Source organism: Astatotilapia calliptera, chromosome 22 (assembly GCF_900246225.1).
Source record: "Astatotilapia calliptera chromosome 22, fAstCal1.2, whole genome shotgun sequence".
In the NCBI taxonomy this organism is placed as follows: domain Eukaryota; kingdom Metazoa; phylum Chordata; class Actinopteri; order Cichliformes; family Cichlidae; genus Astatotilapia; species Astatotilapia calliptera.
The window spans coordinates 31,196,757-31,309,465 of record NC_039322.1 but is presented as its reverse complement, the minus strand read 5'-3'; the positions used below and the strand labels follow the sequence as shown (position 1 = coordinate 31,309,465).

Here is a 112,709-nt window from a genome sequence, read left to right as displayed (position 1 = left end):
ATTTTAGCTAGATGTAGAGATTTAGATTTGCTGTCCTTCTTTGGTTTTGCCTCATTGTAGCATTTAGTGTTATCTTAGCAGGAGAGCCTCTCCTAGGAAGGGTCGTGTTTTATGAAACTTTCTTTGTGTGGATTGATGGACATCAGGTTCCAAAAGCAACAGGAAAGTGTTTTGCAGTCTCATCCATGTCTGCGCATCTCTGTAACACTTCTTGTATCGTCCTGTGAAAGTTGTTGTGATTGAGGCATGATGGCTGCAAGTCATGCTTCTCGAGGAGAGCATACTTTGTTAGTAGTTAGTGGTTATTTATAAGAAAGGGACAGGGGGTGTCAACAACCTATTCTCGACCAAATAATTGAAACGCGTGCCTCTGTACAATGTTTCCAGCCTTTACTGTGAATTGTTGCTCATTGTGTCCAAAAATGATATGAAAAGTGATAAAGTTAAAAACAAATTTTAAAAGTAATCAATAAAGAAGTGGTAATTCCAGGATTATAGCGTTTCATGCAGCACCTGAGAGTCTCAGATATTGTTTGTAATGTAAAGGATGTTCTGTTAGCAGTGAAGGCACAGTGTAATCAAATAGTTTATCAGTTCAGGGTTTTGGTTTGTGTTGGAAGTATGTACAAAGATTTTTTTTATTTAAAAAATAGAAAACAATAATCAGTTAGACAGATATCATCTATTTTGTACCAGAACAGTTCTGTTTTACATCTCTTTTTGCATTTTCTGAAATAATAAAAATTTGTTTCAGTGATGTGGTTCTGATATAATGCTGCAGGCATGCTAGACAGGTTTGTTTCTTTGTTTTTTTAAAAACATTTATTTATTGGTTTTAACCGGTTTTACATGGTGCACCGTGAACATTAAAAAATAATAATAATAAAAAAAATACCACAACATCAACAGAAATAACATAGGAATAGAAACAAAAACAAAGCAAACCATAACAGAAGGGAAGGACAGATATACAAATCAAGTCAGAGTTTCAGGCTGTTAAGTCCACAGTGTGCACGCTGCAGTTCTACAGAAAGTTGTAGAATTTTGACCATACAGCCCAAAACTTGTCCAGTTTATTTCTTAATGTATAAGTTATTTTCTCTATAGATCGTATAGATGTCAGTCCACATATCTTTTGATTTTTCCAGCACATAGCAATACAGCGCTTGGTTTCCAAAACTCCAGTCGTTAACAGAGCTCTATTGTTTGCAGCAGGTACAAAATTATTCGGGTATATATTTAAAATACATACTTTAGGATGAAGTGGAATCAACAGACTCAACAGATTTATTACCTTTTCCCAAAAGATTTTCACATGTGGACATTCCCATATACAGTGAAATAAAGTGACCCTGTCCACTCCACACTTAATACAGCTCTTGTTAACCATTTATATTGAAGTAGCCGAGATTGTCTGACTCTGGGCCAAGGAGCATGATTTATAGCACTCATCATCAGATATATCCATTTGCAAATCATTCCTCCAAGCCTCTAAAATAGACTGTGTTGATTCTTTGGAATTTTCCATAAATAATTTATACAATGCAGAAACTTGGCCTCGCCCATTTACATGCTTTATAACTGTGCTCTCTAGAAAGGAGTAGGTGGGGATTTGTAAGCTGTTACCTTGTGTGGTTAAGATAAAATTTCTTAATTGAAGAAATTTAAAAAAATGTTTGACAGGAATAGAAAAAGTACTTCTAAGTTGTTCAAAAGACATAAGAGTATTATTCCTAAATATATCAGACACTTTCTCATACCTTCATCGATTCAAAATTTAAAACCTGCATCCGCCCTACCAGGAGGAAAGCTGTCATTTCCAAATATCGGAGTAAACCGAGACAGTTGGATCATTTCTCCCAAGTAGTTATGTATTTCAAACCAGATCATTATAGGGTTTTTAAAAAGCGGTTCTTAGTTTGCTTATTTAGTGTCTTCCTGTCGGCTGAGTAAAGATATAAGGTAGGAGGAATTTTGATTTCTGTAGACTCCGTAGAAACCAACACTGGAATTTGCGCATTAACAAAATAAAATATTGCCGCTCTGATTTGAGCAGCCCAGAAGTACCACTTTAAATTTGGAAGTTGTAAACCCCTCTTTCATAAGGAAGGTATAATAATGAGATTCTGAGTCTTGGTCTTCTGTTATTCCAAATAAAGTTTCGGAATAGTTTTTGCAAATCTAAGAAGAAAGAGTTTGGTGGAGAGAGAGGTATTGATTGAAAAAGGTAAAGATATTTTGGCAAAATTGACATTTTTAGTATATTAATACGACCAATTAAAGATATAGGTAGTTTCATCCATCTGTTTAGAAGTGTAATAACTGAAGTCGTTAAGGAATTATAATTGGATGCAAGAATATTTTCAATTGAGTGAGTTAATTTCACACCCAGATAAGTAAACCCATGTTCAGATAACAGAAAAGGAGTATTGATTGGAGGAGTTTGTCGTTCATTTTTATTCAAAAATAATATTTCGGATTTATCTGAATTTATTTTATAACCCGAAAATGTACTAAATGTATTAATGAGACTTAATATGGATGGTATTGATTTGTTTAAATTAGTGCAGAACAGGATCATATCATCTGCATATGGGGCGATACGGTGGTCAACATTACTTTAATTCCTGATATGTTTTTATGATTCTGAATTGTCATTGCAAGAGGCTCAGTTGCCAAGGTGAACAAGAGAGGTGACAAGGGGCACCCTTGTCTAGTTCCACGATATAATCTGAATGGTGCGGAAAAAAGACCATTAGTTAAAATCTCTGCTTGAGGGTTGAAGTACACCAACTGACTCCATTTAAAAAATCTGTTTCCAATACCAAACTTTTTCAAAACTTCAAATAAGAACGGCCATTTGATCCTGTCGAAGGCTTTTTCCTCATCCATTGAGATTAACGCATTGTCTCTTTTTTCTCATAAATGATATTCATGACCCTCCATATATTGTGAAACCCCTGCCTCCCCTGGATAAAGCCGTTCTGGTCTGAATGAATCATTTTAGGCAAGAGTGTCTCTAATCTCATAGCTAATAGTTTGCAAAGTATCTTGCAATCATAATTCAACAGTGAGATTGGTCTATAAGAACTACAATGTGTTGCTGGCTTATTAGGTTTCAGTAACAAAGTAATTGTTGCAACATTAAGTGAAGGGGGGAGAGACCCCGATTCAAATGATTCCTGATACATATCCAATAAAGGCTGGATTCATTTATCTTTAAATATTTTAAATATTTCTATTGGTATTGCGTCAGGTCCAGGAGTTTTGCCCCCTTTCATGTTCCTTATAGTATTAGTAATTTCTTCTACTGTTATATTAAGCTCTAGTTCATCCATATCGTTTTCTGGTAGTCTAGGAAAATGCAGATGATCCAAAAAAACTATTTGTTTTGATGAAAATTACTTTAAATGCTCAGTTGTGTATAGCTGTTTATAAAAAGTAGAAAAAGAGTCATTAATATGTTTAGGATCAGCTGTGATCTGTCCTTCATCTGTTCTTTCAGCCTGAGCCTGTTTAATACACCAAGCCAGTATTTTACTTGCTTTTTCACCCTGTTCATAATATGACTGTTTCAGTCTTAGTAAACTTTTAGTAGCTTTATTTAATGACAAAATATTAAATTTAGCTCTGAGTTTATTTAACTCTAGAATTAGAGCATTAGATTTGGATATAAATATCTCTTCCTCAATATCTTTCATCTTTTTCTCCAAATGGACCAGTTCCATCCTGGATGCTTTATGTTTAAAGCTTGTAAAACTGATCATTTGCCCTCTCAGGAAAGCTTTAAAGGCCTCCCATTTTATAGTCAGGTTTACTGCAAACAGGAACTCCCTAACAACAGAGGCATTAGTCAGTGATGAATATCTATTTTAAACAGCAGCCTTTACTTTGCTTTATTGTGTAGGGGATACCTTCCCCTCCAGGCTAGTGGAGGTTCTTACAGCTGTAGCAAACATTTTTATTGGTGTTTTATTGTCTCATCTATCCATTCATTTTCCCCCTATAAGAACTGTAGCCAAAGAAAGACAGTTAAAAGAATCACCTGCACTAGACAACAACAGGATGTTTCATTTGTGTTTTCCCCACAGGGATAAGGATTGATGCCCCTTTGTCTGTTATATCCTGTAGGTAGACTTTTAAACCAGATCACGTCTGGAATGTTGTTCAGCAGCTCGGCGGAAAACAACTTTTTTCAGGTGATCTTTTAACAGAATTAGAATATTTAGTAGCAGAAACTAACTGTTGTGGAGAAAATAAATACATTTACTCAAATACTGTGGCGTTTATACTTTTCTTGTTTTTAATTTGTTTTTTAAATTGTTTCAAATTTGAAATGGAAGCATCTGGATGACCTGTGATTGATAGAACCATAAATTCTGCTCCCTGCTAAATTCGAACCATTAGCCCGTCCACTGCTGCTTAATCGCACTTAGGTTATGTAGTAGGACAATGATCCAAAAAACAGCAGCTACCTCAGAATAGCTCAAAGAAGAAGAAGAAAAAGGTTGTTCATGACTATGACTGATTTAAAATAATTCTGTCTTTCAAAATTTACCCTGAGCGTAATAGCGATTGCCAGTTTCTGCAAACTGATTGGTTGATTGCAGTTCTTTCAAGGTTTAAGGTTATCAGGTTAAGGGGGCAATTACTTTTTTCACAGGCAGCCTGGTGGTTAGCACTGTTGCCTCACAACAAGAAGGTGCTGAGCTTGACTCCAACATCTGGCCGGTGCCTTTCGGTGTGGACTTTTCATGTCCTCCCCAGTTTGCGTGGGTTCTCTCAAGCTTTGCCAAAGTCCAAAGAAATGCAATTAGCGTGGTTAACTGATGCTTCGAAATTGCCCATAGTTGTGAATGTGAGTGTCTGTCCTTTTGGTTTCACTGTAAGACCTGACTCCCTCTCATTTACGTTTATACAGATGTATAAATAAAAGTCAGTATGTTCTACTGACTTTTATTCCTTTTCCCTCCAAAGCATATCTCCTCCTCTCCAGGGTCTCTTCCATCTGCCTCCAACCCGCACTACAGATCACAATATCATCTGCAAATATGATAGTCCACTCCTGCCTGACTTCATCTGTCAGCTTGTCCATCATCATCTCAAGCAAGAAGGAGCTCAAAGCTAATCTCGTGCAATATTCAAGACGTTGCAGTACCAGAGTCCCTCTCTTTGCATCCTATCATATGCTTTCGCTGGATCCACAAACACAAAGTGCAAGTCCTTCTCCATCTTCCCCAGCATACAGCCTTACTGCTGTTCACAGACTCTCACCTTAACGTAAATTCATCTCAGCATCCTGCAATTGTTACCCCAGCTCTACACATCACCTTGTTTTTGAACACCGCAAACGTCATACTTATCCATTCCTCAGGCGTCTTCTCACTGTTTAACACACAAAAATGTGCATAAACATGCTTATTGATTCCCAATATTGTCGCAGTTACTTATTGTATATATTAGACATGCAAACTTCCTGTCGCTACGTCTGACAATCAGCCAGCTAAACAAAAAACTACCAGTACATAAGCTAACATTAGGCCAGCAAATGCTAGGATAGTGTCCTACAAAGTACACTTTCCCACTGATAAAAGGTTTGATTACATTTTCACATCACATGAGTTCACTGAACAAGTGTTCACATTCAACAATGTTCGATTAAGTCAGTTCATTTTGGTGTTGGCTCTTGCTGTGGTATTGTATAACTTCCTGTTCCTGTTACAACACACATTGGTGTTTTGTGTAGCTTATCTACATGTAGTATTGTAAGGTCTTGTCAGATGTTTAGCTACTCCTCAGCCTCCTTTAGTAATACCGATGATTGTAAGAAGTGTAGCCTAACTGCAGCTCTGGAGGCCAGGCTCAATGAATTGGAGACCTGTCTCCATAGCCTGGAAAATCCTTCAGTTGGCCAGGTGGTGTAGGCAAAGGTTGCTTAGTCAATATTGGGTCACCCCCAGCAGATTGTCCCGAACAGCTAGGAAACCAGTGGGGCTGGGTGATGGTGAGAAGGACGCGTAGTCCTAAAAGGAAGCCCCAGTACACCACCAAACCAACTACATTTCAAATCGTTTTGATTTCAGGTCGTAGTGATAGATGAGCTATATCAAGTGATAGCAACACCAGGAAGAAGTACTTGCTAAAATTTGGTATATATATCCAAAAACGCTTGAGCAGTGTAGCAGAGCTCGTCATCCGATGTTGTTCAGGGAGTAAGGAAACTGTGGGCAAAGTAGAACAGATGAGTGACACTCTGTACCTGTAAACAAGGCACTTTGCTATGTGACCCAGGTCACTCGAGGCGCTACAAACAAATGTTCCTGTTAGTTCAAACAGTGCAGCGAAACATGCCCTGAAGCTACAATTACATGGCTATTGATCCATCTCTTAACCACAGGATTTTAACACTTTATTTGAACAGATTCCACATCCTGCCAAACCCCTTTACCTAGGTGTCAGGAAGCTGTGTCCAAACAATCTAGAACAAGCAGCAATTAATCAAAAGAAAACATTGTCTCATGATCAGTTTGGTCTTAGCGACACTATTGCTTACTAAGCCCCCACTAACATAAGAGTTAATCTTCTTCTTTCCTATATTATTACATTTCAGAGGCATTTTTATATATTCTATACATCAAAGAGAGGGTGAGAACCACATCAAAGCTGCAGAAATTCATCTTCTGCAAACAAGCAAAGTAAAAAGACCAAAATAGAATCATACAAAGGTCTGTTTCATTGAGCGTCCTGAAGCCTGAAGCTGTGAAAGGTACCTGCTGCTGAAAGTCTGCGTGTTCTGCACTCAATAGCCTCGAATAGTCAAAGAGAGGTTAATCTCTCTACTGCAGACACACCTGTTTTCCATTCAGCCAGAATGTTATCTAAGCATTCCTTCATAGCCACAACACTCAGAAAACCCTGGCCAGACAAAGATGTCTGTGTTTGACATGCCTTCTCTCTCTGGTAGACCCAATAATAATAATACAGATAGATAGATAGATAGATAGATAGATAGATAGATAGATAGATAGATAGATAGATAGATAGATAGATAGATAGATAGATAGATAGATAGATAGATAGATAGATAGATAGATAGATAGATATGATTCAAGAATGGACATGATTGCATTCCTATCTCACTTTCACACAGACTGTTTATCTGTTGGCAGCTTTTCACTAAAAATAACAAAATGATTGTGATGTTTCTATATGTTCTGCAAAAAAATTATTCATGTATGTGGGGTTAACGTGTCCTGGAAGTGACTATTTCACAACTTCCATAAGGGCAGTTGTGAGCTCTATCTTACATGTTGCATCACAGATCTTATTAATGACTTGCACAGTGATGCAGTAGTTATCACTGTCGCTTCAGAGCAAGAACTATGTAGGCAACACTGAATTAGATTAGGAGTAGATGGACAGATAAACGATAAGATGGCCTATTATGAATACACATTAAGAATACAGAGTTTCCTATACACAAAGCTGTCTTATTGTAACACACGCACAACCCCTGCAGTCAGAAGAACATAAAAGCTGTGCTGTTGTTCTTTTTCAGGTATTAGGTGACTCCACAGAATGCTCAAGGAGGATTTGATAGCCTTGTTTCTATCTTGATGATCTCACCCCCTCTAAAAACTACTTTAGAATTAACATGCTGCTAAACTACAGCTCAAGACACTGTTACCTGAACGATCTGTTCATCTGAGATAACCACCAGAAAAGCTTCAGAACTTAAAACAGTTTAAGACGCTAGAACTGAGAACATTTGACTTTCCTCCAATGTATACCTGAACTGTCTTGCTTTAATTATTGAGAACTGACTGATATCTTGGGCTGTTTAAACAAAGACATGCTTTGAGTCTGATGAGGTGAATGCAACAATGCATAAAAACAACAGAGAAAAAGTTTTATTTCATCACAGATTAAAGACAAGCGCCAAAGGATCTAAATATGTAACCGAGGATGCGGTTTGTCATTTCATTCAAACTGGCAGTACACAAAATGTGCACATAGGAGATGAATCTTAAAACTTTTCTTGATTTTATCACTAATTTAAAACACTTACAGTATGAAGGCAGGTTATACTTTAAAGACTAAACAACATTATAAAAAGAAGAAAGAAAAGAAAGCGCCAGCAGTCCAATATATGACTTGACCCAAGGAGAATTTTACATTGGATACGAGACTTCCATTGAAAAGCATCAGAAAGTTTACTTTTAAAGTGTGACCGGTTACAGTGTGTACCAAGTCAGAAACACAGTAGATGGGAACAAATCACCAAATCATTCTCCCTCTGACACCATCGCATGCAAATCTGTCCCTGCAGCTTTGCCAACATGCATTTTTTTAATAGGATAGAAAATGTCATCTCCAGCATTTTAATTACTGTGATTAATAATATGTATTTTCAGTAACTTTAAATTGTTGCATTTAACTAATATAAAATACCCGTACCTGTTCAATAAATAAAAATGTTCAAAATGAGCATTTAATTAATTAATACTCAAAATTGTGGAACAAGAAAAATGAAGTAAAACAAAACAATCTAAATTTGTATACCTGCAAAAGCTGGGACAGAAAAGTGAGACCAAAGCTTTTTCAGGCAAAAACATGTTTGTTTGTAATGATTGTGTTTGTCATGTTTAATTTACACGTTTTCACTGGGTTTCATGCAGCCAGAGCTGTGTAGGTGAGCTCACCATCATGACACATGTGTGTATCCATTATCACCACACAAAGCCTCTCCACCTTCATCCTGATGAAATTTTGCCTTGAAGAATCAAGGTGTCTGCTTACAAGCCTTTCCCAGGGATCTGTGACAGTGCCTTTACTCCAGCTTTTTTTGTACCTCTTTAATACCACTGAAAAGAAAAATCCACTCCATAACTGTCCTGTTCATGCCATTACTGAAGTAGGTTTTTTTTTCCATCCATTTTGCACTAAAAATGATCTCCAATTACTCCAAAACGTCGTGTTGGTAATATCACATCGTCGGCTAAACAGAAGACCCTGGAGGGCTTAAAGGAAGCCCATTTGCTAAATTTTGCATCTCAGAAACTAGAAATTTGAGATTGATCTTTTATACTTTTCTTCAGCCCAGAGTAAGTGTGAAATCCAAGAGAGGGTAGTGGGGTCCTTGACAGCAGCCATGCTTGCTGCTTGTGTCTATGAGAACTGTGACAGGGGTTAGTGTATTCCCATGGGAGCAGAGGCATGGAAAATGAAGACAATGCAGCAGGGAATACAGAGCTCTAAAGAAACTGAGTAAACTGAACAGGCATGAGAAAGTGGGGTCTCTTCTTAGTCCAAGTAACACTTTGACACAGTGTTTTTTTAAATAGTCTAGAGCATCATTTACATTTAGCTAATGGACTGCAAGTACAGCACCACAGACGTTTGGTAAAACTGTCCTCAGTCATTTTCTATCAAGAACCAAAAACCCATTGAAATCAAGTACAACAGGATTTAACAACAAAATGAACTAAGTGAGACATAAATGAAGCACCTCTCTCATCCTGGGAAAAGGACTTTGGATATTTGTCAACCAGTGAGGACCAGTCTTGATGCTACTGAACAGTCCGCTATTACTTTAGAACAGAGGTGGGCAATTCCGGTGTCCCTGCAGGTTTTAGATGCGTCCTTGAACCAACACAGCTGATTTAAATGGCTAAATTAGCTCCTGCAGTTCTCCAGAGGGCTGGTAACGAACTAATCATGTGATTCAGGTGTGTTGACCCAAGGTGAGATCTAAAACCTGCAGGGGCCTGGAATTGCCCACCCCTTCTTTAGGACATGAAGAAATATGCAGGAAATCCAAATATAAAATCTACAAATAAGTAGTTGTGTACCATAAGTTGGAATGGTGCCATATTTCCGCTGTAGCCAGCAGGCACAAAATAGACACAGAGTTGCTGCTAAAGGGAGATAATCAGCAACGGTAAGAAGAAGACTTTAACGTGAGTTTCAAACTCCTACATTTTTCGCCCCCGTGTCACAAGAGCACTACAGAGTTCTTTATTTCTTTGCTTTGGACTTTGAATACATCATTCTAACACATGAATATGCTTTAATCTAAACAATTCCAGTGTAGTTGTGACTGTATGTTTAGGGTCAGTGTCCTGCTGGAAGGTCAACCTCTAGTGTCTCTTTAGTGTCTTTTCTCACTGCCCCTCTTCCCCTCTGTTTTTCTTGAACTTCTCCTGTCTTACTTTCTTATCCCCCAGTCATGTATGTTGTGTTTGTAATAACTTCAAACTTAATAAAATAAAATAAATAAATAATGATAATAATATTTTTTTTAAAGAAGGTGAACCTCTACTCCAGCCTCAAGTCACAGTATCTAACACGTTTATTGTAGTTAGCTCCACATGACTTTCTGTGTTGCTTGCTGCGCACACTGCAGTTATAGAAATGTTAAATATAAATGTAGAGCCGTTACACGTCAGATTAGTTCACACAATGTTGATTTAGCCTATCAGCACCAGATAAATCTGTCTGTAGTTCACATAAGGAGATTTTAAATCCTGAGAGTGCTTTTTCACTTTGAGACACTAACATTTGATTAGAACCAGCATCGACATGGTTAGGCAAGATTGTAACATCATAACATTACATTTCAGTACAGAATTTTGATTGTTGCACAAATGGCTTCTAAAATGATATTTAGGAGAGCTCAAGAAAAAAGGAAATCGGACATAGAAAAAATAAGACGGGACAAAGGTATGTAATACTTACTGACTCTTATTCATTTGACAGTTGAATTTCTGACACCAGAGCTTAGTTTGTAAATGTAATATTTACCTTTAATCTAACCTACTGGCTAAACATAATAGATTTAGATGATGACTCTGAAGGCATTTCTCAGAGCATGCTTCATTTTGTCAGCTACCCAAAGAGTGATTGTAAACAGAATTAACAACCAAATAACCTATTTAACTGTATCCTTTTAAATCATGTGTGTGTGTGTGTGTGTGTGTGTGTGTGTGTGTGTGTGTGTGTGTGTGTGTGTGTGTGTGTGTGTGTGTGTGTGTGTGTGTGTGTGTAAGAATCATGCCTTTGTCGTGGGTTCAACTTCCGACCGCGTCATGAACACTGAGGCAGATGAGGCCTGCAGTTCTGGATGTTGTTCTGGGGTCTTTGATGAGTCGTCGCTGCACTCTTGGGGTAATTTTGGTCAGCCGGTTACTCCTGGGAATGTTCACCACTGTTCCTTGTTTTCACTATTTGTGGATAATGGCCTTCTAACCTTTTCCAGACTGAGCGATCTCAATTACTTTGTTTCTCATTTGTTCCTGATGTTCCTTGGATCACGATGTGATGTCTGGCTTTAGAGGATATTTTGGTCTATTCCACTTTGTCAGGCAAGACACAAGTTTTCCAGCAATGAGTAGTTTGGATTTGGAGCACATGTGCAATGGCAGAAAACCAATCTCAGTGTGCTAACTAAACGGAAGCTCATACAGAAGCCAGAGGGAAACATTTGCGGCACAATAAATTAGGGTTCTTTAACCCTAGAACTAACTTGCTTCAGCACTGGACAGCTATGCCTAGTGTGAGTAGGTAGAGTGGGCTCCCACTCTTGACATTTTTGGCAAAATGTCTCTTTTTATGTAAGAGACACTATCAAAGGGGATTTTCAGGGTTTTTTGGAAAGATGTCTTATCCTACATCAGGATAACAACATAAACTCTTCTATATTTGTAATTAATTGAATTCTTTTATGGGCCAAATGTCATATTCACAAATGTTCTGAACAGAAAACCGCACTTCCTTACTTTCATGATGGAATTCCATAACTATCACTTATGACATTATCAGACTTTCCTCTAATCATAAAGCAGTTAGAACATTATTGTTATTCTCTCAATAAAATATTCAAAACAGTGCTTAAAACAAAAGGAAGAAGAAGAAGAAAATAAATTGTGGTTGCTTTTTTAATTTTCTTTCTTGCCTCCCTGACACATCTAGATTTCCTTCTTCTGTTCTCAAGTTCTGAAACGATTTTCTACAGTATATGTTTTATGTCATCTTTGTTCTGCTAAGGTAGCTACCGCTCTTGTACTTTGTTCTTTTGTTAAAGTTTTAAAAAAAGAAGAAGGATGCAGCCCCTGGACACAGCTAATAACACCACTCTGTGTTGTAACAGAAACAGCAAGTGATACCAGAAAAAGCCAACATCAAGTGAGAGCGCCACCCAAAGGAGTATGAGTGTTTAGGAATGTTATCATGACCTCTGTACATATGACATATTTCAGGACATTTAGTAGCAAGTGAGCATAGCTGTCTTTGGTTTTTGGCAATGCACTCCGTCCTGCGTGTATACTGCTTTCCCTCTACACATTGTAACTGCAATCCTTTAAGAGTGGATTTAACAGAGACATTTTCACTTGTCACCACCATTCTGTAAGAATTTATTTAATATCATGCTTCTTAAGGATGATTTTATCTTAAAAACATAAAACAAAGAGGGAAACAAAAGGATTTCTGGGCTTAAAGGCCAACATTTGAAAGGTGGGGGAAAAGAAAAACTAAGAAAAATAGACAGTAGAACAATGTTGCTGGTTCTGCTGCACTATTTGGATGGTTGGGTCAGAATTTGGCATTAAACAATATGAAAGTAGAGGATACATCCTCCCTTTAATCAATGGTTCACGCTTGTGTTGGTGGTGTAATGGTGTGGGTGGCCCTTAGTACAAACTAGGCATTGTTTAAATGCCACAGTATATTTGAGTATTATTGTTGACTGTGTCTGTACCCACTGTGTACCCACGGGGTGGCTCAGGAGGTAGTGCAGGCATAGTCATCTGCTAATCTGTGGTTTAATCGCTGACTGCCTCGGATACTGAACCCCAAATAGACTTTGGTCAACAGGCTTTACAAAGGGGTTACATATAAAATGTTAAAATTACATCTTTTTCAACTATCTTTACAACTCTGCCTTATTGTACTTACATTACAACCAAATCCATCCTTTTTGTCCACTTAAAACATGTTTACAGAACTATTGTTAGATTTCTTGCAATATTTGCTGTCTTCTTGGCCAGATTACTCTAAAAAACACATTTTTAATGTCATCAAGCTTTTTTAACTGCATAAATAGAGGACATATAAAAGTCACTCCCCAAAACCGACGGCTTCTACGCTGTTACAGGGATGTTGTTTGTGGCTCACGATGACTTTTTCATTCACGAGGGACACATTTGACATATGTTTCACATATTATAGACCAACAAGTTATGTATAGCAGTTTAAATCCGAGCAGACGATCACTTTTTGGCACGACACCGGCGCTATCACGATGTACTTGCCCGGTGAGGTTTTCAGCGAGTCATTTGAGTTTGACTGGTCCTGCAGCGCCATCTGATGGTCATATAAGTTTATGATCGCTGAGTGGCTGCTCGGGCCACCTGCGCAGAAGAAGTGCGGAACCTCATGTGTCTGCGAGTGTTACATTCTGAGGTGATGAGATCTGACTTTAGTCTTATAATATCTAATAGGACAGTTTGTCAGCTGCTGCTCGCCGGTCAGCAGATGATCTTGTTACTGGCATTACTCGTATGTATTTTCACTTTCTCCCGTTGTTGTCCTGCCGGAACGCTGTGTGTGTTTGGCGTGCGTGCATTTGACGGCTCAGTGTGACCCAGCAACGCTTGTGCTGTTTTCAAGCGAAGCGTCGTTGGTGAATTATGAAGCTAAACGGCTCCTGACAACAATCTTTCTGGAATATTTTGAGAGGAAATTGCAGGACTTCTCTTTAGCCAATCGGTGGATCGGATATCCTGCCCCCCGTCCCTTACTGAGTCACATGTGGACTAGGAGTCAAGTTTTAAAAAACATAAGACTACACGCAAACTGGAATTTTAATCCTTCATAATAAAAGCATGGCATTTCAGCCTGGAATTAACAGACCACGTGCATCCTTATTATACGATTAACACACAACTGATTGTAACTAGAGACGTTGTTACATGATGTTTATACCCCAGATGAAGATACTTCAGGCGTCCATCAAAGGTTTACAGTGTTTTGTAGGTGAGGCTGGACACTGAGAAAAGAGATAAGGATTTGGCTCCCCATTGGTTAGGGAGAGAGCTCGAGTTGTAAAGGGTGCAGCAGGTTAAGACAGATTGAACTGTACCAACTGTGAAGTGAAGACTGTGTTGAGAAGATGGAAGGAGTACTTTAAGGACCTGATGAATGTGCACTGAAGAAAATCAGAATCAGAGAATCAAAGAGACTTTATTAATACCAGAGCATGCATACAACAAACGTGTTGAAACAGAGGCATAGATAGATAAATATTAAGATAAATATAGGTATAGATACATATAGAGATACAGGTATAAATATAATACAAAAGGACACAAATATGTGTGCAAATATATGTCATGGTGTAACACTGAAGGCAGGAGGCAAAGAGGAGAACCACAGAGATGATTGGTGGATGTAGTGAAGGAGAAGATGCAGAGGGTTGGTGTGACGGAGGAGGATGCTGGGGACATTTTCAGATGAAGGTAGATGATCCGCTGTGGTGAAGAAGAAGTTAGATTGTAGGCTGCATCCCAATTTCCCTCAAAATACCGATGTCTATCTATCTCACGGTCGGTGTTTATGTGACTTTATTTTGAAGGGTCGATATGTGACTTCCTCTGCACTCAGGTGTTGGTTGTAAGCCTCTTTTTTCCTCGCAGGTTGGACCGATCATCTATTGCTGCGGACTAGCGGAATAAGTAGCTCAGTGGGTCTTTGTCCGGGTTTTATTTCTTGTGTCGAGATATTTATGTAAACATCAGTTTCAAGGATTTATTGTGTTTATTTGCTGGTGAACATGGGCTGCGCTGGATTTACCTGCTCCAAGCACTCCCTGTGTGCGCTCAACATCCTCTATGTTGTGAGTATCCACATCACAGCTTACCATATGGATAATTAAAGTGCCGTGTTCATCAATACAGATAGCATTTTATCACCCTCAGAGTGTGTAAATGGAGTGTAGGACACGTCCACTTTTACAAAATCCACTGATGAGGTCAGACGCTGCTCTAATCAATTATTCACTGTGGTGGGTAGGATCAGGTGGCCGCTCCATCCATCGGATGAACCGAATAAGAGACGAGGAGTTTAGAAAAGCGCCCGATTTTCTTTTTAAAATGGGAGGATCTACAGTTTCCACCTTTAACTGTGCGCTTGTTTTTTGGGGCGGGGGGTTGTCACTTTAGAGGTCGCCCTTACTGTGGAAGCCTTTCCTGCAGGCTTTGATAGCTCTTATCATGTCTGCTTTGGATTAAGGTGTGTATCTGACGCTTAGCTACACACTGGACCTGGAGCCTTGCAGTCCTTTAAAGAAGGCGCTCCATAGCACCCTTGGTTCTGTAAGGGTGCAGGAGGTACTAATGATTTCACAGTGAGGTAATCTGCCGTATCTGACACTGCAACTTTCGTATTATATCATCGTATCAGTCTGACATGTTGGCCTTTGCTTCTTGTTTAATCTCTCTTTATGTAAGTGTAGTACAAAATTGTTGCTTATCATGTAAAAGTCGAGAGGATAAGATATGCACATGCAGTTCAGCTCACATTTAAAAAAGAAGACGAAAATGCTCTTATTATCACTCTTTTTTTAAAGTAATAAAGAAGCAACATGTATCCATTCCCACAACTAGTGCTTAAAGCCATCCAGCAGCGCAAAATTTGTGAATGTTTTTTGTGACAAAGAAGTATCTGTTCCAATCACTCTATCAGAGAAAAATCAGTTTTATAATTTTATAATAATATGCTGATTCTAGCCCCCTAACTTCTTGTACGATGACAAGTCAAGTCATCCCAGCAAAATGTCCCTAAAACATAACAATGCTACTGGATTTGCTCACACAATCACATCAAGGATTGATATTTTTCCTCATCCACATAAATCGTTCTATGCTACTGACTGAATATTTTTACTTTTTAAAATTAGTTACCATGTGCATGTGATGAAGGAAGACGCACATTTAAACTATTCTGAACTTGATTTATGCTACACTGCTGACACCGTGTGTCACCACTTCAGACAAAGATTCCTTGGCTGCTGGTTCATGAGCCTCTCAGATTGTTTGTGGTCAAAGTCAATGCAGACAGCACATGCTGGACAATACAATAAAGTTCTCTTATAACCTAAAGCAGAATTTCAATAATTAACCCACGTGTGATAGTGTGGATACTTATATGGCTGAACTCCTTACAGAACAGCCCTGGCCAGCTGATAGAATAAAAAATGATGTTTAACTTTTTGCACAAAGTGTCATTTCCACACTCAGCCAGTATGTCTGTCCTGCAGATGGTCAGTCTCCTGATGATTGGCATCGCAGCATGGGGAAAGTGGTTTGGTCTGGTCTCCAGTTTCCAGGTGGTGGGAGGCATCATTGGTGTGGGTGTCTTTCTCTTCTTTGTGGCTCTGGCTGGCCTCATTGGGGCAATGAAGCATCACCAAGTCCTGCTCTTCTTTGTATCCTTCACAAACTGATCCTATGACTGTTCTTTCTGTACTTTCATTCACAACTTATATAAAATGTCATTCAGTAATACAAATTCAATCCTTTTTCTACATATATAGTTCCAGTAGTGCCAGTTCACGGCAACAGTCATCTCAAGATGCTTGAAGATAATGTAAGGTAAAGACTAGAGCAGGGCGATATGGCCAAAAATATTTATCACGATATATATTTGAAAATTTGCAATAACGATATAACCAACGATATAATTGATGCGAGACAAAATACAACTCCACAACATTACTAGTGCAAAAAGACAACCTTCCATTTATTTTCACTTAAACAAGAAGCTGGTTTTTATGTACATTAAAGCTTTATAAAAATGTAACAGTGCAAATGCAAATTCCTTGCTGAAAGTTTAACCAAAAGGCATTTCCAGTAGAAATGGGCTGACATATCCTGAGCATAACCATGTATAATATCCACTGAAGTTAAAAAGAGGTGCTTTGCAACATTAAACTGCAGTGTGCAGTACGCATTTTTCGGACCATAAGGTGCACGGGATTATAAGGCACATTAAGCGAAGCAAAGCAGTCAGATAAATCAAACTTTATTAAACTCATTCTTCTTGCTTCCTCCACTTCTGTACCATTGATTCATTAATGTTGAATTCTCTGGCAGCTGCTCTATTCCCATGTTGCTGCAGTCTATTAAAGACTAACCTCGTATTGTGGATGGATTATCTCAGTTGTTCTCCTGACTGAAGTTTGGTCCGTTTACAGCATCCTGCCATGCGATTGCATTTGTCTCTAACCATGAAGAACCTTCACGTTAACTTTTATAAGTGGAAAAGTGTTAGTGTTCGTCCTCCAGCTTCACTGTTTATGTTATGCTAACATAGCTGTGTCGCTAGCGATCACGTAGCACATCATTATATACCAGCTAGCCCAACTTCAGTAACCCTACAAACGTCACTGCTGTTTAGTTTCCTGTCTTCATTTATGTTGGAAGTGATAGCAGAGCTGTACATTTGAATTTTTCAGAAATCTCTCAGTCAGAACATGCTATATCATGCTTAGGTAACTAGCGAAACTAGCGAGCTAACTTCCGCTAGCTTCCTGCTAACGTCTAACTCCGTTAAATGTAATAACTTTAGTTTTCATGGATGCCTGGATGTTAAACTTTATAGTTACACCTGGTAAAGCAGCAATGCTGATCGTTTTAAAGATGAAAGAATTTAGACAGTTTTTAACTCTAAGTGATGCTGCAGTGTTGTTTGACCTGAAGCATACGGAGTTTAGGACCCAGATTACTCCCAGATTTAAAAGCATCTTAGTCCGACAAATACGACAATAACGACGGCCGCTTGCATGTTCTGCAAAAAAATGTGCTTTGTCGTGTATCTGACGGACAAACACCAAACCAGTTCCACATCACTGAAGTTGCACCATTTTTACAAACCAATTCTGGTTCATCTGTTTCACTCAACAATCGGCCATGTGCGTATGAAAACAAAGGCACTGCGCATGCGCGTTTTACTCCCATTCTATCGCGATATTTCATTTTCCTATCGTTGCCTAACATTATACCGGTATTACCGTGAACGGTATAATATGGCCCAGCCCTTTTAAAGACCTACAATAAAGGGAGGACCCCAACAATCAAACAATCCCGTTTAACCAAGCTCTTGGTGACAGGAGACCTCCAGCAGAACCTGGTCGGGGGCATGTTGGTGGGGTGCATAAAGAAACAACGACAAAATAGAAACTGTGTATAATAATATTGTTGGTTTGTCTTCTGTGGTCGTTGTTTTGTGGTATCATTGAATTTGTGCTAATTTAAAAAATCTAAAAATAATTCTGTAATATTTAGATTCAGATGTTTAATTAGTTGCTAAGTGACCAGAACTTCCCAGAATAAAAGAAAAGAACATTTACAGTTAAAATGTTTAGAGCTGTCTTTGTTGGTGCCGAGCATCTTTGTCCTGTTTCTGACCAGCACACTGTTGTTTATCTCCTACAATATGCTGTCTTAACATTACTGTTTTGGAAAATTCATTACATATTAATGTATTTATGTGGAAGAAGATACCGAGCTGGACTGTATTTCACAGACAACCTTGCACACAGACTCTATTTTCTTACTATTAGCAGATATGTTTCTATAAATGAGCTCTTCCAACTGCTTATGTAGTGCTTCAGTAACACTGACTATCAGCAGTATTATGCATGTCCAATGTCTGCAATGTGTCCACTGTTGTTGTTCTTTGACAGTGAAGCTCAGTACATGATCATCCTGTTCATGGTATTTATTGTACAGTTTTCTGTTTCCAGCGCTTGTCTGGCTGTCAACAGAGAGCAACAGGTACGAGCTTTGGTTTCTCCACAGAGTGCCGAGCAGCACAAATGATAACTATGCAGCTTGTTCTCTGTTGCACATTAATTTGTTATTACTTGACTTTATATCCAGTACAGTTAGACAACTCACATTTTAAAAAGTTTCATCAGAGCTGTTGAGCAAACATCCATACAGGTGGATGCAGGGAAGGTGGAGGCCTTGAACAAGCAGGCAGCAGTGTCAGACAGTACCGTCTCGTTCTTCCACCTGATGGTTTGAGACAAAACTCTGCTTGCAGCTTTGTGAAAACCCCACATATGATATATCGTTTTGTGCAGCTTGTTTGGGAATAGAGTGCTGTGACGTTTGGTAGCAATTTGTTGCACAGTTTTTGCAAAATTCCTAAAAAATCTACAGAATTTTCGCCTATTCGTTTGAATGGGAACGCGTCCAAAAAAGAAAGAAAGTGTGTGTAATAGGAGGAAGAAATCAAATTATATTATATAAAAGAAATTTAAATAAGTGTAAATTGTGGTTAGTAAACACTAATAATATTACTTCAATGGGAATCATATTTTATAGATATTATCAGTAAATAACACATAAAAAGTGAAAGTAGATTTTACCTAAAACCTGCCTCTCCAAAAGTAGCTAACGCACAGCTTAAATGAAGGTCGTATCTTTTTTCTCTGGAAGTTTTGTTTCAGCATGACATTTTTTGGCCACTACATTTTAATATAAGTGGAGATACTATAAGGATTATTACTGATAAATAAAAAAAATAAAAGCTTAAATATAAAAGTGAACCAGTGTGGCTTCTGTGATTAAAACTCTAAGCTTGTCAGGCTGCACAGACTATGTGCTCATTAAGTCATTTAAGCAGAACCTCTTAATGTGAAAATACTGACAGATGATGACAGATGTAATGCTTCATGTTCCTTCTAACACTGTCCTCAAGGATCACCTGCTGGAGGTGGGCTGGAACAACTCTGAGAGCACCCAGAGAGATGTGGAGAAGAGCCTCAACTGCTGTGGCTTCAAACATGTCGACCCTAACAGCATGTGTGATGCTGTGAGTTTGGATCCAGTCTTTTCCAAGTGTTTCCTGTTCCCCGTTACATGTCACATATCTCAGTATGTGCGAAGAGGCTGATGATGGTTCTGTTTTTTTAATGTACAATAAAATTGAACACATCGCAAATTTTCAAGTAAATATATTTCTAAAGTTTAGGTTGAAAGAAATTCTCACCATGTGTTGATAACAACCCACCCACTTCACACATGCAATGAAATCAAACCATAGACACATAAATTGTGTGATTACATTATGTGTGATAAAAACTTTGTTGAAAAAATGAAGATAGGGAGGTGCAAATAGGGTTCAGGCCCAGCTGATGGTCGATTTAAAGGGGTCTCAAAAAACATGATGGGTAAAACCAGTGAGCTCTCACAAGACCCTTGGAACTTTATTGTTGCAAAAATGTTGCTGGCACTGGCTCAGAGGAATATTACTGAAGATCCCAGTGAGCACCATTGGGACCATAATCCAGAAGTGGAAAGAACATCGTTTTATGATAAACTGACAACGACCACAACCTTGCTCCTTGCAAGGTTTCAGACAGAGGAGTGAAAAGAATTATCAAAGTTGTCCAAGAGCCAAGGAACAGTTGTGGATAATGCGATTGTTTTGCCCCATTAGCTCCAGGTGTTGTACCGTCCACGGGAGCGCGTAGCTGCTTAAAGCTGTAGCGCCCAGATTACTTACAGCTACTTCCGTGCAAGCGGTAACCTGAACACAGCTTCAATCATCTGTTTGTTGAAAAATGGTAACGCAAGCGCACCACATTTTCTTGTTAGTAACGGTAACGGCGTTGTAATGATAGGAATAGTAATTAGTTAGATTACTCATTACTGAAAAAAGTAACGCCGTTAGCAACGCCGTTACTTGTAACGCCGTTATTCCCATCACTGGTTGAGAGTGAGCTCCCTTGGTCTTGTTTGAAAAGTAACAGCAGTAAAGTTAATTTGAAATAATGACTCTACTGTCAGAAGCATTGGTGCGATTTTTAAACATGTGCTGTGTCTCTTGCAGGCTTGTTTCCCCAACAGCTTCTGTTCGCCTTGTGCAGACCAGATTAAGGAACATGCTGGAGATATTCTCCGATTTGTAGGAGGAATTGGCCTCTTTTTCAGCTTCACTGAGGTGAGCCATTACAGCCCAGACATGCCCTGTGTTTCAGTAACATACCGACGATTTGTCACGTCCCAAGATGAAAGGTACCATTCCGCGTCCTTATGAGACGCTTCGGAATCTCAATTGAATCCAATAGAATGCCGGTCGTGGCAATAACACACGCTCAGAGCAGAAGCTCCAGCCGTCCATTCCAACCCTAACCTTAACCATTACCTTAACCCTAACCTTAACCATTACCTTAACCCTAACCTTAACCATTACCTTAACCATTACCTTAACCCTAACCTTAACCATTACCTTAACCATTACCTTAACCATAACGTTGGCCCTATCAGATGGTGTTTTCCAAAGTGATTCATGATCAGAACATAAAACACATTTATATGTATAGATTCATTCCAAACGGCTCTCATACCTCCCAACGCGTAACATACCGCCGATTTGTCACATGGCGTCGGTATGTTGGTATGAGAGCGTGCTGATATTTCAGACTGGTAACAGTGCCTACAGCAGGCTGCCTACATGTGCCCCATGGTACCACCACCAACTTGTATGGAATACAAACCAGAAACTCAAATTATATTAAAAGTTAGTCTGTTGTAGAAAATGTCATTTGGGCTTCCACTTCTGGACTTTCTCTAGTATATCAATAAGATCCTCTTTTAGTTACATTTTACTAAGTGTTTCAGTCTGTCATCTTCTTTCAGCTTCATATTTCATTTTCTGTGATTGAATCTTTTCCACAATAGTCATATTTTTCTGTATGGTGATTCCTATCTTTAAGGTTGGGCGACTGAACGCATATATCGACTATCGACGTAGGTTGAGCCTTTTGCCGATCGTTATTACAAGAGCGATTTATTCATTTATTTGCCCACGAGTAAGTTTGCTAATAATGTTGACTGAAGCTAAGAGAAGCAGCCAATGGAAAAATAATTGGGCTGTTTTGACGGCACCGTCTTCCAGCTGTGAGCAAATGCACCGACCTCAGAGTGCTCCCAAATGTAGCGATTCATTTATTCAAACTCATAACAGAAAGCAAGGCAGAAGCCCATGTTCAGAAAAAATAAAAACATTTGATTTAAATGGGAAACACAGAGAAAGTGGCTTCTTTTTCCACTATAACCGTGTTTACAAGCTGTTCCAGTGTTTATCCGTCGCCCACACTCACCCAAACAATAAATGCAAGCTCAAACAAAAACTACGTTAAAAATCAAAATGTCTCTTCCAGCAAACATTAAAAAAATCTCCATCGTAAAGTTAAGTGTTCTTTGTAATTTAGCGCATCTCAAATAAATACATTTGAAAAAAATCCAAAAGTAGCTACTGAAACAAACAAGAAAAGAAGGTAAAATATTCCCTCAAACAAAACTTATAAATTCTAAATGTGCAAATCAGTCCGTGCATGATTGCATTGCTCCACCCATCAGAAATTCTGCACCTGCGCAAAGATATCGTCGGTTATTGGACTGATGATTATCGGTTGGAAGATTTTTACGTATCGCCCAACATCACTGCGTACAACTCGTTAGTGTAAAACTCTCAAACCCAGACCTTAAAGCAGATGACTCGTAAGCTGGAGAGGAAATGGCGTGTCGCTACTTTAGAAGATCATCATTTAGCCTCGAGAAATAGTTTGTTGCTCTATTTTAAAAGAGCTCTCTATAAAGCTTATTTTCTTCAATCAGTGATTAAAGGAAATAAGAACAACCCCAGGTTTCTGTTCACTGTAGCCAGGCTGACAAACAGTCAGCTCTGTTAACTACTAATGAGTCATTAGACAGAAAAGGGAATTCAGAAGGATTTGTTTGTAAAAGAGGAACATGGAGGAGGCTTTTTCGCAGGTGATATCATTACATAGCAAACGTTTAATATGGGCTTCACTGTTTCCCTTGTTTGGACCAACAAAGACAGAGGATTCATTTTCAGCATGGAAGGGAAAACAGCTGTTTGTACATTAGTGACGGGAAAGTATTTAAAACATTTGAACAAATAAGAAAATAATTGAAATGACAAAATAATGACTTGGTTAATGTTTTTTCTAAGATGAAGAACGGTGTTGAAGTAGAGTACAAAAAATGTACAGAATATAAAATAATAATAAAATATAATAATAAAGATTAGGCTAACAATACTGTGTAATCAGCATTCACGCTAATAATTAATGAATAAGGTCACATGGATGGAAGCCTGACAGCATTTCGATTGTCAGACCAACTTTGACTCAGACCTCCTTCAGTGAGTTTGTCCAGAAAACATGGCAACATTTCTACATAAATAATTGTGGATTTAAAATCATTCTCATGACGTAGTGTGTTTGAAACAATTCATTACATAGTATTGACTGACATAAGGAAACTTTTAACTTAGTGCTGTGTGTTTGTGTCAGATCTTGGGAGTGTGGCTCACATATTGCTACAGGAACCAGAAGGACCCACGAGCCAACCCTAGTGCTTTCCTGTGAGACAGCCAAAGCTCCACTGACCAACATCCAATCACCTCATCCCCAAACGACCTCTATGGACGTTCTGACTTGTGCATTTTGACTGATCACTGCAGTAAACCTGATGTGTTTCGTTTTCAAGAGCTAAGTTATGTGTGAGGAGCGGCGAACATGCTGCCTTCAGCATGACATTCCTGCAAAATACAGATACAGTTAGTACACTGTGAAATAAAAAGAAGGAATGCTGATCTGCTATATAATCCAGAAGTATTTACACACCCTGGCTGAGAGTTAACTCTGAACACTTTTTTGTCATTTTGTTTCTTTTATAAAAACAGTCGATTCCACTGGAAGCAATAATATCACCCACTTCTCTGCACACTGACATTACAGATTCTGATGTTTTACCATGTGTAGAAATGTGAACGTGTGACGAGCGGCTTTGTTTGTAACCTGCAGATGTTTTGCATATTTGAAAGTAAGTGTGTGCCTATGAGTTTTTCTCTGTTTGCTGTGGATTTGCCCTTTTGCATGACTCTGTCCATTAAAATGTGGGCTACTGTATAAAAAACTGCAACTATCTGTAAGCAGTTCCTCTGAGCCTTTGTACTGGAAACCACACTATGATACTAATCTAATAAAAAGAATCAGTGTCTTCATCACATGCTTTCTGTGTCTGATACATAAAATGTATGAAATGTAGACATTAGAAAAGATATTTTCATTTAACATATTGATTAAACTTGTCTTTTGATTTACTATTAGCAAAAAATGGAAAAGCTCTGTTATAGCACTGAAGACCTTCTCTAAGCTCTTCTCTTACCCTTTCTTGTTGTGATGACAAGAGAAACCCGGGGGGGGGGGCTTCAATCTCTCTCCGCCCACCTTTTCCGCCCACATCAGATGATGAACTGATGAAGCTGCATTTGACAGTATGTGCAGTCCAAACTAGGACAATCACAGGGAATCATGGCTAACTTTAACTTTCATTTTACAGGGACAATTATTTTACATTTATTCATGTTGTAGGCATTATAAACATGATTTTTAAATTGTCATAAATATAGTCTGTTTCAGCACTTACATTCAAACTAATAGATTCTTTTCATATTTGAATACATACCTCACATCTGCCTGCTAGGAGACATATTTATCTCCTTTATAGTCTGTAACTCTACAACAAACTCACCTGGTCAAACAAACGTACAAACATAGCTTCATAGCAATTGTTTTGCTTCTTTCATTCATTCATTGACTGACATATTAATTCTTTGTCCGAGCACCAACCACAACCTGATCAGAATATTAAATGACTCTAATTCCTCCTTTGCCTGTCTGGGTCTAGTTAAATTAGGAGTGGCATGGTTTGCTCCTTCAACTTAACCAAGCCCACGAGTCATTAAATCCCTAAAAAAAGTGGCACCTCCTCAGGGCCTGGGAGTGTTTTTTGTTATGGGGGGGTAACCCTCTGAGTCAGCTTCCTCCTATAAGAGGTCAGGAAGGAACAAAATCAGACTTAACAAAAAACATGATAAGCCTGATTGACTCTGTTGAGCCGTACGCAGCGCACACACATACACACACTTACTTTCAAATATGCAAAACATCTGCAGGTTCCTAACATAGCCGGTTCTTTGTAATTGAAAAGACTTGAGACTGGGTTACCCAGCAACACAAAAAAGCTTTCAGTGCTGGCAGTGTGGACCCGCCCACCCAGAATTCAACTTTACTGCATACACAGTCTTCTTGAGTCGATTCCTTACCTGAAACTGTCTGACTGACAGACATCGTGCTGACAGATTGCAGATCAGGCGTCATTATATGATTATTTCTTGTTATCAAACAGAGTAGGCAAATCATGCCAGTCTCTGCATGCTGATTGTCACCAGCACATCACTGAATCAGAGTTGTGACAGAAACATTAACTGACCCCAAATCCACTGATTGAAAGCACCAGCACTTTCCAGTTCACAAGTGCTTAACCTAACACTCACAGACTCCAACTGATGCATTTAGCTTCAGTATCCTGCCAGAGGAAAGTTTGATATGCAGGTTGGAGGAGGCGGGGTTTATACTACCAAGCTTGTGGTTAGCAGACGTGCTCTGCCTCCTTGGCCACGGCTGCCTCTGTGCTGGGTGTTATGGTCAGATATTACCACTTTGGTCTGATTCAACAATCTTATCAGTTGTTCATAAGTGAACTTTGCGTGTTCTTTTCAGAGACAAGAGTCTGTCTCCTGACACGTCTCTAGAAGTACATATTTGTATTTTGTGTTTTTCTGATTGCACTGTCATAAACTTGAACACGCTAAACTCTGGTTAGTGTGCAAACTAAATGCTGGGAAAATTGTGGGCAAAAATGTCTGTAACTATTAAACTTTTAATGCCACGCTTTTATTAATCTACTATAATTAAAGGTGAAAGTCTGCACTTCCATCACATTGTAAAAAACCTCCTATAGTGGTGTAAGAGAAAAATGACCGCACAAATAAACACCTTTTGGCCTTTTGAGATAGATACATATAACAAAGTGGTCATTATGGTCAATACAGGCCGAATGCAGTAAAAACTGCTTTTTTCTAGCCCTCCCACACAGCCTTTAAAAGTTAAACATTTAACAGCTGGATGAGTGGAGACCTGATGCAGGCACTGAAGTTAACAGTCATTTCATTATTTTGTTGTTAGTATGATTATTATCATGGATTAAACATAAAGATTTGATTCCACACAGTCTGGCAAATAAGAAGGCAGAGTATCTGTCAGTGAGAACAGCTTCATTTATTTACTCAATATTCCTGTCGTACAGTAATAATAACAAGCATTAGGAAGGAAATCAGGGAGAAAACATTTCAAGTGAAGGTGAAAAGAAGAATTTTTCCAGTGCGTTGTTTCTCATATGTAAACTGTGGAGAAAGCAGCTGTGGATCAGCATCAGTGTGTCTTCCTGGTGCTCACAGCTCAGACTTCAGAAGCTTCTTAGCTTTCTGCATGTTGCCAACCACTGAGGAAGAGACAGGAAATGTTTAATTACACAGTGTAAATGGATGCAAGCAGACAAAAACTGCATCGTGAGGAGTACGCGTCACAGCAAGTATGGGCTGCAGCACTTACAGAGTTTGATGTCACTTGGTTCATAGGCATACATGCGGTTGGCGTAGCGACCAGTGATGTCAGCCCTCACTGTCATTGAGGGGTCTGTGGAGAAATTGGTGCTGGGTAAGTGAAAAAACGCCAGTTGTGTGCATCAAACTATAATTTCACAACATTTCACTATAAAATATCAGATTTTTAACATTTGATTTGTTGTCTCTGAAGTATATTCATTTACACAACAGGTTAGGATGGGCGAGGATTTTCCACAGCACCAATATTTTGGAGACATGGTTGTAACTGATATACAATACAGCTAATTATAGTTAATGTCATTTCCTTGAGAAACATTAAAAGGATTCAGTGCAATAAAACACACTGATAGATGTAATAGTAGTTACCAGTCTATATAAAAGATATGTCCTAATCTCAAGCTCTTACCAACAAAAAGGAGCCTGGGAACATACTGGCCATCAGGGGACAGATGTTTGTCTGTGGTTTCATACTGTAGGAGAAGCAAAAGAACAGTTTTTTTACAGGCACCGTAAACCTACGCGCCAGTGCTGAACCACAAAATGTGCCTTAAAATGTAATAGAGACTGAAAGACTTTAAAATACTTCATTTTGTCAGGTGTTATAACCTACCACCAGATTAAGGACGATGAAGTCCTCATCAAGGACTTTTTGGACCTCGTTATCCTCGGAGAAGACTTTCTTCAGCGCTGTGGGAGAAAATTGACTTTAAGTTTTATAACTCGGGTGTGTAGAGAAGAGCACCAGGATGACCAAGGTGACATCACATATGAACAAACACACACTCAGTCTTCAAACAGAACAGACTTCTCGCTCGAACAAACACAGTGAGTAACTTAATAAGTGAAACACGAGCAGCTACTCACCCTGGCTGTGTGGGCAGTCTTCAAGGTGAAAGATGACCAACAGGGGCTTGTTCCTAAAATACCAACCAGCCCATCATAAGCTTCAGCAAATTTTAGAGTTAAGTCAAAGTTTGGACTTTTATTTTGAAACTATGTCTTACTTTGACCTGGACCAGTAAAGACCCTCCTCATAAGTCTGAGCCCATATCAGCTGATCGCCCCATCCTGCACAGACAAAGACACCATTAGAGATAAGTGCGTCCTTTACCTCAGTAATACTGGGCTTGATGCGTGAATGAAATGACTCAAATACCTCTGGACAGAGTCTGTGGGACCCTCTTCCCACTCTTGGGGATATATTTTGCAGCAAAGGTAGAGGAAATGGCTACCAGGACCAAGAGCACAGACAGCGCTGATTTAACCATCTTTAGAGTTTTCCTGAAACAGCAAACACAAACCAGCTAGAAATGCATACCAGTTTTAGACTTGAAGCATCAGCCTGTTTGCTAAAGTAACTGCATTCACACTTCGATCAGCACATGAGCTGTTAAAACTTGCAGTAACAGAAAGGGAAGCAAAACTGAAGAGACACTTTTATAGAGAAGACTATTTTAACAGAAATCCAGATACTTTTGTATGACATGCAATTATTTGACATAGTAGAGTATTCACACACAAAAAGGTACAAAGCTATGGCGACAAGTTCTTTAGCTTACCTGTTCCCGAATAGTCAGGTAGAAAATGTGGGCAGATCGTGGACTTGCACTGTCTCTAGCTTCACCTGTCCTGTATTTAAGTACCTGTTGGCTGAGAGCCCACCTTCTTCCCTCCCCCACTTCTCTGTGCAGGAATGCCAGAGTGACGCAAAAGTTTGTTTGCCAACCAACTGCATAGTGAAAGTGGATAATTTGCATTTTCCGTGTGTATGAACAAAGACATCCTGTTGCAAGATCATGATTTAAACATTTTATGTTGGGACTCAACACACCCTTGTCAACCAGAAGAGAACTTGATGGAGCAGCACCTTTTTAAATAATATTAAATCATAATTTGGAAAGGAATAAGAGAAACCATTTACAAATTACGATTAAAAAAGATATTCATGTAGCCATATTTGTCAGTAAGCAATATCTGAATTTTCTAGACGATATAAGTATTCAGTTATTGTCAAATCACGGTTTGTGTTATCGTTGTGGGGTCTTTACCTTACAATATAAAGGCGTAATTTGGTGCATTTAAATAAAAACTGAATTGAGTGTTTCCTTTGGCTACTACAGCAATAATTAGTGTGATGCACATTTTGCACAGGTGTGATCAGGATGAGTTGGGCTGTTTGGCTTCGATCCATGGCCAAGTCAGCATTAAACGTAGGAAAGCGATCAGAGACTGAATGATGATTGGTCTGCATGTGATTGGTTCAGAGCACAAAGCAGCAACTTGATATCCTCTTTGCTGCAAAGTACACTGCTGTTATAGTCATGCAGAGCATGAATGATGCTTTGCATGAACAAAATGATGACCTGAGCCTTTAGTTTTTCAAAACTAGGACTTGTTAGCAGACGAGAACTAATTCACGATGCACAGAGGTTTGTATCCTGCCTGGTTTTTATCTCAGCCGTCGCCTGTGCACTGCAGCGGGGGTCTCATGGTCACCTAGCTGCTGTCAATAGCAGCTTTGTTCAGGCTCCAGCCATTCTACCTCTCTGATTGAATCAGCCCTTTCACCACAGATCTGCCTGCAGTTTCTAACAGTCCACACACACTTGCTCTCCTCTGCTCAGTTCCAGGAAGTAGAGTAATACATTCATTTGAGTTGAGCAACATTTTTCTTTATGGGCACTAACATATCATAATATGATATGAGATAATATGAGAACATTTGAATTTGCATTTGTATATTCCAGTAACAGACATATTTGGTTTTTTGTCAAAATACTGAATACTAAAACTTTTCCACTCACAGGAACTTTTTATCCAAGCAGCTTTTGTGTAGCTTAAAACAAATGGTTTCTATCTAAGCTAATGACATTCATAAGTCATTAATAGACACAGTTCACGGGTTTCCAGGTTTGTGAAGATCCTCTTCTACCAGGATGTGCTCTTTATTCAATCAGGACCCCCTGACCCGCTGCACTGACAATTGTAATCATTGCACGATAACATGTACACGTACACACTTAGTTATTTATTTGTTTTGTAATGGGGTAAAACAACAGATGACGCAGGAACTGACCAAACAGATTTTATTAGTAACGTACATCAACTTTTGGTGTGATTAAGAAAAGGAAATTGACGTTTTCCCTGGTGTCTCTTGTTGCTGGTGCACTTTGTGTCAGTCTTTGTTGTATGTGTTCTTCTGTCTGGGTGTGGTGCTCCTTTTCTGCTCCTTCAGCCAACTCACCTGTACACCTGAGACCCATCAGCTAACCGTGACCTGCAGCATCTGTCTCAGCTTAGCTCTCCAGTTCCATTGTCCAGTTCACCCATTGAACTAACACAATGGCTCATTCTGGCCGCTCTGAGGGTCTTCGTGTTATTCGACCTTTTTCCGTAACTCCTTGTTTCCCTGTGCCTCAGGTCCATGACCTGAACCGGCAACGTGAGAAAGACCAGTGACCAGTTGAACCTCATAATCATCATCATGGCCTTTTTGCCATAGTATCTAAAAACTCCAGATCCTCAGTTTGCCATTTAAACCACCATGAACATATCATCATATCTGTTGTATTGAAATGGATGCTAGTTTAGAGCTTTCCAGTTGCATCAACTCACCAAAGACAGATGTAATGCCAGAAGTGAACAGGGCCTATTTCCACAGAATACATTCCACATATTCAGTTCATAAAATTCAATTCATTTTTATTAATATAGTACTGACAGCAGTCACCTCAAGGGGCTTTTATATTGTAGGTTAAATAACCTACAATGTTAGAATTCCACATCTTAGATCCCAACACAAATACTGAAGACATATAAATTCCTTCCACATATTAAACGCCAGATATTTTAAGGCCATTTGATTTCTCTGTCCACGTCTTCTACAGTTTATTTTATTTTTTTTCCTTTTGGTCATTTTTAACATTTTCTTGTTTTTTGTTTATTTTGTTTTTGAAAATGACAACAAGAAAAACAAAGAACTGAATTAAAAGGGGATAAAACACATATCAGTGACTGAAAAGGTCCAAACGACTATCCTTTGAACATACAATAACAATCTAACAAGATTGCACTAAAACAAAGACCAAAGAAAATTATTAATTAAGAATAAATATTAAATAGAGAGAAGAACTGAAATATATGAGAAAATACCTCCATTTTGTATTGATTTGCCTCAAAAATTGACAATCATTTTTTAACTTTTACACACATTGTCGTCACTATTCCAGATGTTTCCCTCATTTAGAAGATTTCCTCTTTTTTAAATATCCTTTTCTTTTCTTATGTCTATTGAATTTCAAACAACCTCTGAATACATTTTGGGGAGAGATTATCTTGCGCTTTGTATATTATCATAGCAATGATCAGCTAAATCATACAATTTTAAGGCATGCAGTTAAATGAATAATCCATTGGTTGGTTCATAATAATCTTGCTGTGGCTGCAAAGTAAGTACAACGTAAACTGTTGGAGTTGTATGTAGTGATGGGAAAGTAATATTGCAAAACAGGGATGAAATTACAAAAGGAATGTCAACTTCAGCTATGCTTTGGCTTCACTGATGTGACCTGTGACACCCAATCCAGAAGCAAACAAGCTTATGTTCTCAGCCTCTGGTGGTAGTTCAGATCATCTACTGATCAGAAGGTTGGCGGTTCGATCCCTGGCTGCTCCAGTCTGCATGCCAAATACGGGCATGATACTAACCCCAAGCTGTTCTCTGGTGCATCCATCAGAGTATGAAGGTTAGACAGAAAGCACAGAAAAGAAAATCTGTAAATGACACATGGTGTAGAAAGTGCTTTGACAAGGCAGATGGCCTGAACTAAGCCACATGGGCTCTGCACAGGGTGGTGAAGAGAACCAGTTGTTGAAAGGGTGAGAAAAGTGAGGATGCTGGAGGCAGAGTAGAATTGGAGCTGGGTGAGGTTGGTGGCAAGTTAAAAACAGGTCAAGGACCTCAGGCACAGGTAAGCAGGGTAAATGGCCTTTACACATCCAGTCATCCACACATTCATCCACACATTCACACACTGGTGATGGCAGCTACATTGTAGCCACAGCCACCCTGGTCACATAACACAAAAAGAGGGCTTGATTAAAGTATACATGGAAGTGAGTTTAGTGAAAGAAGGGAAGTAGAGCCCACAGACCACATTTCCAAATATAGACCCAACATACAGATCTGTAGATACTTCAGAAAGTGCAACATTGCATTAGTGTTTAGAAAATAAACACTAATGCAAATCCAAATTCACCAACTGTCTTTAATTATGATAGCTCCCACATACTCATAAGTTGTACATTCCTGAGAACTGTGACCTCGTTTCCCTCAGTTTTGTCTCAAACATCTTTTCTAGGATTATCAGCTAAAGCTGTCCTCAAAAGCATTGCTCTTATGATTTAGTGTCACTCAGCTTTTGATTCACCTTTACTGCTTTGCAGCTTTGTTTCATGTGACACTCCACTTGCATGAGAGGTCGTCATTCATTTAGTGTTCTTCTTTGCTTTTACCCTGACTGCAATTTCCTGTTGAAATCTTCTGTTCCTCGACACAGCACTAAATAAATGTTTCTGTGTTTCTTGCAACAGGATGTGGAAGCAGCTTAGTGATGAGGTGTCCTTACTTCAGCTCCCTCTAATGCCTTTCACTCCTATGAGTTTCTATCTTTGTGTGGTCTATACACCACGGTCAATATTTGCACTAAAGGGCAGGGTTAAAGGCCACTCCTCGTAACACTTCACTCACCAGATGCACTCAGCCCTGCCCTGATAACACGGATCTGACGTCAGCTGTCTCCACACGCACAGAGGATAGACCTGCCTGAACAGGATGTGTTTTCCTGATTTAAAATGAAACACCTGAACTGACAAATATTCCCAAGGTGTTGTTCATCAGTCTGTGCAGTACAGACGCACATTTCACTCAAACTGCTTGTTGATCACATCAGTCACACTTCAAGGGAAAACACAGCAACACTTGCTCAGTATTTAAACATTTATTTAATACACTGTGTACAAAAGAATTCAACTGAAAATGAATGTGTATGAATTTATTCATACAGTTCATACCTTCACAAAAAAAAAATGACAACAAAACCAAAAAAAATCCTGAAGCACACTGTCAAATTTATATAAAAAAAAATGTAGAGGGTGAAAAGTTAAAAAACAAAAACAAACCAAAAAAAACCTCTTACAGTCCCACAAGAGACACAAATGACTGTTTTCACAGAAAACACATAATATAGGCGACCCACAGAGGGACTCATCGTTCCCATCTTTAACACTGACAACACAAACCCCTCCTGGATTTAGACGAGTACAGAGGTGACAGGCAGCGGCTCTTCTGACAATAGCATAGCATGTTGTGATTGCCCCACCACGCGCTTACATATGACACACTGCTCTCGGAGAAAAACAAAAGCAAAGCAAAGGATCTACTCAGATCAGCAGAGTTCATAGCAGCAGTTTTCTCAGGGGTAGGCAAACTCAGGCGGTTTAAGTGTTATGTTTCTTTACAGGCCCAGTTTTCTATAATCATAGATGAAGTTCAGCTGGTTTTTCTAAAGTTTTGTCTCATGCAGGAAGGGAAAACATTTCCAATTCTTCTGTACAAATCTTACTGATGGTGCAACAAAACTAGAGAGCAACACTATAAGGAGGAAACGAAGTGGTGTGCTGAGTTGGACGTTTTCATTTGGCCAACTCTGTTAATGATTTGGAAAGTGACAAAGCAGACAGGCACCAAGCTGCAGCAATTCAGACGTAGTGGGGACACATGGTAGCCCAATCTCACTGTTAAAAATGAACACGATAAAAACAAAGTCACATCAGTGATCATCTCACAGCCTTCCAGTCATTCATTTACAATCTCTTGTCTTCTCTCTTCTTGTTCTGTCACAGACTCTTCAGTTACCAGCAGCAAGCTTACTGTTCAGGACAGATCATCCTGGTCTTTCCATAATTGTCTAAAGACAGACGTCTGCATTAATTGGATCGCCGTTAACGGCTACTCTAGTGTCTTTCAGTTATTCCCGGGCTGATGGCAACATCAGCTAGTGGCCATGCTGTGGGTGCTGATTATGTTGGTTGTTAGCGGGGTATTTGGGGGGCAGTGGTGGTCCATTAACACCAGGGTGGTAGAAAGCACAGCTGCCCTCATACCTGCAGCTTCCTTTCATCATGAAGTGACGACAAACAGGCCTCTTGGACATGTCTGCCAGGAGAAAACAGCATTATAGATTTAAGGGTGAAGTATGTGAAACAAAGAAGGTGAGAGCAGCAAATTGGTTACTACTATATGACACTTGTATTCAGTACATTTGAGTGAAACATACTCTAAATGCTTCTGCACAGTCTGCAAACTTTGCAAACACATTTAAAATAAGACTTGAAAATAAGGTACCATTCATATTGTTGTGTCCTCCTCCTCTGGGACCTCCTCGCCCTCTGCCTCTAAAACCTGGGTCTCCACCTCCCCGACCACGGCCTCCTCGGTGAAAGTGCCCCCCTCTGTGGGGCCCTCCTCTCATCGAGTCATCTCCCCAGTAGTTGCCGTCTCCTCTCCCCTGACCTGGCGGTGGTCCCATCATGCGTGGGCCTCCACCGCCACTGAAAGGTGGTCCGTGGTTGTGAGGGGGCGGGGGGTGGTTAAACCGAGGACCACCGGGTGAACTGTTGGGCGGGTAGCCACCATTCATGGGCATCTGCATGTGCATGGTGTTCATGCTGTTCATGCCTGGACCATGTCCCAGCAGACCCTGGTTGACTGCAGAGGAAGAAAAAGAAGAAGTAAGAAACAGACGGACACGAGCCTACGGTAACATATTTAATATAACAATTTAATTTAACAGTTAAAGATGAAAATGAATTCAGTTAATTCACCTGGTGGAGGTCCACTCTGGTTCTGGTTCTGATTCTGAGTCTGCTGGAGGGAGCCCAGCAGCTGTTTAATTTTATCTGAGAAGTCTGGTTGCTTTATCAACTCTTCAGTAGACTGGTTACCAGAGGGCCCCTGATGATAGACAGTTGTCATTAGTTACACTGGCCAGTAACAACAAAAAGAAAACTTAAACCAAGTGCAGAGATATTTTACAAAAACTTCCATAATTAGAAAAGATGCTACTTTGTGATGATTGTCCTGTATTTACCATTATGGATGTCAGCAGCTCCTGTATATTGACAGAGGGAGGCACAGTGCTGCTGACAATGTTGGAGGCTGGTGGGCTGCGGGAACTGTTGTTCAGGTTACCAATGAGATTGGCCAAGACAGGCGGCAGCTTGGCGCTCTCGCCAGAGCCTGGTTGTGACGTCGTGTCCATAGGTTCTACGTAGCCGTCATCCTGCATTGACGAGTCCTGGATTGGAAATCAGACTGAGAGCTTAGTAGGCTGGTGGTACACATGTAGAATATGTAAATGACAAGAAATAGAATTGTAGAGAGTGTGTGTGTTTAGTGAGCCAACCTCATCGAGTGGGATGAGACGGGGGGGCATGGGTTCATACGGCTCTGGATCTGGTTCGTGTGGACTGTCAGGCACACTGATGATGAGAAAGGAAAGAACACTGTAAACACCAAATTCTGGTTTTAATAACAGGACAATTTAACTTTTTGGTATGAACATGGTAAGACTCGTTTCTTAGAGTGGCCTAAAGTGGCTTTTCCTCATTTTCTCTCAGACCACAACAATGGCGGATGCCCATACAAAGCAAGACCAAAGCTACTAATATGAAGAAATGTATGTAAATGATGCTTGAAATTGTAATCTCAGGCACACAACTGAGGGCGTAGCAGCACACATACTGTTGAATTGTCTTCTTCTACATTTTGGCATCTGTAATGCACAGCTTGATCCTGGAAAAATGCACTTACTAACCACCACGGATACATATGCCCTACCTCTCTTTGCTGAGAAAGATCTCTTGCAGGATGCCCATTTCACGGTCTCTTTGGGTGAGTTTCTCTGTGCTGTTTGCACCTGAAGTAACAAGACTGCCAGCCAGCGTCAGGGGTCTTGGGGGTGTCCAGGGGACTCTTTCTTCCATGGTATCATGGGAAAGCCGACGAGCCATTTCAAATGTCTGCCGGTCCATCATTAGCTCTCGTTTTGCCGCCTCACCGAAGTCCTTAATTTTGTTGACATTGACTGTGAATTAAGTATAACAGCATTAATAGTTGTTGTTTTTTGATGATTTACAGACCAACTGTAAAAAGTCAACTCAAACACTTTGGTATTTGAACCCTCCAGCTTTACCTCTTTCTGTCTCGTCCAGATCAAAGTAAAAATAGTGTTTGAGCTGCTCCTCTTCAGCCCAGTGAACCGTCTTCTTCTTCTTGCCTTTCTTGGTCAAGCTTTCTTCTTCTCCACGTGGCTCTGCCAGTGCATTTGGTTTCTCGCCTGTAAACAAGACCCAACAAGGAAAACATTTTATGCTCGTTTCCAACAAAACAAGAAAACACCCTGGAGGCAACATGTGCTCATTACAAATCATCATCCTCATCATCATCTTCAAGAACTAACCATTGTCAGAGGGCTCTGGGTCCTCAGAGGGAACAGGGGTCCCAGGCTGCTCAGGTTCCTGGTTTTCATCTGCAAGAGTGCTGGAAGCAGCACTTTCTGGAGATGCTGGTTTTGTAGAAGATGCAGAATATACAGGTTTGCTGTCGAATGGGCTTGCCTAAAGGAGACAAGGCAACAGTGGTGAGTATCTGGTGAGAAAAACCAACGATTCTGTGCAGTTTCTGTGTCTCACACAACAACAGACTAAAGAATTCTATACAAATTAACAGAAATACAGCAAAACAATGTCTATAATTTTCTGTCAAGCAAAAAGATTAATTCTGGGGATATTTACATAAAACACAACAATAATTTTAAAAATGACAAAATTACTAAATTAATTAAGAACAACAAAAACAAGGAAACAAAATCTTAAATAAAATCTGAGGTCAGACTGTCCTGAGATCCATCACTACCTTGTTAGTTGTGGGGGAGACCACCTTGGTACTAGCTGTAGCGTTAGCACTGGGTTTCTTTTTCTTGATCTTGATCCCGGGAACTGGGGCAGAGTTCAGAGCATCTAGGAAGCCAGTGCACTCCATTGCTGCAGGAAGAAAAGAAAACAAGATTACTGATACGTCACCATCATGTCCTTGTATTTAAGAGCAAAAGTTCTTCGGTGGGTATATGTGAACTCACGTTGTGCGGGAATGATTTTGACTTTGATCTCCTTGGCGGAATTGGAGGGTGTATTTAGAGGTTTATACTTTTTCTCCTGAGGTGGAGCATCTCCTGAGCCAGAGCTGTAGATGAAAAAAATGAACACAAGAAGAAAAATGTCAGTACTGCAGTGTTAGTACCACCTGAGGGCACCAGTGAGAAAGCTACAAGACTATGATGCTTTGCTCACAGAACAGGCTGTTGTGGAGGTGCAATACCTGTGTCGTTTGAGGACTGGAGGCTTGATGTTGTACTTGCTACCCAGCTGTGGGGCAGCTGGCGTCTTCTTAGGAGGGGCTGGGTTGGGAGGGTCTCCGATTTCCAGTCCTAAGTAACATAAAACACTGATGCTCACAAAGAACTTAAACAATTCCATTTTATTTATTTACTACAACTTCAGAACAACAGTCCCCTTAAGGTGCTTTATATTGTAAGGAAACCCAGTTTTAGAAAGAACCCCAACAATAACACAGACATTTATGAGCAATCATTTGGCAACAGTGGTAAGAATAAACTCCCTTTTAACAGGAAGTTTCCCTTAGGCGAGCCAGGCTCAAGGAGGGGCAAAGTTGGTGAGGGAAACGACAAAAGCAGAGGGAGGCAAAGAAAGACAAAGAGACAGACAAGACACACTATTGGAGAAAGAGCCAAACAGCTCTCCACCTTTACCTATGGAGCGAATCTTAGTGTGGCTGGGTGCATGAGCTTTGGGTTTGTCCTTCTTCTCCTCATCTCCACCTTTTTCCTTCAAGTCACGCACAGGCACCTTAGTCTCCTCTTTCTTCTTTTTCTTATCTATAAAAGACATATAGAAAGTCTTTAAATCTGATGCCTACAGGATACTTTGATGCCAAAAAGAAAAGTAGATCTGTACCTGCAGGAGAGGTGGTACTGGCTGAGACACTTTGGGAGCGGATTGTAGCCATCCAGCCATCCACAAGCACAGCAGCCAATTTCCTCAATTCTACAAACAAAAGACAACACAATAAATTGAAAATACACTGCTGCCTATATTTAAGAGGTTTCATTTCTAATGTAAAACTAACTCACCCTCAGTCTCCGCACTCTTGCTCAGCTGCTTCACCAACTTGGCAGTATTGTTCTGGGACAGATTAAAAGCAGGTTAGATGTTATTGTTTCTCTATAGATTACAACTATAAACACAACAATAAAAAAATACCTGTTTTAGGTGATCGACTTTAAGGGGCAACTTCTGCAGTGTTAGCAGGATAAGTTGAAGTAGAGGAGAGTTGTTGGTGGTTTTGGAGTAGGTGAGCCAGGCATTAAGCAGCTTGTAGCCACCAACTCTGATAAACCTAAGTGAAAGAGCGAACAACAAATTATAGAGACGGCATGCAAGGATAGACAGAAATTGAATAACCAGCAGGTTTTGCCACAACACTATTTTACTGGGACAAATAATTAAAAACAACAGTTGGGTAAATTACACAAACACACAATTGTTCTATAAACCTCCCACCCCAATTTTAAACCTACACTCCAGAAAGTACTAAAACAACTTCACACAGCTCTATTCATGCTACAAACAGGGATGTGTATGCTGACACAGTACATATGCAAACATCGACAGCGTGGTGGCGCCTCGGGGCAGGGTGCTTGGATGTGTTTGGATGAAAAATATAAGAAGTCAAAAAAAAAAAAAGTGTGACTTGAACTGAAAGTTAACAGCTGTCATGCTTTTATCAAGTCCAGTGAATGAGAGTAACAGAATAGAAACGTGACCACAGGATGTGATTTCCAGCATACCTGTTAAGAACATCGTGGGATTTCGTCTGCAGCAGGATGTTCAGGTACATACATCTACTGACCATCTTAGTTGAAGCTTTCATCAGGCTGCATTGGGAAAAGGTGTTTAGAAATCATTGAGTTAAAGTCCTGAACTAAAGGTGTTGTTCACAGTGAGTGCATATTCACATTTCAATTTCATGTCAGTTCTTTACCTAAACACTTTTGGGACTCCTTCCAGACTGCGGAGCTCTCCATCCTTGCCCAGCAGAGCCTCCACACCTTTCAAAATCTCTCTTGGGTCTACTGGTCGCCCTGCCATACCCTAAAACACAATACTATATTAAATACACTCATCTACATCACACAGCTGTATTACATTTGTGTTATATGGAGATGTTTTGTCTGTCGTAATAAGTATCACATCAAGTGTGGGCTATTTGTCTGCCAGATAGAAAAACAGGGCACCGTCCAACAGAATTCCAACCAGACTGTCTTTTAGACTTTTGACTAAGACTACAAGCACCCACCCCACACACACACGCGCTTCTCAGGGACACACATTGACAACTGTATTAATCAGATCCCTTAAAATGTGTCAGAACAACAAAGTTACAGCAGAGTCAGCCAACAACCACTAACACATTCAGATTCCACTTTGAAACCGGTCCTACAGCAGCTCAGAGGATGACAGCACCAACCTGTTCAAGGACATTCCACCAAGAACACACGTGCCACCATACGCCAACAAGGCCCTATTATATCCACTGTACTGCACCAAAGGAGGCCTCTATGACCAACTATCTAAGAAATCATTTAAATGTGTGTGTATATGCGTGTGTGTGTGTGTGTAGAAACACAATCTGAAACACAAATCACCAAGTACAGACAGTCAGTAGCATTTTCTTGCAGCCATATAGCCATAAAGGTTATATGTGCTGTGCTGTCTTGTACTTGAGGTGTTTGGAGTACCAGCTGCAGTAAAGTAGTGACCAGGCCGGGTCACTGCTACTTGCTCTTCAGTACCACAGGGGGTCTGCTCTCTGGGACTTTCACTTGCAGGACAGCACATTGCCATAATGCTTTCATTTTGTGTGCGAGGAAACCCTGTTTATTCCATTTCAAGCTACAATTAAAGAAGCAGGAGCAACGCAGACAACTATGCACATTTATCAAGTTCATGTACAAAGCTTCACACCTGCCATTAATCGTTTTTATTTATTTCAATATTTCACTACTAAAATAAAAAAGAATATTGAAAATCTATTTACCTTGGATTTCATATGCTTATTTCATCATACATTTCCACTTATGTATCACAGCTATATAAAATAGTTCAAAATATCCAAAGAGAATACTTTTAAGTAATGCTGAATATGACTTATCAGTGTTTGTTTTTAATAACATACATCTATCACAGTCATATTCATTTGTGCAAAAAATATAACTTTGTAAGAAAAAGAGAAAACAAACAAATACTTTATACAAACAAAATCTACTGTCATTAATTAATTATGACATCTAATGAAAAGGTGAATGGTACAAAGATTATATGCAATGAAAAAATAAAATATGATTAAAAAGAACTGTATGAAGAATGAAATGCTTGGAAACTGTGACATTAGTTTGTTAATCTTCACCTGTGGTCATGTGATCATAGTGTCAGTTTCTCTGTACTGGATTATTCTGTTTTAATGAGATAACTGACAGTTATCCCAGCCAGAAGGCACAAGTCTAGCCACTTACTGCCACCTATAGGTTAGTTTTTGCACATTGGCACTGCACTCTCTGTAGTAACAACACATTTTAAATGGAAACACCTGTTAAACATCACATGAAGCTGTCACAAATTAAAGTGACTGTAAAGTTTAAAGGTGTTGGGTGTTTACTTACTTTTCATCTTTGAAAAGTGCAATATGAGCCAAACACAAACAGTGAACACTCAAGCACATTTGAATGCTCCAGTGTTTTAGATTATTATTGTGTTAATCTGAATAACCCTCAAATGATTCATAATATAACTGCTCGAACTGACCTTTATAATAAGCATGCACTTTATTTTCTTTCAATGCATTTCGTAATGAAACATTTTGCCAATTTATGGAAATGTCATGATGTGAGGAATCAGTTAGGTCTTACCCGCGTAACTGTTGTAGTAGAAGTTTTATATAGTCTCAGACCTCCACAACACTGCAAATAACTCAAATCCTGTAAATGTCACAATTGTTACACATATACACACAATCAGTGGTTATACATGACCCTGGTTGCTGGTTCAGGAGGAGAAGCAGTTTTGCATAGACATACTGTGGTGTTACTACACATCACCAATACCTTATGTAAAACAAATGTATGGCTTTCTATGCTTGGAACAAATATATCGTCACTGTATCGTTCATGGTTACTCAACAGACGGCAAATTGAATATATTCAATCAAGAAGCCTCAGAAGAAATCGAGCAACAGTGTAAAACGCCCTCTGTTATATAAGGGCAACTGAAGCAGCCTATAAAAGGCTGCTTCTTAACCTGAAATCTGTCACAGCAGAGGGCAGGCCTGCTCCTGCTCTCAGCTGCTTGACGAAGGGGAGGGAGGAGGAGGCTGCCTGCTAATCAGAGCACTCCCTCTGTTAACCACTTCGGCGACAACCCAGCTCCTTCACAAACAATCGCTGTCACAGCGGAGACAGTACTGATGGAATAACACAGCGAGCACCATATGCGTATCAAAGTCAGACAATGCGATGGCGTATGAGTCTATACTTGATCTGCACAGCCGTTTGCCAAATACTCCAAATGTAGTTCCGAGGAAAACACGGCTAGCCCTCGGAGCTGTCCCGAGGACAAAAAGCAAATCGCAACTAGTCCACCATATTTGTCAATCCTGTTTGCTCCCCGGTCATCTTGCAATCTTTATCCTCAGATTGCCGAGTACCTGGTTTAGGCTTTTCGTGAACTCCCTGTGCTATAATTATCGTCATTTAAACACACACGCATACACACACACACATACAGTGCTTCACAAAATGTCCACAATCCTCAAACTAACGCAATCTTTATGTATAGATTGCGGTGGGTGTTCGTTCCGTGGATCAGCCCCTACAAAACAAAATCTGGCAGGCAAAAAGTCCGGCTTCATGATCTGGAAAGTTCCCTTCTGTGCCTACGGCAATCTTTATGAACAGATTGCTTATGGTTATTTTACGAATTTTCCAGTTATATCTTTATTTGTATAATTACTCAATTCCGTCTCACACACGAAGAAACGGAGCATTTTGCTTCCGTCCACGTTCCTGTGTGAGCTCATACTACAAGGCTATGCTCAAATTATTTGCTAAGAACCAAGCTAACATACGGTGCCTGCTAGCCAGCTACCGCTAGGTAGCCTATTGTCTACGACTAATTTCATTTGAGGAATTTCAATTCAACTTCAAAATCAACTTACTATTGATAATATAGATCCTCAGCGTCTCGGGAATATTATAGTGTGCTTTTAAGGCACTTATAGATCCTATTTAAATAATTTTATGTCTTCAACCTTCATGGTTTTAATTTCAACTGAAAAACTTCTTGTGGGTGGGGCTGTGATAGCTAAATGCTAGCCTTTCCTTCAGGAACAAACTGGAGGCAAAAATAGTAATCAAATGTCCATTACTTGAAGAAAAAACATGAATTTGAGTTGTTCAAAGTCCTCGACGGCTCAGTCTTCGGGAAAGCAAATTCATACCTGAAAAACACACAGAAAGCGCACATTTAATTTCATTTGTTTACAAAATTCCCATCCATCATCAACATCAACGTCCTTGAATGTTTTGTTTTATACACTCAGCAGTAATTTCGCATTAAGAGCTGAACAATGCGTCGAAAATAAGCCCCTCTGTTTTTCTGACTTGACTTACCTTTGACCAAATCCAGGAATAAGCGCGTGTAGGAGGGATTTACCTTTTATACTACGTGACGTTTTTAACGTCACCGGAAACGTTTTTTTTACGTTTTCGTTGAAACAAAATGGAGGATAACGGTCGTTCTTTGCCAATCAAGGACAATATGGCGCATCTCACATTGTTGGAAATCTAATTTTGAATTACTCCTCGTAATCGCCATTAATGCGTAAAATTTTTGTATAATTCGAATCAGACAAAACTACATCAACATATTTTATCGACAAACCCCAGTTTTACTGATTCTTAGATATTTAAATTTAGTAAACAATATTCCTTCAAAATGGCGACTAGTCTTTTTGTTCGTCACGTGCTATAATGTCACATGTTTGTGCTAACGGGAACGCCTCATTTTTAAAATAATCGTCTTTATTCAACTAATTGAAATGAAAATGGCAGGATTGAGTTTTGCATCAACTAAGATTGATTTATTACCGAAATGATTTAGATTTAGATTATATACTTGAGAAGCAACTTAACCTTTCACCTTTTACCTCTAACCCGGGTAGGATCTGAAAATGGCTACCTCCATGAAGTACATCGCGACGTTTTTATGTCGTGTGTCGCCTTTAATTTCGTATTCAGTTCGTCAGTATCAGGTATTATATTTCATTAAAACGATGTGACGTGCTGACTAACACATTACATGTATGGTCGAATATTAAGTGCGGGGAAAACGCTGGATGCTGCCTTGTTGTGTTGTACCGCTTTTGTTAGTGCTGTGGTTTTTCTACCACATAGACATTGGTCCTACGGATATCAGATATCTGTTTGTAAGTGAGGCATAATAATTAAATGAAAACACTAATTGATATGTTTTTCATCACGATAGTGGTTTAGCTGGTCTTTAGTTGGTGTGTGCTCCAGTATAGATCTATATCACGCTGCTCCTGCCTGGGGGTGGAGGGGTTTACAGCTTAGTGACACTTCATTTGATTGAACTGGGGTTGATATACAAGTTATTTAGAATTAGACTCTAAACAGTTTTTCAAAGTTCTCAAATGGCTTTAGGCTACATTTATGAAAAGGACGTTTTGATGTTTTATGGTGTGATGAGGTCATTTCTTGTGCTTTCAGTCCCGTCTACAGAGGCTACCTGCAAGGACATGTCTTTCTTTGTCTCCATTTATACATCCCAGACACTCGTACTGCAAAGCAGCATCGCTTCAGGACGAGGCTGTTGCTCAGGCTACTGAGGCTTTAGCCCGCTACAAGGACAGGCCCTGGGATTACCTGGAGAGTGAAGGTAAGTGTCCGTAGGTACCTCGACAGACGTGTTGCCTTCTGTCCACATTTTGTGATCTCATTGCTTTTCCTTACCCTGACAGAGTATATTGAAAGGTATGGAAGCAGTCCAGTGTGGGCTGACTACAGGAGGAACCACAAAGGAGGCATCCCCCCTCAGAAGACTCGCAAGACTTGCATTGTAATATTTCAGTTGTTTGTTGTTGTTGTTTTTTAACCACAGATCACTTATGTTAAGATTGTCAAAATAACCAGGGCACTTCTGTCTCTAGAGAGGTGACAAGATATGTGGAAACCCCTGCCCAATTTGTCGTGATCCAAACATCATCATTCACCATCAGGTGGGTTACTATGTTGGTCTCACACACACCAACTAAGGACTTGGAGAATATTGAAGTTTTCTGTATTGAGCCGGAGCTTTTGGGCCAGATTTAATTTTTTTAAATAAATAATATTGTTCTTATGATGTGAAGTTTTTATCTTGGCGCGTATCAGCGACAGGCCAGTATCAGCTGTAGTTTTCTTATACATCACGTGGTTGGCAAAAATAAATTGCATGTCTGATTTGTCTGCAGATCAGTACTTTCATTTTTTTGACACTAATGAAAAGAACAAAGCAGAATGAGAACATCTTGTCAGCTACTTCTCTCAGTAATGAATGATCAGAGCGTCTTTATGACAGTTTGGTCATAACCCTGCACAGCAGCAGCCTGCTGGAGGTCATTTTGTAGGGCAGTGGTCCTCCTCATACAAAGGAGTAGATACTGGTCCTGTGGCTGCGCTGTTACTCTGCTATGGTCCTCTCCAGCTCTTCATGTGCAAAAAGTCTATCATTTGTTGGTAAGCTGCAATTTATTTTTCTTGCAGAATGTCAAGTTGTTGCAGCAATTCATTAGTCCCCACACTGGAATGGTGTTGGATTCCACTCGAACTGGCAAGTTGTAATACCACCAATGTTAGGAAGTGTATTAATGCAGCAGGATGTTCCACTCATGTTCTGATGGTTCTGCCGCCTTCAGGTGTGTGTATGAAACAGCAGAAGAAGCTAAATGAGGCAGTTGACACAGCACAAGATCACGGTAGGTGAATCGTGATAGCCTTAGCTGCCACTCATCTCCACCAGAGCACTTTATAACACTTATACTGCACTTTATAGTGCATTTATAGCACCTTTTTAAATAAGCACACCTTCTTGCACTAATCTTTTCTAGTGCAACAACTACCATCTTCTGTGCAACCCATTTAATTTGTCTAACTTCCAGCTTAGCTACATGCTAGGTAACTGGCTCAGTCTTAAAGTATAGTTTCAGGCTACAAGTTAAGAACTATGACCTCAAATGTAGTTTTATTTGCTGTTAGAAATAAAATGAAATGACACGAGTGGTAAGTCGTGTCAAGCGGGCGATTGTGGCTCAAGAGTTGGGAGTTCGCCTTGTAATCGGAAGGTTGCCGGTTCGAGCCCCGGCTCCGACAGTCTCGGTCGTTGTGTCCTTGGGCAAGACACTTCACCCGTTGCCTACTGGTGGTGGTCAGAGGGGCCGGTGGCGCCAGTGTCTGTCAGTGCGCCCCAGGGTGGCTGTGGCTACAATGTAGCTGCCATCACCAGTGTGTGACTGTGTGGATGATTGTGTATAGTGTAAAGCGCTTTACACACAGACCATTTACCATTAAGTTACAGCTACTGATGAGAGAACAAAGACATCATTTTAAAAACACTCTTCTCTTCTAGGCTTGCTTCCTTTTCAGATTCCATATGTGGAATTTTCAGGGGAGGACTACTCCAATTCCCATGATGCTGTGGGCTCCACACCACCACCCTCATCCTTAACTTTAGGTGACAACTGGTATACATGGTATGGGGAAATACTTCCTGATGAGAATGAAGTGGCTAAAGTCAAAAAGACATATAAAGCTTACTTAAAGTGAGCGAGGCGCTGATCATGCTGTTGCAAAAATGAGTTTGTTTTTAGCCCCTGTGATGTTTGTTCTGCAGGTGCACAAAGCTGTACAATAAACCACAATGAAAAATTGAATCACTTCCTGTTTTATTTAAGCAGATTATAATTCAAGACATTTTATCACCTACATATTTATAATCCAGTATCTGTGCAACTTCAACCCCATAAAGATGTTACAGTCCAGAGGAAGATCCATATTATGTGTGCTCACACACACTGGAGGGCTCAGCAGGTGTGTGCCCTGGCATCAGCTCTGATCAGGGATTGGCCTTGCTGACCACAGTCTCTCCCAAGGCTTCCAGCACCTCCCGCTTGTAGTCATCAAAGTCTCCATCAATCTGGTTGATGGTACAGTCCTCCACCACCCAGAGCTGGCACTGTGTCTCTGTGATGAGCCGTGCATCGTGACTCACGATAATCACAGCTGGACGAGAAAGTCAAGATGTTAATGCTCCGATACACACTGGAGTCTAAAGATTTATTGATAAAACCAAAGCTCACTCATTCTTTTGAGTACAAATATTATATTTTAACAGCGCGTCTACATGTACCCCTAGCTGCCTACTCCACGATGCTGCAGAAGTCCCTACTTTTTCATTTACGACTTTGGTGCTGGTGAAGAAACAGTTGCAATTACTTTTCCATGTATATAATTATTCTGAACGTCCACACGGTGACAGTGTGGGCACATAACTGTGAGTGTGATAACTTCACATTGATATGGGTGCGTCTGCTAGGAGGCGGTCCTAATAAAGGCAGGCACAGCCATATCATTTCCAAAGGTTCTGCCCAAGCCAGGAGTAAACAGAGGGATGGAGTCATTTAAAAGTATTTAAAATAAAAATATTTCCCAAATATGGGATAAATAAAGAATTTCTTAATTGTTCCACAGTAGTGCTTTCCATCTAGCACATTACTTCAAGCATTTGAAATAGATGTGTGAATTATGTGAGCACTTAAGCAGTTAGAATAGTCGTCCCTACTGAACTGACCAAGCAGCCAGTCTCACCTCCTTTGTATTCATTGATGGCCTCTGATAAAGCATCGATTGACTCAATGTCCAAATTGTTGGTAGGTTCGTCCTGTGAGACGAGAAGCGATTAATCAACAAGACAGTAGAAAGTGTTCATCACGAGGAAGAGCAAAAGACCGAACAATGCTTACCAAGATCAGTACGTCAGGCTGACGACAGGCCAGTTCAGCAAACACTACTCTGGCTTTCTGACCACCTGATGAAGACAAAATCCAGACACTATTAGAAAATATTTCCTTCACAAGATAGTACAATAAACATTCTCGTTCACCAGTTTATGTTTATACCAGAGAGTTTGGAGATCTGAATGGTGTGGGCGTGGCTCTCGAGGCCAAAACGTCCCAGGCACTTCCTGCCATCCTGGTAGGGAAGATTGAAGTTCCTCATCAAGTACTCTGTGGCCGTTTCCTCCATGTTAAGCTGATCTGCATACTGCTGGTTAAAGAAGCCCACTTTCTGCACACAGAAAAAACCTACATGTTAGCTGGTGAAAACAGTATTCCAGATTTCCACATCGGCTGTAGCTTCAGTGTTTCCTAGTAAAACAGAAGGCAAGTTTTGTGGTCTACAAACTGAGAGCAGCAAAGTTAACCTTGGTTTCATCTGTGCGACAGTTTTTCTCAACTTTCCAGCCTCTTTCATGTTTTCCAGCCTCATTAGTCTGATTGTCTGGTGTCTCATAAATGGCACTGTACCACAAAGCTGATCTGAATTCCAGTGAAAAGCTACTAAAAGCACTATCGTGCAAAAGTCTTCAGCCACACCTCCTTTTTTTGTCTTTTTGAAAAGCTTTTTTTTTTTTATGTTGGCTGCTTTTTCACACTCTGTGCAGAAATGGAGGAAATCTGACAAATGGAGGATAAAACAAGACCCTCATTAGAAAATGTAGCTGTCACAAAGCCATTCGTAAGGATGAGTTCTCAACCACAGAGGAAGACCAAGGTATGACAAATCCCACCAAAACGGAACTGAAAATCAGTGGGAGCTGATCTTATATAGTGATGAATCCAATTTTCGATTCAAATCATCATCGACACAGATGGACGAAGTCAGCAGAGAGGTAAATAGTGAATGTCTAGAGTCATTTGTAAAACGTGGTGGCGGCTCGGTCATAATTTCAGGCTGTGTCAAAACCTACAGAACACATAAGTGGGTTGACCATCGATATGTAAAACCAGAAAGGCTCTAATTGGCCACTGCTTCAGTTTTTAGCACGACAATGATCCCAAATATAATATGTCAGTGCAGTGAAGCAAAGCCAGACAGTGGAACATTATCAGTTAAACCATGTGGGATCACCTTCACAGCGAATAGAACAAAAGACAGCCAACATCCAAAGACACTTGTAGAAGAAAGATCTCAATAAACTGTTTGTACATCGACTTTTAAATATTAGGCTAAAAACCCTACAATATTAGAGAGAAACCCCTCTGTAAGCATCAATAGAGGGAGGGAAAAACTCCAGGACCAGGCTCAGGGAGGGGCAGCCATCTGCTGTGCCTGTGTGCAGGTCAGGAAGACAGCAGAGTAAGACGGCTAACAGCCAGAGTACGGGAGAGATCGTCCAGTTACATCTGAGCTGCTGAAAGTGGGGAACTATGCATCAAAATGGTTGCAACTGTTAAAAGTAAAACCCTTAAAGCATCAGTAGGAAGTTACTCACCAGCCGATGATTCTTCCTCATCTCACCTTTAGTCTGAAAAGTGAAACATCCTGTTAAGTCAGCAGATTGTAAGTTTTTGTAAATTTGAATATTACAGCTTTACGTCTCCAGCCTTACAGGATTTAATTTGCCAGTAAGCAGTAACAGCAGGGTACTCTTTCCAACACCGTTGGGTCCAACTATACAAACTACAGCAGGAAGAGAGGAATAAAATGTGATACATTACAGCATCTCATTCACAACAACACAGTGAGCAGCGCCTCCACATTTAGTTTAGAAGATGCTGGGTACCAGGTGGTGATGTAATCCTTCCTGTATAGAAATGTGTCTCGCAAGCCTACAAGCAATAACATGGAATACAATCTGGATAAAACAGAAAGACGCAAGACAAAATCTCAACGTCTTCGATGTCAAAGTCGTTACCCTGGAAGGAGTTTTTCAAAAGCTTTGTTTTCCATTACCTAAAATGACATTTACGTGTAGATGAGAGGCTAAAAAGTACCCGATTACTTACTGAAAGTGTTCTTATGAAGCCGAATACTTACTCCTCGATTCCATGTCAATACCAAAGTCCACATTTCTGAACAGCAGCTTCTGACCCTCATAGCCAAAGTCTACACCTGCAGGTGGCACAAATGTTTTCATCAACAAGATGAAATGACTGTTACATTATTAAACAAGCCACAGGAAATCTTCTACATTATGGCTTTTCTGTCCTAAAGATGGCATCATTTAAAGTATTTACTGAACACACACAGACTCCACTTGTTAACTGCTTTATGTTGATATTTATACACTGTTAGGACCCACGGACAGAACCAGGATCACAGGAGGTGACCTGTCACAGGAAAGAGTAACACAGTGTTTCCATCCACTCACTACACTGGAGAAGTAAGTAGATGAAGTGTATTGTTTAGGTTTGAATTAAAAAATGAAAGAAGCACATGCTCAGTAGGGGAGGAGGGGGGGAGATGTGAATATGAATGAAGTGTGCCAGCAGGGCTGGGCAATATATCGAGTTTTTAAATATATCGATATATTTTTATACGAGATATAAGTTGTGACAATATCCTTTATATCGACATAGTCTATGTTACGTTATAATTATACTTGTGGAGCCGCAGGTTTGCCTCTCTTTCGTCCACTTTTGTCTCTACACAGCGTTACTCTGCCTCGCCTTCACTGAACACAACTCCCCCTCCTCCCCCATCGCTTCACCTGCAGGCAGCACAAGATGGGCACGGCAGCTATCAAAGAGGAGCTGGTCATAATTATTATTACTCTTATTTGGAGTGTCAGACGAGCAGCAGAATAATGTATTCTGTAGAGAATGTTGGGAAAGTGTCCCGACTAAAGGTTGGAGCACTACCAGTATTTTCACCCTTTACAACAGCGCCATAAAGTGCAAATGAAGAGTGTGTGAAACTGTGTGCTGAATCCCAGCCTCCTGCCCCGAAACAAACCACCTTACAAAACTCGTATACCGTATTTTCGGACTATATGCTTACACTAAAATCCTTTCATTTTCTCAAAAATCCACAGCGCGCCTTATGTATGAGTTCTGGATGTGCTTACTGACTGCAAACCAATTTTCTGTGCTACACGGCGCTCAAAATTTTTTAGTTCGACTAAACTACGAAGCCGCACCGCCTGATGGATTGTTGGAGCATTACGGCTACCGTAGTCCGGAGCCTCGCGGAGTGATACGTACTGTGCTTCAACGTAATATTACCGTATTGTGTGTGTATAAGGGCCATAAATGGCACCTGTTCAGAGACATGGTTACGAAGCAGACTTCAAACTCCAGGCTGTCGGTCACGCAGTAGAAGTTGGGAACAGAGCAGCTGTGAAATCTGTCTTTGTTATTATGCTCAGCGTCTGTTAGTTTACATTTTGACTGCACAAGTGTGAGCTTTTTGTTATGCACAAAAACAACATTGTTTTTTAATAAATGCTGATAAAAAAATGACTCAAATAAATGATGTCCATCTACGCTGCATGTTAACAAAAGTGCCGGTGTGACATCTGGGACACAGCTTGGACTAAGAACTCTCTTTTTGTTCTTACTTAAAGGCTTTAAAAAGAAAATAGAAAAGAAATTTGGTTTGTGGGTGCCCAGAGCACAGCAAGCTCGGTTTCATATTTGAGATATTCACATGTCGCTTGTCCTGAAACATTTCCTGTACAGCTGGGAATCAGAGAGAGTAGACTGAACGCTCGGAGCAGGTGCACATGTTCTTACTATGCAGTCCCAGTATGGGTGGTGAGAGAGGAGGTGGGTTGGGGAAGGTGAACTTTACGGTGTACTCTTTGGGTCTTTTCAGCAGCTCTGTGGCCTCATTGCTCTCCTCCTCCTGACCTCCCTTCTTCTTGCCTTTTAGCTGCTTTCTGGTCAGGGCGTCCTTAGTCTGTTTCTCCTGAAATGGAACAACGTAAGTGATGTCAGCAGGGACACTAGCCTCACAACAGACGGATAAAAGTGTCACCTGGAAATTAAGAAATATTTTGCCGAGTCTAGACCTTGCAGGCATATTACAGCAGCATTAACTGCAACAGAGTGATCAGCTGATCATAGACGGGTTCCCCTGACAGCCTAAACGGTTGGATTTTGTTTAAATTTTAAATCCTTCTTCTCCTGGTTGAGAAGACAGTATTTTTGTAACTAGTTGATTTGGTGCTCAGGTGTACTTGAGTGAAGAGAAAGCCATACTCACAGCCTGTTTGGTAGACTTGCCACCAGCCTTCAGCTCCTTGAGTTTCTTCTCCTGTTTGTCGTACTGCTTCTGCAGTTCTTTCTGCTTCTGCACGTACATCTTCTTGAAGGTCACTTAAAAAATGAGGAAGAACTGAGGTAAAGCGGTCCTAATGTCTTTAACTAAATCACATAGTTTCGCACAAACTTCTCTCTCTGCAAGTAATTAGTGACTAGCGATGACACGTTGTCACTTACAATAGTTCCCTCTGTAATAGTAAAGTTTCTGGTTGTCCAAGTGGACGATATCTGTGCACACATCGTCAAGGAAACTCTGGTCATGGGAAACTATGAGGAGAGTCTTCTTCCAGCCTTGAAGGTAGCTGCAGGTGGGAAAGAACAGTCAAGAACAACAAATGAGTCACATTACTAAGACTGAAGCTACTTTCATAGCTGATGGAAGCTGTAGACTGTAGGAAAGAAAAATGTGACGTTTTCTTCTGTACAGCAATTTCAATAAATTAACCCTTTACAGCCGATCGGAGCGGGCACGCTCCGTTTTGCGTAACTATTTTTAAATCCCGGTAGCTCTGCAACCACGTAAGCTAGCGCAATAATTTTTTTTGCATATGAAACTGGAGGAGTTGTACTTACATCTTATGCCATCAGCTTGTCCTAGGTCACGGTTTCCTTCCACATATAGCTTTGCAAAAACTGCATAAAAATCACTTGCAGCAACAAAAACATGATATTCCAGAAACACGCTTCGCCGATCCATCAGCTGTTTGTAACACTTCCTACGTCCATCAGCGTGAACTATCACATGACCGCATGACCTGCCCGAAACCGGAAGTGACGTCATTTTGCGGAAATGTAGTTTTTTTACGATCGGGGCTTTATGAGCTTGTGTTTTACTTGTTATGTGTTTTAAAAAGTTATGTTTGAGTTTATGACTTTATGTGTCGTTTCTGGGATGCTTAGGACTCATATTGCACTGCTGGAAATAGTTTATTTTGATGCATATGCTGTTATTTTGCAAATTTGCACTATAATATTTATTTTCGTTTTTCCTGCAGTATATAAAAATTGGTGTATTTCAAAAATAAAACTATGAAGACACTCAAAATAAATTTCCTGTGGTGGGAAACTAGTTTGTGTAACTTTTTTGTATTTACAGTTTTGAGGGATAAGCCTCTTAAATTTCTCTAACTAGAAATATATATTAAAAAAACAAAAACGATTTTCAATTTTTTTGTAGTTTATTGCACTTTTTTGCAATTTATGTAATTACTATGCACCTAATGCAGACATATTATTAAAGTTTGGGCTATAATGGTTGTATTGATGTATAGCAACTTGAAATGCTCCCAAAAATGGCTCCACAGCATGTAAAAATATAATATAAGCTCTGGCGGACTTGGTTCTATGGTAGGTCTTAAAGGGTTAACAACAAATCATGGCAATGTTGTGTCATTCATTTTTCACACGAACCAAATTTAAACGAGTTAATAATTAAGATAAGACCTACTTGTCCAAAATTATCATAATAATAATGGTTAAATGTCATTTAATTTGCTGAAATCAGAGACAGAAAAAGTTCTTTCCAGCACCACTGGTTCCAACAATACCAGTTGGAAAGTGTATGGAACTGCACCATAATTAGAGACTTGAGTCTCTTTCACTGTGAGAAGTAGGCTAACATGTTTCATGAGAACCAGTTAGAAATTTAAATGAGCTGTTATTGGTTAGAAAGATGACTCGTACTTGTTAAGCCAGATAACAGCATTCAGATCCAAGTGGTTGGTGGGTTCATCCAACATCAGTAAAGTGGGCTCCATGAACAGGGCTCTGTGGGCACAGACGTTAAGGTTGAGACAGGTTGATGCTATACCAGTTCCACTGAGGATGTTTGCTGCAGCGCACCTGGCCAGGGAAACTCTCATTCTCCACCCTCCAGAAAACCTCTTGGTGGGTCTGTTCTGCATCTCAGGAGTGAATGACAGACCAGCCAATATCCTTCTCGCCTTGGCCTCAGCTGCTGCAGCTCCTATTGCCCTCAACTCTTCATAGACCTGTGGAGAGAAAAGTCAGATAATCAGCATACAGGCCAGCAAAGATCACCAAAGGACTCTTAATGTGGGTCCATTATTAATGGGAAGGCTGTCGACAAGGGAAGCACCGTCTGCCAGAACATTGTGAGGAATTATTTTACTGCTGGATGGTTTTTCAAACGTTACATCTCTACCTAATGCTGAAACACAGCCTCTGGCTCAGCGATGAAAGTACTGAAATACACTTTACGTGGCATGCCCGAGGGTGTCTCTGCTCACACTGCTGTATAACTTACTGTTAATGCATTTAAAGTTGAAGGTTAACTCATAGCCACCATAAATTAGGAAGCCTTTATTAATTTGTTAAATATGGCAGCAGGACTATGTTCATAAGCTGTATACTGTATCAGGTCTGGTAGTGCACATGGACACCAACCTTATCCAGCCTCTCAGCTACACTATCCTCTCCCTTTTCCAGACGAGCCTGGAGCCGTTTCTCCTCTTCCAGAAGCTTCAGGCGGCGAGTGTCCGCCTTCAGCACCGCCTGAACTGCTGGCGTGTCATCAGCGACCACCTCTAACAAACAAAAGCATTCCACAGAGTCAATGGGTGATAACAAAGGGCACACAGCAGAAAAACGACAGAGCACAAGAGGGACTTATCACCTACCCTGTTCACACAGCAGCACATCAATGTTAGGAGGAATACTGAGAGCTCTATTAGCTATATGCTTCAGTAGAGTGGTCTTTCCTTTTCTGAAAGAAAAAATGAACACGAGAAATCAGATTATTTCTGATTCAAAGTGCCTGGTGTGATTTACATACGTCCTGGTGTTTGAGCCCATGCTGAAGAAACCAAGTAGCGCTATAAACGAAAAACCAAACATTGAAGCACACATGTATATTAAAAACATTCCTCTCTCGCCCCTGCAGGCGGTCTGTCCTCCAAGCTCAGGTCCTCTACCAGAGGCCTGGGAGTTTGAGGGTCCTGTTCAGTATCTTAGCTGTTCCCAGGACTGCGCTCTTCTGGACAGAGATCTCCGATGTTGTTCCCGGGATCTGCTTCTCGTGTTCCTTCTTCCTGATGTTGCTGTCATTCGGTATCACTACAGCCGTCTTCTTCCGCTTGTCTACCACCACTATGTCCGGTTGGTTAGCCACCACCATTTTGTCCGTCTGTATCTGGAAGTCCCACAGGATCTTAGCTCGGTCATTCTCCACCACCCTTGGGGGCATCTCCCATTTTGACTTTGGGACTTCCAGGCCGTATTTGGCACAGATGTTCCTGTACACTATGCCGGCCACTTGGTTATGGTGTTCCATGTATGCCTTGCCTGCTAGCATCTTGCACCCTGCTGTCATGTGCTGGATTGTCTCAGGGGCATCTTTACACAGCCTGCAGCTGGGGTCTTGCCTGGTGTGATAGACCCCAGCCTCTATGGATCTTCAGATCAGAGCTTGTTCCTGTGTTACCACGATTAGTGCCTCTGTGCTGTCTTTCAGTCCAGCTTTGTCCAGCCCCTGGTAGGATTTCTGGATGTCAGCCACCCCCTCTGTCTGCTGGTGGTACATACCTTCCATGATGGTTCCTCCTCTTTCTTGGGTTTCTGCTGCCTAAGGTATTCACTGAGCAGGCGGTCGGTTGGGGCCATCTTCCTGATGTATTCGTGGATGTTTTGTTGTCTCATCCTGGATGGTGCTGATGCTCACCAGTCCCCGGCCTCCTTCCTTCTGCTCAGCGTACAGAATCAGGGTGCTGGACTTGGGGTGAAACTTGTCTTGATGTCAGTGGCTTTTATCTCCTCCTTTAGCCAGCTCATTATCCCAGCAGGGTACCTGATCGCGGTGAGTTGGTGTTGATCATTTGTGAAGTGCTCAGCCAACGCCCCTTCACGTGTCGACACTGTGTGGCACTTTGGCCGATTGGGCCCCTCTCGATTTTGTGCCCCTCCATTTTAATGGTTTTCCCACATAGAAGCTCAGAGACATGCAGATATACAGCGGACGACGTTGGAACAGTTTAAAAACTTGAGTGTTTGTGGAACAAACCCACTCAAAGTCTTGGGTTAAAGTTTCCACTTCTTTCTTTCTACATCAGCGCTTATGTGGTGGTATTGTCTGAGTGGCGACACCTATCGTACTGCAGCGGCTTAACGGCGGTTATAAATATAAGTGACTGTAAGACGAGGATGCGGCAGAGAACAAAGTGACCATTGTGACGGTAGCTGCTTTACACCACATCCTCCAAACTTCAATATAGCATTTTTAAAAAGAACTCTACAGTAACTAACTAAATGTATTGGCCACTGTGGTGCAGTCCATTATCATACAATTACATGTTATATATAAAAAAGGGTTTACATGTCAGGACAAGACAAAGTGTGATTAAAACGATGCTTTTTAATCATCCAGAAAACGTCAGCCTCTGTCAAAACCTCATATTAGTCACGCAACAATTTTTAAATTCCAAACGAGCAGCGTGCCAAACGGTTTTTGTTCGTTAGAGCTGCTTCTGCACTAAAAGAGGAAAATGTCAATCATATATATTTAATCTGTTATATTCTGGATATTTATATCAGAGCTATTTCATATATTTTTTAACTTTGTGATATATTTTATTATTTAACTGAGTTAGTCTGTTACTGTTCTTATTGTCTTGGAGCGACTGTAACCACAGTATTCTCATTATGATTGTGAAAATGTCATAGAGCCAAGACGCCACGTTTCCTGTTGACTGTAAGAGTGAGAGAGTCTCCGCATCTGAAAAATGAACAGACCATGTCCCACCACGACAATAGAAAAATCCATACTGTTGGTACACTGTGCAGCTAAAGTAATCAATGTTACCATCATGGTTGGAAACACACCCACAGGGCAGAGCTATGTGAAAAACGTCTGAAAATGAAAAGATTCAAAATGATCTGAAAAAAAAAATAAATAAATAAAGATATTCTGTGCAACAGTGCAACTTGAGGGGCTTCATATATTTTCCTCCATTTTCTTGTCTTCCATCCAAATATTGTACATTAATATAGTCAAATTCCCAAAAGTCAGTTATGAAATGACAGAGCAAGTTTGAAACTGGTACTGAAAAGTGTCTGTGCTGCTAAAGTACTGATGACAAAAAGATATTTACCCATTTGGTCCAACTAAACCATATCTTCTTCCTGCCACAATCAGAAGGTCAGCATTGACGAAGAGCTCCTTGCCATGAGCAGATATGCTGAACCTCTCCAGCTAAAACACACAGAGCAGAAAGTCACTGACAGAGATCGGAAAGAACAGTCTGACAACAATCTGTCATTCAGAAATGTAACAAAAACAAAATGAGGAAAACAAAAATAAATGAGCAATTCCTCATTGCTCAAAGAAAAAACAAAAAAAAAAACACGAACAAAGTTATAGCAGAAGTGCTGCCAGAAAGAGGGTACCAATTTGTTTATTTGGTAGTTTAATGAATTCCATTTTTGTCTTGTTATACAATATTTGAAATTTAAAAAAAAACAAAACACTACATTTTTAAAATAAAAAAAAAAAAAAAAAAAAAAGAAGAAAAAAAAAAAAGAGCAATTCCTATACCTAGTTCATTTTTACCCTTTTCAGTATATGGGCATATGAAGTGAAAGGTTTCAAGGAGGCTAATTGCAGAACTGGGAAAGCCTAAGCACATCGTTATCACTTTGTCCGGGATTAAAAGGACCACCTGTACCAACAGGTTCAGTTCTGAAGTTTTGTGTGTTGCTCTGGTGTGTGTGTTGGTCTGGTGTGTTTGTTGGTCTGGTGTGTGTGTTGGTCTGGTGTGTGTGTTGGTCTGGTGTGTGTGTGTTGCTCTGGTGTGTGTGTGTTGCTCTGGTGTGTTTGTTGCTCTGGTGTGTGTGTTGGTCTGGTGTGTTTGTTGGTCTGGTGTGTGTGTTGGTCTGGTGTGTTTGTTGCTCTGGTGTGTGTGTTGGTCTGGTGTGTGTGTTGCTCTGGTGTGTGTGTTGGTCTGGTGTGTTTGTTGCTCTGGTGTGTTTGTTGTAGAGATGGACTGATCCAATATTACGTATCGGTATCGGTCCGATACTGACCTAAATTACTGGATCGGATATCGGAGAAAAATAAAAAATGTAATCCGATGTAATCCGTGTATCACGAAAGCACCTCACAAAACTTGCAACACGCCGTAACTCACCTCAGAACGTTAGCACGTCGGAGCAGTATGCATCACGTGATAGAGCGGCTGTGGCATGCGGGACCTGTCGGTGGTCTGGATAGCATTTGGAGCTTCGCTAGCAACCCGGCATTTCATCTCCAACAAAGTTATCCCCGAGAGAAGTAAAGCAAGTGTGTAAGTCCATCTCTGAATGTTTGTAAAGCATTCCTGCCTTAAGCTTAACGAGCGACTGCCTCTCGCTCTCCGGCTGCTACTTCAATCATGAAACTGCTTAATGATCAGCTGATCGGCTTTTCTGTCGCGAGTCCGTGTCTCTTGTTTGCTTTTGGCCCACTTTGCACCAGAAAGAGGAAACCAGCGGCTGAACAACAGCAGCACGTTTAAGCTTGATCAGCTGTTGTTAGAATGTATTTATTATTACTTTCTACTCGAGGATCTTTTTCTACGTAGCTGACGCTGGTAACTGTGCAGGGGCGGATCTAGTAAAGTTTAGCCAGAGGGGCCGATAGGGCATGAACAGTGAAAGGGGGCACAAAGACATACTTTTCTTTCTTATTCTCATTTAAGATGTCTCGCTTTTAATTATTTAATATTTATCTGAATCTTACACCCAAAGTTTTAATCTGATGTAAAATGTATAGAAGTCCATTATTGTATATAGTAACTGTTAAGTCTAATATACCCTAGTAAGCTATAGTACTTTTTCCTTTGGGAAGGTACCATCTGTGCAGTCTGCAATTTTGTTGAAGAAAGATGTTGAATCTATTTAATATTTCTTGAAAAATAATTGATTTCTGTGTATTTTTTTTCACACTGCATCAAATTAAGGTTGATTACGTCGATTAAGCATCATGAGGTGGAGCGTGAGGGGTGGTTCCCTATTTTTTATTTATTTATTTTTGTTGTTGCTGGGAGTTGGAACCCTATTAGTTAGGCTGCTTAATATTTATGCTAAGTACTCTTTAAAATACCAGAATAGGGAGGATGGTGCAGGTTTAAGTTTATTAGATTGATCAGTATTGCTGAACTATGAAATATTTTTTTTTGCATACAGGTATAACAGAATAGCTTTAGTGTAGTTGTTGTTTTAAACTTGAGTATGAACTTATACAAAATGCAGCAAGATATTTAAAAAACAGTTTTGTTGATTAAAAAACATTATATCGGATTCATATCGGTATCGGCAGATATCCAAATTTATGATATCGGTATCGGACATAAAAAAGTGGTATCGTGCCATCTCTAGTTTGTTGCTCTGGTGTGTGTGTTGCTCTGGTGTGTGTGTTACTCTGGTGTGTGTGTGTTGCTCTGGTGTGTGTGTGTTGCTCTGGTGTGTGTGTTACTCTGGTGTGTGTGTGTTGCTCTGGTGTGTTTGTTGCTCTGGTGTGTGTGTGTTGCTCTGGTGTGTGTGTGTTGCTCTGGTGTGTGTGTGTTGCTCTGGTGTGTTTGTTGCTCTGGTGTGTTTGTTGCTCTGGTGTGTGTGTTGCTCTGGTGTGCTTGTTGCTCTGGTGTGCTTGTTGCTCTGGTGTGCGTGTTGCTCTGGTGTGTTTGTTGCTCTGGTGTGTGTGTTGCTCTGGTGTGTGTGTTGCTCTGGTGTGTGTGTTGCTCTGGTGTGTGTTAACACAATCTTTCTAGCAGATTCAGCCCAAGGTCAGCAGTTACATCTCAGACTTCACAGGCCTGAGTTAGCATGTGAAATATTAAAGTTCATGATAGCACAATGAGGAAAAAGACACACGTGGCTTGTTTGGAGGGACTTTCAGGGAAGGTGCTTCGACAAGCTATTAAATCATGGGGTGTACTTAGTTTTTCAAAGAACTTTATAGGACAGAATTTCAGGCAGTAGTCCCAGAACACTGCAAGTGTCAAGAAAGCTATAATAACCTTGATATCAGAGGCGTTCTCCAGCATGGCCTGTCTGGAAGACATCTCAGCCTGGGAAATGGAGAAATCTCCTTCCAGTGCATTCTGAGCACGGACACTGGCCACCTGACGCTCATACTCCATCTGAAAGGAACGGCGCACACATGGACGCACAACCACACAAATGAGAACAACAGCAAGGCACAAAATATGCTAATTACTTTAGGACCACAGAGATTATACCCGTGATGCCATAGCAGCCTATGGTGCCTACAAAAATGTGTATAATCCTGCAGGGCTGCTCTTATGTTTTCATTTCACACTGACAGCATAAACAGTGACGATGAAGGCTTCTGACTCTGAGAGGCAGTTGCACTATATAGGCCTTCACACGCATATGAACTTAGTGACATCTCATTCTGGGTGTGGTCCTGTTGGCTTCATCAGCTGATGGCCTCCAGCTCGACTTGGAACGGCCCACTTGGGCACTCCACCCTTTCAAGTGGAGGAGTTTAAGTAACTCGGGGTCTTGTTCACGAGTGACGGGAGAAGGGAGCGGGAGGTCGACAGACGGATCGATGACCGAGTATACAGCCATTTACTTTCATGCCAGTTTTAACTGCTTTTCGTTTTTAAATAAGACTCAGCTATTTTCATAGGTTTGGTAGTTCTCTTAACATTCTGACACAACAGCATGGAGAGTAATTACCTGTTTTTTCTTCTTCTTCTTCTCCTTTTTGGTGAGATTAGCATACAGGTCATCTTCTGGCTTCTTGGCCTGCTCTGCGATGACATCCTCTGCACTCTGAGGGTAATAGTCAGAAAAGGTTTATTCACTGAGCAAAGCAGAGAAGACAGGACAACACCTTTGGAGAAAGACTTACCATTGTGGTGTCACCTATGTCACTACCCTCCTCTTCCACATCTTCATCCATGCTACGTGGTCTCTGAGCACTTTTTTCTTTCTACGTGGACAGATTAAAAACCCATCATTAGAGAAAAAGCACACCAACTCCATCATTATCCAACAGGTGGCATTCCTCTTGTGCTGTTGTCCAACTTCTTCGTGTTCCAGTGACTCTAAGACTTTAAAATAGAAATTGACTGGTATTTGTTTGGTTCTAGGTGTTGCACCTCTTAATGTTTGTAATGGTTCACGGTTGCTGCCAAGAAACTCGCATTGACAGGTATGGATGTGAGCAGGACTCACCTTGGACTGAACTTCAGCCTTCTTGGTCTTCTTTGTAGGTTTCTCTTCAACATCCTCCTCATCAGACCCTGACTGACAGTAAAAGAATCAGAAACTGCTGTTTGGTAAAGTGGAAAATGTCTGCAGACCAACATTACAGACGAGACACATTAAGTGTCCAGCAGCAGACCGAAGGAAATCTGATGCAAGCATGCATTTTTAAAAAAGAGAACACTGAGTCTGTCGCTGGAATAAAGAAGTCAGAGATGTTGACCAGCCTTCTCTTAATAGTACAAAGGTTTTACATTCTGTATGTGCGCTGTTATGTTATCAAAAAGAAAAAAATCAGAAACTGAATATCAGCAGCACGGTGGCACGGTGGTGAGCACTGTTGCTGCACAGCAAGAAGGTCCTGAGTTCAATTCCACCATCGGGGTCTTTCTGTGTGGAGTTTGCATGTTCTCCTCGTGTCTGCGTGGGTTCTCTCCGGGTACTCCGGCTTCCTCCCCCCCATCCAAAGACATGCACTTAGTGGGGATAGGTTAACTGATTCATCTACATTGCCCATGGGTGTGAATGCGGGAGTGAAACACAAACACGCGACTTCACGTAACCAAGCAAACCACACATTTTCTAGAAGCCGAGATCTCACAGATTCCAAAACTGCAAGTTTCGGCACGCTCCAGCCAAGATTCACTGAGACGACCACAAAAGAAGACCACAAACATGTTTCCCCGTTTGATAAACAATAACATGAAATCATGGATATAAACACAGTCTATCTGAAGCAGGAAGAACACAGCTTATGTTGTGATTTTAATGCTTTTTTATGCAGACTGTAGCAGACTGCTGGATGTACCAACAGATGGCTTATGTGTCTCTATTGCATTGTCATTAACTTTTGTCTCTTCCATTGTTTGAGTTTTGTCCTTGTGTTTCCATGCTCTCCTTCTTTCTCTTCTCCTTCCTGCACCACCAGCTTCTTTTGTTTGGTTTCTTGCTAGAAAGGAGTTTTTCCTGTGCTTGCTCACAGGTCTGATTGTTAATGCTCCAAGGTTCTTCTCTTATATTCTAAAGCCCCTTGAGGCAAGTGTTGTCTGTCTGCATTGGTAATATATATATTTATAGAATTAAATGCCTGCACTTAGATAAAGCTACCACATTATGGTCACAGCCATACTGGCAGGAATATTAACTGTTAACACTCTTAACCCACATGAAATGGAGTACTCCACCTTTTCTGCAGGTTTTTCATCTTCATCCAAATCACTTTCCTCATCCTCATCACTCTGTCCTTGGCTAAGAGCAGCAAAGATGTTCCCACCCTGAAAGAGACCAGAGATGCTTTACAGAGTCGGCGTGTGAATGTTGCTGATGGCGGAGGTCAAGCAGAGTGTTTGTGAGTGCTGACAAACCTTTTTCTTACTTCCTTTACTGGAGACAGTGACTGTGGAAGCAAAAGATAAGTACATTGAAACAGCGTCATACACTTTATGAGGAAAAAGAATGATATTGTTTTAGAAATATACCTGAATCCTCATCACTTGCTTCCACTGAGAGTTTTGACAGTGTCAACATGACATTTTCATCATCTGCATCGTCACCTTTTCCTTTCCGCCGATCTTTCTTTTTTTTCTGAGGCTTGAAAAAAATTCAAATGTTACAAGTAGTCAGAATCTTAAAGACACTGTTTCTGGTGCTTTATTTAGAATTCAAGACCAGTTTGAGCTTAGTGACACAGGTTCTTTTTCAGCAGGGCTGTTTAACCTACAGGCAGGAAGATGGATTGCTCCATCACATGCTTTTGAATGAGCTGGAATTCAATGTGAAAAAGGGTGGAGGGGGGCAAACAAAAAAAACAGCCTACGCGATACAATTTCCAATTCTGGTAAGATGTTCCTGTCTTTTTGCCCGTGTTAAGTTACAGAAAGTGAATGCTGTTCTTTTCAGTGTTTTAGTTGAACACCTACATGTCATGTTGATTACCTGTTTTCCATGCATGTCTTTCACAGGCACCACGTCCACCTTTTCTGTGGCAAGTTCCTCAAAAAACTGGAGAAAAACACATCCAATGAGACATGCTGTCTAAAAAACAATAATGTTATATGTTATATTAAACATGTACTCACAGACTTTTTCCCCTTTTTATCTTTCTTCCCCTTTTTGACAGTTTTTTCTGTTGAAAGAAAAGCGATTTGAAATTTTACAGAAACACAACTGGGCATCACTGATGTAGGAAATTCTGTGTATAAAGCTAGAATAGTAACTGTCATAACCTAGTAGAATGGAAGAGGGAATTTACCAACAGTGTGAGCAAGTGCACGTCAGTGCGACAAAAGCTGTACTACAAAGGTAGAAGCACTACGGGGTTGGCTGGCTTTATGCATGTTTGTTTGTGCTGATTTCAGAAGCACAAACTTTGAAAAGAAACACGTGAAAACAAATGAATCACACAACCACGACTGACTAAGGACTACAGGAAATGGCGACACATTTAGGGCTAACAAAACATGTCTTGTTTTGCACCTTGTGTGCCGCTGAGAGGTGCTGAGCTGGAAAGAGCTGAGCTTTCCGTCTGGTCTTCAGTATTCCTGCCAACTTAAAATAACACAGTGGAAGGAGTTGGAGAATATTTACACCCCAAAAACCCAAACAAAAACACAGTCTAGCTTCTCTGGATGTCTTAAGTTACATTTCTCAATGATCAGAGTGGTTTTCAGCATTTAAGGTTTTTAAATCACATTTCCAGAGTGAGATCACTCCATAACATCTACAGTGAGCACAAAACCTGCACAAGGGTCTGCAGATGGAAATGAGCCCAAGGCTATAACCTGGCATATTTACATTTGTTAAAATGTTCATTAATATGCATTGTCCCTTTTCCTAAGTAAATTCCTGTCTTTATTCAACAGTGCACACACCACAGAGCACACAGATTACTTCTTTTTTAATTTGTAATGTTGGATCTTAAACACTGACTACAACTTCAGTCAGTTTTAAACATCGTTTTTTAACACTGTCCCATGTGTCAGTCAGTGTATTTTCTTTTGCAGGGACAGTTAGTCGCCCACAGGTGGCAGTGACTCTGCTTTGATAAATACTTGCAACCAAACAGCATGTAGTTTAATTTACGCTGCAGTGGTTTCACAGCAGGGCGATTTCACGTTTATACAGTAGAAGAGTTTCTAAAACTCAGCCCTCCTCTAGCTAAATACTCCAAAATCACTTGAGCTGTCCGATTTACCCAGATATAACTCTGCAAAACACCCGTCTCAATCTACAGCCGTCCCTCGTTGTCACGGTAGCTACGTTCTAAAAATAACCCGCGATAGGTGAAATCTGTGAAATAGCCAGCTTTATTTTTTACAATTATTGTAGCTGTTTTAAGGCTGGAAAACCCCTCACTACACACTTTATACACTTTTCTCTCACCCGCAGGCGCCTTTGATGGTGCGAAATCGACATTGTTGTGTTTGTTGGGGAGAAAACGTACAAACAGTACAGCACTTTAGAGTCACACTGCCATCGAAAAATCATTATTTAAATGATCAGCATCTGTGCTCAGAAATGTACTTTTTTTATAGTCGATTCTACAGAACCATTCACTCCTTTCAGAGCAGTAGGATCCGTAGATGAATGATGGTGGGCTTGTCGTCTGTTTTAACAATAGTTTCTCAACAGTAGGCTGGAAATTACACAGCCAAATCTGCTGGGAAACACACTGGCATTGCTATACCAATCTTACCACTGACAACTTGCAGTTATCTTATATGCACACCTAGAAACCAATTCAGAACAACCTTAACATAAATGACTGTGGGAAGAAACCCTATGCAGGTACAATGAACATGCCATCTCTATTTATATAAAGACCTTCAGGAAGGCTTAGACCACAGGATTTACTATATGCTGTCAAATCAGTTGTATTTAAGTACAAATCCAAACGCAATGCCTTTCAGGCAGTTTACCATACTGAAGGCCTTACACATGTTAAATCTAGATCCTAGGTACTTCGTAATTGCAAATCCTCTAAAATGCTGCAACATGGATCCATATATATATATATATATATATATATATATATATATATACATATATATATGTGTGTGTGTGTGTGTGTGTGTGTTAGCTAGTACAGTTTATTCGGACCACTTGGTAAGGCTCAGCGACATATCTGTCGTTCATTAAATATCAGTTTCTACTTTTTTCTTTTACTATTCTCCCTTTATGTTACACGGGTTATTACGGGTTATTACTAACAGTGTGGCATTAGCTTAGGAAATGGGTGCGTGGTGTAATAGCTTAAAGCATGTTGTTTGCTGATCCATCGTTTGGCATCAGGTTGTTTCCCTAAACCTGTACTGTACCATCACCAACATGAGCTTGAGTCGACCGGTGCTGAGCCTCTGCGTGACCATATTTAAGCTAAACAGCGATTTGGTAAAAGTTGGGCTTCAACAGATCAGACAATACTCAGGATTCATGACAGTTGCGCTTATTTATGAGATAGCGACTGTTGGCAGCGTGCAGTTTTAAATGAAGACTGTGAGTTTTCGGTATTGTTTCTGTTTATATTCTCTTTATCTGTGCTACTTATCGTTAACTTAGCTGTAATGCTACTTAGCCTACTGGCTAGCTTCTCACGCGTCTCTCACCAGATGCCGGAGTTGCTTCATCGTCCACCCACTCTGCTTCTTCTTTCACCTTTTTGGGCATTTTATTATTTTAACTACAATTTTCTGAAATTACAGCTGCTAAAAATTTGGTTTGTTTCTCTTCTTTTTTTAAGCCAGTAGGCTTTCACAGCCCCACACACATGTGACACAGCGACCTGATGACGTGAAGAAGTCGGATCGCCAACAACGTTAAAATTCTTCTTCTTCGCCAAATGAGTCAGGTGCCACCTCACTTTACCGCCACCATTGTGTTGGATGACCGCGTTCACAATATTTCTTTAAATACAACCGTGTTTGTTTATCTGACTACGGAATCAGTTTCACTTGTAATTTTACATTAGGCTGTTTTATTTGCAGATAAGCACATCTGAAGAATAAAGAATACAAATATGATATACCCGGGTTTAAGTAATGAAATGAATTGAAAGGAGGGTTTCCTGTTCCAGAAAGAGAATTAACTTTAACTCTGAGTCAGCTGCCGTGGTAACAATCACTGTGATCTGCTCGCTAACAGGTTTTCTTTAACAAACTCTGAATTTCTCACTGACCTTTGCCCTCCTGCTGCCCCTGAACCAGCTGACTGACACACCGATTCCTTTCCTCACTCATAAAGGAGCCAATTAATTTGTACAAGTTTACAGTTTTACAAAAACTGAAATTCAGATTTATGTTAGTTTGCTATTTTGTGTAATTAACTTGAATATTTTTACAGCCACTCAGTCGTAAATATGTAATTGAGACAGCGTTTACATTTATTTATCAGCTCAGAATAAAATCAATAGTCTCCATCTTGACTCCATCTGGACAGTGATGCTCTGAGACTGTTAGCTTCCATGCACTGCAAACATTTATGGCCTAGTGTATGTTACACATTTATGAATGATAAGTCATCTGTCACCTTGAATCTTGGAGATGATCTGAATATTTGAGTGAAGATGAGGCTGAAATGACTTTAAGATTAAACACTTAACTAAATCTACTCAAAGTAACATGAAATGCAGCTGACAGTCAGTGTTCTGACTACATTAATGTTGAATTGTGTTCATAGGTTGAACTTCAGTCGTTTAATGACAAAACAACATTTTGGTGGTGTCTGAAATTCAGAATCTGAGCCTCGACATATTTTTCATTTTTGGCATATGTGCATATGACCTGAATGATATAACAGTGGGTTGAGTCACAATGTTCATCAGTGTGACAGCCGGGGGGGAAAGCTGTTTGTGGCGTCTGGTTTTAGTAAAGCGCTCTGTAGAGCCTCCCTGAAGGCTGCAGTTTGAACAGTTTTTATCTGGGATGTGAGGGGTCTGCAGAGATGTTTTCTGCCTGCTTCCTGGACCTTTACAGGTCCCGGATGAAGAAAAGATCAGCATCAATCAGCCTCTCTGCACACCTGATAGTCTGCTGCAGTCTGGCCCTGTCCTGCTTCATGACTGAGCTGAGCCAGACAATGACTGATGTACATAGGACAGACTGGATGATGGCAGTGTAGAAGATGACCAGCAGCTCCTGTGGCAGGTTGAACTTCCTTAGTTGCTGCAGGAGGTACAACCTCTGTCGGGTCTGCTGAGCGGGTTCAGCTCCAGGTGGTTCTGACTGCACCGTCTTATTGTTATATATCAGACCAATGACGGTGGTGTCATCCATGGACTTCAGGATTTTCACAGATGGTTCTCCTGAGGTGCAGTCATTAGTGTAGAGCAGGGGTCCCCAATCCCAGTCCACGAGGGCCGGTGTCCCTGCAGGTTTTAGATGTGTGCTTGATCCATCACAGCTGATGTAAATGGCTAAATGACCTCCTCAACATGTCTTGAAGTTCTCCAGAGGCCTGGCAATGAACTAATCATGTGATTCAGATGTGTTGACCCAGGGTGAGATCTAAAACCTGCAGGGACAGCGGCCCTCGGGGCCTGGGATTGGGGACCCCTGGTGTAGAGGGAGATCCTGCAGACCCTTGTCGATAAATTACTGACTCTTAGACTGAGCTCTTCTCTTTGTAACTGGGTTCTGGACCTACTGACCAACAGGCCGCAGTCTGTGAGGATCCACAATGTCTCCTCATCCTCCATAGTCCTGAGCACTGGCTCCCCTCAGGACTGTGTGCTGAGTCCCCTCCTGTTCATGCTGCTTACATATGACTGCTCGCCTAATCACCCTGGCTGTCATATTGTAAATTTTGCAGACGACACAGCTGTGGTGGGATGCATCACAAACAACGACGAGGCCAGCTACAGGAAGGAGGTGGAACAATCGAAGGACTGGTGCAGGAAAAACAAGCTGGATGAGATAGGTGGATGATGTCTGCGATCATGGTGTTAAAGGCTGAGCTGAAATTCGTGAACAGGGTCCTGGTGTACATCCCAGGTTGTCGAGGTGATGTAGGATGTAGTGCAGTCCTACAATGACTGCATCTTTGGCCAACCCGTTTGCCTGTTTGGTAAACTGCGCAGGGTCTAACGAGGGCTCTGTGATGTCCTTCAGGTGGCTCAACACCAGGCTTTCAAAGGCTTTTATGACCACAGACATCAGGGCAAAGGGCCGGTAGTCATTGAATCCTAGGATGGTGGACTTCTTTGGGACCAGGATGATGGTGGAGGCACTTCATATAGCTCCAAAGATCTGTTAAAGATATGAGTTAAGATTGGGGCCAGTTGGCTGGCACAGACTTTCAGACACACAGTTGGGTCCTGGAGCAGACACACATCCTACTAACAGATTTTTAGTGCAGCTCACGCTCATTTTCAAGTACATTTCACGAAAAAGACACATACACACACTCAACACTCTCAACACTCTCTCTCTATTGCTATCTCTCGTTCACACTCACACCACCACTTTCATATTTTTGTGTTCCAGGTGCTGTATGTTTGCTTTTTTCTTACAGGTGCAGCAGGTGGCGATACATTATGTATTTCTGTTTGTACTCTATCCTATAATTACAGTGGGATGCAAACGTTTAGGCAGCCTTGTTAGTAGTCATTATTTGCCTGTATAAATCGTTGGTTGTTACAATAAAAAATGTCAGTTAAATATATCATATAGGAGACACACACAGTGATATTTGAGAAGTGAAATGAAGTTTATTGGATTTACAGAAAGTGTGCAAGAATTGTTTAAACAAAATCAGGCAGGTGCATAAATTTGGGCAGAGATTTAAGCCGTCTGTTTCCACAGTTAGGAACATATTGAGAAAAAGACCACAGGCTCAGTTCAAGTTAAGGCTCGAAGTGACAGACCGAGAAAAATCTCGGATAGACAGAAGCAACGGTGAGAACAGTCAGAGTCGACCCACAGACCAGCACCAAAGACCTGCAACATCATCTTGCAGCAGATGGAGTCGCTGTGCATCGTTCAACCATTCGGCGCACTTTACACAAGGAGATGCTGCATGTGAGAGTGATGCAGAGGAAGCCTTTGCTCCGCCCACAGCACAAACGGAGCCGCTTGAGGTTTGCTGAAGCACATTTGGACAAACCAGCTTCATTCTGGAATAAGCTGCTGTGGACTGATGAAACTAACATTGAGTTATTTGGGCATAACAAGGGGTGTTATGCATGGAGGAAAAAGAACACAGCAAGAACAACACCTGCTGCCTCCAGGAAAATATGGTGGTGGATCCATCATGCTGTGGGGCTGTGTGGCCAGTGCAGGGACTGGGAATCCTGTCAAAGTTGAGGGACACATGGATTCCACTCAGTATCAGCAGATTCTGGAGAATCAGAGACAAAGCTGAAGCTGCGCCGGGGCTGGATCTTTCAACAAGACAACGACCGAGACACTGCTCAAAATCCACTAAAGCTTTCATGCAGAGGAACAAGAACAACGTTCTGGAACGTTCATCTCAGCCCAGACCTGAATATTATTGAACATCTGTGGTGTGAGTTAAAGAGAGCTGACCATGCTCGGAAGCCATCAAACCTGAATGAACGAGAGATGTTTTGTAGAGGAAATGGTCCAAAATACCTTCAGCCACAATCCAGACTCTCATCGGGACCTACAGGAAGCGTTTAGAGGCTGGAGTTTCTGCAGACGGCGGATCTACTAAATATTGATTTCATTTCTTTTTTTGTGGTGCCCAAATTTATGCACCTGCCTGATTTTGTTTAAACAATTAAAACTTCATTTCACTTCTCAAATATCACTGTGTGTGTCTCCTATATGATGTATTTAACTGACATTTTTATTGTCACAACCAACGATTTATACAGGCAAATAATGACTATTAACAAGGCTGCCCAAACGTTTGCATCCCGCTGTATATTTTTCTCTATTTTCTCCTCCCTTCATTTTTTCTTCTGCCTGTCCCGCCTTAGACATTGTCATACTATACTACATATAATGTAATAGCTGAAATAACACAAATAGAAATGAATAAATAAACAGATAAAAGAAAAACATACATGTGGATAAGTCTTCATGCATCCTCTGCCAGAAACTTTGTACAGGCATACAATTTAGGGCCAGAACGGTTGATTTACTCCAGTTAGCATACTGGAGTATACTGGAGTTTGCTAACTGGATGAGAACTTATCTGTGAGTGTGTTTGTCTTCAGAAGAGAGATTTGTGTGTTCCATAGGAAAAGTAATACATCATCAGCATATCGGTTTATCTTATGGTCTATATTTTCAGTTAATTTCCTTTACTATCTACATTTTTGGCAGATTGCTCCTGCTAGTGGTTTGATTTAAAAAAAAAAAGTGAGGGGGGAAGCAGACAGCCCTGTCTTGTGCCCCTCTGTAGATTGAAGCTTTGGGAAATAAGATCATTAGTCGTAGCCGATGCGTTTAGAGAGCTGTATAGTGTTTTGATCCAATTTATGAAGAATGAACCAAATCCAAAATTAATTAAAATAAGGTACAGCCATGGTGTGGTGTTTTGGTCATGATAAAGCTGCCTGGTGACGTAAAACCATGATGCCAGGTAGGGAGCCTCCTTGGATTAACTTTCGGATCAGGAACAGGACCTTATGTCGCTCCAGGATCTCTTTAGGAAACTCACTGTTCACCTTGAAGTCTGCTCCTCTCGGCTCCCCTCTTCACCGGCTCCTTCTGTTCAAAATGGTCTATTGTTTGCCTGACTCTCTGAGGGCAGTGTTTCTGAAAGTGACTGTTAAATGGTAATGGTAAAAGGACTGGTTCTTATTTAGCGCTTTTCTACTCTTCTGAGCACTCAAAGCGCTTTACACAACTTGTGCATTCACCCATTCTCACCCATTCGCACAAGCACATTGATCTAAGTGCTTTCTAAGTAACATTCACACACATTCATACTCCGATGGATGCATCGGAGAGCAATTTGGGGTTAATATCTTGCCCAAGGATATTTGGCATGCAGACTAGGGGAAGACAGGAATCAAACGACCAACCTTCCGATCAGTAGATAACCTGCTCTACCACCTGCTGTTGGCTGGACTCCTCAGACTCACGTGGTGCCTGAAAATCTTTATGCAGGATTTCCAGGAGGGCTAGGTGTGTGCAAAGCTGGACAGTTCTTTCTCTATGGATGTCAGAATGTCCACCATATTGCTGTTTTATAGAGAAGCTGTTTTGAGGAAGGCATTTCTTTGCTACAAGAGTTAGTAGGGATCTTCTTATCTGGTTTCCCCATAACAACATACTTGAAACATTTGTCAATATACTGTCGTAAACTGTCCAGGTCTTCCTTGTGGTTCTTCACAATGGTGAAGATGCTTTGAATCTAAGTATAATCCCTATTTTTGTAACTTTAAAAGCTGTCATGGAATAAACTGGCAGAGAAAATTAGTGGTGTAAATGTTTCAGTGGTGCACCTTGTTCAGTGCTGCTGAGATTCTTGCTGCACTGCATGTTACAACAGCATAGTTCTCCTCACTTACCTGTCAACCTGGTGTTTTTCTCCATGTCAGTTATCTGGTCAGTGAGCTGGTTTTGAGCCTCTGACATGCAGGTTTGTGGTGGGATGTAAACACTGACCAGAATGAATGAGGAGAACTCCCTTGGCGAAGTTTGCAATTTAAAAGAAAAGCCTGTAGGGGAGGGCTACATGACTTTCCTAACACTGTGACATCAATACACCAGCCTTTATTGATGTAGGAGCAGTTTCCACCTTGTCTTACTGAAATATACTGTGACTGACACTGAAGTATCCAAAATCTGTAAAAGTTCAGACATTTGTGATATGTTTGCCTTTTATAATAAAACTGTACACCTATTAGACCTAAAAAGCTCCCCTGACTGTCAGGTAGCCATCATCAGTAAAGGCTGATATTAGATTCAATTATAAACGCTGACAATGGGAACATCAAAGCTGAGGTTTTCTATCTTTAACAGTTTTTATCCATTGATAGCAGAAATAATGGAGTTCTTTATTATTATTATTGGAATTATAAAAAAATTAAATGGGCAAAAACTTTTTAAATTATTATTATTGTTGTTGTTGTTGTTGTTATTATCATCATCATCATAAAAAGGCTCGAGGACAGATCCACGCTGGAGTCTGGAGGTAACTGACATCACAGTGTCTGATCTCTTCCTCCAGATTTTTTCACTTTCTGTCACCTACCTCTGGTCCCTCTCAGATTACAGCTCAATAATTAGATTTAAATTCAAATGTAAAATTAGGATTCATATTAGTGAATCATAGGAATCATACAACATATTAGTGTTGGCAATGGCTTTCTTTCTCTGCTCGGGGATGCTCTTAATTTAGAGGTGACTGAACTAAGTCTGATCAGGTAAAATCAAAACTCCCAAACATCCAGCCAGCTGTTCTGTTATTCTGGTTAGATCTTAGCTGATCTAAGAGTTATTCAGAGTTTATTTTTAAACTCAGAATTTGATGAACATGTTTTCTGGAATAAGGCCTTGTCCTCTACTGTCCTGTGAACCTGTTCAGGGACTCCTGGTATCAAGCGGCCACCAACACACATATAGAACTGAGGTCTTGTTGTTGGTCTTGTTCCTTTTTTTTTTTTTTTTTTTGAAAAAAACATCAACAAAAAAAACAAACTACTTTTCCTGGGTTTATTGGAGAGCAGTAAACCAGCTTAAATGAGCATTACCTCCACCTACTGGACTGGAGTCTTGACAGGAAAAGTCGAGCAAAGCCTTCTGCGACAATGTATTGCTGCCATTTATTAAGAAATGTTTAGTTAAAACACATTTTTTTACGTCATAAATGTCTTTTGAATGTGAGCTTCCACTTAGATGATGGGAGGAATGCTGTGTAGCAAAACTATTATACAAGCCACTGTGTCACATATAATGATAAAGAGATTTTAACAATTTAAAAAATGAAATATAACTATAGTTATATGTTTTACAGTTATAAATATAACTGTAAAAATACTGATATCGATTTTAAGAGCGGGTGTACTCGCGGCCTTCTACCAGTGCTTTCTACAGTCATACATTTTTTTAGATTCAGAAACTAAAACGTCACATGATGTGGAAGCTACTTGTGTTTTAAACACTTTTTTATAAGTCAGAGAGAAAAACAAACCACAAACAAGAGGAATTTTCTTTAGTTAACGCGACTGAAAGTGTAGACGCTACACGTGACATTTTTTATGCCGCATTGTTTGATCGTTTGTGGCGCTTTGAGCCAGTGGCCGTTTTTCCAATAGACCTGAAAGCAGCATCACGACTGGCTGCGTGAGGTGTGTTTGGCCGGGCAAGGACACTTACAGGGTTGGAATGACATTTGTGTAAGTTACCAGCGGAATGTTACTAGTTTGTTAATTGATTCTGCGGCGACTGTTGTACACAATCTAACCGGAGACTTACAACATTTGGACGGACCAGGGACTTCGTCTGGAAAAGATAACATGAGGCTCTTTTCCAAACCGGTGGCTAGCTCATTGCTAGCTGTTGACTAGTTAGCATTGAAAGCTAACTGCTATTATTTGACTTTCACTGCATGTAACCAGCACTAGCTGAAATCTCCGAGTTAATATCAGCGTTGTAGGGATACATATATGGTTTATGTTGCGATAGTTTCGGAGAAAATCCGGATGTGACCATACAGGGATGTCTGACAAGTTAAAACGCAGCTGTGCCCCATTTAACCTCCGGAGAATATAAAAAAATGTAAACATTCATTTTTCCAAGTTATTTAAAACAACAATTTGTACTGCAGTAATTGGATTGTGTGGCAGTCTAAAACAAAATAGTCCTGAAATTTTTAGCAATGCTGTTTTTAAACTTTTTTGTTAAATGCTATAACCCAATAATTTCCTTTTACGAGTTATGACCTAAGAAGCGTCCACTCAAAAGCCGCTGTCAGCTGGAAGATATGCAACTGACAACTGAACTTAAAGGAGCGGTTGAGACTGCTCTGTTCATTTTGGCTGTAGTGCATTTGAAGTTGTAAGGAAGAGGCCTGTGTTCACGTGTTTCACTGGATGCCAGCTGTCACCATGGAGTTTCTGATTATAAACGTGAGGTGTGCTTCAGGTCCCGTGCTCCTGGCAGTCCGAGAGAACCTTCAGTTGAATGCCTGAACTGTAGCATTTGTGTTATCTTGCTGCACAAACACCACAAGATTTATTATCACACAAAATCTTCCTAATACATGCAAATGTCGGAGCTTACATAAAATTATTGATTTAACAAAGCATATTTGTTTTTAAGATGAATCATGTGACCAGTAAAACGTTACAGAGTGATTGCCTGATTTGTAAAAGCCAAATGAGGTGCTGCAGCAAAAGCTGAGACGAATCCTCTGCCAGTGTCCTCTGCACTCCCTGCTGTACTGATGCAGCTTTTTGGAATAACTAGTGTGTGGTGCAGTGCTAACTGTCAGAGAAGCTGCAGGACCTAGCCAAGCATTCAGGAGCTGGTGGTGCCAAAAACAGAGCTATAAGACTTGCATCTGTTAGGTGGACAAAATATCATTCAGCCGTTTTTTAGAAAAGAAGGTGCAGCACAGCTTTTGTATTTATTAAGCTCTTATTGCACCAGACTGAACAAAATGTTAGCCAATATTAACTTTTTAGCAAATATATCATATCAGTGTAGTCAGTTGATTAAAAAAATCATTTGGTTATCAGACACTGATAATGTTTCACGTTTCGGGTACGAATTACAGTGAAAACATAGAAAACTGCCTTTGCATTTTTTGCTTGATAATCAACTAATCATTTTGTCAGCAGGTTAATATCTCTGTTGTAATAATGTCATGTAGCCGTGTGAACAGCTAACTCGATCTATTCTCTCTTCTGTGGTCTCAAGTAGATGAGGTAGAGGGCCTCTGGAGTAGTTGGGAATCTTCCAGTCGTAAAGTCTTTGTGCTGTTGTCTGTGCTGTGGGTGATGGTCATCGGGTGACCGGGGTTGCCCTGACCCTGTGGTGAATGTCTGTGAGCAGAGGAGGCGTGGCCTTCTGGGTGGGTTGTATCCGCAGCCACGGGAGAAGGCAGCCCATCCAAAAATGGAGCTGGAGTGTCAGACAGGTAATTTACTGGATTTCTTGTTATGCATCAGTTGACAAATACTCCAGTATTCCAGTTATTTTAGGCTGTTAATAGTTTGTTTTACTTAGACCTGTACTACAAAACAATTGAACATACCTAGAAAAGCATGTGTGAAAATTTCATTCAAGGTCCACAAATACAAATAGGTTCCCTGTGAAACATTTTTTTAATTACTTAAGGTCCAAGAGAAATCTTCTGGAAATGGTATTTTACAGGAATTTGATTGTTCAGTAGGCAGTGATTTCATACCTGCTGATCTCAAGTCTCCAGCATAACTATTTCTGGAGCAGGTAAACTCTGCAGCATAAACCGATGGACCTCGGTAAGAAGTAAAACATCTTCATGCTACTAAAACCCAGGATTAACCCTGAAGCTACCTCGATGAGCCCAAGTCCTGTTTCGTAGTACAGTCCTCTGAACTGTGTGTTAATTTAGATGTAAACAGACATAGATGAAAGTGAAAAGGGGCGTGACCCCATGACCCTAAACTGAATAAGTAGTTAAGAAGGTGGAATTTAGTACTCAGTATCCTGAAAATAATGCTATCAATGAAGGCCGATCCCGTCTGTCTGTTTTTTAAAGAGATTTCTTTGCATTAACTGGTTGACAAAGTTCACAGTTGGACCTGTAGCTTTATGGTTGCTGTCAATTTTCACTGTTAAATTCAATTTAGTTTATGTATAGCACTAAATCATAATATGATGCAGACCTGCAGATCATTTTTGCTGCATAGAGTTTTTTTTAATAGGTTTTTAACTAACCTATAGAAACAACGTGACTTCTAATAAGAGTATATTTTTGGGCAGAGATGCAGCTGTTCTCTGTTCTAGAACAGGTATGTGTTCAGCTTTCATCGTTGTCTGTCCAGGTAAAAAGCAAACTCAATGTTGGACATGGAAAAGGCTGATTGCAGGCTTCACATACTTCTGTCACAAAGAAGTCTTACTTCTTGGACACCCTTCAAGAGTTATACTTGAATTAGTGGGAACCAGCTAGGCTAGCTCCAACACTTAGGTTATTAAGTCTTCACACAACTTTTTATGTCAATGTTTAGCAGCGTAGGAACGTACAAAGTAAACAATCACATCCTCCCCAGGATGAATTGCATTCCGTTTACATTTTATTACTACAAAAGGTTGTATTATGACAGATGAGTCACGGTGAACTCACTAGGGTAAAGTGCAAAAAAAATGGCAACCAGAAAGTAAAACGTCATGATCAGTCACTGCACAAAGGTTGTAAAACTTATTATAAAACAGGTGCTGCTCATCAGTTGCTTGACACTGAGCTGATGGGAAAGTGAGATGTGCTGAATAAAGCTGACAGGCAGATGTGTCCAGTCAGGCACAGCGAGACGCTGCAGTGGAGGAAATAATGGTCTGATCTGAATTTCTCATTTTCTCACTTACAAACAGAGATGGGCGTTACTGTAATCTGATTACTTTTTTCAAGTAACAAGTAAAGTAAGGGATTACTATTGCAAAAACGGTAATTAGATTTCCCGTAGGAACGCTGCGTTACTAAAACCGTGATTTTTTGCGAGAATGTCTCATGACAGTGACGTAAGCGAGTGCGCCGTTGGTGACAACAGCTGTGTGCAGATCAACAATGGTTCATATATCGAGTGTGGAGAGAGTATGAGCGTACAGCGTTTAAAGCGTGGAAGTACTGACCTTACTTTGAGTTTGATTCCATACAAAGTGACAAAAACATTAGTGTCCGCTGTGCGTGGGAAGAAAACTTCTTTTTACAGCGAAAAAACCCCTAAACTTCCAACAAGCACCGAGTAGTTACGACGTAATGGGAAACTCACAGAGAAACTCGCGGATTCTTCCACTGACCACGGCACACCTGCACCAGGGTAAACCTCCGCCTGCCCTGCTCCTGCTTTACAGGTGAAAATAGAGCAACAGGACCGCTGAGTCTTTGACTTTATTTATGTTCTGCTGTGTTTTACTTGCATCTATTTGAAAGACTGAGTGTAAACACAAAAAATATTTTATTTTATGAGCTGGAATGTGCAGAAAATAGGTTTAAATGTTAAACTCATTTCTTCCAGTCAGAGAATGTTGCATATAATTAAATTTTTGCTTGATGCATAAAGTTAAAAGATTAAAACTGATAAAACAAGTTAAAAAAAAAGAGACTTTTCCATTTGATTACATTTTGTATGATGGATTATGCAGAAAAAGTAGAATTGGGCTGAAAGATCTATCGCTTTATCACCTCTTCAGGTTGTAAATCGTGTTTTTAAAAAGTAACTAAGTAACTAAGTAATTAATTACTTTTGAAAATAAGTAATCAGTAAAGTAACGGGATTACTTTTTTTGGGGAAGTAATCAGTAATTAGTTACTGATTACTTTTTCAAGTAACTTGACCAACACTGCTTACAAAGAAGTGAACAGTCTCTACTTTTTAGAGACAAAACATGGGCCACAAATCCAGGAAAACTACATTAATAACAGTTAATAAAGGGTATAAACTGATTTACATGTCACAGAGAGAAATAAGTATTCGATTGGCTCTGTGCTCATGTGACACACATTTCAATCAATCAGTTACAGATTCATTCATTATGTGTTTAAAGCTATGCTTTATACACATAATGCTAATTTACACCATGGAGCCCTACTCTAAGCAGGTATTATACATAAATCCAATATATGACAGCTTTTTAAAGTTTTTGGAGCTTGTTTAGCTCCATGTTTAGGGTGGCTGTGGCTCACAAGCTAGAGCAGGTCATCTACTTATCAGAAGGTTGGTGGTTGAATTCCTGCTGCTCCAGTCTGCATGTCAAATGTCCTTGGGCAAGATACTAATCCCAATTTGCTCTCCAATCCAGAATAAATGTGTGTAAGTAAAAATGGAAAAACCAAGGATATACTGAGAGATTAAACTGTTTACAATCTAATCTAACTCAAAATCTCAGACCGCTATTAAAATGGAATATCACGTTCTATATGCTTACAATAATAACACCAAGTCCTTGTTGCTTCTTTAGGTGGTGGATTGCCAGACCCGCCCCCTGAGCAGTGCAGCATGGGCCCTGGCCCCACCCAACAGCCTGAGATATCAGAACTTTAGGCAGCCGGTGCTGTCTAACCCAATACATCATGCGAGCCAGCCTCAAATGCTGCGCTACGGCGAGGAGGATTGGGAGGACTCTCTCAGTGTTTGTGTGCTGGTGCGACAGGGCGAGTCACATGGCCTCCACACCCTTCTGGAGATCCCTCTGTTTGGTCACAACAAAATGGGAAGGCCCCTCACGTCTTCAGAGTTCTTGTTTCCACTGACCACAGTGGATGGTAGCAGAGAGGATGACATTAACGTAGTGACCTTCAAACGTAGCGACACTGATGCTGTAAAGAGAGAACATGGCTGCTTCAGAAGCCTGTTTGAAACTGAGGGATGTCCTGCACCATTCATGTCTGGCTCCAAGTTTTACTGCTTTCATTGCCCTGGCACACACTTGGTGCCTAACAGTGTGCTAAAATACAGCCAGGACAGCGGACTTGACAAGAAGGCGGTGGAGCTGCCCTCTGTATCGCTGTGTAGCCATACAGGCAGAGCAGAGGGGGAGCATATTGAGAGCGACAGGGAAGGAGAGGAAAAACTGGCCCTGGTGTATGAAAGGCTGAGGATAGAGGTAAGAACCACTACAGTATGATAGCTGTCATTGGTTATGTTGACAGCTGTATCTGACTCAACGCTTGCCTGGCAATCAGTCTCTTCCTGAAATATAAACAGACACATTTAAATAGTCTCATACTCTTATTGACTATTCAAAGCATTTAGTACTACAGTCTGTACTGACTGTTTAATACACATATATAACTTGGACTGTACACTTGAGGCTTGAGGTATATAAGTTAATCCAACTTGTGCACTGAAATACAGATTATTTTGCATTCTCTTTGTGATAAAGCGTATGGCTTACGAATGATTAATTAATTAATTATTGTCAGTAACTTTAGGTTACTTGCATAACCCCAGCAGCATGAGTGAAATGGTCACTATGATTCGCTTCCCGGTGTAATCCTCAGAAGCACTGATCTCATTCTGCCTGTCAAACTGCACAAAGTGAGGGGTGTGGACCAGCTTCCTGCTGCTGCACAAATGTCCTGGACTGATAACCCCAGGATGCTGCTCCCTCCTGCATCCAACACCACTGTTAAATCTCTAGGGGGTGTCTGGTCTCCCTGGAGACGGGGAGGAGCCTTTCATAAAATGGCACATCAAGGGGTACTGTTTTGTCCCCAGACCCTTTACCCTGTCAGTCAGATCCTGTAAGAATAATAAAATCACACCAACACCAGACACAGAACGTGTCCCTTATTGTTACACCGTTTGTCAACCACCTCCAGTTACATTTACAGTCGAGGCAGCAAGTGGAGGACGCCCCAAGCATTTTCAATAGCGTTAAAGTTACATGTTGCAGGGACGGTAACACAGATGCCCTGAAAAACAAACCTCTTATCTCCTGGGAGTGGGATAGAGATGAAAAATATGCATCCTTCTGGCTAATTGATGTAAACCAGTAGCTCCCCGGCCCCCCAAACTGGTAACCAAAAAATATCTGCAGTGATAGCTGCTTTACTCTGTTCACAGAGCACTACATACATAGTTTTTTTCTGACAGCAAGTGAATTTTCTCCTGAAGAATGCAAATCGAGTCTACATCTCTACAGAGAATGCATTTTTCCAGGAAATTAGGGGGAGTGACAGTAAACTGAAGCCGGGAGCCCTGTTATATTGTTTTTAGCAACTAGTCTGAAGTTGTGAGTGTTGGCCATCTCTATCTGTAGAGAGAGAAAAGTGTCAGTCTCCTGTGTTTAAGGCGTCCTGTGAGTCCCCAAAACTTGTGTCGTGGGCCCATCTAGTGGCAGGTTGTGACAGCTGGTTAACAAAGTACATGTGCAGGGCACTAAACACTTTACAGCATCCCAAACAGTAGATTCTGTTCAACTGTATTCAGTGGGAGAAATGTTTCGTCACTCATCCAAGTGACTGAAAAAGCTACGTCCAGATGAACAGATTCAACTTTTTGGGATGATTGGACATGCATGAAGACTTTACAGCATCCTTTGTAGCCTCCTCTCAAGACAGTAATGGCACTCAGCAGTTTACCTGTGTGTGCATTTAATAATTTATCCTTGAACACACTCCACCATAGGTCTAGATGTGACAGTGGGGCACGCTTTATTCAATAGGAACAAAATTGTGTGCTTGTGTGACTTAGAGGAACAACCTGTTGTCTCTTTCCCCTTGTGTGGTCCAAAGGACATAACAAGCAGTGACAGCGAGTTGTATCTCAAGGCAGTGTAACAATAGTGTAAAATTAATTAATGACAACTACAATACTCGTTTGTACTTTTGTTTACAGATCAGAAATATCATCAAATCATCACAAAATAATTTTTCATCTTATAAATGCATCTCATGCAGTATTTAGAAATGTAGCTGTTTGTTCATAATAAAGTCTTATCACTATTATCCTGCTACACCTCAACAGTGACAATACTGCAAACCAAGAAATTCTATTTTAAAACCACTGCAAATGTAGCAGCTATCCACATGATAGGATTTACTCAGCTTCAGGTAAAATGTTTTATTCATTTTTGCACAAAACCACCATAAAAAGTATGATGACTTTACACAATCATTGAAAAGTAAATTTGTTCCAAGGACAGGTTTTTGGGACAGCCTGTTACCATAAAATCCATTACAATGTTGATATTTTACATTTGTATACAAATGTTTTGATGATGAAAACAAATCAAGTATCTTCATTTTTCCATGATCAGATCGGACATGTTTACCTGAAATTTACAATTTCGGATCACATGGTGAATAATCGGCTTTGCAATTTAACACCACCAGGATCATTTGAACACACTTTTGTGTTTTTGTTTTGTTTTTTAATGTTTGAAGAATTAAGACATTTTATAATTGTTTCCATAGCACGAAAGGGCAAATGAATAACAAAAAACAAACACAAGAACGCACATTTTCTGATATCAGATGGAGTACAGGGGACACGGATATGAAAAAACTCTTTTTTTTTTAGGGGGGGGCGCAGCAGCAGCAGCTTTACTTGCCACTGCTGTGAGCATTGAAACAACTCTATACGCTTCACCTTCTTCATTTTCCTCACAAACTGCAGCCTGCTTATTGTAAAACCAAACTCTGTTTTTAGACTTAAACGAATAGAATTGGAGAATATCTTGTTGAAGTGTTTGTCTTTAACATCAGCACCTAAACTTTGAAACTGATCTTCATCTGTTTGTTTTGCAGCTTCCAAGATTCTTTATGACAAACCACGACTACTCCATGTACTCAAACGATGTGGAATTCATCAACGGCCTCATAAATATCAAGACCAGGTGAATGTGCTTGTCTAGCGTGATGGTGATGCGTTATAAGAAACTCTTATCCTTTGACCAAACTCTTGATAAGTGTGTCTGACTGCGTGTGTTGGTGTAGAGGCCGTGTGATGTACCGGCTCACGCTCTCGCTGTGGCGCCTGCTGTGTCTGTGCTACTACGCTGAAGCTCGACTGGATGTACTGAAGCTTACCAAACACATAGAGGACGGGACCATTAAGGCTCGCTGGAGGATCAGAGGGCTTCCTTTCCACTCTCTGCTGCTGCGCTTCTATCGCAAAGACAAATCGCACCTGTACAGGTAACAGCACATCCAGAACTGGGTGCACGGGAGTTACAAGGTTAAGTGGATTTGGCGATTTCTGTCTCAGTGTGTTATTTTAAAGCTCCCAAAAATGTAATGAAGTAATCTTTCCATAAAATAGATTACTGTTCTGATATACTCGCCTTTTGGTGTTACGTATATAATTAACGTTTCCTTGTTTTTGAATTGAGTGTTTTTGGAAAGAGGAAACAGATTTTCAGACAGGTTGCAATGTCCGCTATAAACACTATCATGTTTGTAAGATTAAAAACATTAAGACTCATGAATAACTGATTCCTCCGTTCACACTTGTACATAAAAATGGGTGCATATTTTGTCCAACCTTAATCCAAATGTCATCTCTTACACATAGGTCCTATGATGCGTTCTCTACATTCTACATGGGACATGATGGATTTATTCACTGTCACAAAGTTGAGAAGGTAAGGAAGCTAACAGCTTTTTGCCAGAGCACCCACAGCAAAACGCCTTCAGTGCTATAGAATAACTACTCCCAACGATTGTCTGCCAGATTGAGAAAGATTTCTTGTTGGGTGCAGTTTTCCCAGCACCACTGCTGATAAACTTTCTGACCAGGCAACAAGTACTTCTTTTAACCCGCTTTAACCTTAGTGTGCTTTAAAACACACCAGCGTCTTCAGCCTCTCATCACTGTCAGTATTGGCATAGATCGAGAACATAGACAGGCGGTCAGTTAAAGACGTTCATCAGCATGAATGTTGGATAGAAAGCAGTGAAAGGTCAGATTAACATGATGATAGTGAGACCTGCTGTGATATGTGTGGATATGTTATATTTGTTGTTCTCTTTCCTGCAGGTGATGCCAGCTCAGCCCCCCGTCCTGCCCAGAGTAACTTCCCTCTTGACCGGGGTTCTGGTGGCACTGGGAGTGCAGGAACACCGACCTGCTCTCAATTTGTTACCCCTGCTTCTGTCATCACTGCGACAGAGCAGAAACTGACCCAGAACAAGCATTAGTGGAAAACCAGTGTCTCTATAGCCATGTGACCCTGAAAAGCTAAAGTGGTCTTCACATAGGAACACATGAAAACTGAAAGTTATGCTTGCTGTTCAAAAATATTCTTGTCCCTGAATTAAAACAACATCAAGTCTTTCTTCTGCTTCTCCTTTTCTAATGCTAGATCAGGGAATTGTTCAGATATTTTACCACCAAAAAAGTCAATCAGCTTTTTAGTATTGAAGTGGTCAACAGTGCAGATGTTTGTTGACAGCAGAGCAGCAGGAATAAGAACATATTTTGTCACTCTGAGTAACAGAGTCTGAAATACTACTGGCGGCTGCTGTACCACACCTTTCATATGGTGCACTTTTGTGTAAATGTAACCTTTGAGATTTTTATACTATATACGTATGTATTGAAATCTGCTTTTTGGATCATTAATCCAACTAGCTGCCCGTTCAGTTGTGGTAACCGGCTTGTTGGCATATTTGAATGAGTGGCACAACAATCTTAAACAGTTAAGAGAGCTGCCATTTTGGATCAGCACAAGTTTGACTTCGCTATAAATGATTTGTCTACAAAGGTTTTCGGTCATTAACAGTGGATTGTGTCTGCTTGCCTCTATGCAGCAAGTCTAGGAGATGTAGGAATAAAATGATACACATACACACATATACTGTTATTTCACATGTTAGGAATTGGAGCTAGAAAGCAGAAGAGGGAGAAGACCTTGAGCTCACTACAGAGTGAGCATCAGATTTGGGCTTCTTACTGTTAAACAGGATGTTACAACTCAATTAATGGTGAATTAAAAAATTGCAAAAAGGAACTAGAGATGCTGTTACTGGTGGAGCTCAGATTAGCTACACCACCTCCTTTGGTGACCATGCACCTAGTCAGCACTCTGGATGAATGATAATATTAACAGAGGGTGGAAAAATGATCAAGAATCAATGTCTGATTCTAAATTTAACACAATTTCTATTATTGTTTGCCATCTGGATTGTGCTGTGAGTGCCATACTAAGTCCAATTCAGTTGTATTTTTCACAGCTTCAAATCACAACAACAGTAAAGTAATTTTACAAATTAAAATCCTACAATACAGAGAAAACTAAACGATCAGATGACCCCTTTTATGTCTTTAAAACATTCCTACAATTTTAACTAGTTGGTGTGTGTTACTTCATTGATAGACAAAGCTGGGTGCATAGATGGATGCTACGTCCTCTAATGATACTGCCTGGGGGCAGTCTGGAACAATTAACCTCTGTGTGAAGAGGACCTCCCATTTCCATGAACACATTGAGTCTATTAGATAGATATGATTCAAACCACTGCAGCACAGTGCCTCTACAGCATGCTCTAATCGCTGTGATGAAATATTATGGTCAACAGCATCGAACACGACACTCTGGTCTAGCAGGACAAACACAGATGGGTCCACTGTCAGAGACCACAAGCAGAAAGACATTTGAAGCCAATCATCCAGATGGATAAATACTAAAAATTGACAAACACTGATTTAAAAGTGGATTTATGATCATGATGTTATCAAGCAGGTAGTAACAGTTCACAGTTTGACAAAGCTGACAAATATCACCGATGGGGCTGTATCCTGTATTACTCAACAAGAGTCAATTACACGTAATGCTCTAAAATACCCCAAAATTTAAAATGTGCAAGTCTGTGATTCACTGAAATCAATAAGATGTGAAAATAATATAAAGCGGATATCATGGAAACACTAACGACAATCACGACTTTATATGGTAAAGTGCAACTGACAAAGCTCTATGCTACTATGTATTTATAACACAGTACTGCTCAGTATTACAGTGTATCAGGACCGCTGCTGTTTGACAGCAGAGTAGTTTAAGAAGATCATTTTTTAGCATAGATTAGTGCTCACCTATGTTTTTTTCACCATCACTGTTTACTATAACAATAAATACACTTTATCTCATAAAATATTTTTGTCCTTAACAACACTAGAACACTTTTCCTCCTAATATTAAGCACGCTGGCTTATAATTCGGACATTTTTTTACACTGTCAGATTACACGTTCACTCTCATTGTGCATCTGTGTCACAGATTAATGAAACTTTATTCTCTGAACATTCTGACTCTGTTCTTTCCTAGCAGTGACACCACCACTAACTAATATACAGTAATATACTAATAATATCTCAAACTTTGGTATGACTGCCCACTGATTAGAAACTGCATACCATATCCTGACATTAAGCTAGATCCTGTAGATCTGTTTGCTTCTGCACTGATGTCAGGTCCTTCTGTCAGGTCCTTCTCAGAGGTGTTGGAGGTGGGGTGTTTTAGCAAGAGTCTGCAGACTTTCCCATTCTAACCAAACTACAGCGGCGTGCGTCTCCATGACACAGAAGAGAGGAGGAAGTGAAGTCAGCAGCTGTCTTCCTTGCTTATGCCACATTACATGTATCAGGGTCTCACGCTGCAGGGTAGGTTTCATCGCCCCATCCTGCTCCTCTGTGGCACAAGCTGTTTGACTGGCACTAGGAGTCTTCTACAGAGAAAGCTCGATGTGTGTTGGGGAATCTCTGGCCGGTAAAGTCTGGATCGTCTCTCACTCGTTGTGTGATGTCACACTTTACCTGGCAGGAGGATACAGACAGAAACAGCAGCTCGCACACAAACCTAACTCAGAACAGTGAAGTACAAGATCTGTATTCCAGGGCTGCTGGTACTGCCACGGAGTTCGTATCTCTTTTGGAACTTACCCATTTATAAAAAACAATACTGGTAGATAAAGTTGGGTTCTCTCACTCTTTCCTTTGAATGGGGTAATGGACCTCCTCACTCTTCTGAAGGTCATTTACAGAAAACCACTAAAAGTGGGAGCCTGGGTTTTCTGTTTTTTATTTTGATGTTTTTTATTTGGCTGTTAATAAAGCTAAAGCTAATACATCCTGATGATGACGTTGTTTCCTCATACATCTGCCGGTGACAACTTCATTTTTAGAAACTCTCTGAAGACCCTAAATTAAATGCAAAATACTCTCTGAGAAACATTTCTGTTCACTTCACAATAACAACCTACCATCTTTTCAAGCCAAGATCATTTTGTATGGGAATGTCCTTGAAAAGTCAAACTTTGTATGATCTCTTATTGGCGCAACAAACTTCTAAACATTTAGTATCCAGGTTTTCACTACACTAGTTACAGCAAATTATCTTAGTAAAGCCAGTCCAATGAACTGAGATGAGCTTTGGGAGGAGGGCCTGGCCATTTACCCTATTCATTTCCAAACAGTATAGTACAGCCATTCATCTGCACTGTTATTTGGCGTTGATGAAACCGGATCACTCCTGTCCCATGGAAGACCAGCTCTGACAGAATGGAAATCGGCATCACCTCCCTGTTTTAAAAGGTGGCTTAGTGAGATGCTGCTAAACTTGAATGGATTTTGGTGTAGTAAAGGGAGATGTCCCCACCTTTCAAGAGGCTTGGAAACCTTTCTTGAATTGCTGGATGGGACCTTAACCTTTGTTTAATATTTGCTTGTTTGTACAGGGCTTACTTTAGTGTAGTGTATGATACACTGCAAAACAGGATATGTCAACAATCAATACTCAATTTTGGATGAATAACAATAAACAGGAGTAATTAAGTAATCAAGGGATCTCACATCATACTACATCATTTGCAGCAGCTGATTACCTGTTTGGCGTAAGCGTCCTGTATCTCTGGGCTCTCCAGCTCTACCTGCAGGCTGTTTGGGGAAGAGACAGGCAGGACTCCCACAGCACGAGCAGCTCGACTAACTGCGTCCGACAGGGACAGGTGCGGTCCTTCACACTGGCTCGTCTAAGGGTAGAAACACTAACGTCATCCTTCTCTGCCCAACAGCCTTTTTCATTATCAAAAAACCTGCAGTTCTACCTTCATATGCAGGTGAGAGAATGCAGTCTTTTTGTTAGAGCTAAGGCTGACAACAGTGAGGAAGGGATCTGTGACACAATCAGACTTTTCTGTTCAGTGAGTTTGGAACAGCAGTTCTCACCTTCCTTCTCTTAGCAGGCATCCCATGCAGGTACGCATCAGACAGCGGGGGCTGGGCTTTGATCTTCCTCTGGGACAGCATGTCACGTCTGATGATAGGAACCCATTCCTGACCAATGTATTATTGCACAACTGTAAGTGATGGTCACTTTGCTCATGTATGTAGCTAAAAATCTGTGTAAAAGAAAATCACAGATTTGTAGAGGGCTTTGCCCTCCAACAACGTTTCCCTGGATGTCAGAATACACACAACTGCTTATCTACATTTCCTAACAATAACAAGCTGCCACAGATGCCTTCATGAAGACCATGCTGGAGAAAACAAATGCTAAGGCAAATAAATTCTGTAACTATGGTGACTGTCACTCATTTTTTAAACAGAGTGGTTTCATTAAAATAAATTAGCTTACCATCCATGTTTAAACTTCAGGGGACTGAGAATGGATCGCTTTTTCCTGCTCTGATTCTTACTATTAGACAAAGCTTCAGTGCAACGTACAATAGAGAATAGTTCAGGATATTAAACATTAAACAGCACTGGCATTACTGGCAGCTGCCCAACTACACAAGATACCCAGAAAATAAGGTTTTGGGGGGGGGGGGGGGGGGGGGTGGTGTTAATCTGTGGGCTACTCAGAGACAATAGTCATGAGCCTTTCAAAGAAGTCCAGAGAAGGGGACCACAATTTATAAAATTTCTTTTTTTTTTATCCACAAACTGTCTACTTTTTTCTAAATCCATACAGGACATTATATCTTTTACCAACTGCCGCGCGAGGGGGGAGAAGATTCTTTCTATTTGTTCTGGGCCGCACCAAAAACAGCACAGAGCGGATCTAGTTTAATTTGATGCCGCAGGACTTCACACATAGTTTGGAAAACAGAGTTCCAGTGAAGGACAGGACCAGTACACATGAAGTAATGCACCAGGAGCACCCCTACACCTTCTACAGGTCAATATACCAACTTAGCCCTGGACCAGTGTGTGCTTATTGTGCACTTGGCCAAGGACAGAATCCCACAGTTTATGTGTGATATGAAAGTTAAGATTTGTTCCATTTAGATTGGATAGCAGCTACTGAAGAACATTGAACATTTGAAATTCAATTTTACAGAACTGATATTGCGCTCCTAGAGGCTGGTTTGACCATTAAAGAATTGTCTACAGGACTGTCTGGAGGTTTTGGGAGAATTGTGCTGTCATAGTGTCAGACCTGTAAAAACTGAGCAGTGGCAATGCCAAAGCAAATGACAAGCAAATTGTCCATTTACATATAAGTTTGCAAAAGAGTTTAGACCAGGGGTCGGCAACCTTTCTGATGACGAGTGCCATCTAAAATTTCCTCAGAGGTCAGTGTGCCATATTAGCAATAAATTGAATAACGCTCTATATGAACAGTTACACACTATATAGAGCCACTTTATAGGATTATATTTGTTCGTAGATGTTGGCAGCTGTCAGCGAATAGTTTTCAGCTATTTTGAAACAAAAAAAGACTTTTTATCCATAACAGCAAATGAACTGAACAACAGAAAATACAAATGCTATTTATGGTCTCCTCACAACAATGATAAGAAAAATAAACTGGGCCAATATGGCATGTTTGTTAATACAGAGTCACACATGTTAATGTGATCTCTGGTCTCCCACTCAGAGACACAGGTCTCCGAGTGTCCAGCATTCAGACGGCTACCTGAGGACACTCATGCGAGAGAAAATCTGCTCACACAGATATGTAGAGCCAAATACTGTCAATAAGGCCTCTGCAATGTTCTGAAGACAGTTAACCTTGTCAGGTAGTGACGTCCAGCAGGTGAAAATGCAGCTCCATGAACACGCACAGCTGTGGATTCCAGCTTTTGGATTCCAGTTCGTAGTTCTGCAAACTTTGACCCCCACAGACTCGAGCTTTTCATTTCAATCAGCTGCATTTCGATGTTGCATTAACTGGCATTAACTCAGCCATTTAATGTGAGACAAATGCAGCTGCTCATTAAAGCTTCTGGTTTGATCAGAAAAGAAAACATTGGTCCAAACACCTGAAAGTCCCGAGAACGCACTGTGTCTTGAGTCTACGGATGTATCCGAGTATTTCCGCGGTGCTGATGCTGCGCTGAGCGGACGGATCCTGAAGCTTTTGAAGTGTCGGAATGTGAAAATTTCAACATTGCTTGGAAAAAAAAAACGCCAGCTAGCAGCGTCCCTCTGACCGGGAGGTAAAGTGATTTTTAGCAAATTGCAAGTTGAATCTGGTAGTTGGGGTTGTTAGCTAAGATACCGTCATTAAGAAGAGGCACAACTAATGTGTCTATGCGAGCTGATCTGCGATGTGCACCGCTGGCCCAGCCATTTATTTTTTTATGCACCTTCTCAAATTAATTCACTGTGTGTCGTGCCCAGGGCTGGACTGGGACAAAAAAAACAGCCCAGGCATTTTGACTAGAGACCGGCCCCCCAGGTATTAAAGCCATAAAGCCTTTGAATGAAAACAAACACAGAGGTGTCAAGGTGATGTACACTGTCTTAGATTAGATTGGATTAAATGAAATTTTATTAATCCCTCGGGTGGGTTCCTCTGGGAAATTCGGTAAATAAATACATTTAAAAAACTTGTTGGTATATTTATGATTTCTATACATTTTACATCAGAAAAAAACTGGTTGTAAGATTCAGATAATTATTTATTTTAAAAACTAGAAATTTTAAATGAGAATAAGAAAGTACGTCTTTGTGCCCCCTCTCCCTGTTAATGCCCTACCTGCCCCCTGGCAACACTTTGCTAGACCCACCCCTGCACTGTTACCAGCTGTCAGCTACATAGAAAAGGATCCTGGTGTTATTTGCCAAGATGGTAGTGTCGCCAAGACAGCATACACCTGATATTTGCAGCCCAATAGTAGTATTGGAAATCAGGAAGTGCTAAGCCTCCCACCAGCCTGCGTCTTTGAAGAAGAGCTTTCCTCAATTCTGAATGTTTACCATTCGAAATGAATGAAGTGATTAAGGAATCCAGAGATGTAAAAAAGGATTTGGGAATCATGATGGGAAGGCATTGAAATACATATAGAAATTTTGGAATAGCATCATCTTTACAGAGTTAATCCTGCCCATTAAGGACAAAGATAAGTCTTATAAGTCTTATTAGATAAGACTGTGGTCCCATTTCTGAGGTTTGTTAATGACCTGTGCAGGAATAGCATAAGCATAAACTGTAAGAAAACAAAAACAGAACAAAACCTCATCCTTACAGGTGGAACAGCTGCTGCCCATGGCTCCATTTCAGGAGCCACTTCGTCGTGTCCTGCTCGGGGCCCAGAGGAGCACTGAGATGAACCATCCACAGATAAACCAGGTGCAGGTGCTTCTCCCTCTCCAGTGGAAACCATGGCCTCCTCTGCTGTAGTGGCTGCAGCTGGAGACGAACTGTCCTCCATCTGACCGAGAGGTGAAGTGAGCACTAGGACTGCAACGATTCGTCGACATAATCGATGACGTCAACTACAAAAATGTGTGAACGCGGAATTTTATTTTCGACGCGTCATATACTGATACCTCGTAAATGTGATTTGGTAACTGCAATACACTCCAGGAAGCTATGGGGCAGTATCGCCTATATCGTCTGCCAAGACTGTGCTCAATACTAACGAAGAAGAACTCAGCGCGAACGGCAACATGGAAACTGAGATTTGAAAGCATTAACGAGAAAACAAACAAAGTTAAGTGCAGACTGTGGACAGCTTCCATCCACGACAGCACTACTGCAGCGCATGAGCATTGAAAACGCGGCACCCTGGAGCTGTGACGTCGACTCTGTTTAGAAAGTTCAGTTAGTGCATCGCGCTGACACCGTGTTTAAGTTCATGTTTGCACTGTTTCTGTGAGCTTACCTGTGGGAAACTTCTTAGGATGACGCTTGCTAGGCAAACACCATTTCAGTTTTGTTAGCTAATGAGTGAAAATGCCAATCAAAAAGGAGTAGCTACACGGTCTCCTGTTTTTTGATTATGATTAGTAACAGTCTTTGCCCATGAAAACTCAGGTGTATGGATGAGTTTGTCCTGTTAAGAGGCTCATGCACCTCTGAATGGCTGAAGACAGACAGAAAGCATCTTTAGCGAGGTTACCAGCAGCTGGGAACATCATCTCAAAGATGAGCGCAAGGCTCACTCCAGAGCACGTCCCACTGCAATCATCTGTAAATGTTGGAAACTTGTTATTCTGGACTGAAAAAAAAGGAATATTTTTGACTTCATTTGAAGCTTTATTTGAACTTGTGGACAGAAGCCATTTTAGTTTCGTTTGCACATCATGTTTTTGTTTACATACTACTCTCCCTTTATTTTGTATCACTTATATTTAATTCATTTTTTTTTTTTTATATTTTTTAATTTGGTTTTTATTCTGATGGTCCTGCTGAGTAATGTTAAAAATACATTTGATTATTTTCACATTCACATGTTTCCAGGGTCATTATTATAATTTGTTGCGTGACGAGACAACAGGGTGATATTCACAGGTGAGCAGACTTGAGCAGGTGAGGTATTGAAGCCTAGAATAGGAGGTTTGCCCACAGGAAGCAGCAATAAGAGTTACTGAGTTAAATGCTGACTAATTGGCTAATCGAATAAAAATTGGCAGATTAGTCGACCACCAAAATAATCTGTAGTTGCAGCCGTAGTGAGCACATGAGCCTTTCATGTGGACCATTGGACTGAAGTACATTTGTAAGATAAAAACTGCACTGCATATGGCTAGAGTGCCTAGCCCCAACAGAGAGAAAGCATAACGGCTGATTTAAACACTAATAAAAAATATTATACTAATTCAGATTAAAATACAAGATCATTTTTCAGTTACTTATACAGACTCTAATTTTGACAGTTTCACAAGTACAAAATGTCACGTACTCCACCTGAATCTTTGTTATATTTTATGACTGAACTCATATAATGTCCAGCTAACTGAAATAAAAAGAAGTGTGCCCATCTTGGTGTAGTGGAAGTAATGGCAATTTGACAGTAATGGGAACCCTTTCATTTTCTGTCATTTTTATTACAGAAAAAAACATCTAAAATTATAAATAGGGTGATATTCTACATTTCTATTCTTGTCATGTGCAAAGTCAAACCAAGCCTAAAACTAATGAGCAGTTTGTGTATCAGAGCCTGATTTTTTCTTTCTACTGTCATTAGTTGCTGCTGTTACAGTTACACCATCTTTAGAATGCAAATCAATAACCATACGGTTATCTTAGAGACCTACATCCTCAGGAGAAAGAGATGGGCTTACAGGCTGATGGGTACATACTGACTGAAGTCAGAACGTGCTGAAAGAGCAAGATACATCAAACGGATCCACTAAGAAGCAGTCAGACTCGCTGAAGTTAGAAAAGAACAAAAATAAGTAAAAACTCACCTCCACACTTGCACGCTCTGATGGCTGCTCCACCTCAGTCTCCGTCCTCTGGTTCAACTCCTCCTGAAATAACATTTCAGGAAATGTAACTAAATCTGACTCTAATGACTCAAATGACAGATTTGAACGTAGTTAAGTCTGCTGTTGGAACAGGGTCGTATTGTAGACACAGTCAAATTGGAATACATTCAAATTTATGTTTGATCATGACCCTTACTTTTTCAGCTATGTTGGGACCTGACTGTGTCTGTATTACTTGCGTTGGCAAAACATATCTACATAGATAATGTGGTTTTAGTAGCAGCCTGATTAGGGACAAAAAATCTGTTCTACACTGTTTCTGTTAATTACCTGTAAATGGATAACGTAGTGTTGGATTTGGTCCTCAGTAACTGGGTTATGCTCCAGAATGATGTGCAGCCTCATAGACATCATGTTGGTCAGCCAGTTGACCAGACTGGGATTGACGTCTGCAGACATCCTCCTCTGCACAAAGACAGAAATACACAGTAATAGGCAGCTGCCAATCTGTGCCATCAGCAAAGCACATGATGATGCGTTACTGAAGATGTATACAAACAATGTGTTGGTTGATAACAGCAGTCAGAGATCTGTGTTCTCCTCCCAGGCAATACAGGTTTAGAGCCAGACACTCAAACAGGCTGTGAGTACACAGCAACAGCAGGCGGGGACCAAACATGTGATCTGCGATGTGAAAAAAACAAAAAACCCAAATATAAAACCATCAGTGCAGGATTCTGGCTACACAAAATACTAAGATAAGAAAATACTGTCGTGAACCGATGCCCCTCTTTGGAGGTGATATATTTGAGCAACTAGATCAAACATCAAAGGTTGAAATAAAACTGAAGTTATTCCATAATCCACAACAAATTGACCCCCAGCTTTAAGCCATTAACACACTCAATGCCACATATAGCATGCCTGAAAAGGGTTTTAGCTCAAACCTTCCATGTTCCATGTAAGCAGTTCTTAATGCCCTCTTTTCCCAACCGTTTCCTTCTTGCAATCAAAGTGAACTTACCGTGGCAGCGAAGGATATGTGTGGCCATTTGCGTGAACTGCTGTCTGAAGAAAGACAGGTTGGTCTGAATTATGTCCACTCCCTCGCGCACTGTCACTGTGGCCTAGATGCAATACACAGCGCTCACTTATGTGCACATGTCACAGGAAATTAAGAGTCCATGTTACTATGTTTGTGTGTGAAAGACATTGTCCTTACAAAGCTCTCAGCTATGTAATCCTCAAGTCCATTGATGAGGTCCTCAGCTGCTGCCTGGAGGGAGAATAATGTTACATTTTTCCATTCGATTTTAATTTTATGGTATTACCTTTGTTAATGTGGAATTTGTATTAAAACATTTTGAAAACTACTTTCTTGCTTATTACTAGCCACTGCTATTTTTTATAATATATTTTACATAGATTGAGCACAGTGGATCTTTCATGAGTGATAATTAGGGTTGCAACTAAAGATTCTTTCAGTTACACTGATTAAAATACAAGCTGTGTGAAATGCACATGAGATCATGATTTAAGTTTTCCCTGTATAGGAGAGGAACAGCAGCACTGTCCCAATAAGGACGGCACTGATGCCATTACATTAACTCTACATAGTACTCACAGCTATGTTGGCATCACTGGGTTCTTGCTCCTGGAGATAGTGTTCAGTGAAGAAGTCTGTGAGCTGAGGCCGGATGCGTCTCAGAGGCTGGGCGTTCCCATGAAGCAACAGCACCATATCCACCATAGAGAAACTCTGACACACCAGGGAGAGCAGGTCCCCAAAGAACCCTACCATGAGATAACAACCATGGTGATTAGTGTGAACTGCAAGAACTTGTTAGGCACAATATCTTCATTCAAGGACTCACCCACGGCATCCCCAGAGCCAGGAGCAAACAGGTTATTGGTCTGGGACAGCCTCTGGATGAACTGGGCAATGCTTTCTCCATTGCCCTGCTGTGCCCCAAAAGAGCTCATCATGGTGGACAGCACTCCCTGCATAATGCCAGAGAATAAATCTGGGCTCAGAGAGTCTCCGGCTGGGCTGCTGCCGGTCTGAGAGGGAGCAGGACCAATGGACTGATGAAGAAGTGAGGCCCTGGGGCCAGGGGCAGGTGGCTGTGCGGAAACAACACCTGTTGCTCATTGACTGGTACAAACAGTCTTTATATTAAGGTTCAGAAATGTTTAATTCAGGTTTTCTGTCATTTTATCTGAACTCACTGGTGCCAAGTCTGACATGCTCTGGAAGAAGCCAGGAACCCCTGGTAATGTCACAGTGATGGATGGAGCCAATCCAGAGGCAGGACCACCCAACCCTGCTGCTCCCAGTAGAGATCCCAAGAGCTGAGCCATGTTTCCCTCTGGGCTGGTCTCTGCTGGCTGACCGACTGAGGTAGTACTTGTGGTGCGGGTGGATGTCTGTCCAGATGTATTAGCTGAGGGAAAGGGGGGAGAAGCAGTGCTGGAAACAAACATGGAAGAGGCAGACAGGGAGGACTGAGAGTTCGCTGAAGGATCACCTAGAGAGTTAAAAAAACATGAAAAAAGAATATTACATTTTTGAGGCCAATACTGATAAAAGTCAATATTAATATTATGTTTATTGCTCTCCTAACTAGTCTTCATACCATTTGTTGTAGAGACACCGTTTATATGCCCTTTATATGTCCTCCTACTTTTTTTTTTTACTGGTTTTTCCAAGGGTGTGAAGCCAGGTCTCCGATTCAGTTATTCTGGCCTCCAGAGGTGTAAACAGGCTACATTTATTACAAGTATTGTTTTTAATAAAGGATGCTCAGGATTAATAAACCATCTGACAAAGTGCAGGAAGGACAGCTGAAGACGCCATGCTGCTAGTCAGTCAGCTATACGCTAAGGTAACCTAGTGAATCTCTAAAGTCACAGTGAATGAATACTGTGGAAATAACTAGCAGGTGAATTGAGTAAGACTGTGCTTTGGATAAAGCATGTGATGATTACACTTTTAATATAAGACATTATCCATAAGCTTTTAATTTAACTGGCTACACAGATGAGCTACACAAAAACACCACTCTGCATTGTAACAGGAACAGGAAGTGACATAATGACACTGACCTGGCTGCTCCAGCATCAGAAGCTGTCCAACCAGACCACTGATCATCTGGGTGAGAGAGGAGGGACCCAGTGCCGTGCCCTGTTTACAAAAAGGCGAAGTGTGCAGAGCCATACCAGTGAATATACGTTTACTGCACAACAGTTATTCTACATAATTCAGTGCGTTGTAAGATGTATCGGAAGGTTGTAAAATTAGCTGACAGTCGATAATCAAATCATTTGTGTGTCACTTTTTAAGTAGATTATGTTTGTGATGTTCAACCTGTATCTCCTCACACTCTGTGGTGGGTTACCTGTCCTGGCTGCTGGCCACCTGTAGCCCTCAGGTTGATGGTATTTCCCACAGGCTGGGTGATGTGGGTGGACAAGGATGGCCTGGTGATGACTACCCTACCCTGTACAGGGGTGTTGGGGAGCAGCGGTGAAGCAGCTGTCTGTGCACTGGGTGTTGAGTCAGAGCCAGAAATCATGTGCACTGGGTGGGCTGCTGAGGGTGCAGCAGCCATGGCAGTGGGTTGGTGAGAAAACTGGTGCACAATTGCCTGCATGAACTCAGGAGGTAATTCTGTGAAGTGGGCAGGTGTTGTGCCTGAGAACAGGGAGAGGACTAAACTTAATTGAGTGAGTGCACTTGAAGTCCACATGGCCCAAGGTGTTAAAAGGGGGGGGGGGGGCATCTATACTAGAGATGGCACGATACCACTTTTTTATGTCCGATACCGATATCATAAATTTGGATATCTGCCGATACCGATATGAATCCGATATAGTGTGTGTTTTAATCAATAAAAGTGTTTTTTAATACCTTGCTGCTTTTTGTATAAGTTCATACTCAAGTTACAAAAAACCCCACTAAAGCTATTCTGTTATACCTGTATGCAAAACATACACTGCACCCAAAATATTTCATAGTTCAGCGAAACTGATCAATCTAACAAACTTAAACCTGCTCCATCCTCCTTATTCTGGTATTTTAAAGAGTAAGCAGCCTAACTAATAGGGCTCTAAAACTCCCAGCAAAAAAAAAAAAAAAAATAGGGAACCACCCCTCACGCTCCACCTCATGATGCTTAATCGACATAATCAACTTTAATTTGATGCAGTGTGAAAAAAAATGCACAGAAATAAATTATTTTTCAAGAAATATTAAATAGATTCAACATCTTTCTTCAACAGAACTGCAGACTGCACAGATGGAAGAAGTACTATAGCTTACTAGGGTATATTAGACTTAACAGTTACTATATACAGTAATGGACTTCTATACATTTTACATCATATTAAAACTTTGGGTGTAAGAGTCAGATAATTATTTATTAAAAGCTCGACATTTTAACTGAGAATAAGAAAGAAAAGTATGTCTTTGTGCCCCTTTTCACTGTTCATGCCCTATCGGCCCCCCTGGCTAAACTTTGCTAGATGCGCCCCTGCACAGTTACCAGCCGTTCTGGCGCGAAGTGGGCCAAAAACAAACAAGAGAGACTCGCGACAGAAAAGCCGATCAGCTGATCATTGATCAGTTTCACGATTGAAGTAGCAGCAAGAGAGGGAGGGAGCGAGAAGAGGCAGTCGCTCCATATATGGTTGTTAAGCTTAACGCAGGAATGCTTCACAAACATTCAGAGATGAACTGACACACTTGCTTTACTTCTCTCTTGGATAACTTTGTCGGAGATGAAATGCCGGTTTGGTAGCGAGGCTCCAAATACTCAACCAGACCGCCAACAGGTCTCGCACGCCACAGCCGCTCTATGACGTGATGCATACTGCTCCGACGTGCTACGGTTATGAGCCGAGTTACGCCATGTCGCAAGTTTTGTGAGGTGCTGTTTTGATATTTAATGGATCGGATTAAATTTTTTTATTTCTCTCCGATATCTGATCCAGTCATTTAGGTCAGTATCGGAGCGATACCGATACGTAATATCGGATCGGTCCATCTCTAATCTATACTGCACTGTTTAAGCAACAACTCACTCAATGAAATCAACATTCATTTGCCAAGAAAATAATTGTTGATGTTTCACTCACCAGGTTGTTGAGAAGCTGCGGCATTTGGTTGTCCTGGTATCTGAGACCCTGCAGCCGATTCACCTATTCAACAACATCACAACTCTTTCAGCTTCACAGCAGGGGAACTGATACACTCATCAAAAATAACCACAGAGTACGCAGTAGCTGTTTCAAATGTAATGTGCACACACTCATTTCAGCTAATGAAAGCAGCCATTAGAAGATCAATAGATCAACCCTGTAGTGAGACATGACAGATTTCTAAATGATCCACAATAATAAAATTGTGACCCATCTGAAAATAACGTTTGCAGATTACTGTAATTGTTTGATTTAATTAGATAAGACCTATTTATCCAAATAAACAAATGAATACAGTAAACAACCACAGAAAGAGTTCAACCTCTGTTTTAGAGCAGTGTCGTGTATAAAATACTGGCATCAGACGAGTCGCAGAACTTCATGTGTACAGTCAGTTCTATGAAGGAACTGGAGCACACGTACCATCAATGTTCATCTGCATCATGACTACAGGCTCCATCGTCTGATGTGTGATCCGGATCACCCTAGGTCCTCCTCGATTGGTCCCATTTGCCTGAAGAGGCAGAGTCTGGCCTGTAGCCTGCTGATCTGATTGGTCAGTGCCCTGAAAGGTTTGTTGCTGTCCATCAGTTGCTTGTCTACCATTAGACGTCATGGTTACTGTTGTCCCTAAATGCATCTGGAGGGAAAATTTATTTCATGGTCTGTGACAAAGGTAGGGTAAGAATTTACAAGTGACACTGCCTGAGGCCCTCTGATATATTCCTTCTCCTTCGTAAACAAATGTTGACATTTGCATTTTCAGGTCCAAACACTGCTTAATCGCGCAAATCTGCACACTATTAGTTTACATTGCAATAATCTAATGCATTAAAGTTACTAATCAATCAATGATTTTGTTGCTTCCTGTGCTGTGCAAGTAATAGGTAATTTTTTATGAGTAATGAAACCAACCACTGAGAGGTACCAGATAACACAGCGCTGACACTAAGGAAATATAAGCAAAGTTGCACCTCCCTCATATTATCCTGAAAAATAATGTAACACTTTCATTATATCATGTCCAAATATTATGTCTACCCTTTAGGTTTAAAAAGGAGTCCCTAGTATTAACACGTAGACGTTACTTAAAATCTATTTTTTAAGGACACTATTTCACTGTTTCTACACTTTATATAAGAACTCAACCTCAAAAATCAGACAGTGCATGGTGACAGTAACCCTCATTCTAAAGTTCTGGATATTATTATATAATAATATATATACACATACATTTCTTGTAGTTGCTCACCAGGATTGCACAAATCTCAGGAGGGGTTTTAGCCCACTCATCTATACAGGAGCTCTCTAAATTGTTTATATTTCTATAGGACGGAGGTCTGGAGACTGGACAGGCACTCCATGATCTTAATATATAACTTTTGTGTTTTTTCTGGATTGGTTGATATTTATACTTACAATGAAACTGCCATAATAATATTTGTATATAATTTTGTAAAGGTCTTTAAAGAACTAAAAATAATAGACCTTTAAACATTAATGCCTGCTTTTTCTTGTGTATGCAGGGATGTGGGGTGAATGTGCCTGAGACTATGTTACACATTTTATTTTGGTTTCTGTAACGTTTTGCTTTTTAAGCTGCCGAGGGACTGCATATGCAAATTAGCTCTAAGCAAACTCTTATAAAATGCTTATATTGTACATGGTCCCTTTTCAATCCTAATCAATTAAATTAAATTAAATGTGCCTTAATTGTATGCACCTACTGAAAATCTAATTCCACTGTACACCTTTACAATGGCAGATAAAGATATTATACTCGGTACAATTCAAACACCATCCATTGCTTGCATGTTATAATTGTTCCACTTGTAAAGTTACGGTTATTACACTATATCCTAACACAATAGTTCTTCACAGTAGCCAAAATATCAGTGTGGTGTGAACCTACTGGCAGACTAGCCTGAAGCAGAACTGGGTGGTTGTAGTGAGCCAAGGGGCCAACCGCATACAGGTGACGTGGAGGAGAGGTTCCCAGGTTACAGCGTAGGTCACCAAGGACAACCAGTGTGATCCCTAAGAGACGAAGAGCATCTCCAACCAGGTTAAGAATGCGCTGATCTTCCTCTCTTTCCCGGGTCTGTGAAAAGAGTTATAAAATTATGATTAATGCTTAAACTAAAAAGCACTGACATGACAGTATCTACTTATCTGCAGAGAAACTCTTGGTTTCCCTTATTGAAGTCACTTCCATCAGTGCATTTCTTAGCAAGAGCTCCTGTCACAAAGTTTTGAGATGTATTCTTCCTAAGTACACTAGAGTGAATATTTTGCTATGGCCACTACACGTTCATCTTACATTGTTGTTGTAGTCTGCTGAGGTGGCAGCTCCGAGGATTGAGTGGGTTCTCTCTATGAAGGGACGTAATCGCTCCTCCACCCTCCTGACCTCAGAGAGAACCTCCACAAACTCAGCGGGACTAGGGTGGCTGAGGACAAACAATGGGAAAGAAGAGTCAGCACTACAATAAACACTGGCATTTTTGACATGTGTTATAGGTCAGTTTGGATCCATTGAAATCTGTTGTGCTTTTAGAAAGTGATTTGGGGGAAAAACAACATTTGCACAGCATAAAGAAGCTAGAACATACAAAATGATATATAACATGATGATCTTTGAGAGTCTGCACTAAGGCGCACCGGATTATAAGGCGAAACAAAACAGTCAGATAAGTCAAACTTTACTCAACTCATTCTTCTTCCTTCCTCCACTTCCGTACCATCGATTCATTAATGTTGAATTCTCTCGTAGATGCTCTATGTATGTTGTTACAGTATATTAATGACTAACCTCAGTTGTTCTCCTGACTGAAGTTTGGTCCGTTTACAGTAGGGGTGCAACGATATTCGTATCGATATTGAACCGTTCGATACAGTGCTTTCGGTTCGGTACGCATATGTATCGAACAATACAACATTTGTAATTTATTTTATCAATTTTCCTTCTGACGATGCTGTCTGTGTGGAGCGCTCAGTGAATCTGTGTTCGACTACTCCGCCTAGGCTGCACTGTCGAGCACAGATCCACTGAGCGCTCAACACAGACAGCATAGTCAGAAGGAAGAGCGCAGGGCACCTCCCCCACCCTCATTCAGATCTGGCGTTTGGAATTATTTTGGTTTTCATGTGACGTATGACCCTGAAGGTAAGCGAGTCATGGACTAAAGTAAAACAGTATGTTGGATGTGCCATGCAATGCTCAATTACATGGGTGTGAACTAGTGTGCTAGCACAGTTAGCTCGTTAACGTGTTGGCCGTCTAGCCCCATGCACAGAGCGATCGGCGGTAGCTCGTTAACGGAGATTTGCCGTGTTGTGGCGTTAAGGTCATTTCAACGAGATTAACCTGAAAGCACTAGCGGGAACACAACGAATATGACTGCACATTTACGCCGACATCATCCTAGTGCAAAGACAAAAACAACAAGCATGCTACTAACTTTAGCCGAGTCATTTAGACAGCTGTTAGCACATGATTCTCCTTATGGGGACCTGATATGTTTAATATGCTGCTGAGAATATAGCCCAGAAGAAGCGGATAGTATAGCTTTTATTTTGGAAAGAGCCATTTCTCTGTAATAAACTCTCTTTTCCAAAGATGAGTGATTCCTCAATCAGATACAGGGCTTGCAATATCGCTAGCCCGACGTCCCGGAGCTAGCGATTTTTTCAGTCGGGCTACCAAAATCTATCTCTGCCCTGCCCGTCGGGCTATTGTAGGAAAAATATATGTCAATGTTTTTGCATTCTTTCGGAAATGTAGCTGGGTAATTATGTCATTGGCATCTGTGAGCCACTGTCAATATGTGACATATTGAAGTCGCGTTTGAATTTGCGCTCGTTTTTTTGCTTTCACTTTGCAATCGTGCGAACTGTGTATAGAGAGCGACAGCACTGATCTGTGAGTGATGATAATTTGCACACCAATTCCTCTGACATCGTCTTATCAATCGTTAGCTTACTATGCAAACATGACAAGTGAAATCTCCCGCAGCAAGCTTAAACATGTGAGAGGTTGATTGCGCAGAGAATCGCTGAGCTTATGTGAGTGCCTGTGTAAAAGCAGCAGGATATATATTTTAGTTCTGCTGAGCCAAATAAGACAGGTCAGGGTGAAGAAGTGACAGCCAAAGAAAAGCTTACCACAAAACGGAAAAGTTATGGCAAATCAGACTATAAGGCAAAAAGAAAGTGCAGCTTTATGGTTTCATGGACAAAAGAATTTCTGTGGCTGCAATATGACGAGCTAAATAACCAGGGCTGCACATAAGTGGTCCGCAGGTGCGCATTCGCTGTCAAAATAAAAAACACGCACAAGGGTTAGGGTTAAATTTAAAAACTGTACTTTTGAGTTAAAATATATATTTATAATTTTAATAAATGACAAATTAAAAATGCATGAACATTTTTTTGTATCGAAAAAATATCGAACCGTGACACCCAAGTATCGAACCAAACCGAACCGTGAATTTTGTGTATCGTTGCACCCCTAGTTTACAGCATCCTGCCATGCAATTGCATTTGTCTCTAACCATCAGGAACGCTCACGTTAACTTTTATAAGTGGAAAAGTGTTAGTGTTCGTCCTCCAGCTTCACTGTTTATGTTATGCTAACATTGCTGTGTCGCTAGCAATCACGTAGCACATCATTATATACCAGCTAGCCCAACTTCAGTAACCCTACAAACGTCACTGCTGTTTAGTTTCCTGTCTTCATTTATGTTGGAAGTGATAGCAGAGCTGTACGTTTGAATTTTCTCAGAAATCTCTCAGTCAAACATGCTATATCATGCTTAGGTAACTAGCGAAACTAGCGAGCTAACTTCCTGCTAACTTCTAACTCTGTTAAATCTAATAAATTCTGTTTTCATGGATGCCTGGATGTTAAACATCATAGTTACACCTGGTAAAGCAGCAACGCTGATCATTTTATTAAAGATGAAAGAATTTAGACCGTTTTTAACTCTCAGTGATGCTGCAGTGTTCGTTTGAGTTTAGGACCCAGATTACTCCGCGACGCTCCTGACTACGACAGCCGTAAAGCTCCAACAATCCATCGAGCGGTGCGGCTTCGTAGCTCACCAAAGTCGTACTAAAACATTTTTTGACAGATTTTTGAGCGCTGTGTACCACATAAACTCAGTTAGAGGTCAGTAACCACAGCCACTGTCGATTTTTGAGAAGATTAAAGGATTTTTAGTGTGCCTTATAGTGCGGAAAATACGATAATTTTATGTCACTACTTGGTATATTCAGGATTGACGGTGGCTTGAATGACTGCCTTGGAGTTGACCTCCAGCGTTGAGGTCCTGCCCACTGAGTTCTCAATGAAGAATATTTATGTCTGGCGTATCAATGAGCAGCTGGTGCTTTAGCCCTTCTAATGCCTTTTAGAGATGTGCTCACGTACTGACTTATGCGCCTACTCAGCTGATGATGATGCCTGTGGAGAGCCAGGTAACTAGTTGCTAATTTGAGACTGTTGTATGGCTGTGATAAAGTCCTTATAGTAGTGATCACAGAGGATGAACGATTCTGTGAGAAAACACTGGAGTACTCAATCTGTCTAGGAAGTTACAAGTAGCAGCAGTAGCTAGAAACTGTTTAGCACATGACACAGCAAACTGTATAAACCGTATGATCAGATACCAGTTATTCATTTTGACTCACTTGGGCCCAGTGATAGCTGGTCTCTCAGTTTGGGTTGAAGCTGATGCTGCTGGGGGTGAGCTGGTAAGCACTACTTGTGGTGCTTCAGGCCTTCTTAGAGATGAGGACAATGGTGTTGGGGACAAAGAAGACGGAAGCATCCCTGCTTCTGAATGGGCGCTGGTGGCACTGGGCACTCCCTACAACACAAAACATGTCACTGTTCCCACAAGCATTTCAGTAGTTTTTTGTTTAAAGATGTATTCAGGCAATCCTACGAAAACTTTCAGCATCTAAATTTGCATATTGTCTACTCAACAGAACAAGTTAGTGAAAAGTGACTGCACGCACATCCTGGTACTGAACCTGGGCTATTACTATAGTACTGTCGCTGAAGAGAGAAGTTGTAGTATTTTTGATTCAAAAGAATCCTTGGAGAGTACGGCCAAGTCAATGCCATATTTTGTCAGCTTTCTTTTGTCCATATACAATCTGCCCACTGAATTTCATTAAGTTTATTCTTTGTTTAATCTCGTTTACAGACACAGTTGCCTCATCTCTCAGTTTACAGGTCGACAGGTTTTGAAACATGTTCTGAAGAGTGAAGCCAATGAAGGGCCTTAAACCTGCATTCTATTCAATGGCCAGCAGGGTCCAACTTGTCTGCAAAAAGACTTCCAGTTGTATATGAGTGCATAGGAACAAAACACTGGCTCCCTTGTTTTGTCACCTCAGTAAACACATTAATGATGACTTCATATTTTCAGTCACTAGCTTCAGGACAGACAGAATTAAACTTAAAGTTAATTTTGTTACTCTCAGTTTATATTCGATTCAGAAAAGAACTTAAACGGGTTGCTTATTGGCTAATGATTTGTCAGAGGTCAAATACAGTGTTCAGTCATCAGGTCTGGTTTCATACCAGCAAGATAGTGATGGCTGCAATCCTTAAATCAGTGAGTAATAGGTGCTTACTAACATGCTTGGTAAGACCTATGATTACTTTAGTACTGAAAAGTTTTTCCTTCCTCATTTTTGTATTATATTATCCATTTTCAGACTAGAAATAAAAAAAGAACTCTAAACAGAAGCCATAACACACAATTGATTCTCTGACTCCTCTGATAACAGTGTTACAGTATACTTCCTGTTTGCATCACCCAAAGTATGCTGAGAGCTGTTGTGGCAAAAATCTATTCATAAAAAACAAAGGGACAGAACAGTACCAAAACTAATTTATGACACTAAGAAATACTGTGAGAGTGCAAATAAAAACCCACAGTACATATGAAAACAGTCCATGTACCTCCAAACTGTGGATTAGAGAGTGAGCGTCTCTAAGCAGGTTCTCAGCGAGCTGCAGCCTCACCCTGGGTTCACTCTCAACTGACCGGTCCAAGTTGATTTGCACATCCATTGAGCCATTGCTCTAAAGATGCACAAACATATATTAGATTTACAGGACGAGTGAGATAGAAGGGGTTTCCAAAAAAAAGAATAAAGAAATGATTGGTGAATAATGACACTTTACCCCCGAACCAGTGCTGACCCTGGCTTCACCATCTCCAGTCAGCATCTGCAAAACAAAACAAAAAACCACAAAAAGCTCCTTACATGGATTTATACCTTTTTGTTAAATTTAGGCCGTAGGTACATCATAACCGCAAATCCCTCTGAAACCCTGCAATGTAACCTGTGTCGTAATCTGAAGTGTATTTCTTTAGAAATGTAACTGTACACAATAGTACACGTATTAAAGTATTTAACACATAATGCACCATGCACAAGCACGAATACTGGCAACAGCACCTTGGTAGGGTCTACACATATTTACCACAAGAGTGTAAGTAAGCCTTTACCGTTCCCCTCAGAAGAAAATGAACAGGGTTCTTTGTCTGCACGCAGGCCTTGACCCCACCTGTATCTGCTGTGAGTCCATCATGTTGACAGGTAGGTTGAAGCTCCCCAGCATCACATAGCTGTTGCCATTGCGGTCATGTGGGGCACCCTGGGAGGAGGCATGGCTGCTGCTACTGCTTCCACCCTCTGCCCCATCAGTAGAAACACCTGCACCCCCAAAGGACAATACAGTGGCCTGAGGCGGGGCACGCTCCACCAGATGGATGACCTTACCATCTACATCTAAAGGAAAACAAAGCGATGGACATCATTAGATGCTCCAAAATATTTATGGGTTACTGTTTGGCAATTTTTGTTGAAAAAGATAATAAGTGTATGAGTGGGGGAAAAACAAACAAACAAACAAACAAAAACCCACACAAATCAGACAACAGTAGCCAAAAAATTTAAATAAGGATTTACTTTTAGATTGAGTGCTTGAGCAAATGCAAAAACTGAGTGAGAGGGGCTGTTATTGTGTGTGTATATGGATCATATCAAACACTGAAATACATTTCTTGCAAGCAGCAGTGAATTTTGTTCGCTCAAAATGCAACACTTGTACTTGCATTGTGCGCTCAGAATAATGGCACAAAAATAACGCCATAATCAGACACGTGTTCAAAGATCATCCTAACTGTGCATGTTTGGATACACAGGTCACATGGTGTCATTTGCTCACTGTATTTAGTCAGCGTTCTGTCATCCTGTAGCACTCTGCCCTGGTAGATAAGTCTCTGCTTGACAACCGGGATCTCCACCGAGGACGCTATGTGCTCCTTGAACTGCTTCACTGTCAACTGGAGAAAATACAAACACACAAGATATAAGCACCCACCAATCAGTTACCAGTAAGGGTGAGGATGTCTAACTAGATCAGCATTTTAAACAGAGACTATTACCTCGCCTCTGACTTTGTAAATCCTGCTCTGTGAGTCCAGAGTCTTCACTGTGACTTCAATCATTCCGCTGGACTCAGTCATACTTAATGTTCTAAATAGAGCGTTGGCCAGTTTATGTGCTCTTCTGTATTTGTAATTCTCGCGACTGTGGGGAATGGAGGACGACTCAAGCTTGAGGAAACACGCTGCATCTACGGCATGAGATTAGTCAAAATAACAGATATGGTGAAAGCAACTTGCAACAGACAACCCATTCCCTGTTGTTGTTAATTTAGTTAGCTAGCTAACGTTAAGTAACCCCTATTACCGAGAAGGTAACAGTGCTAACTAGCTTTTCCCCTGGAAGCGACGTTGCACGAGTTCGGTTGAAAAACGTCAGTCAGCTAATCGACACAAAAACGTGGGGCTTGGCTTTGGTTTGTTTTTGGAATGGCTGTCTACAATATTAGCCAATGCAGGCTGAGCCGTTAGCTAAATAAACCCCCAAACGTCGTAATGGAAGCATGGTCACATGACCTCGATGACGTAAGATGTTGACGCGACTGCGTCTGAGCGCTTTTACAGGCAGAGGTACAATATAAACATACTGACTGAGAAGTGGCCGGTGTTCCAGCTTAAGTGGTTAGCTTCGTTTATGATTCCACCCTCCGTATTATATGTGTTGCATCCGCAGATTTGCCATTTTCATGGTCGTCTCTGTCTGTGAGGAGTGCGGTCTGACGAGATAAAGACCTCGGCAAAAAGGTCTCTATCTCCAGCTCGTGAAAGTGCAGACATGTGTCAATGTTATGTTCGGACAACAATGAAATTATTTTAATAAAATCAAATCAAAAAGCTTTGTTTTTTTAAACACTCGGTTTCACTGTCATAACTTCACTGCAGCCTGACAGCCCGACAAACGCACAGACCGGTTGTACCACATACTTCATCTTGCGATAGACCGCTATTGGTAGACTGTCGGGCGAATGCTTAGGGACCCCAAAGAGCAATTAACTTTTCAGATATTTTTAATTATTTGTTTTTCTTCTTCTTTTTTGCATGCGTGAATGATGATTTATATATTATCAAAGGTATAAAGGTGTACAGAAACACAGTATTATGTAAACAAAGTACTGTTGTTGTAGTGATTTGTACTATAGGCTCTAAGCTCGTGTCTCCAGCGGTGCAGTCTACAATGTTAAGAAAACCCCTGTCTGAATATCATTTTCATACAACTGGTTTAATGTAGTTTATAATAACAAAGTAGCTAGCTAGTTACTAGATTTTTCTCATTTAACTGGTAGGTCACCTTACAATTCAAGGTCCTTTTTTCTTGTTTGTGTAAAACTGAGCTTTAACTTTGATCCTGGTGGTTCTCACTAGTCTGGGTCACATTTTCAAAAATATGTTTCGGCACTGAAATCAACTTCTGAGAGAAAACGTTTTATACCTGAATTCAAAGGTCATGGCGTTTGATAGAAAATGTGTATGGTTAATATTTATTTGCATGGATTAATTAGTTATACACTTTTCGGTGTTGTATTTGATTCTAAACTATGTTGTTGGGGGGGGGGGTGGGTGGGGTTTGTTTTTACTTGTTTCAAGTATTTTTTTTTATTTTTCTTTGTTGATTTTTAAAAAAAATACTGTCTGTCTTTGATGAGTTTTGTTTATTTTCCATATGGAGAACATATTAATTCGGCGCTGTTTATTTAAGTTAAATAATTTTAATTGTAGTTACAGTTTTTGCATTACTTTGTTGTTACACTTCAAAAAGTTTATTTAAAACCAAAAATAATGAAGCAGTTGATGTGTTTACAGTAAAATCATTTTTATCTTGCTTTATTTCATTACTTTTAGTGGGCCTATAACGTTCAGTATCCCATACTGTATCCCATCTACAGTTAGTACTATAACACTTGAATAAAACATTTAAATCAACCCCGGCCACACTTGTAGCGGAATTTACTACCATTTCAGATTACATATCATAACAACAAAAAACAAGCCAGGCTGTCTGTTGAGGAGTACTTGGTGAGGGCTAGTTCTTTTAGGTTCAGCAGCTAACAAGATGGTGTATCGGTCAGGATACAGGAAGGAGGACAACAGGCTTCCACTTTGCTGGATTGTCACCGCCAGCTGTTTTATTGCCACCTAGATGCTCAGTGTTGCCAGCAGTCTGTAGTAACAAACAAGTTGCCATGAGTATATAAATATATACAGCAACAGCTTCACTAAGATAAATATAAAGGATTACATGAAATAAACCAACACATCCATCTGAATATACACATAACAGGACATATATAATTTGAACTATGCCAATCTTACATCTCTTGCTCCAAACACAGAAAGGACACAATTAAACACAGTGAGAATGTCATACATAGCCGAAACATCCACTCTAACTGTAAACAAAGGACTTTGGCGCCATCGTGTGGCCGAATAAAATTACTACATAATGGCGGCGGCCGGCGGCACATGCTTCGAGTCACGAGATGAAAAAATGCGGTGCTACAATGCGGTAGAATGTAACTAAAGCCGCGGCCAACATCAGAATTGGAAAATAAACATATTTAAGGAAACTTACTTCCAGTCATGAACTTAACACTCGGAGCATCACGTGAAGGATGGCAACCAGGAACACAGCTTACGAGGTAACAGAACTAACACAGAAAAATCTCCTCTTCTCGAGTAGCATCGCGATACCCCCAACTTCTGCCTACGTCATTTCCTACGACTCCACCCCACACAATATTGCAGAACATAGACATAAAATCCCAGAGCCTTTTATACAGCCGCCCCCAAATGTGGTTACACATTTGCTCCCCGAAAAAAGGCTCCCTAATCAGTTGAGGGAGGCGACTTGCTATTCTGCTTAGTATCGCTGTCTTCCGATGGCACGGCAGGTAAAACTACCAACCGAGCAACTGGTCTGGTGTAAACACGTCCATTAACGTTCACATCAGCAGATCGGACAAGTCCATCATCACTACGATGAACCTTAATCACATGGCCTATTGGCCACAAGGCTCGAGGCAGCTGTGGATCTGCAACCATAATAACTGCCTTTTCCAGAAGTTCAGGAGGAGTTGACTGCCACTTCTGCCTTGCCTGTAAGCCAGGCAAGTATTCCCTGATGAATCTTGCCCAGAACTGATCAGCAAGAATCTGTGAGTGCCTCCAACGTCGCCGACTGAGGTTCTCTGTCTCAGAGTAGACCACCTGGGGTAGTGATCCATCAGGCCGCCCCATGAGGAGACTATTGGGTGTCACAAGGTCCACATCGGCTACGTCGGTGGAAACGTAGCCTAAGGGCTTTGCGTTAAGGATCAATTCAACCTCCAGCAGAACTGTACGGAGTACCTCCTCGTGAAGAGGTTGGGAACCCACACAGGTGCGCAGAGCTGTCTTCACTGAACGGATTTCCCTCTCCCATACACCTCCGAAATGTGGGGCTGCCGGGGGGTTGAACTGGAATCTGATCTTCTGACGGGCGAGCCTCCCTTGCAATGTCTCTGACATGTTGGCAAAGGCTTCTCTGAGTTCTCGTTCTCCCCCTTTGAAATTGGTCCCACAGTCAGACCATAACTCTGCTGGTGTCCCTCTTCTGGCTATGAATCGCCTCAGGGCCATGAGGAACGCATCCGCGTCTAAGCTACTTAGGAGATCAAGATGTACCGCCCTCGTCGTCATACACTTGAAAATGATTCCCCAGCGTTTCTCATGACGTCTTCCTACCTTCACAAACATAGGCCCGAAACAGTCAACACCGGTTGAGTAAAAGGCTGGTTTGTACAGTCTAAGCTGAGCAGCTGGAAGGTCAGCCATCTTGGGAACAGAGGGTTGTGCCCTCCAACGCTGACACTCAGGACAGGTTCGCTGGTGCTTGCGAATTGCCTCTCTTCCAGTAAGACCTCCGCAGCTCCGCGAAGACCCGTTTGGGGCCTGGATGATGCAGATCAACATCATATTTCTGGATGAGCAGGCGTGTGAAAGGGTGTGAAGGATCCAAGACAATCGGATGCAATATAGGTCCGTCAAGACCTTCTAGGCGTCGCAACCGACCCCCTACTCTGATGAGGCCCACTGAGGTATCCAGTTCAGGTGCCAGGGTAAGCAAGCGGCTTCTGGATGAGACAGGTTTCCTTTCTGAAAGCAATCTGCACTCCTCAGGAAATGACTCCTGTTGAGCCTGCCGGAGGATGGCCTGTTCAGCATTCTGATAGTCCTCGGCCCTAGATGGCGCAGTCGAGAGTCCCTGACCACAAAGCTCTTTAACAGTAACATCCAAGAGCTCCTGCCAAGTCTTGCACGCCATTCCATCCTGACAGGTAGGTGTGGAGGTGATAGAGGTTCCACAGAAGACTGTTTTCCGGAGCTCAAGTTCGTCATTACTGGGCTCGGAGCTCGGGTTCTCTGGCCATGTGTCAGGACTGTTGAGCAGAAAGGGGGGTCCATTCGACCACCGATTAGGCACTTTGAGCTCGGCCAGAGCCTTCCCTCTCGTCAAGTCATCCGCTGGATTACTCTCTGAGTCTATGTAGCGCCAGGTACAGTGTACCGTCAACTCCTGTATCTCAGCTACCCTGGCTCCTACAAAAACCTTGTAGCGGCAGGACTGTGAGCTCAACCAGGTAAGAACAGTGGTCGAATCAGACCACAGGACTGTTCTTTCAATCGCTGAGGTGAGTTCCTTATTCAGGGTACTGGCCAGCTGCGCTGCCAGCAAAGCTCCGCAGAGCTCGAGGCGGGGAATAGAGAGAGCTCGTTTTGGGGCTACCCGGGAGCGAGCTAGGATGAAGGTGAGGTGAACTTGCCCATCCTGTTCTACAGTCCTCATATAAGACACCGCTCCATAAGCTTTCTCAGAAGCATCCCCAAAAATGTGCACCTCACGGATGGCCCCTTTTAAGTTAGCACTGGCAGGAACATAGGCACGTGGGAAGGTAAGGTGAGGTAAAAAGCTCCACCTCCCAGTCAGACCAAGCTTGCAGGAGGGTGGAGGGAAGATTCGAGTCGTCCCAACCATGCTTCTTATCCCATAACTGCCTGAGGAGGAGCTTGGCCCGAGTGGTGAAGGGTAACAGATAGCCCAAAGGGTCGTACTGTGAGGCTAGGACTCTATAGATGTTTCTGAGGGTTGGCACCTCATAGGACATGGGCCTGTGCTTATAACCCAAGGAGTCGGAATTCCAGTCCCAGCTGAGCCCGAGCGTGGTCTCTAGCGGGTTGGATTTGTCCTCGGCTAGCCACAGATCCAGACTCTGTGATCTAGCTTCTGGAGGCAAATGGCTCAGGACACTTGGATCATTACAAGCCCACTGACGTAGCTCGAAGCCAGCTGATTTCAGCAACTCTCTTAGCCGATCCACCAGATCTCTCGCTTCTTCCAGTGAGCCAACACTCTGTAGGCAGTTGTCTACGTAGAAACACCTCTCGATGGAGAATCTCAGGCTGTCGTCAGGCTGTGTGTGCTCCATCACGTGATGTTGCAGGGCGAAGGTGGCGCAGCAGGGGCTTGAAGTTGTCCCAAATGGCAGGATCTGCCACTCGAAGATTTTAGGGGGTTCATTCACCTTTAAGTCCCGCCAAAGGAACTTCAACAGGGGCCAGTCTTCAGGGAGGAGCAGTACCTGATGGAACATCCCCTTGATGTCTCCACTCACAGCTATCGGGTGTTCACGAAACCTGACCAGCACCCCCAGCAGGGAAGCTCCAAGAGTAGGGCCAGGCAACAAGAACTGGTTCAGGGACTGTCCAAGGTATTTATGGGAACAGTTAAACACCAGGCGATTCTTCCCGTTATGACTGACAAGATGATGCGGTATGTACCAGTTCTCCTTGGGCGAAGTCTCATGCGTAACTTCCTTCACGGCTCCTGATTGGATCAGCTTCTGCATTTCTGCCCTGTAGGCATCAGCCTGACTGGGATCCTTTAACAGGCGCCTTTCTGTGCTTCGAAGCATGGGCATGACTGATTCCTTTGGTGCATTCAGTGGCGGCATCTGTGGGTGACGGAGTAGAGGTGTAGCATACCTGAAGACTCCATCGACCATCCTGCGAGTTGTTCTTGCCTCGAGCAGGGCCACAGCCTGCTGATCCTGTTTCGACCGAGTGACCTCTTTCTCGGATTGGTAAGGCACCACGTCCACCTGCCAGAGCCGCTCCACATGTTTGAGCAACTCGTCTGATTGGGCGGATGTATACAGGGATAGGACAGGCTGGGTCTGCCGCCCCATGAAAAGACTTGGCCCTTGAAGGGTCCAGCCAAGCCGGGTGTGGACTGCTGCTGGGCCTCCAGGTGGGCCGAGGCGGACTGATTCTATGGGGGTGATCAGGTGTGGCTGGTCTGAACCAATGAGAAGCAGTGGCTTGGCTTCCTTCAGGGCAGGGACCGGGATCCCATGCAGGTATTTGTACTTCCTTCTCAGCTGGTCGATAGGATAGGTATGGTGAGCTAAGTTGAGACGATCAGCTGTAAACGCTCCATCAATCTTGTAGTAGGATCCAGGGTTGGTAGCAGCAGAGACACTGAAGGATACGGTATGTCCATGAAGCATCTGAATATCTTGGTGGACGGTTCGTAATGGCAGGTCCTCCGGGATGCCTGCCAGACCAAGAGTCTTTGCAGCAGCAGGGAGCAGCATGGTCCTCTCTGAACCGTCATCAAGTATAGCATAGGTGTCTAGAGTCCGCTCTCCATGGCTCAAAAGCACAGGTACAATCTTCAGCATGACACGATTGCCGGCCCCATGGCGATCAAGGTAGAGTGAGCCCGAAGCCGAACTGGTTAGGCAGCTTTCCTCCTTTGCAGCCATGCCAGCGTTGTTTCCTTCTGTCCTGGCACGGCAACAGCGGCGTGGAAACAGTTCTGGGGGCCGACCGTGCGGACGGCAACAGCGGCGTGGAAACAAGTCCGGAGGCCGGCCACGCAGAAGGCAGTGGCGGCATTCAGGAGGGCGTCCACGGTGGCGGAGATGCCCAACAAGCGGCCTGGCAGATGACCGACGATGTGGAGGTGGTAGTAGGGGACCTGAAGGCTGCGTGGCCCCTGCAGCCCCAGGCGAAGCGGAGGCTGGACCAGACGAGGCGGAAGCTGAGGCTGGACCAGACGAGGCGGATGAGGACGCTGAAGCAGAAGCTGGACCAGGCGATGCTGATGAGGATGAAGACACGGAGGCCGGACCAGACGAGGATGATGAGGATGCGGAGGCCGGACCAGGCGAGGCTGATGAGGATGCGGAGGCCGGACCAGGCGAGGCTGAAGCAGAAGCGGAGGCCGGACCAGGCGAGGCTGAAGCAGAAGCAGAGGCTGGACCAGGCGAGGCAGCAGCTGATGAAGATGCGGAAGCTGGACCAGGCAAAGCAGCTGATGAGGATGCTGAAGCTGGACCAGGCAAAGCAGCTGATGAGGATGCTGAAGCTGGACCAGGCGAAGCAGCTGATGAGGATGCTGAAGCTGGACCAG

At 41.2% G+C, this 112,709-nt stretch overlaps 8 protein-coding genes across 13 annotated transcripts; 3 read left to right on the top strand and 5 right to left on the bottom strand.

Moving 5' to 3' along the window:
* The first annotated feature begins 13,406 nt into the window (after positions 1–13,406).
* On the top strand, positions 13,407–24,105 carry tspan13b (tetraspanin 13b). Of its 2 annotated transcripts, none has more exons than XM_026156993.1 (7): positions 13,407–13,461; positions 14,694–14,893; positions 16,316–16,483; positions 18,753–18,833; positions 19,765–19,878; positions 20,899–21,009; positions 23,390–24,105. In XM_026156993.1, the coding sequence occupies exons 2-7, from the start codon at positions 14,831–14,833 to the stop codon at positions 23,462–23,464; spliced, it is 612 nt and encodes a 203-aa protein (XP_026012778.1). In that variant the 5' UTR covers positions 13,407–13,461; positions 14,694–14,830; the 3' UTR covers positions 23,465–24,105. The 2 variants fall into 2 exon arrangements, with proteins under 2 accessions (XP_026012778.1, XP_026012779.1); XM_026156994.1 differs by lacking the exon at positions 13,407–13,461 and having other exon boundaries at positions 14,633–14,740; positions 14,861–14,893.
* A 2,095-nt stretch (positions 24,106–26,200) lies between these two features.
* Positions 26,201–28,211, bottom strand: agr2 (anterior gradient 2). The gene is made up of 8 exons (XM_026156390.1): positions 28,128–28,211; positions 27,725–27,849; positions 27,573–27,636; positions 27,433–27,485; positions 27,179–27,255; positions 26,975–27,038; positions 26,555–26,638; positions 26,201–26,444 (listed from the first exon to the last, which is right to left on the bottom strand). The coding sequence occupies exons 2-8, from the start codon at positions 27,834–27,836 to the stop codon at positions 26,395–26,397; spliced, it is 504 nt and encodes a 167-aa protein (XP_026012175.1). The 5' UTR covers positions 27,837–27,849; positions 28,128–28,211; the 3' UTR covers positions 26,201–26,394.
* A 4,509-nt stretch (positions 28,212–32,720) lies between these two features.
* On the bottom strand, positions 32,721–42,733 carry ppp1r10 (protein phosphatase 1, regulatory subunit 10). The gene is made up of 19 exons (XM_026155447.1): positions 42,432–42,733; positions 41,978–42,259; positions 38,750–38,859; positions 38,556–38,642; positions 37,969–38,104; positions 37,839–37,890; positions 37,663–37,752; positions 37,458–37,583; positions 37,007–37,115; positions 36,768–36,871; positions 36,545–36,672; positions 36,090–36,246; positions 35,823–35,966; positions 35,468–35,714; positions 35,034–35,109; positions 34,719–34,925; positions 34,453–34,582; positions 33,974–34,336; positions 32,721–33,784 (listed from the first exon to the last, which is right to left on the bottom strand). Exons 3-19 carry the CDS (start codon positions 38,854–38,856, stop codon positions 33,624–33,626), a joined length of 2,424 nt encoding a protein of 807 aa, XP_026011232.1. The 5' UTR covers positions 38,857–38,859; positions 41,978–42,259; positions 42,432–42,733; the 3' UTR covers positions 32,721–33,623.
* A 154-nt stretch (positions 42,734–42,887) lies between these two features.
* mrps18b (mitochondrial ribosomal protein S18B) lies at positions 42,888–45,751 on the top strand. 2 transcript variants are annotated; one of them, XM_026155449.1, is made up of 7 exons: positions 42,888–43,072; positions 43,551–43,719; positions 43,802–43,899; positions 43,991–44,059; positions 44,586–44,652; positions 44,738–44,797; positions 45,448–45,751. In XM_026155449.1, the coding sequence occupies exons 1-7, from the start codon at positions 42,992–42,994 to the stop codon at positions 45,642–45,644; spliced, it is 741 nt and encodes a 246-aa protein (XP_026011234.1). In that variant the 5' UTR covers positions 42,888–42,991; the 3' UTR covers positions 45,645–45,751. The 2 variants fall into 2 exon arrangements, with proteins under 2 accessions (XP_026011234.1, XP_026011233.1); XM_026155448.1 differs by lacking the exon at positions 42,888–43,072 and adding an exon at positions 43,117–43,246.
* abcf1 (ATP-binding cassette, sub-family F (GCN20), member 1) lies at positions 45,747–65,204 on the bottom strand. Of its 2 annotated transcripts, XM_026155445.1 has the most exons (26): positions 64,975–65,204; positions 62,846–62,917; positions 62,449–62,495; positions 62,306–62,371; positions 61,849–61,960; positions 61,735–61,766; positions 61,555–61,644; positions 60,341–60,412; positions 60,015–60,095; positions 59,840–59,935; positions 59,152–59,274; positions 56,251–56,351; positions 53,785–53,870; positions 53,552–53,691; positions 52,988–53,136; positions 52,829–52,912; positions 51,323–51,447; positions 51,087–51,199; positions 50,615–50,789; positions 48,918–48,992; positions 48,490–48,560; positions 48,373–48,405; positions 46,997–47,165; positions 46,841–46,905; positions 46,686–46,758; positions 45,747–46,100 (listed from the first exon to the last, which is right to left on the bottom strand). In XM_026155445.1, the coding sequence occupies exons 1-26, from the start codon at positions 65,033–65,035 to the stop codon at positions 45,934–45,936; spliced, it is 2,478 nt and encodes an 825-aa protein (XP_026011230.1). In that variant the 5' UTR covers positions 65,036–65,204; the 3' UTR covers positions 45,747–45,933. The 2 variants fall into 2 exon arrangements, with proteins under 2 accessions (XP_026011230.1, XP_026011231.1); XM_026155446.1 differs by lacking the exon at positions 62,846–62,917 and having other exon boundaries at positions 64,975–65,202.
* A 7,262-nt stretch (positions 65,205–72,466) lies between these two features.
* c22h6orf136 (chromosome 22 C6orf136 homolog) lies at positions 72,467–82,266 on the top strand. 2 transcript variants are annotated; one of them, XM_026155568.1, is made up of 7 exons: positions 72,467–72,677; positions 74,206–74,422; positions 77,446–78,090; positions 80,738–80,826; positions 80,927–81,127; positions 81,504–81,573; positions 81,969–82,266. In XM_026155568.1, exons 2-7 carry the CDS (start codon positions 74,324–74,326, stop codon positions 82,110–82,112), a joined length of 1,248 nt encoding a protein of 415 aa, XP_026011353.1. In that variant the 5' UTR covers positions 72,467–72,677; positions 74,206–74,323; the 3' UTR covers positions 82,113–82,266. The 2 variants fall into 2 exon arrangements, with proteins under 2 accessions (XP_026011353.1, XP_026011354.1); XM_026155569.1 differs by having other exon boundaries at positions 74,203–74,422.
* A 1,365-nt stretch (positions 82,267–83,631) lies between these two features.
* bag6l (BCL2 associated athanogene 6, like) lies at positions 83,632–105,982 on the bottom strand. Of its 2 annotated transcripts, XM_026155565.1 has the most exons (24): positions 105,260–105,972; positions 105,040–105,157; positions 104,377–104,600; positions 103,990–104,034; positions 103,765–103,887; positions 102,480–102,658; positions 99,109–99,238; positions 98,701–98,889; positions 97,212–97,428; positions 96,726–96,788; positions 94,988–95,283; positions 94,695–94,773; positions 93,819–94,117; positions 93,464–93,713; positions 93,214–93,383; positions 92,812–92,865; positions 92,614–92,716; positions 92,149–92,273; positions 91,920–92,054; positions 91,569–91,631; positions 89,402–89,587; positions 86,154–86,261; positions 85,811–85,957; positions 83,632–84,743 (listed from the first exon to the last, which is right to left on the bottom strand). In XM_026155565.1, exons 1-24 carry the CDS (start codon positions 105,338–105,340, stop codon positions 84,645–84,647), a joined length of 3,483 nt encoding a protein of 1,160 aa, XP_026011350.1. In that variant the 5' UTR covers positions 105,341–105,972; the 3' UTR covers positions 83,632–84,644. The 2 variants fall into 2 exon arrangements, with proteins under 2 accessions (XP_026011350.1, XP_026011352.1); XM_026155567.1 differs by lacking the exons at positions 83,632–84,743; positions 85,811–85,957; positions 86,154–86,261 and having other exon boundaries at positions 89,558–89,616; positions 105,260–105,982.
* A 1,367-nt stretch (positions 105,983–107,349) lies between these two features.
* LOC113014792 (uncharacterized) lies at positions 107,350–109,126 on the bottom strand. Its single transcript, XM_026156525.1, has 2 exons — positions 107,829–109,126; positions 107,350–107,417 (listed from the first exon to the last, which is right to left on the bottom strand). The coding sequence occupies exon 1, from the start codon at positions 109,067–109,069 to the stop codon at positions 108,083–108,085; it is 987 nt and encodes a 328-aa protein (XP_026012310.1). The 5' UTR covers positions 109,070–109,126; the 3' UTR covers positions 107,350–107,417; positions 107,829–108,082.
* Between the last annotated feature and the right edge of the window lie 3,583 nt (positions 109,127–112,709).

Excerpts from the sequence above, each read along its gene's own strand:
- tspan13b (XM_026156993.1), top strand. The coding sequence starts at position 14,831 with ATGGGCTGCGCTGGATTTACCTGCTCCAAGCACTCCCTGTGTGCGCTC. Across the intron at positions 14,894-16,315 it reads CGCTCAACATCCTCTATGTT|ATGGTCAGTCTCCTGATGAT; the intron begins GTGAGTATCCAC and ends TCTGTCCTGCAG. Across the intron at positions 18,834-19,764 it reads CTGTCAACAGAGAGCAACAG|GATCACCTGCTGGAGGTGGG; the intron begins GTACGAGCTTTG and ends ACTGTCCTCAAG.
- agr2 (XM_026156390.1), bottom strand. The coding sequence starts at position 27,836 with ATGGTTAAATCAGCGCTGTCTGTGCTCTTGGTCCTGGTAGCCATTTCC. Across the intron at positions 27,637-27,724 it reads CCCACAGACTCTGTCCAGAG|GATGGGGCGATCAGCTGATA; the intron begins GTATTTGAGTCA and ends TTGTCTGTGCAG. Across the intron at positions 26,639-26,974 it reads TCCCAGGCTCCTTTTTGTTG|ACCCCTCAATGACAGTGAGG; the intron begins GTAAGAGCTTGA and ends ATTTCTCCACAG.
- ppp1r10 (XM_026155447.1), bottom strand. The coding sequence starts at position 38,856 with ATGGCAGGGCGACCAGTAGACCCAAGAGAGATTTTGAAAGGTGTGGAG. Across the intron at positions 37,891-37,968 it reads AAGTCGATCACCTAAAACAG|AACAATACTGCCAAGTTGGT; the intron begins GTATTTTTTTAT and ends AATCTGTCCCAG. Across the intron at positions 36,247-36,544 it reads TCTCCCCCACAACTAACAAG|GCAAGCCCATTCGACAGCAA; the intron begins GTAGTGATGGAT and ends TGTCTCCTTTAG.
- mrps18b (XM_026155448.1), top strand. The coding sequence starts at position 43,157 with ATGCTGCCTTGTTGTGTTGTACCGCTTTTGTTAGTGCTGTGGTTTTTC. Across the intron at positions 44,653-44,737 it reads GTTGGATTCCACTCGAACTG|GTGTGTGTATGAAACAGCAG; the intron begins GCAAGTTGTAAT and ends TGCCGCCTTCAG. Across the intron at positions 44,798-45,447 it reads TGACACAGCACAAGATCACG|GCTTGCTTCCTTTTCAGATT; the intron begins GTAGGTGAATCG and ends CTTCTCTTCTAG.
- abcf1 (XM_026155445.1), bottom strand. The coding sequence starts at position 65,035 with ATGCCCAAAAAGGTGAAAGAAGAAGCAGAGTGGGTGGACGATGAAGCA. Across the intron at positions 46,906-46,996 it reads TCAGATCTCCAAACTCTCTG|GTGGTCAGAAAGCCAGAGTA; the intron begins GTATAAACATAA and ends TGTCTTCATCAG. Across the intron at positions 46,101-46,685 it reads CATCAATGAATACAAAGGAG|CTGTGATTATCGTGAGTCAC; the intron begins GTGAGACTGGCT and ends TTTCTCGTCCAG.
- c22h6orf136 (XM_026155568.1), top strand. The coding sequence starts at position 74,324 with ATGTCTGTGAGCAGAGGAGGCGTGGCCTTCTGGGTGGGTTGTATCCGC. Across the intron at positions 74,423-77,445 it reads GGAGCTGGAGTGTCAGACAG|GTGGTGGATTGCCAGACCCG; the intron begins GTAATTTACTGG and ends TTGCTTCTTTAG. Across the intron at positions 81,128-81,503 it reads GACAAATCGCACCTGTACAG|GTCCTATGATGCGTTCTCTA; the intron begins GTAACAGCACAT and ends TCTTACACATAG.
- bag6l (XM_026155565.1), bottom strand. The coding sequence starts at position 105,340 with ATGACTGAGTCCAGCGGAATGATTGAAGTCACAGTGAAGACTCTGGAC. Across the intron at positions 99,239-102,479 it reads CCAGCTATCACTGGGCCCAA|CCACCCTAGTCCCGCTGAGT; the intron begins GTGAGTCAAAAT and ends GTTTGTCCTCAG. Across the intron at positions 84,744-85,810 it reads AGGACGCTTACGCCAAACAG|GTAAAGTGTGACATCACACA; the intron begins GTAATCAGCTGC and ends TCCTCCTGCCAG.
- LOC113014792 (XM_026156525.1), bottom strand. The coding sequence starts at position 109,069 with ATGGCTGACCTTCCAGCTGCTCAGCTTAGACTGTACAAACCAGCCTTT.